At 45.5% G+C, this 119,168-nt stretch overlaps 4 protein-coding genes, 1 long non-coding RNA gene and 1 other non-coding gene across 42 annotated transcripts; 3 read left to right on the top strand and 3 right to left on the bottom strand.

Moving 5' to 3' along the window:
- Positions 1 to 21,633: 21,633 nt before the first annotated feature.
- On the bottom strand, positions 21,634 to 26,720 carry LOC101078830 (torsin-1A-like). 2 transcript variants are annotated; one of them, XM_029837336.1, is made up of 6 exons: positions 25,677 to 26,720; positions 23,747 to 23,839; positions 22,719 to 22,984; positions 22,468 to 22,643; positions 22,269 to 22,393; positions 21,634 to 22,187 (listed from the first exon to the last, which is right to left on the bottom strand). In XM_029837336.1, the coding sequence occupies exons 1-6, from the start codon at positions 25,726 to 25,728 to the stop codon at positions 21,940 to 21,942; spliced, it is 960 nt and encodes a 319-aa protein (XP_029693196.1). In that variant the 5' UTR covers positions 25,729 to 26,720; the 3' UTR covers positions 21,634 to 21,939. The 2 variants fall into 2 exon arrangements, with proteins under 2 accessions (XP_029693196.1, XP_003965360.3); XM_003965311.3 differs by lacking the exon at positions 25,677 to 26,720 and having other exon boundaries at positions 23,747 to 24,036.
- Positions 26,721 to 36,359: 9,639 nt separating this feature from the next.
- Positions 36,360 to 43,238, top strand: egfl7 (EGF-like-domain, multiple 7). 2 transcript variants are annotated; one of them, XM_029837337.1, is made up of 9 exons: positions 36,360 to 36,543; positions 38,688 to 38,912; positions 39,209 to 39,331; positions 40,083 to 40,195; positions 40,283 to 40,390; positions 40,462 to 40,656; positions 42,005 to 42,081; positions 42,157 to 42,319; positions 42,434 to 43,238. In XM_029837337.1, the coding sequence occupies exons 2-9, from the start codon at positions 38,833 to 38,835 to the stop codon at positions 42,451 to 42,453; spliced, it is 879 nt and encodes a 292-aa protein (XP_029693197.1). In that variant the 5' UTR covers positions 36,360 to 36,543; positions 38,688 to 38,832; the 3' UTR covers positions 42,454 to 43,238. The 2 variants fall into 2 exon arrangements, with proteins under 2 accessions (XP_029693197.1, XP_029693198.1); XM_029837338.1 differs by having other exon boundaries at positions 36,364 to 36,543; positions 40,283 to 40,378.
- On the top strand, positions 40,754 to 40,816 carry mir126 (microRNA mir-126). The gene has a single exon (NR_105308.1). It is a non-coding gene; the product is annotated as a microRNA mir-126 (primary transcript).
- Positions 42,873 to 50,547, bottom strand: agpat2 (1-acylglycerol-3-phosphate O-acyltransferase 2 (lysophosphatidic acid acyltransferase, beta)). The gene is made up of 6 exons (XM_003965313.3): positions 50,174 to 50,547; positions 47,468 to 47,601; positions 46,321 to 46,496; positions 46,035 to 46,130; positions 44,767 to 44,839; positions 42,873 to 44,678 (listed from the first exon to the last, which is right to left on the bottom strand). Exons 1-6 carry the CDS (start codon positions 50,347 to 50,349, stop codon positions 44,527 to 44,529), a joined length of 807 nt encoding a protein of 268 aa, XP_003965362.1. The 5' UTR covers positions 50,350 to 50,547; the 3' UTR covers positions 42,873 to 44,526.
- A 2,535-nt stretch (positions 50,548 to 53,082) lies between these two features.
- Positions 53,083 to 88,947, top strand: fnbp1b (formin binding protein 1b). 30 transcript variants are annotated; one of them, XM_029837085.1, is made up of 20 exons: positions 58,705 to 59,246; positions 63,207 to 63,322; positions 66,347 to 66,403; positions 66,567 to 66,714; positions 70,391 to 70,453; positions 71,989 to 72,093; positions 73,778 to 73,792; positions 75,038 to 75,166; positions 75,450 to 75,596; positions 76,989 to 77,180; positions 78,561 to 78,749; positions 80,507 to 80,599; positions 82,594 to 82,608; positions 82,871 to 82,906; positions 84,385 to 84,494; positions 84,569 to 84,701; positions 84,953 to 85,074; positions 85,160 to 85,326; positions 85,429 to 85,587; positions 86,585 to 88,947. In XM_029837085.1, the coding sequence occupies exons 1-20, from the start codon at positions 59,097 to 59,099 to the stop codon at positions 86,590 to 86,592; spliced, it is 2,154 nt and encodes a 717-aa protein (XP_029692945.1). In that variant the 5' UTR covers positions 58,705 to 59,096; the 3' UTR covers positions 86,593 to 88,947. The 30 variants fall into 30 exon arrangements, with proteins under 30 accessions (XP_029692961.1, XP_029692964.1, XP_011602990.1 ...); XM_029837101.1 differs by lacking the exon at positions 58,705 to 59,246 and adding an exon at positions 53,083 to 53,496 and having other exon boundaries at positions 85,429 to 88,947; XM_029837081.1 differs by having other exon boundaries at positions 57,156 to 59,246; positions 85,429 to 88,947.
- A 5,394-nt stretch (positions 88,948 to 94,341) lies between these two features.
- On the bottom strand, positions 94,342 to 95,549 carry LOC105416549 (uncharacterized). 6 transcript variants are annotated; one of them, XR_003888761.1, is made up of 4 exons: positions 95,078 to 95,549; positions 94,885 to 94,942; positions 94,727 to 94,810; positions 94,342 to 94,531 (listed from the first exon to the last, which is right to left on the bottom strand). It is a non-coding gene; the product is annotated as an uncharacterized lncRNA (long non-coding RNA). The 6 variants fall into 6 exon arrangements; XR_003888763.1 differs by having other exon boundaries at positions 94,890 to 95,547; XR_964597.2 differs by having other exon boundaries at positions 94,727 to 94,807; positions 94,890 to 95,546.
- Between the last annotated feature and the right edge of the window lie 23,619 nt (positions 95,550 to 119,168).

A 119,168-nucleotide genomic window follows, 5' to 3' on the forward strand; every position in this document is an offset into this window, starting at 1 on the left:
TTTCAGGCAGCCTCTGGGACACCTGGAGTGGTCAGGGCTACTTGCTGCCTGGGTTTGGACATGCCTGGTTCAAAGCCTGACATAAAAGGCACAACACCAAAGACTAAAACTCTAGTCCTAAACATAAATCCTTATATACTTAAACTATCTACTTGTGTTAGTAAAACAGCATAACAGAATAACATAACAGAAGCTGCTAAAGTGATCTACATTTTAAACAAAAAAGTAAGAACAGGAAGACCAATGGAGAAGATACAGGAAGAGAACAAAAAGCTGCTGAGGTCAGTGACGGAGCTTCAGCATGAAGTCAGGCAGCTAAAAGAACAGCTGGCTGAGAAGGACGAGCAGTTGAGCCGGAGCACCAAAAGGCGCCAGATAAGAACAGTGGCTCATATGGACGCCCTGACCCAGCTGAACCAGGCAAGGGCTGATCTCACAGTCAGCCAAGAGAAGTGCGCTGATCTGGAGGAGAAGTTGCGCAGTGGAACCAATGACAGCCACCAGAGTCCGGAGCACGGAGACCACGTAGAGCTCTCCAAGAAAGAAGAGGCTCTGAAAGTGCAATTCTCAGAAAAAGAACAGCAGATGGAGGCGTGGATGAGGCAGAGGCTCATTGGCGTGCAGGAAGAATTCCAGAGGAAGCTCCTGGAGGAGAAAGAGAAGGACCAGCGTGAGATGCGTGAGAGAGAGGAGAAGCTGAGACAGCAGCTTGAGAGAGGGATGAGGGAAGAGAGGGACGACTGCTTGAAGAAGCAGCTGACCACGTTGATCGAGTCCTGGCAGACCGAAGCTCAGCGCTGGAGAAAACACCAGTCGGAGCTGGAGGAGAAACTCCACGAACAAGAGACCCTGCGCAAACAGCAAGAGGAGGAGAGGAAGCAGGAAACTGAGCGCTTCCAAGAGAACTTCCAGCAGCTTTGGGTAAGCAGCCGCAGATTTGTTTGTCCCGTCACTCCTGGTTTTGGAAGTTTAAATGTGTGGATGTGAAAACTAAAACCAATTCCTCCTTTCATCAGAACTACATTGAAAGAAGGAGAAAAAGAAGAAGAAGAAAGGGGTCTGGAGCAGGATTCTAAAATTTTGGAAAAAGTGAACCCCAACACTTTTCCTTGCTTCCTGCCCTCAGTAGTTTTCCACTCTACCTGTCAGCCACTCCCACCTCATCAGGCCAACTCCACTCACCTGTCGGCTCCGCTGCAGCTCATCCCAGACCTGCCTGTCTTCATCCTGCCCGCCTCGCCTGTTCCCCAGGAAACCTGCCTGCTTCCTGTCTCCGACCACGCACTCTGCCTCCGTGGCTCCAGCTATAATCTGCTTCCCCGGCTTCGACTCCTCTGCCTGGCCTCGACTCGTCTGCCGCTCGCCCCTCATCGGTACCTCTGCCTTGCCGCCCGGCTCTGGACCCCTCCCCTCGGCCGTTCCACCAAGAGTAAACCCATTCCCTTCCCCTAATCCTAAACCCAGAGGCTCCTTTTGGGCCACTGGTCTGAAGAAGACTGTTTCCTGAAATCACGGGGCTTCATAAATGCAGAAGTTGTCCTGGAAAAAATGTTCTATGTATCTAATGGATTTTAGTTTTTGGGGATTTTTTTATGCTGAAGTAATTCACAACATAATTGTGGGATCCTAAAGTGAGTTTTTCCATTAATATTGTAATTCAATAATTTCAGACTGCTCAAATTATTTGCATCCTTATTTAAAAATGTAAAAAATGCAAACACTCTTTGAATCCAGCAGAAGATGAAGGTGTTCACACCCCCATGTGCATCTGCTTTCATTTATTTTATGCATTCTGTCATTTTTGCCATTTTCTGTTATAATTAAAATACATTGAAACAATCAAGCGTTTCCTTCAAAATAGTCAACAGGGTCGCAAGAAGCGTGTGGAAAAACCAAGGCGCAAAATAACTGCCCATGAACTGAGAAAAGTCAAGCGTGCAGCTGCCAAGATGCCACTTGCCATCAGTTTTGCCATATTTCAGAGCTGCAACATCACTGGAGTGCCCAAAAGCACAAGTGAGCAATACTCAGAGACATGGCCAAGGTAAGAAAGGCTAAAAAACGACCACCACTGAACACGACACAAGCTTAAAAGTCAAGACTGGGCCAAGAAATATCTCAAGACTGATTTTTCTAGGGTTTTATGGACTGATGAAATGAGAGTGAGTCTTGATGGGCCAGATGGATGGGCCCGTGGCTGGATCGGTAAAGGGCAGACAGCTCCAGTCCGACTCAGACGCCAGCAAGGTGGAGGTGGGGTACTGATATGGGCTGGTATCATCAAAGATGAGCTTGTGGGGCCTTTTCGGGTTGAGGATGGATTAAAGCTCAACTCCCAGTCCTCCTGCCAGTTTCTGGAAGACACCTTCTTTAAGCAGTGGTACAGGAAGAAGTCTGCATCCTTCAAGAAAAACATGATTTTCATGCAGGACAAGTCTCCATCACACGCATCCAAGTGCTCCACAGCCTGGCTGGCAAGAAAGGGCCTCAAAGAAGAAAAACTAATGACCTGGCCTCCTTGTTCACCTGATCTGAACCCCACAGAGAACCTGTGGTCCCTCATCAAATGTGAGATTTACGAGGAGGGAAAACAGTGTCTGGGAGGCTGTGGTTGCTGCTGCACGCAATGTTGATCGTGAACAGATCAAAACACCGACAGAATCCATGGATGGCAGGCTTTTGAGTGTGTTTGCAAAGAAAGGTGGCTATATTGGTCACTGATTTGTTTTTGAATGTCAGAAATGTATATTTGTGATTGTTGAGCTGTTATATTGGTTTCCCTGGTGAAAATAAATAATTGAAATGGGTATATATTCGTTTTTTGTTAAGTTGCCTAATAATTATGCGCAAAGTAATAGTCACCTGCACACAGATATCCTCCTAAAATAGCTAAAACTAAAAAAGCCCCACTCCAACTCCCAAAAATATTCAGCTTTGATATTAATGAGTCTTTTGGGTTCATTAAGAACATGGCTGTTGTTCAATAATAAAATTAATCCTCAAAATTACAACTTGCCTAAAAATTCTGCACTCCCTGTAGTGCTGCTGTTCCATTGGCTGGTTCTACAGAACACTGTCTTTGATGTGCTCTGATGATGAGCGGTTAAAACTTTTAAAGCCTGACAAAACCATAAAGCCTTGTCAAAGCCTGACAAAAAAGGACATTAAAGGCACAACACCAAAGACTAAAACTCTAGTCCTAAACATAAATCCTTATATACTTAAACTATCTACTTGTGTTAGTGAAACAGCATAACAGAATAACATAACAGAAGCTGCTAAAGTGATCTACATTTTAAACAAAAAAGTAAGAACAGGAAGACCAATGGAGAAGATACAGGAAGAGAACAAAAAGCTGCTGAGGTCAGTGACGGAGCTTCGGCATGAAGTCAGGCAGCTAAAAGAACAGCTGGCTGAGAAGGACGAGCAGTTGAGCCGGAGCACCAAAAGGCGCCAGATAAGAACAGTGGCTCATATGGACGCCCTGACCCAGCTGAACCAGGCAAGGGCTGATCTCACAGTCAGCCAAGAGAAGTGCTCTGATCTGGAGGAGAAGTTGCGCAGTGGAACCAATGACAGCCACCAGAGTCCGGAGCACGGAGACCACGTAGAGCTCTCCAAGAACGAGGAGGCTCTGAAACTGCAATTCTCAGAAAAAGAACAGCAGATGGAGGCGTGGATGAGGCAGAGGCTCATTGGCGTGCAGGAAGAATTCCAGAGGAAGCTCCTGGAGGAGAAAGAGAAGGACCAGCGTGAGATGCGTGAGAGAGAGGAGAAGCTGAGACAGCAGCTTGAGAGAGGGATGAGGGAAGAGAGGGACGACTGCTTGAAGAAGCAGCTGACCACGTTGATCGAGTCCTGGCAGACCGAAGCTCAGCGCTGGAGAAAACACCAGTCGGAGCTGGAGGAGAAACTCCACGAACAAGAGACCCTGCGCAAACAGCAAGAGGAGGAGAGGAAGCAGGAAACTGAGCGCTTCCAAGAGAACTTCCAGCAGCTTTGGGTAAGCAGCCGCAGATTTGTTTGTCCCGTCACTCCTGGTTTTGGAAGTTTAAACGTGTGGATGTGAAAACTAAAACCAATTCCTCCTTTCATCAGAACTACATTGAAAAGAAGGAGAAAAAGAAGAAGAAGAAAGGGGTCTGGAGCAGGATTCTAAAATTTTGGAAAAAGTGAACCCCAACACTTTTCCTTGCTTCCTGCCCTCAGTAGTTTTCCACTCTACCTGTCAGCCACTCCCACCTCATCAGGCCAACTCCACTCACCTGTTGGCTCCGCTGCAGCTCATCCCAGACCTGCCTGTCTTCATCCTGCCCGCCTCGCCTGTTCCCCAGGAAACCTGCCTGCTTCCTGTCTCCGACCACGCACTCTGCCTCCGTGGCTCCAGCTATAATCTGCTTCCCCGGCTTCGACTCCTCTGCCTGGCCTCGACTCGTCTGCCGCTCGCCCCTCATCGGTACCTCTGCCTTGCCGCCCGGCTCTGGACCCCTCCCCTCGGCCGTTCCACCAAGAGTAAACCCATTCCCTTCCCCTAATCCTAAACCCAGAGGCTCCTTTTGGGCCACTGGTCTGAAGAAGACTGTTTCCTGAAATCACGGGGCTTCATAAATGCAGAAGTTGTCCTGGAAAAAATGTTCTATGTATCTAATGGCTTTTAGTTTTGGGGGATTTTTTTATGCTGAAGTAATTCACAACATAATTGTGGGATCCTAAAATGAGTTTTTCCATTACGATTGTAATTCAATATTTTTAATAATTTCAGACTGTTCAAATTATTTGCATCCTTATTTAAAAATGTAAAAAATGCAAACTCTCTTTGAATCCAGCAGAAGATGAAGGTGTTCACACCCCCATGTGTATCTGCTTTCATTTATTTTATGCATTCTGTCATTTTTGCCATTTTCTGTTATAATTAAAATACATTGAAACAATCAAGCGTTTCCTTCAAAATAGTCAACAGGGTCGCAAGAAGCGTGTGGAAAAACCAAGGCGCAAAATAACTGCCCATGAACTGAGAAAAGTCAAGCGTGCAGCTGCCAAGATGCCACTTGCCATCAGTTTTGCCATATTTCAGAGCTGCAACATCACTGGAGTGCCCAAAAGCACAAGTGAGCAATACTCAGAGACATGGCCATGGTAAGAAAGGCTAAAAAACGACCACCACTGAACAAGACACAAGCTGGAAAGTCAAGACTGGGCCAAGAAATATCTCAAGACTGATTTTTCTAGGGTTTTATGGACTGATGAAATGAGAGTGAGTCTTGATGGGCCAGATGGATGGGCCCGTGGCTGGATCGGTAAAGGGCAGACAGCTCCAGTCCGACTCAGACGCCAGCAAGGTGGAGGTGGGGTACTGATATGGGCTGGTATCATCAAAGATGAGCTTGTGGGGCCTTTTCGGCTTGAGGATGGATTAAAGCTCAACTCCCAGTCCTCCTGCCAGTTTCTGGAAGACACCTTCTTTAAGCAGTGGTACAGGAAGAAGTCTGCATCCTTCAAGAAAAACATGATTTTCATGCAGGACAAGTCTCCATCACACGCATCCAAGTGCTCCACAGCCTGGCTGGCAAGAAAGGGCCTAAAAGAAGAAAAACTAATGACATGGCCTCCTTGTTCACCTGATCTGAACCCCACAGAGAACCTGTGGTCCCTCATCAAATGTGAGATTTACAAGGAGGGAAAACAGTGTCTGGGAGGCTGTGGTTGCTGCTGCACGCAATGTTGATCGTGAACAGATCAAAACACCGACAGAATCCATGGATGGCAGGCTTTTGAGTGTGTTTGCAAAGAAAGGTGGCTATACTGGTCACTGATTTGTTTTTGAATGTCAGAAATGTATATTTGTGATTGTTGAGCTGTTATATTGGTTTCCCTGGTGAAAAGAAATAATTGAAATGGGTATATATTCGTTTTTTGTTAAGTTGCCTAATAATTATGCGCAAAGTAATAGTCACCTGCACACAGATATCCTCCTAAAGTAGCTAAAACTAAAAAAGCCCCACTCCAACTCCCAAAAATATTCAGCTTTGATATTAATGAGTCTTTTGGGTTCATTAAGAACATGGCTGTTGTTCAATAATAAAATTAATCCTCAAAATTACAACTTGCCTAAAAATTCTGCACTCCCTGTAGTGCTGCTGTTCCATTGGCTGGTTCTACAGAACACTGTCTTTGATGTGCTCTGATGATGAACGGTTAAAACTTTTAAAGCCTGACAAAACCATAAAGCCTTGTCAAAGCCTGACAAAAAAGGACATTAAAGGCACAACACCAAAGACTAAAACTCTAGTCCTAAACATAAATCCTTATATACTTAAACTATCTACTTGTGTTAGTAAAACAGCATAACAGAATAACATAACAGAAGCTGCTAAAGTGATCTACATTTTAAACAAAAAAGTAAGAACAGGAAGACCAATGGAGAAGATACAGGAAGAGAACAAAAAGCTGCTGAGGTCAGTGACGGAGCTTCAGCATGAAGTCAGGCAGCTAAAAGAACAGCTGGCTGAGAAGGACGAGCAGTTGAGCCGGAGCACCAAAAGGCGCCAGATAAGAACAGTGGCTCATATGGACGCCCTGACCCAGCTGAACCAGGCAAGGGCTGATCTCACAGTCAGCCAAGACAAGTGCTCTGATCTGGAGGAGAAGTTGCGCAGTGGAACCAATGACAGCCACCAGAGTCCGGAGCACGGAGACCACGTAGAGCTCTCCAAGAACGAGGAGGCTCTGAAACTGCAATTCTCAGAAAAAGAACAGCAGATGGAGGCGTGGATGAGGCAGAGGCTCATTGGCGTGCAGGAAGAATTCCAGAGGAAGCTCTTGGAGGAGAGAGAGAAGGACCAGCGTGAGATGCGTGAGAGAGAGGAGAAGCTGAGACAGCAGCTTGAGAGAGGGATGAGGGAAGAGAGGGACGACTGCTTGAAGAAGCAGCTGACCACGTTGATCGAGTCCTGGCAGACCGAAGCTCAGCGCTGGAGAAAACACCAGTCAGAGCTGGAGGAGAAACTCCACGAACAAGAGACCCTGCGCAAACAGCAAGAGGAGGAGAGGAAGCAGGAAACTGAGCGCTTCCAAGAGAACTTCCAGCAGCTTTGGGTAAGCAGCCGCAGATTTGTTTGTCCCGTCACTCCTGGTTTTGGAAGTTTAAATGTGTGGATGTGAAAACTAAAACCAATTCCTCCTTTCATCAGAACTACATTGAAAAGAAGGAGAAAAAGAAGAAGAAGAAAGGGGTCTGGAGCAGGATTCTAAAATTTTGGAAAAAGTGAACCCCAACACTTTTCCTTGCTTCCTGCCCTCAGTAGTTTTCCACTCTACCTGTCAGCCACTCCCACCTCATCAGGCCAACTCCACTCACCTGTCGGCTCCGCTGCAGCTCATCCCAGACCTGCCTGTCTTCATCCTGCCCGCCTCGCCTGTTCCCCAGGAAACCTGCCTGCTTCCTGTCTCCGACCACGCACTCTGCCTCCGTGGCTCCAGCTATAATCTGCTTCCCCGGCTTCGACTCCTCTGCCTGGCCTCGACTCGTCTGCCGCTCGCCCCTCATCGGTACCTCTGCCTTGCCGCCCGGCTCTGGACCCCTCCCCTCGGCCGTTCCACCAAGAGTAAACCCATTCCCTTCCCCTAATCCTAAACCCAGAGGCTCCTTTTGGGCCACTGGTCTGAAGAAGACTGTTTCCTGAAATCACGGGGCTTCATAAATGCAGAAGTTGTCCTGGAAAAAATGTTCTATGTATCTAATGGATTTTAGTTTTTGGGGATTTTTTTATGCTGAAGTAATTCACAACATAATTGTGGGATCCTAAAGTGAGTTTTTCCATTAATATTGTAATTCAATAATTTCAGACTGCTCAAATTATTTGCATCCTTATTTAAAAATGTAAAAAATGCAAACACTCTTTGAATCCAGCAGAAGATGAAGGTGTTCACACCCCCATGTGCATCTGCTTTCATTTATTTTATGCATTCTGTCATTTTTGCCATTTTCTGTTATAATTAAAATACATTGAAACAATCAAGCGTTTCCTTCAAAATATTCAACAGGGTCGCAAGAAGCGTGTGGAAAAACCAAGGCGCAAAATAACTGCCCATGAACTGAGAAAAGTCAAGCGTGCAGCTGCCAAGATGCCACTTGCCATCAGTTTTGCCATATTTCAGAGCTGCAACATCACTGGAGTGCCCAAAAGCACAAGTGAGCAATACTCAGAGACATGGCCAAGGTAAGAAAGGCTAAAAAACGACCACCACTGAACACGACACAAGCTTAAAAGTCAAGACTGGGCCAAGAAATATCTCAAGACTGATTTTTCTAGGGTTTTATGGACTGATGAAATGAGAGTGAGTCTTGATGGGCCAGATGGATGGGCCCGTGGCTGGATCGGTAAAGGGCAGACAGCTCCAGTCCGACTCAGACGCCAGCAAGGTGGAGGTGGGGTACTGATATGGGCTGGTATCATCAAAGATGAGCTTGTGGGGCCTTTTCGGCTTGAGGATGGATTAAAGCTCAACTCCCAGTCCTCCTGCCAGTTTCTGGAAGACACCTTCTTTAAGCAGTGGTACAGGAAGAAGTCTGCATCCTTCAAGAAAAACATGATTTTCATGCAGGACAAGTCTCCATCACACGCATCCAAGTGCTCCACAGCCTGGCTGGCAAGAAAGGGCCTAAAAGAAGAAAAACTAATGACCTGGCCTCCTTGTTCACCTGATCTGAACCCCACAGAGAACCTGTGGTCCCTCATCAAATGTGAGATTTACAAGGAGGGAAAACAGTGTCTGGGAGGCTGTGGTTGCTGCTGCACGCAATGTTGATCGTGAACAGATCAAAACACCGACAGAATCCATGGATGGCAGGCTTTTGAGTGTGTTTGCAAAGAAAGGTGGCTATACTGGTCACTGATTTGTTTTTGAATGTCAGAAATGTATATTTGTGATTGTTGAGCTGTTATATTGGTTTCCCTGGTGAAAAGAAATAATTGAAATGGGTATATATTCGTTTTTTGTTAAGTTGCCTAATAATTATGCGCAAAGTAATAGTCACCTGCACACAGATATCCTCCTAAAGTAGCTAAAACTAAAAAAGCCCCACTCCAACTCCCAAAAATATTCAGCTTTAATATTAATGAGTCTTTTGGGTTCATTAAGAACATGGCTGTTGTTCAATAATAAAATTAATCCTCAAAATTACAACTTGCCTAAAAATTCTGCACTCCCTGTAGTGCTGCTGTTCCATTGGCTGGTTCTACAGAACACTGTCTTTGATGTGCTCTGATGATGAACGGTTAAAACTTTTAAAGCCTGACAAAACCATAAAGCCTTGTCAAAGCCTGACAAAAAAGGACATTAAAGGCACAACACCAAAGACTAAAACTCTAGTCCTAAACATAAATCCTTATATACTTAAACTATCTACTTGTGTTAGTAAAACAGCATAACAGAATAACATAACAGAAGCTGCTAAAGTGATCTACATTTTAAACAAAAAAGTAAGAACAGGAAGACCAATGGAGAAGATACAGGAAGAGAACAAAAAGCTGCTGAGGTCAGTGACGGAGCTTCAGCATGAAGTCAGGCAGCTAAAAGAACAGCTGGCTGAGAAGGACGAGCAGTTGAGCCGGAGCACCAAAAGGCGCCAGATAAGAACAGTGGCTCATATGGACGCCCTGACCCAGCTGAACCAGGCAAGGGCTGATCTCACAGTCAGCCAAGAGAAGTGCTCTGATCTGGAGGAGAAGTTGCGCAGTGGAACCAATGACAGCCACCAGAGTCCGGAGCACGGAGACCACGTAGAGCTCTCCAAGAACGAGGAGGCTCTGAAACTGCAATTCTCAGAAAAAGAACAGCAGATGGAGGCGTGGATGAGGCAGAGGCTCATTGGCGTGCAGGAAGAATTCCAGAGGAAGCTCCTGGAGGAGAAAGAGAAGGACCAGCGTGAGATGCGTGAGAGAGAGGAGAAGCTGAGACAGCAGCTTGAGAGAGGGATGAGGGAAGAGAGGGACGACTGCTTGAAGAAGCAGCTGACCACGTTGATCGAGTCCTGGCAGACCGAAGCTCAGCGCTGGAGAAAACACCAGTCAGAGCTGGAGGAGAAACTCCACGAACAAGAGACCCTGCGCAAACAGCAAGAGGAGGAGAGGAAGCAGGAAACTGAGCGCTTCCAAGAGAACTTCCAGCAGCTTTGGGTAAGCAGCCGCAGATTTGTTTGTCCCGTCACTCCTGGTTTTGGAAGTTTAAATGTGTGGATGTGAAAACTAAAACCAATTCCTCCTTTCATCAGAACTACATTGAAAAGAAGGAGAAAAAGAAGAAGAAGAAAGGGGTCTGGAGCAGGATTCTAAAATTTTGGAAAAAGTGAACCCCAACACTTTTCCTTGCTTCCTGCCCTCAGTAGTTTTCCACTCTACCTGTCAGCCACTCCCACCTCATCAGGCCAACTCCACTCACCTGTCGGCTCCGCTGCAGCTCATCCCAGACCTGCCTGTCTTCATCCTGCCCGCCTCGCCTGTTCCCCAGGAAACCTGCCTGCTTCCTGTCTCCGACCACGCACTCTGCCTCCGTGGCTCCAGCTATAATCTGCTTCCCCGGCTTCGACTCCTCTGCCTGGCCTCGACTCGTCTGCCGCTCGCCCCTCATCGGTACCTCTGCCTTGCCGCCCGGCTCTGGACCCCTCCCCTCGGCCGTTCCACCAAGAGTAAACCCATTCCCTTCCCCTAATCCTAAACCCAGAGGCTCCTTTTGGGCCACTGGTCTGAAGAAGACTGTTTCCTGAAATCACGGGGCTTCATAAATGCAGAAGTTGTCCTGGAAAAAATGTTCTATGTATCTAATGGCTTTTAGTTTTTGGGGATTTTTTTATGCTGAAGTAATTCACAACATAATTGTGGGATCCTAAAGTGAGTTTTTCCATTAATATTGTAATTCAATAATTTCAGACTGCTCAAATTATTTGCATCCTTATTTAAAAATGTAAAAAATGCAAACACTCTTTGAATCCAGCAGAAGATGAAGGTGTTCACACCCCCATGTGCATCTGCTTTCATTTATTTTATGCATTCTGTCATTTTTGCCATTTTCTGTTATAATTAAAATACATTGAAACAATCAAGCGTTTCCTTCAAAATAGTCAACAGGGTCGCAAGAAGCGTGTGGAAAAACCAAGGCGCAAAATAACTGCCCATGAACTGAGAAAAGTCAAGCGTGCAGCTGCCAAGATGCCACTTGCCATCAGTTTTGCCATATTTCAGAGCTGCAACATCACTGGAGTGCCCAAAAGCACAAGTGAGCAATACTCAGAGACATGGCCATGGTAAGAAAGGCTAAAAAACGACCACCACTGAACAAGACACAAGCTGGAAAGTCAAGACTGGGCCAAGAAATATCTCAAGACTGATTTTTCTAGGGTTTTATGGACTGATGAAATGAGAGTGAGTCTTGATGGGCCAGATGGATGGGCCCGTGGCTGGATCGGTAAAGGGCAGACAGCTCCAGTCCGACTCAGACGCCAGCAAGGTGGAGGTGGGGTACTGATATGGGCTGGTATCATCAAAGATGAGCTTGTGGGGCCTTTTCGGGTTGAGGATGGATTAAAGCTCAACTCCCAGTCCTCCTGCCAGTTTCTGGAAGACACCTTCTTTAAGCAGTGGTACAGGAAGAAGTCTGCATCCTTCAAGAAAAACATGATTTTCATGCAGGACAAGTCTCCATCACACGCATCCAAGTGCTCCACAGCCTGGCTGGCAAGAAAGGGCCTCAAAGAAGAAAAACTAATGACCTGGCCTCCTTGTTCACCTGATCTGAACCCCACAGAGAACCTGTGGTCCCTCATCAAATGTGAGATTTACGAGGAGGGAAAACAGTGTCTGGGAGGCTGTGGTTGCTGCTGCACGCAATGTTGATCGTGAACAGATCAAAACACCGACAGAATCCATGGATGGCAGGCTTTTGAGTGTGTTTGCAAAGAAAGGTGGCTATATTGGTCACTGATTTGTTTTTGAATGTCAGAAATGTATATTTGTGATTGTTGAGCTGTTATATTGGTTTCCCTGGTGAAAATAAATAATTGAAATGGGTATATATTCGTTTTTTGTTAAGTTGCCTAATAATTATGCGCAAAGTAATAGTCACCTGCACACAGATATCCTCCTAAAATAGCTAAAACTAAAAAAGCCCCACTCCAACTCCCAAAAATATTCAGCTTTGATATTAATGAGTCTTTTGGGTTCATTAAGAACATGGCTGTTGTTCAATAATAAAATTAATCCTCAAAATTACAACTTGCCTAAAAATTCTGCACTCCCTGTAGTGCTGCTGTTCCATTGGCTGGTTCTACAGAACACTGTCTTTGATGTGCTCTGATGATGAGCGGTTAAAACTTTTAAAGCCTGACAAAACCATAAAGCCTTGTCAAAGCCTGACAAAAAAGGACATTAAAGGCACAACACCAAAGACTAAAACTCTAGTCCTAAACATAAATCCTTATATACTTAAACTATCTACTTGTGTTAGTGAAACAGCATAACAGAATAACATAACAGAAGCTGCTAAAGTGATCTACATTTTAAACAAAAAAGTAAGAACAGGAAGACCAATGGAGAAGATACAGGAAGAGAACAAAAAGCTGCTGAGGTCAGTGACGGAGCTTCGGCATGAAGTCAGGCAGCTAAAAGAACAGCTGGCTGAGAAGGACGAGCAGTTGAGCCGGAGCACCAAAAGGCGCCAGATAAGAACAGTGGCTCATATGGACGCCCTGACCCAGCTGAACCAGGCAAGGGCTGATCTCACAGTCAGCCAAGAGAAGTGCTCTGATCTGGAGGAGAAGTTGCGCAGTGGAACCAATGACAGCCACCAGAGTCCGGAGCACGGAGACCACGTAGAGCTCTCCAAGAACGAGGAGGCTCTGAAACTGCAATTCTCAGAAAAAGAACAGCAGATGGAGGCGTGGATGAGGCAGAGGCTCATTGGCGTGCAGGAAGAATTCCAGAGGAAGCTCCTGGAGGAGAAAGAGAAGGACCAGCGTGAGATGCGTGAGAGAGAGGAGAAGCTGAGACAGCAGCTTGAGAGAGGGATGAGGGAAGAGAGGGACGACTGCTTGAAGAAGCAGCTGACCACGTTGATCGAGTCCTGGCAGACCGAAGCTCAGCGCTGGAGAAAACACCAGTCGGAGCTGGAGGAGAAACTCCACGAACAAGAGACCCTGCGCAAACAGCAAGAGGAGGAGAGGAAGCAGGAAACTGAGCGCTTCCAAGAGAACTTCCAGCAGCTTTGGGTAAGCAGCCGCAGATTTGTTTGTCCCGTCACTCCTGGTTTTGGAAGTTTAAACGTGTGGATGTGAAAACTAAAACCAATTCCTCCTTTCATCAGAACTACATTGAAAAGAAGGAGAAAAAGAAGAAGAAGAAAGGGGTCTGGAGCAGGATTCTACAATTTTGGAAAAAGTGAACCCCAACACTTTTCCTTGCTTCCTGCCCTCAGTAGTTTTCCACTCTACCTGTCAGCCACTCCCACCTCATCAGGCCAACTCCACTCACCTGTTGGCTCCGCTGCAGCTCATCCCAGACCTGCCTGTCTTCATCCTGCCCGCCTCGCCTGTTCCCCAGGAAACCTGCCTGCTTCCTGTCTCCGACCACGCACTCTGCCTCCGTGGCTCCAGCTATAATCTGCTTCCCCGGCTTCGACTCCTCTGCCTGGCCTCGACTCGTCTGCCGCTCGCCCCTCATCGGTACCTCTGCCTTGCCGCCCGGCTCTGGACCCCTCCCCTCGGCCGTTCCACCAAGAGTAAACCCATTCCCTTCCCCTAATCCTAAACCCAGAGGCTCCTTTTGGGCCACTGGTCTGAAGAAGACTGTTTCCTGAAATCACGGGGCTTCATAAATGCAGAAGTTGTCCTGGAAAAAATGTTCTATGTATCTAATGGCTTTTAGTTTTGGGGGATTTTTTTATGCTGAAGTAATTCACAACATAATTGTGGGATCCTAAAATGAGTTTTTCCATTACGATTGTAATTCAATATTTTTAATAATTTCAGACTGTTCAAATTATTTGCATCCTTATTTAAAAATGTAAAAAATGCAAACTCTCTTTGAATCCAGCAGAAGATGAAGGTGTTCACACCCCCATGTGTATCTGCTTTCATTTATTTTATGCATTCTGTCATTTTTGCCATTTTCTGTTATAATTAAAATACATTGAAACAATCAAGCGTTTCCTTCAAAATAGTCAACAGGGTCGCAAGAAGCGTGTGGAAAAACCAAGGCGCAAAATAACTGCCCATGAACTGAGAAAAGTCAAGCGTGCAGCTGCCAAGATGCCACTTGCCATCAGTTTTGCCATATTTCAGAGCTGCAACATCACTGGAGTGCCCAAAAGCACAAGTGAGCAATACTCAGAGACATGGCCATGGTAAGAAAGGCTAAAAAACGACCACCACTGAACAAGACACAAGCTGGAAAGTCAAGACTGGGCCAAGAAATATCTCAAGACTGATTTTTCTAGGGTTTTATGGACTGATGAAATGAGAGTGAGTCTTGATGGGCCAGATGGATGGGCCCGTGGCTGGATCGGTAAAGGGCAGACAGCTCCAGTCCGACTCAGACGCCAGCAAGGTGGAGGTGGGGTACTGATATGGGCTGGTATCATCAAAGATGAGCTTGTGGGGCCTTTTCGGGTTGAGGATGGATTAAAGCTCAACTCCCAGTCCTCCTGCCAGTTTCTGGAAGACACCTTCTTTAAGCAGTGGTACAGGAAGAAGTCTGCATCCTTCAAGAAAAACATGATTTTCATGCAGGACAAGTCTCCATCACACGCATCCAAGTGCTCCACAGCCTGGCTGGCAAGAAAGGGCCTAAAAGAAGAAAAACTAATGACATGGCCTCCTTGTTCACCTGATCTGAACCCCACAGAGAACCTGTGGTCCCTCATCAAATGTGAGATTTACAAGGAGGGAAAACAGTGTCTGGGAGGCTGTGGTTGCTGCTGCACGCAATGTTGATCGTGAACAGATCAAAACACCGACAGAATCCATGGATGGCAGGCTTTTGAGTGTGTTTGCAAAGAAAGGTGGCTATACTGGTCACTGATTTGTTTTTGAATGTCAGAAATGTATATTTGTGATTGTTGAGCTGTTATATTGGTTTCCCTGGTGAAAAGAAATAATTGAAATGGGTATATATTCGTTTTTTGTTAAGTTGCCTAATAATTATGCGCAAAGTAATAGTCACCTGCACACAGATATCCTCCTAAAGTAGCTAAAACTAAAAAAGCCCCACTCCAACTCCCAAAAATATTCAGCTTTGATATTAATGAGTCTTTTGGGTTCATTAAGAACATGGCTGTTGTTCAATAATAAAATTAATCCTCAAAATTACAACTTGCCTAAAAATTCTGCACTCCCTGTAGTGCTGCTGTTCCATTGGCTGGTTCTACAGAACACTGTCTTTGATGTGCTCTGATGATGAACGGTTAAAACTTTTAAAGCCTGACAAAACCATAAAGCCTTGTCAAAGCCTGACAAAAAAGGACATTAAAGGCACAACACCAAAGACTAAAACTCTAGTCCTAAACATAAATCCTTATATACTTAAACTATCTACTTGTGTTAGTAAAACAGCATAACAGAATAACATAACAGAAGCTGCTAAAGTGATCTACATTTTAAACAAAAAAGTAAGAACAGGAAGACCAATGGAGAAGATACAGGAAGAGAACAAAAAGCTGCTGAGGTCAGTGACGGAGCTTCAGCATGAAGTCAGGCAGCTAAAAGAACAGCTGGCTGAGAAGGACGAGCAGTTGAGCCGGAGCACCAAAAGGCGCCAGATAAGAACAGTGGCTCATATGGACGCCCTGACCCAGCTGAACCAGGCAAGGGCTGATCTCACAGTCAGCCAAGACAAGTGCTCTGATCTGGAGGAGAAGTTGCGCAGTGGAACCAATGACAGCCACCAGAGTCCGGAGCACGGAGACCACGTAGAGCTCTCCAAGAACGAGGAGGCTCTGAAACTGCAATTCTCAGAAAAAGAACAGCAGATGGAGGCGTGGATGAGGCAGAGGCTCATTGGCGTGCAGGAAGAATTCCAGAGGAAGCTCTTGGAGGAGAGAGAGAAGGACCAGCGTGAGATGCGTGAGAGAGAGGAGAAGCTGAGACAGCAGCTTGAGAGAGGGATGAGGGAAGAGAGGGACGACTGCTTGAAGAAGCAGCTGACCACGTTGATCGAGTCCTGGCAGACCGAAGCTCAGCGCTGGAGAAAACACCAGTCAGAGCTGGAGGAGAAACTCCACGAACAAGAGACCCTGCGCAAACAGCAAGAGGAGGAGAGGAAGCAGGAAACTGAGCGCTTCCAAGAGAACTTCCAGCAGCTTTGGGTAAGCAGCCGCAGATTTGTTTGTCCCGTCACTCCTGGTTTTGGAAGTTTAAATGTGTGGATGTGAAAACTAAAACCAATTCCTCCTTTCATCAGAACTACATTGAAAAGAAGGAGAAAAAGAAGAAGAAGAAAGGGGTCTGGAGCAGGATTCTACAATTTTGGAAAAAGTGAACCCCAACACTTTTCCTTGCTTCCTGCCCTCAGTAGTTTTCCACTCTACCTGTCAGCCACTCCCACCTCATCAGGCCAACTCCACTCACCTGTTGGCTCCGCTGCAGCTCATCCCAGACCTGCCTGTCTTCATCCTGCCCGCCTCGCCTGTTCCCCAGGAAACCTGCCTGCTTCCTGTCTCCGACCACGCACTCTGCCTCCGTGGCTCCAGCTATAATCTGCTTCCCCGGCTTCGACTCCTCTGCCTGGCCTCGACTCGTCTGCCGCTCGCCCCTCATCGGTACCTCTGCCTTGCCGCCCGGCTCTGGACCCCTCCCCTCGGCCGTTCCACCAAGAGTAAACCCATTCCCTTCCCCTAATCCTAAACCCAGAGGCTCCTTTTGGGCCACTGGTCTGAAGAAGACTGTTTCCTGAAATCACGGGGCTTCATAAATGCAGAAGTTGTCCTGGAAAAAATGTTCTATGTATCTAATGGCTTTTAGTTTTGGGGGATTTTTTTATGCTGAAGTAATTCACAACATAATTGTGGGATCCTAAAATGAGTTTTTCCATTACGATTGTAATTCAATATTTTTAATAATTTCAGACTGTTCAAATTATTTGCATCCTTTTTAAAAATGTAAAAAATGCAAACACTCTTTGAATCCAGCAGAAGATGAAGGTGTTCACACCCCCATGTGTATCTGCTTTCATTTATTTTATGCATTCTGTCATTTTTGCCATTTTCTGTTATAATTAAAATACATTGAAACAATCAAGCGTTTCCTTCAAAATAGTCAACAGGGTCGCAAGAAGCGTGTGGAAAAACCAAGGCGCAAAATAACTGCCCATGAACTGAGAAAAGTCAAGCGTGCAGCTGCCAAGATGCCACTTGCCATCAGTTTTGCCATATTTCAGAGCTGCAACATCACTGGAGTGCCCAAAAGCACAAGTGAGCAATACTCAGAGACATGGCCATGGTAAGAAAGGCTAAAAAACGACCACCACTGAACAAGACACAAGCTGGAAAGTCAAGACTGGGCCAAGAAATATCTCAAGACTGATTTTTCTAGGGTTTTATGGACTGATGAAATGAGAGTGAGTCTTGATGGGCCAGATGGATGGGCCCGTGGCTGGATCGGTAAAGGGCAGACAGCTCCAGTCCGACTCAGACGCCAGCAAGGTGGAGGTGGGGTACTGATATGGGCTGGTATCATCAAAGATGAGCTTGTGGGGCCTTTTCGGGTTGAGGATGGATTAAAGCTCAACTCCCAGTCCTCCTGCCAGTTTCTGGAAGACACCTTCTTTAAGCAGTGGTACAGGAAGAAGTCTGCATCCTTCAAGAAAAACATGATTTTCATGCAGGACAAGTCTCCATCACACGCATCCAAGTGCTCCACAGCCTGGCTGGCAAGAAAGGGCCTAAAAGAAGAAAAACTAATGACATGGCCTCCTTGTTCACCTGATCTGAACCCCACAGAGAACCTGTGGTCCCTCATCAAATGTGAGATTTACAAGGAGGGAAAACAGTGTCTGGGAGGCTGTGGTTGCTGCTGCACGCAATGTTGATCGTGAACAGATCAAAACACCGACAGAATCCATGGATGGCAGGCTTTTGAGTGTGTTTGCAAAGAAAGGTGGCTATACTGGTCACTGATTTGTTTTTGAATGTCAGAAATGTATATTTGTGATTGTTGAGCTGTTATATTGGTTTCCCTGGTGAAAAGAAATAATTGAAATGGGTATATATTCGTTTTTTGTTAAGTTGCCTAATAATTATGCGCAAAGTAATAGTCACCTGCACACAGATATCCTCCTAAAGTAGCTAAAACTAAAAAAGCCCCACTCCAACTCCCAAAAATATTCAGCTTTGATATTAATGAGTCTTTTGGGTTCATTAAGAACATGGCTGTTGTTCAATAATAAAATTAATCCTCAAAATTACAACTTGCCTAAAAATTCTGCACTCCCTGTAGTGCTGCTGTTCCATTGGCTGGTTCTACAGAACACTGTCTTTGATGTGCTCTGATGATGAACGGTTAAAACTTTTAAAGCCTGACAAAACCATAAAGCCTTGTCAAAGCCTGACAAAAAAGGACATTAAAGGCACAACACCAAAGACTAAAACTCTAGTCCTAAACATAAATCCTTATATACTTAAACTATCTACTTGTGTTAGTAAAACAGCATAACAGAATAACATAACAGAAGCTGCTAAAGTGATCTACATTTTAAACAAAAAAGTAAGAACAGGAAGACCAATGGAGAAGATACAGGAAGAGAACAAAAAGCTGCTGAGGTCAGTGACGGAGCTTCAGCATGAAGTCAGGCAGCTAAAAGAACAGCTGGCTGAGAAGGACGAGCAGTTGAGCCGGAGCACCAAAAGGCGCCAGATAAGAACAGTGGCTCATATGGACGCCCTGACCCAGCTGAACCAGGCAAGGGCTGATCTCACAGTCAGCCAAGACAAGTGCTCTGATCTGGAGGAGAAGTTGCGCAGTGGAACCAATGACAGCCACCAGAGTCCGGAGCACGGAGACCACGTAGAGCTCTCCAAGAACGAGGAGGCTCTGAAACTGCAATTCTCAGAAAAAGAACAGCAGATGGAGGCGTGGATGAGGCAGAGGCTCATTGGCGTGCAGGAAGAATTCCAGAGGAAGCTCTTGGAGGAGAGAGAGAAGGACCAGCGTGAGATGCGTGAGAGAGAGGAGAAGCTGAGACAGCAGCTTGAGAGAGGGATGAGGGAAGAGAGGGACGACTGCTTGAAGAAGCAGCTGACCACGTTGATCGAGTCCTGGCAGACCGAAGCTCAGCGCTGGAGAAAACACCAGTCAGAGCTGGAGGAGAAACTCCACGAACAAGAGACCCTGCGCAAACAGCAAGAGGAGGAGAGGAAGCAGGAAACTGAGCGCTTCCAAGAGAACTTCCAGCAGCTTTGGGTAAGCAGCCGCAGATTTGTTTGTCCCGTCACTCCTGGTTTTGGAAGTTTAAATGTGTGGATGTGAAAACTAAAACCAATTCCTCCTTTCATCAGAACTACATTGAAAAGAAGGAGAAAAAGAAGAAGAAGAAAGGGGTCTGGAGCAGGATTCTACAATTTTGGAAAAAGTGAACCCCAACACTTTTCCTTGCTTCCTGCCCTCAGTAGTTTTCCACTCTACCTGTCAGCCACTCCCACCTCATCAGGCCAACTCCACTCACCTGTTGGCTCCGCTGCAGCTCATCCCAGACCTGCCTGTCTTCATCCTGCCCGCCTCGCCTGTTCCCCAGGAAACCTGCCTGCTTCCTGTCTCCGACCACGCACTCTGCCTCCGTGGCTCCAGCTATAATCTGCTTCCCCGGCTTCGACTCCTCTGCCTGGCCTCGACTCGTCTGCCGCTCGCCCCTCATCGGTACCTCTGCCTTGCCGCCCGGCTCTGGACCCCTCCCCTCGGCCGTTCCACCAAGAGTAAACCCATTCCCTTCCCCTAATCCTAAACCCAGAGGCTCCTTTTGGGCCACTGGTCTGAAGAAGACTGTTTCCTGAAATCACGGGGCTTCATAAATGCAGAAGTTGTCCTGGAAAAAATGTTCTATGTATCTAATGGCTTTTAGTTTTGGGGGATTTTTTTATGCTGAAGTAATTCACAACATAATTGTGGGATCCTAAAATGAGTTTTTCCATTACGATTGTAATTCAATATTTTTAATAATTTCAGACTGTTCAAATTATTTGCATCCTTTTTAAAAATGTAAAAAATGCAAACACTCTTTGAATCCAGCAGAAGATGAAGGTGTTCACACCCCCATGTGTATCTGCTTTCATTTATTTTATGCATTCTGTCATTTTTGCCATTTTCTGTTATAATTAAAATACATTGAAACAATCAAGCGTTTCCTTCAAAATAGTCAACAGGGTCGCAAGAAGCGTGTGGAAAAACCAAGGCGCAAAATAACTGCCCATGAACTGAGAAAAGTCAAGCGTGCAGCTGCCAAGATGCCACTTGCCATCAGTTTTGCCATATTTCAGAGCTGCAACATCACTGGAGTGCCCAAAAGCACAAGTGAGCAATACTCAGAGACATGGCCATGGTAAGAAAGGCTAAAAAACGACCACCACTGAACACGACACAAGCTGAAAAGTCAAGACTGGGCCAAGAAATATCTCAAGACTGATTTTTCTAGGGTTTTATGGACTGATGAAATGAGAGTGAGTCTTGATGGGCCAGATGGATGGGCCCGTGGCTGGATCGGTAAAGGGCAGACAGCTCCAGTCCGACTCAGACGCCAGCAAGGTGGAGGTGGGGTACTGATATGGGCTGGTATCATCAAAGATGAGCTTGTGGGGCCTTTTCGGGTTGAGGATGGATTAAAGCTCAACTCCCAGTCCTCCTGCCAGTTTCTGGAAGACACCTTCTTTAAGCAGTGGTACAGGAAGAAGTCTGCATCCTTCAAGAAAAACATGATTTTCATGCAGGACAAGTCTCCATCACACGCATCCAAGTGCTCCACAGCCTGGCTGGCAAGAAAGGGCCTAAAAGAAGAAAAACTAATGACCTGGCCTCCTTGTTCACCTGATCTGAACCCCACAGAGAACCTGTGGTCCCTCATCAAATGTGAGATTTACAAGGAGGGAAAACAGTGTCTGGGAGGCTGTGGTTGCTGCTGCACGCAATGTTGATCGTGAACAGATCAAAACACCGACAGAATCCATGGATGGCAGGCTTTTGAGTGTGTTTGCAAAGAAAGGTGGCTATACTGGTCACTGATTTGTTTTTGAATGTCAGAAATGTATATTTGTGATTGTTGAGCTGTTATATTGGTTTCCCTGGTGAAAAGAAATAAGAATAAATAAATAAATAAGGTCCTGCAGTGTTTAAGTCAACAACAAAGGCGCGATGCAATGTTCAGGGTAGAAAGAGGCATTAGCATGTTGCATAAGATCAATAAGAGCCAGAACCAGGCAGATATTGTTGTGGGGAGATCTTCCTTAAAGAAAACCAGATTGTGTCGAGTTTATTATTTCAGTTATTCCTATTTTTAATCTAATTGCCAATACATTTGTGACGATTTTATAATCTGTATTTAACAGTTATTGGTCTCAGATTTTTCTTTGATTTTTTTCCCCCTCCCGACAGTCGTGAGGGGACATCTGTCCGACCATCCCAGGTAAACAGTCTGTCTCAACGTAGATTAATAACGGACAAGCAAAACCAAAACCATAAATGCTATTATTGAAGATAACAGTCAAAGTGGAGTTTGACTAATTTTGTTTTATTTGCAGTCATTTTATAAATTTGAATTTAATTAAAATTTTAAGCATCATCATTATATTTGCAACACTGTTTATTCTTCCTTTAAATTTTGTTTCCAGTAAACTATAGAAACAATTCAAGTGTCCATTCAAACCATTATGCAAAAGAGACTTCCAACCCTTTTCACTATAAGGTTTTATTTATATGTAGAAGTCTAACCTAGCGTGAATGGTCTTGCACCCTTGCGCACTGAACACTCGCATTGGATTAGGATAAAACACTAAATCATCCGCCAGCTGCTTTGCAATGTCTCCATTTGTACTTAAGTTCCGAGCTTTCATCTCAGCAAAAACACACTGAAGAACGTGTTTGTACTCCAGAGGCAGAAACGGGACGTAGAAGTTCACCAGGTTCCTATCGATCAACGGGGAGTGCCACAAGCCCCCCACTGGGAGAAATCAGAAGAAAGAAACTTGCTGCGTGTTAAAAAACCACAATACATTTCCAGCCAAACAGAAAGGCAACTCACTTTTGTCGTTAAATGCTGATTGGGAGATCACTTTCTCCAGGTCTTTCAGTTTAATGTCTTCTCGAGTTCGCCCAGATTGCCAGAAATCTAAAGCTATCTTTGTTATGTCGGACGCTCCGGCATTGCTAAGAAGAGGATATCTATTTAATTTTATCGATTCAAGATTAAATAAACAGTGACATAAGACTTCTCCTTTCACCTGAGGAAGATGAAGATGGCGTTTTTGTATGAAACTCCCTGCAGCTGGTTGTGGTGATCCAGGTATGGATAGATACTGTCAAACAAGCCAGGGTGTAGCTTATCGACCTCATCAAAGACGAATATGGAGTGGGCGCACCTAGAGACGTTCCCTTTGATCCACTGCTGCAACTGAGACTGAAAAACATTTTTAAAAAAAATAAAATAGCTGCTGCAGATCCAAAATCTCAACGCCCATCCTCTCGTTCCTACCTTGTACGTCTCAATCTGACTTTGATGCGGGAAGTCAAGTTGATACGTGAAGACGTGAAAAAACTGACTGACATTTCCCTTTTTGTAAATGTTGTTGGCGATCATCTGAGCAACAAAGTTCTTCCCTGTGCCAGTGGATCCCTGCAGAAACAGCACCAAGGGCTTTCTGGGGTGGGGGTTTTTCATGAATCCAGCCACAGCCTTGAAGATGATGGGAGAGGCGATGTGTTGTCCCACCAGCTTGTTTTCCAGGTCAGAACGGAGACCTGAAGAACACAGATGGATGGGTCATGGGCTGTTTTTGCTATATAATATAAGAACGAACTCATTCAAACAATATCTGTTTATGTTGAGATGATCCTTTCTTCATCCCAAAAAAGGGGGAAATTTGCAGTGTTGTAACAGCAAAGGGTACAGTTACAGGGTAAAAGGTCTGCATAAAAAGTGCAAAGGAAGAGCAGCAGTAGAGGTGCATCTCTAGAATGCTCCACAGGCTTGTAAATGCAGCGGTAATTCAAAAAACATCTGATCATTAATAACACTAAATATAACACAACAAACCAAATGATAAAAGGAGGCATTTCTGTAAGCCTTTCTGATAGTTTTCTACTGGCCGGTTAACTACAACAGTATAACGACATCCTGAAATTATGGCTTTTAGTTTTGGTGGGCCACCCCACGATTTTAAGTGTCCCCATCTGGTCACCCATATGAAGTTTCTGGAGGCGCCACCTCTACCCCGTCACAGACAGGAAGAGGTGCGGTTGTGGTAATTTAGTAATCATTTTTAGTAGTAATTTAGTAGGCTATTCGACTTAAGGAAATTCCAATGAGGTTAAGGGAGATACAAATGGATCATCCGGTTGCGGGGTTATTTGCTCCAATTAGGATGACATATGAACTATGAACTAAATATGAAATATGAAAAAATTCAGACATTTTCGTCACTTTCACTTTTGACTATGAACGCGAATTCCTCGAGTTGCAAATGCGACCCCCCCCCCCACCCCCAAACCAGACATTCTCACCTGGTTCGTTGAAGTGAATCCATGTGGAATCACATCTTTCGTTGAAATGGCCCCAGGTTACCCAGGCCAGTGGTGCCAGTGTGGACCCAGCACCTACAAGAAGCGCAACAGTTAATGGATCAAAGGTGTTCACTGTGCTGAGAGTCCAAAACATAAGCAGCGACAGATAAAAGACCCTCGCTTTCATAATCCAATAGTCTTTTATTTCGAGATGGACAAAAAGAAGGAGCGCCAAGGAACTCCTGAGTCTTCCTGCGACAGGAAATTTTCTGTAGTGAAAATTATATAGGATCTTTGGATCCGGAAGTAGGACACGCAACTTTTGAGTAGTGTCAAAAGTATTGATCAGTGGCCACTTTAAATATTATGCATACATTTTGTCAATTTTTAGCTGTTTGAAAGCAGAAATTAGGAGTTGTAGTTTTAATGTTTGTTTTTTTCAAATACTGTAGCAGAAAGCAATGAGTGAGTGAAAGCACCAGCGTTTACCAGCAGAGGGCAGCAGCGCACAGCGAAAGGAGCAGTGGCGCTTTAGCGTTTGGCGTTTCAACTCCAGGAAGGATTCATTTATCTTATGTCAGAGTGATGCAGTGAGTCTAACAAGTTTAAGTTTTAATAATAATTTTTAAAAAGCGGGAAAAGATCTAGTCAGCACATGCTGGGAGTATTGTTCCCACGTTTTTTTTTTAGTTTTTCTTTTATAAACACTACTAGAATTCATATTCCTGGATGTTTGAATTTCAAATCAAAGTTCCTCTGCGGTTGAGGAAGAGGAGATTTCATTTGTGGGTGTGTCAGGTTTGAGGGAAAGCAGAGAGAACAGGTCATGACTCTAATCTCATCATGAACAGAGGGCACTGACCCCCAACTCCCCCTCACTTGTCTTAAAACCCGCCTTATGTAGAGGTATGAATGGACACTTATAGAAAACAAGGGCCAAAGCACATTCCTGTGAAGTGACTGATAAGAGGATCTTCAGAAAGAAGGTTGGGATAAAACTGGACAATTGTGGGAGGGGGGATGGATGATAGTAAGTATATTTAAACCAGGATAAACCTGGTAACTGCTACTATCACAAGTGATGCTTGTTACTTGTTACAATTATCCCCTTTGTTACCACCAGGGGGAGCTGGTCACTTTAGCCTGTACACTCCTTAAATTGTTGGTTTTCTTGGTAAGTGGAAGATAAATGATCAAATTACAGGAATTCCACTACTAGGTAATGGAAACTCAAATAGGATAAAAACAAAAAGACAAAAACAGATGCCATAGAGGCTGAGATCAAAAAGGTGGCAGACATTTCTTATGAAGCCAGATCCCTTCTCTGTTTCACTGTTACCTTCATTTTAGGTAAAATAATTACTCTTTAACACCTGGAAAACCACAAAAAAGACATTTTATATTATGGGTCCAATTTAAATTCAACAATTGTCCATTCAGCAATATAAACATTACTAAACAAATAAATCACAGACACGATTTTTTAAAAATGCACACAGACTGTTAACAATGGACAGGTTTGCATTAATGTGAAAAGAACATTTAATACAATAAAAATAATTGAATAGTCACGCTGCCTTAATTTAACTCTAAAGGTTTTGTATGATGCAAAATGACTCAGTTGTTGGGCTAAAATGGATCTTTGGAACTCATTCTAGGCTATCTAATCAGCAAAAATAAACATATTCACATATAACTGGTTTGTTCCACTCTGGACATAAAGTTATTCAGCTCTGCCACTTTAATTTGATGTTTCAAAAACTTGCCTATAATGTCCTTCAGCAGCAGGTCTTTATTTCATCCTCAGACTGCAATTAAGCATCTGTAACTTTTGAGAATAAATTCAGAAACACGTTCTTGTGCACCATCGCAAATATCCCAGCATGCAGCAGGACTGTGAGGAGAGCCACATAGAACCGATGGCGCTCACCTTGGAGGCTACGGGAGGGAGAAAGAGAACACATTTCAATGCTTGTTGTCATCGAGCAAACACGCTGAGAGCTGTCCCTATTGTGTTGGGAGACCCTGAGCCTACTATGTAAACAAAGCTAAATTCAGACAGCGGGCAGGAAGTGATTTCATGCCCAACATCCGCCTCAGTCTTCCTCTCAGGTGGTCAGCAATGCCGGCAGCGAGCCTCTCAGACCAAGCGATTGGCGGAAAAAGACTTTATTAAACTTTTAGTATTCATTTCTTATTGCATTATCACGACACAAAACAGGGGGAACAGCCTGGGATTAACCTGTCAAACTGAGAGATGGTGCTCTGATCGATTTACAATGTTATGCCCGGACACACTGGCCAGACACTGACGCCATTTTCCCACCGCTAAAGTAGCAAGATGCAAGTTAAACCTACACCACAAGAAATGGCTCGGCTTTGGCAGTAAATAAATAAATAAATAATAATTTAAAAAAAACCTGAATAAGAATTTTAAGGCACCCTGGTGCTGAAACCTAGCAGATGCTACTGCATTACTGGTGAACCTTGACATCCCGTGACCCAAACCCATCCACGGCTTCAAAAGGTGGTTCAAAGGCGACGGGATTGTTTTGGACAGAAACAGTGGAAGGACGGGGACAGTCAAACACACCTGTGGACACCTTTCAGGCTTGTTTGACTGGTGTGTGTTAAACAGGTGTGTGTTAAACACTAAACCGGGGGTCAGTTATACCCCCCAGCCGATCCGAGAGTGGGATTTTTATCATCAATTGCGGTCTGGGTACTGAACTAACACAGAAGCAGGGGCGAAGTATTTATTTACCATCTGTGGACCCCCCGCTGTGAGACGAGCTCGGGAACAACCTGAGAGGAAGGAGACGGATACAGCAGGTGGGGAAACCGGGGGGGGGGGGGTGCGTGAACAAACAAACATGAGACTTGTTTTACACCCACCTGCTCTTCTGATTGGTCTTTATCTGATCCTGACAGGACAGGGCAGATTTAGACTGTTGAAAGGGGGCCAAACTGACACTTTAAACTAGTGCTCTTTAAATCATGTTTGACTTGAATTGTGCATGAATAAAAAGGTCACATGGCGAAAGTGCCAAATTCACGCCATCCATAATGTTTGTACACCCTGGGGTATTCCAGGTGGTCATTAGAGGGTCTGGAAATGAACCAGGAAGTGTCCGAGGCTGCTCATGCCTTTGAAATTGATCAATTAGGATCTCAAAGCGCAGTCGGGGGGGGTGCCGCGCAGGACAAACGAGTCAGCCGCAGCAGCAGAGAGCGCTCTGATTTGACAGATCGCACACGTTGGCGAGCAGGAGGCCAACATGTGCGTGAGCCATGTTGGGAAAGGTTCTCTCAAATGTTCTCTCAAACATTGAAAGCACCGAGCCGAAAGAAAGAGGGGAAAGGGGAAACGTCAAACCGCCGCCGTAAACTGACAAGGGTTAAGCACCCACAATGCATCAGTTAGCCACTAACAGCTGTAAGGTCGAGATGGATGAGAACGACTTGGCTCTGAGATAAAAGATAATTGTTGAAGAAGATGGAGGACAAGCTGTTGGTAAACCCCATCTGCTAACTTTATACCTGACAGCTGTGGGAATCCTTTTCATTCACTCGACCTCCTTTGCCCTTTGACCCTCCTCCCCCCCACCTTTACACCGACGCAAACAGGAGATAATAAAGTCACAATCAGAACGCTGATTGAACTGTGAAAGTGACTCCAGGCAGACGCAGATAAGAGCTCAACGGTCAGACTCCGTTTGTGCGCGTGCACATCTGGACCTCTCTGCTCCTTCCAAACACACACACACACACACACACACACTGGTCAACTCTCCATCTTGGACAAATCTGTGCTTGCAAGTATAATTCATGGTTTTGGAAATTATTAACATACACATAAATGTAATTTTACAGGGTTGTAAGGGAAACGTCTTAAAAATACAACCATGTTATTTTATATGGGTTGGGGATAGAAAAGAGAGGAGGGTTATATTATTTTCATGCATTAGTTGAGTTATTGTTTAGATAAAAGCAACATTTGTAGAAGCAACGTGGTTGGTACCCGGTAGCCTCCAGCGGCGCCGTTTCAGCTGAGATTTGGGTCATTTTTCAAGCTGATAAGTTCCTGCAGGAACACTGACAGCCTCTCTAGGAAGACGGATGGGCCTGTGGAGAAAAAAAAAGCTGAGAAGGGAGGACCTCGCTGCACTGCCCTGGCTAGGAGCCGAGGGAGGGGGTGCTCTCTTGAGGTCCGATGTCCCACGCATTAGCTGGCTTTACATTTCACGATAGTGAACGCAGGGCTTTAAGAGTTTTTGCCTGCACGCATGTGATTAAAGGGAGCAGGTTTTCCTTTTATGAAATGTCAGCACTTTGTTGAGTTTTGGGGGGGCTACACTTACGTGACACACTGGGGAGAGTGCAGGCGGTGCCAGTGACAGACCTACATGGATGATTAAGAGAGAACATGAAAATCTGAAACAAGCCCTCTGGAACCAGTCAGCCGGCCTGTTTTTATTCCTGTTCCCTTGATGCAACCCAATCCAGACCCCTCGTGGCTGAGCAAGAATCGAATTTATTTTTGTTAAGTTAGGGTCAAAATAAACTGTCAGCGTGCTCGTCCTGCACGCCCGATTACCTCCTGCTGGGAAATATAGACCCGGTGTTCATCTGCTATCTCTTTGCAGTACAAGTCACATACGCAGGTCAATGTGGGAACGTCACCCCCCCACCCCCCGCCGAAATCCAAACAGAAGCTTCGGCAGACAAAATTACTGCCAAAACAGACCACCCCCCCCCCTTCCCGTTCCCCCTGACTATGGGCTCCTCAATATCGTTTAATTTCTTATTTTACCACTGCACAGTGCGGGTTTTCTCCAGTTTTTCTCCCACCCTTCACTCCTGTTCATCTCCTCATCTATCAGCCGGCACCCTGACGCACATATTATTGTAACGTTAAGGCAGGGAAGCGCCCGACAACCGGAAGATCTGCTTCTGGAGATTGAGTCAGAGACTGGATGGCTCTTCCTGTCTCCCACCCCTAAAGTAAGAATCATTACATCAACAAGTCCCGAGTCTTAAAGGTTTTGCTAAACGCTTCATGGTCCTTTACGATCTGATTAATAGTACTTAAGTGTCATTCACCTTGCAGCCAACGGTATTGGTGGCTGCTGTGGGAGGAAAAAAGGGCTATTATTACCCAGAAAACTGCTGAAGATTTCCATTAAAAATTCAATCACAGTATGAACATTTTTGGAGACTGTAGCAGCCGTCAGGCAGCTTCCTGCAGCTTTGATTTTTGCCCAGCATCCCAGCATTACAACACCATATGAGTCAGAGGTCAGGGGTCACAGCAGGTTTGCATTGGAACGAGCAGCAAACACACAAATGTATCCTTCACCTAACCACAGCAACACACCTACATGAACGCGCACAAAGGGCGGAGAACTCCGGGTCCAGGCCAGACGCGCAGATAATTACAACCAGGTTGGTTTCGAGTGAAAGAACGAGAAAAGCCAAAGGGTGCAAAATGTGTGTTTGGTTTTGTTTTGTTTTGTTAAATGATGGAGTTAATTGAACATCATGCAAAGCCTGGGGCGCTGAATTTGCTGGTTTTTCTTTGCATTCGATGGGGTGGGGGTGGGGGTGGGGGTGGGGGGGGCACAAATGGGAGGTGTGGGCAAACGGGTCTGCAGGATTGAGATAAATTCAGAGGGGAGTCTGCAGGAAGCGCTCTCACATCAGTTCCTCTCTTTGTTAAAGCAAAAGCTCGGAATGTAGTTCCTGTCAGGAGGTTTAGGAATTCAAAACAAGTTCATCAGCCCGCGGCTGGAGTGTCCAGGGGTGGGAAATGCCACCGGGTGTGGTTGTTGTCATGTTTATGAATGAATAACGACTGGAGAGAAGGTCTCAATGAGAACCTCAAGGTCCTCACCATAACGTTCGCTTTCAAAATGGAAGCACATTCAATCATATGCAAAATGGTTCCCTAACAGCCTTGCATGTCCTGTTTCTAATGGTCTCCGAAAGAATGAGAACACTAGCATACCACACCCGCCTCACATCCTGTTGCGGGTCTGTCCTTGTCTCATGCAGGGGTCCAGAGACATACCAAAACCCTGCAGTCCCAGAACAATGACACACAAACAATCAAACCCCAAAAGGAAGGAAGCATGTAGGTGTAGATGAGTTTACTTGAAGAATTGCATGTCTGAGTATTACAATAAACTCTGAATTCATCATAAGGGTTACAAATCTTACACAAATTTAGGAACCGGTACATTTACTGATGCGCATCTATTGTGTGGGATAGGTGAGGCCAGGATTCCAGTCGTGCTGCGCTCACAAACACTCTTTATTGGAAAATGGGCATACCTCTCCTGGGACGTCTAAATGTTGCCCAGATCTCCGCAGACAGACATCCGGAAGCCCACCACTTTTCTCCAGCAAAGGCCTTGGCCTTGCTAATGACTCTAGGAAACTACAGTCAGCAGCCCGGGGATTTGAGGTAGAACATGGAAAACCTTGTCCAAATCCAGGCTGACAACCTCTCGGGAATGCTCATAATCATTGGTGACATTTGGAAATTGCTTGGTGTTACTATGAAGCCAAATCAGGGTTGCTGACCGAACCAATGAGGAATTTGTGCATACTTCCCTGGACACAGCACCCACTGGCTTTGGCAGGAAAATCAGCAATTATCAAGAATTCAGTGTAAGACACACCCACATTTGATGTAATCAACGAGACTCTAGTATGTATTTATGAACTATCTGAGATGATTAGAACTGGAATTCTTCAGTTCAATGTCCCTAAATCCTCTCGAGCCTCGTCTAATCACTTGTGAAATGGAATTTCTTTATTTTTTTTTAACAGTTCATAAAGCATCCATCTTTCTGCAATGTCTCTTTAGAGATCAAAATAATGTATATTTATTACGGGACTCTGCTCCACTGCACCTCCAATCTTGCTTTTTTAATGCCCTCAGCGGTGGAGTTACAGTTTGTTAATCGGGCCATGTAAGCTACATTTTGTGGGCACATTAGCGGCTCACTGCTTACATCTCTTAACATCATTATGGGAGCGCTGTGCCTCATAAAGCTGCCATGCGGCAGCAGGCAGTAGCTGTAAACTATGTCAGAGAGCAGCCATTTTTTATTATTAATATTTTTTAAACATGCTAGTTTTTTGCTTGTATAGTAGCACAAAAAGAATGCACGTATATATTTTTTCTCCTTTGGAGCTCAGGTAGAAGCAGAGACAGATCAGAGATCAAATAGTTGTAACGTTGAGACGGCTGCCCTCGCTTCTATAGGCTCAGGTTTGGATTGACATAAATCTCCACGGTCACCGTCTGACACAACATTACTGCTTCTCGCCCATCTGTGCTCAGTTAGTGAGCTACAGTAGATGTGTGCTTAACGAGCAGATCATTAAGACTCTTGGACTGGTATTCCTTCTGCGGTCCACTAACAAGTTCTCTCGGTGCAACAGTTGAGTAGTGCTTCACGACAGGCCTGCACTGCTAAACTGCCGCTAAGACAACATCAGTATCAATAAAGCTATATTGTGACAGCAGTCGGGCTGAGCATAAAGCTCCCCTCAGCTCTGGCTTTTGTTTCAAACTATGTGGAAATCCGAAGCTGGAAAACAAGATCTACCATCTGTGGATCCATCTGATATAGTGGAAAATGTAGGTTTTAGCAGCGTAATAGTTACAGCATAGTAAGATAACATTTGAGAAGGCCTCATTCTTCTCAGGCCATGGGTTTATATTTGAACTTCAAAAGGAAATATAAGATGACAGATATGAGTATACCACCTCTTCATGCTAGTCTGGGAACTGATCCCAGGCTCCTCGACTGCTTCAGCTCCAGCCTGCTGCCATAACATTGCTCCTCATAGGAGGTGCTGTAAATCACCTTTGTGCCCTCTCTCTGGTTATTAAACTGGCAACAGCCTCTCAGAGGCCAGTTTGATTTGCAACTGTGGATTTGAGCCCTGCTGTCTGCAGGTATGCTGCCACAACACTGAAAACCAAGCTGGAAGTGACTGGAACTGTAGTAAAAAAGGGGGGTTATGGGTTGTCCTCCATATACAGATAATTTATATTGTATTTACATTTAAACCCTTCACTGCAGAAATATTATAGCTGTAAAATATCAGTCACTTTGAATAAAGATGAGAAGATATGAGACTTCTTTGAAAGTGGGATGAAAACCTTCTGGGTTATCACAGTTAATTATAATATAATCAATTCTATTAGCAAGAAAAACAGCATCATGATACAACTTTCTGGTCAAAGATGTAATCTGATGATGTTGCTGGATATTTTCAACTGAATTTATTGTCAATCCATCCAACAGTGTGCCACAAACCCTTTTCCCTGCAGATGTGGGAATGCTAATTCCCATCAACACTCTATAAAATCAGCTTTCCCATTTGCTGCAGGTAGGTTGATTATGTGCAGACAAAGGGGGGGGGGGGGGGGGGGGGGGGGGGTAACGGGGTCAAAGAAACTTCCCGAGACACGCTCGGATTGCCTGAACTTCTCGTACACTCACCTTTTAAATTAGGCCGATTGTTGTCGTTTCCCAGCCTGACAACGAAGAGCGCTGAGGAGGAAATGTGTATACGAACCGAGCCGTCAGAACACCCGACTGCCGTGCCTCAGATATAAATGTTTTCATTTGAAACGTCAGACATTTTCAAAGCTCGGGAGTATAAAATGCGGTAAGCCACCTCCATTATTCCGTCCCAATGCTGCCAAATCCGGGATTCTGCCATTAAAGATGTTTCTTTTTGGGGCGAGGAGCGTCAAACCTCTTGCACATATTGACTTAAATCTAAATTCTTAACATGTGTCGTGAGGGACAAGGATTTAAAATATACTCAGATTGCACTCAGAATACATTTTGCAGATGGAAATATTTGCATCCATGGTGGACCTCTGTGAACTCTCCATGAGATGAGGAAATGTGTAATAGTGGGGGACCGGCTGTGATGGACAGGCAACCTGCCCAAGGTGTTTTCCCGCCTGTCGTCTAATGACCGCTGGGATGGGCTCAAGCAGCCCCCAGGACCTCTGTGGGGGAGCAGCAGTTAGCACAAGATGGATGTATGGAAAGAACATTATCAATTTATCAAACTATAAATCTCAGATTTGACATGTTCACTGTTAGAATCAGAGCTGGAGAATTCAATTAGTATATTAAATAAGCCAATCAGACTGGAGGGTCTGAGAGCTTTTTTTTGTAACCCCCCCTCAAGTCTCACCACATTGTTGATGGCAGTCTGACAAGCAGAGTTGGAAGCAGGAAAAGGGAACCACTGTGCAAAGGAGAGGCCACTGAGCAGGATACAGCAACATGCCCTCGCATACTGTTATACAAATTTATTTAGGGATATTTTAGTGCGCTGGCCTGAGCTTTGATTAATGCAGTTTGAAAGGACACCTTCAAGTGAAACAGCAAAAGCAGGGAGCTCTGGAACAAAGGCTTCGCAGAAACGCATGCCTCAGCTCGGCCTTATGCTCAAGGGTGACAGGGGAGCGATGTTAGCGACAGGCCTTGGGCATCAGGATATCCTGTTTGGTTGTTCAGCATGGACACACACACACACACACACACACAAACACACACACACATATGAACACACACACCTCCGTCTCGTTCACTTGTGAATCAGCAGAGCTGAAATGAAATCCGTCTCGGTGCTGCAGTATTTACGGCGACATAATAGTTTCACAAGAAAAAGCGGGGGGTGGGGGGGTGCTGTAATGTCTCAACTGACTCACCCTCGCCGCAGACATCAAAACTTGTTAGAGCCACATTAAAGTATCAAATCGCCGCATGCGGCACTTATGTTAGGCAATCATTCTGCTGACTTCACAGGCCTCCATTAGTGGCGATGGCTGCATCTTGGCTCTAAAACACTGGCATACATGGGGGTGGGTGTGGGAGGGGTGTGCAACAAAGCCATCCATATTAGGAGGGGCACTGGATTTTTTAAACCTTCTGTCCAATATGCCAAATTTCTTGTCATTAGTGTGGTCAGAGAGATGTAGTTTTTCTCCCCTAAGAGCAACGGGTCCCCTGCTGCTCTAGCGGAGACTTCCTCCCTTTTATATTTGCAGTTCATGGTTAAAGAAAGTTACCGCCTGTACATCATTAGAGAAGTGGTTCCAACTACTAAGTGTTTACTTGAGATCAGCACAAAACTATTCAGCCCGTGGTTAAACTGTGTGGTTTTAGAGGGCTGTTGTTGGGCACAGCGTCCCTCTCGTCCCTGCCCCGTCCAGGGTCACAGCCGCTGCCCTCTAGCAGAATCTGGCGGCCTTCTTTGACGCATATCCGTTTCCTGTTAAAGTGAGATTTTCATTGTTCCGAGGGAGCGGGCTCCTGAATCTCGCTCCCTCAGCCTTTTCCTGTTTCCTCTCAAAAAGGAAGTGCTGCTATGCTTCATTTTCTCCCCTCCCTCCCCTCCCGCATCTTCTCTGGGACAAATCTGGATTGTGCTGGAGTCTTGATTTTCAAAGAAGGAAAAAAATAGCTCCTGAAAAAAAAGGAGGGACCCTCCCAGTCATAAAAGTACACACAAATGCACAAACACACAAACAAGTCCATGATGATTTTGCATCTATTGGCTCCTCTGAGCGATTTGCCATAATGGTGCGTGCTGATATGCAATCACCTGCGACCCCGAAGTGAAGCGTTCCCATGGTGCCTCAGCACGTAGCCTCTTTTGATTTAATTGTTCTTTGTATTCAGGGAGTGTCAGAACATGCATTTAGCATCTTAGAGGCACAAAGAATCCACCAGGAGCAGGTGCTAAAGAACTTTAAGAGAATTTACCATTTGTACAACTGTCTTTCACCAATTTAATTATTTAACTTATCAGTACTGTTGCTAAAGTCCTGTTTACACAGTTAGCATGCACTTGTAAGATCGGACCTGTACACCACCCAGCTGCACATTCTTCTAAGAGTTCTGGTTGTCCTGAGATGACTGACCTGAGTCAAGCTTCAAGGATAAAGAGGAGAAGCAACTTCAGATGTCAGCTGCACTTTACACACCCCCTCATCAAAATGAGCTTTGAAGCCCATTTGTGAATTTGGAACCGGTTGTTGAAACAGCACTTGGAAAAACAGTCGCGGTGTATGGTCCATTTAGCAGCAGCTCTGCTTGTTTGTGATTGGCAGAACAATGCTGGAAGGAGCTCCTCGCCAGATTGTTTACATGTCACGACCAAAAACCTTTAAAAGTGAATTTTCTTTGCATCAGACCGTCACATGGCGTGATGTGAACTGATTGAACACTTCGGGCGTCGAACAGCCTTCGATGGGCGCGGGCCTCCGCCAAAGTTGCAAACTTCCATCACGTCACCACCTTCTTGCAAATCATGCGCGGTTCTGCAATCTTGAGCACAACAATCCAACGTGTAAGGTGCAGACTTGTGTTGCTATATGCAGTTTCTTTCAGATAATGAATGATTACTGTGTTTTCTAAACAAGCATTTTTAAAGAGAATCTGAATCTGAATATATACAAACAGTATAGGTTGCTGCAGTTCTAAAATGGGAGGGGGGATTTTTACTGCTGTGCTGCACTGACAGCAACGATTATAAATGCGTTCGCTCTTTAAAATGATAACATTCAGACATCCTGCTGCAATAATTGCATGTCTACGATCAGCCCTCCCAGCAGTGGGAGGACAGTCCTGTTTTTGGTTCAGTGTAGATAAGGAGATGTAAAAAATCTGAGTCTCCTTACTCTAAACACCAAAATCCATTGACAGGACAGGTGTAAAATAAATGTATATAATTTTCTCTGTACAAAAAAAACAAACCTGAATCTGAAGCACAGCTCTCTTGTGTACATGTAATGTTTCCTCATATGGGTTCAGGTAACCGGTGATTAAAGAATAAACATGAACATTCATCAATGTGAAGTCAAAAACCTGAAATAAGGGCCACACCCGTTAGGAACAGCTAAATGAGGGGGTGGGAGCCTGAGAAATCTTGATATTAATTACTCCCTTTGTGACTCCATCTGCAAAAAATAGTCCCAGTCACACAATGACGCGAGACACCTGACATGATTGCGTAACATGTTTAGATTTGAGGTACATAAACATTAGGTATGAAAGCGAGAGACCGTGTCTATAAAAACACCAGCAACAAGAAAAAAAAACTTCCCTCCTATCATGTCAAAGTTTGGACTTAAGCTGCAATTTGACAGATTTAATCACCTTAAACAATGTAAACATGGGCCTATGGGCACACACACACACACACACACCCACACAAATAACTCCAGTCAGCTACTGCTGCTCCCTTTGATTTCCTCTGCCCTGCCAAAGCAGCAAAGGGCCATGAGGTGACCAAACCTAAGGTCAGTGCCCCTTCAAGATGTCTGCAGCACTACTGTGAGGGGTGGGTGGGTGATGGGGGCAGAAAAAAAAAAAATCCTTCAAAATGCGATTCGCAAAGCGGTTTGAGCAGGATGGAGAGTGTTTGTGCAGGAGAGGGGTTTTATCAGCGGCTAACACTCACAGGAATTCCGGTTTGGGATTGTACATCCAATTCCTGCGTTCCACAGGAAGCAGCGCATAAAAGCCACCGAAAACGCCCGAGGACATTTCACATGTCGCCAGTCGGCTCACTGGGAGCACCGCGCGCATCCATCGCAGGGCTTTTTATGTCTCTCCGTCAGCTCGCGCTTTAAAAGACGCCGGCATCATGGGAGAATCCACCAATAATCTGCGGGTACGGCGGCGCGTGCCTCTGGCCGCCGCTGAACCTGCGCGCGCGCACGCACCTGATAGCGCCAAACAGCCAGGGTAAGTTTATAGTCATCTTTTTAAAAGTAGTTCATTAAAATACTGATCGCTGTATAGTACTTTTGTTCTTCTTACAACCCAATCTTTAATTTGAAATATAAAAAGAAGTAGAAAATTGTTAGTTTTAGGTCATAGGTAGCGTGTTTTTGTAATGGAACTGACCAAAACTAACCAGATAAATTAAATATACTAGCTAAGGTATCTAAAAATCTACAGAAATTGTTGCAGGTAGATGATTAAATAGTATCAGAACCTTAAAAAAGTGCGTAAAAATTTCAGTTTTTGACACTACATTTCCTGTAATTTGGTGAAGTAAAGAAAACCAACAATTACTGCAGGAATCTTTTAGCTTCAAACCAATTTCGTTGTGTTGTATCTACTCCTGAATGTATTCTGAAATCAAAGTGCTCTGGTGCAGTCAGAAGTTAATGTTAAGTGTATCAATAGCTCATGAATGAGGGGGGGAAAGGGCGGTGACGTCACGCACGCGGTAACCCAGTGCAGGCTGCGGGACACCCAGCTGGAGGAGTGGGAGGAGGTCCTACCATCACCCCCCATGCAGCCTCTCTGACAGTGCGAGGAGAACACTGACCAGTAGCGGAGTTTTATGACTTGAACTCTCTGGAATATAACGGGACTGACGTCTGTTCATGCCCCCGGAGGCTGTTCTCTGCTATCTGCCGCGGTGTGACTGTTTTTAAGGTGGGATTAAGAGGTAGAAAGGCACGGTTTTCATTGTCCAACTGACGGGAATTTGGTTTTATCCGTGCATGTGGCCCGTGGGTGTGTTCTTGTTTGTGTGCACGTGTTGTTTGATGTAGTTTTTTCCCCGCGATTGTTACTATAAATAGAACCATTACTTTTAGTGCGTGACCCTGTAGCTGCGTGCGTGAGTGTGAATGAAGGACGTTCGTCTTGTGCAAATCTGTAAACTACTACCCTCTAGTGGTGTGTGTAGGGAACGACTCCTCCAATCAGTACTAATGTGTCAGTAGGTCAAAAACGTACTTGTAAAATATTAACTACTCATGAAACTTTGATCACACACATTCCATTTGAGTGAGTTGTGTCTTAAGTTTTTTTTTTTTTTTTTTACAGGTTAGAATCTAAAGCACCCATTTTAAGACACACCTCCCTCATTACTAACCTCTACATGGTGTAGCATTGATGCACAAGCCAACACACACACACACACACACACACACACACACACACACACACACACACACACACACACACACACACACACACACATCTCTAAAGTGGCTTCCAGTATGAATGAACAGTGCACGTCCTCTTTTCTGGGCACGGAGCCAGCAGGGGATCAGAGAGACATGCAAACTGTCAAACCACGAGGCTTAACATCGCCCTCATGACTACTGAAGGATCTTTAGGACACCGCGCAGTAACCTGTGATCACACCCAGCTGTCTTTAATGAGCTATAAGATGGTTCCCAATGGTTTCTGTCCTGTTCGGATTAGAGTCAGGATTCAAACCTGCAAGATAACATAGCTGCAGGTACAAATAGGCTGTCGGGGGGGAACATTGCTGCAAAGGGAGAGTTCTTTGTCTTTTTACTGTATCTGTTTCCAGTGTCGTAATCAGTTGCAACACAGGTCAGAGAGAGTTCACTTTGCTTTCGTCAACAAGATGTAAAAATTTCCGTTTGGTGCATAAGTATGTGGAATGTTTAGATGTCTGTGTGCTGCTGTTTATTCCTCCGTTTTTAGCCTAAAAAAAAAGGCAGCGTTGCTTTAACCTTTATGTAACTCACCGGAACCTAGGATGTAGTTTAAAAACTGCTGATGTCCCGTCCCTACAATCGCCCTCTGTGTTGTACAAAATGTTACTTTTAGTTGGATAATTGAGCGTCTACACTTGAGATTAGCAAGCAAATCCACATGGAGAGCAAACTAAGCCTTGAGATTTGAGGCACCAACAATACAAATGACCTCACTGCTGTCCAGAAGAGTATTTTCGAGTCAAGACTGTACTAAAGCTAAAAATACAAACATTGGATTGCAGAAAAGGCCCCAGACGCTGGCCATTTTTTCATCAAGGGAACTTTATTAAAAACGACTGATCACTCTGCTGACAGTGCTGAAACTTTGCTTTAGCACAATGATTTTTCCTTCTGTTACAGGTAGCCGGAGTCATCCTCCTTGAGGAAAAACAAACCCTTGGTCTGAGGAGAACCTTGTCTCGGTCTCCCCCCATACCCCCCTCCCTCCACCATCCTCCTGGCACTGTGTGAGAGAGCAAGTGAGGGAACGTGGGAAAGAAAGACGATGTACCAAACGCTGCTTCTCTCCTCCTACCTCTTCATTCTCCATGTGATGGGCACTCCGCCGTTCATGGCTCCCCACGGGTAACATCTTGCTGTGTAGACGCTCAACTTCATGTAGATCCGTGTGCAGCACAATCAGCATCCTTCTTTAGGTTCAATCGATCACCTTGCCTTTGTGGAGAAAGTGAACCAAGAACCAGGCCAAAGATGAGGGCAAACATCAGCTTGTAATCTCATTTGGGAGTAATTACAGATTGTTTTGTGATCTCTGATTTGAATCTTTTTAAGCATTTGTTGATTAAAACATACAAAGAATACTATGAAAATTCATTATATCAGGTCCAACATCTACTCACATGACTCTTTTTGTTTTGCAGGAGGAGAGTGTGCGGCCAAGATGTCCGGTACAGCATCGTCATGACAACAGAGTCATACGTCCAGCCGGTGCACAAGCCTTACATCACCCTATGTCAGGGGCATCGCCTCTGCAGCACATACAAGTACGTTTAATGGAACGCGGCCACGAATCAGCAGATCTTCACGCCATTAGGTGTTTAGTCCAGTAGGAAAAGAACTGAATGTTTCATGTACATAAAAGAGACATATCTTGCCTTAAGCTGCTGTTGACACATGGTCTGGTCAAATCCAAATATCGAGCCGTTTGTATAACTATGGGAAATGAATCGCCTGCACACACAGACTGCCTGTCTGTTTATTTTGGACAACGTCTCCTTCTATACTTACGCACTCTCGATCTCTCTCCAGCTCTGATGCTTTTGAGTCCCCCCTTACATTCTTTCCATTTTAATCTTTGATTTAACTCTTCCCTCGCCACCTAAAATTCACTTTCGCTTTTTCTTCTTTATTCTTGTGCTCGTGTGTATGTACAGGCCCCACACAGGATCTCCAAACTTTTAATCCCACGGTGATTCTTTTCAGTTTGTTTAAATAATTTAAACGTTCTTAACGTTATCTCCCTCTCTTTTTGCTCTCACCTCTGTTTATCACCTCCTCTCTATCCTTGCCAGCAGAAAATACCAGAGCCTTAGCAGGCTGCAGATCTCAGAATGTCGATCTAACGTTGCAGCTCTTCTCCTGCCCCTTTCCTCCCTCCCACCATTCCTTTCTAATTTCTGACACGCTCTTGGGCTTCAGGAGTCTCAATATTTCACCAAATTCCCATTTGGATCGTGGGAAAGAAAGGATGGATTATGGCGGAGCTCAAAACTCTCCCTTTCGTTGTCTCTGCAGGACGGCGTACTCAGTTAGGTACCGGCAGGTGAGCAAAGCGGCACCCTCTTCACATTTCTACCCAGAGTGTTGCCCCGGCTGGAGGAGACTTCACTCCCACCACTGCAACCACGGTAACCACACTAGATGTGTCACAGTTTAATGCATTAACAAATAAGAAAATCTCTCAAAAAGTGTGACAATTTAAATATCCCTTGCAGCTGTGTGTGTGAAACCATGTGTGAATGGAGGTACCTGTGTACGACCCAACCTATGCGCCTGTCCACTTGGTTGGAAGGGTTATCAATGCCAAACAGGTAAACACACAGGTGCGCGTTTACCTGCACAACCACAGGAGTGTCTTTAAATATGTTGTCTCACATCTTTGTTCCCGCTCCAGACGTGGACGAGTGCAAGGAGCAGCAGCCATGTGCCCAGACGTGTGTGAACACACTAGGCAGCTATCAATGTGCATGCAGAGAAGGTTCCAGCCTTACCGGAGATGGCCGTTCCTGCCAAAGTATTCCGTCTACTCCTCCGCCCGCCCCTCTTCCGTCCACCAGCCAGACACCAGTGGGTGGTCACGCAGATGCGGGTAAATGAGCAGTGGAGCCGCGTGCTCGACAGCGTGACGTAATCAGCGTGTCTCACAGCAGCAAAAGCATCTGAAGAAAAGAACCTAGCCAGCTTCGCGGCCCATTATTACTTTTGGTACGCGCTATGCCACTCTCAACTCGTACCGTGAGTAATAATGCACTGCGACTGGTGCCGACTCCCGACAGATGTCTTGCGGTTTGGTCCGTGGTGAGACTGTGACCGCTTCACTTGGTTAATGACTCGGTCTGTTCCCACGAGGTCTGCAAGTACAGAACTCACCAGACTCTCAGCCTTTGGTGCTATTGCATATATTTTTTATTCCATACGCTTCATTAGATTGGTTTAAGCTGTTGCTGTGCCTCGTATGATAGAAGAGTCTATTTCCATGTGTGTTTTCTGTATCTTAGCAACAAAACCATAACAATCCTTCCTCCGTGTCTGTCATTGTGGCACTTGACCATTCATATGCCGTCTCATCTTTATTGCTTTTTTGAGAAATGGAAAACTGAAAAAGGAATGCTTCTCCGTATTTCTGCCAAATCGCTTAACCTTAAAGGACTTTTGAGTCACCAAACTGTGAATCACAAAGGCACAGTAGAGTCTCACTATATGTTCATGGAAAACTGTTTCCAACTCCCTCCACACAGCAGGTTAAGTTCAAACTACTGCAAAATAAAATACAGCATACTAGGTTACATTAGTCATCAATCCTGTTGACTCGCTTGGCTCCGAATGACAGTCCTTCCGGGCTTTTTCTGGAGTCAGCATAAAAGCGACATGAGAGAATGAGGATGAGCAGCCAAAATATGACAGATTCTTGGTTTTAAAGGAAGGACAGAGCGGAGGACACATGCACAAAAGTGCAAGGCGAGCTGAGCTGTCGTTGCTCAAGACTCCAATCAGGTCGGAGGGATGTGGATGGCGCTGCAGCGAGCCCGGCTTTGAATGCTCCAAACATACGCTGCTGCAAAAGCCGCTGCGCAGGGTTAAACAACATTTGCACAATCATTTATTTCCCTCCCCGTCTCCTTTTCCCGACTTTGTTTTCACTCCGCTTTCTGCCAACACTCTTGCTCCCATTCTAGCTCCATCAACCCTTCTGCTGGGGGTCACAGCCAGCCCCCCCTGTTTCTCAACTCACGCTTTCTTCAGTAATAGACTACATCTGGGAGAGATTGAGCTGAAGTCTGGCCAGAAAGCGGGGTGGGGGGGTGCTCGCTTTGTGTCTGCTTCAGGGATGTTTAACCCTTGTTCACAGAGGGGAGGGATCAGTCTATTTCTGGTGACCTCCCTTTAAGGTCGTGTTCAGGGCTCCAAGCATTGATACATTTGTGTGGTGTCTGCAGGTGGAAGGATCGGCCTGCTGGAGAATGTTACAGAGGAGGTGCAGAGCCTGAAGAGCAGAGTGGAGCTCCTGGAAAAGGTACCTGAGGAACGTGCGTCTGAGTTCAGCTCTGTGGCGTAAACAGTGTCCAACGTTGGCTCTGTCCCTCCATAGAAGCTACAGATGGTGCTGGCCCCCTTCACCAGCGTCTTCCCTCTGTCGCTGGACGAGGGCCTGTCGGAGAAAACCACCTTACTGTCCCACTCCTTCCAGCAGCTCGATCGCATCGACTCCCTCAGCGAGCAGATCGGCTTTCTGGAGGAGCGTCTGGGCACATGTGAGTGACCCAGTGATCAAGTACTCATCATAAAGCCACAAAATATTGCAGAAAATCAAACACCTTATTCCCAGAAATCCAATAACAAAGTCTACTTTCTCTTCTTTCTTGCAGGTTCCTGTCCAGAGAATTAGCCTGTGAAGACACTAAAAGCAGAGCGAGAATCTTCTCGTCCAAACAGCTGCCGTCACTGCAGAAGCGAGCCGTCCCTCGGTTTTCCATGGCTCCGTGTACGTCTCCTGATTTCACAACAGTCCTCTCGGCAGGGTCGATTCCTTCATTACGCCATCGCCCCGACATCCGAGGGTCAAACTGTCCCCTTTTGTTTCTGCGTCAGTGTGTTTTGAATCAGTGCAGCTGTGTCCTCCGTCGGTCCCGGGGCAGACGCGGACATCTGTATTTATCTATTTAAATTATGGTTACGTGTAGTTCTTAGTGCTCCAGTAGACATTTTATATACTTTGTAACATTGTTTTCTAAATAAAAGTGCTGATTGAAAAGTTCAAATTCAAGTAAATGATATAATATAAAGATAAGCCCAGGCTGCCGCTTGAGAAAAAAAAAAAACAATGAAACTTTATTCTTTTCAAAGGCGTTCACATTTACCCTGAACAAGTGAAATCAAGAACACTACATCTTCAGTATTAATAACCAGATACTATAACGAGCATCTATACCATCTTTGCATATTTACACAGTTGCGCGCAGACACACACACGCAGACACACACACGCAGACACACACACACAGCTCTGCTGGATCTCAGTTTCTCATCTGTCATCATAAGCCACCAGCAACTCATTTTTAATAGCTTTGGTGAAAATCTGAGAAACCCAAAAGTCTTCCCCTCCCACCTAATGTCAGCATGAAAAGTGCTTCTCTGTGGTTACGGCTAGTTCTCAATAACTCAAGTAAAAAACAAACAAAAAAACCCCTCAAATATTTGAACACGCTCTTCCACGTGAGCCAAGGGTGTGATCGAATCAATAATTTGGAAGCTATCAATTTGGCAGACTTTAGAACGATCAAACTGTTTCTTTAAAGAAAAACATCAACAGCTAAAATTTAAAGGCAATAAATATATTTAAAGAAACATAATTTGATTGGTTAGCATGAGTTTGGATCTTGAGTTCCTGATCATACTGATCATAAATGAAGCCAACAATGATCTGTATCCAGGCTCTGCCCCAAGTATCAAAAAAATCTCTCTCATGTCTCTAAGATTTCTAGATTTAGAACAATCTACTTTAACAATATCTTTAAATAAAATAAAAAAGAGCATTTGGAATGCTGGCATACATTCGCAGATGTTTGATGGGTGACAGGGAGCCTTTTTGCCGACTGTAGGCAGTGTGCAACATGAAATGTAAGACCTGGTAGCAAAATAACTGGAAATCAAAACAAACCGGAAATCCGGATCAAAATTAAGGCCAAAATTTCTCTCCAACACCTTCAAATAAGCTAATATTTCCTCAGAAGATAAATGAGAACGATGACACTAAAACACTGTTACTCACTTTCGTAATAGTACAGAAAGATTTACGTTCTCTCGGTGGTAGAGATTATTACTGGGGGGCTAATGGTTAAAACATCCAGAGATGTCATTATGGCACAGCAGTTGGTGAGCGGCAAATTAAACTATTTCATTGCACAAACACATCTTAAACAGGTTTAACTGGAGGGGAAAGGAGGAGGAGTATCCCAGAAATAAATAGATTTTTTAAAAAGACACTTGAAAAGAATGCGTGTTCTAACACTGAAAGCTAATGAGAGCTAATGAGGAGACGTTACAGTCTGTAACTAATGTGGTTTTTTACTGCTACAGTAATATTTCACCTCCACACAGTCCAGAAGATGGTTGTGTGGAGTGAAGGAAGGCAAAAAAAAAGACATGGAGAAAGGAAACAAAGGCCGCATGAGGAGGGAAATGGTGGGAAAGGGTCCAAATATGGCAAGAGGAGAGGGACAAAAGGGTGGGAGCTCGAGGCTCGGGTCCAAGCGATGAAGAACAACAACACATCCACACTGTTCATTTGGCCGTCCGTCACTCCGCTCACAGCGCGCAGGGCAGCGTCGGCGCTGGTGCCGCTGCTGGGTCAGGACCGGCTGTCGTCTGTGGTCAGAACTCAACTGGTGTCGCGTCTCCCCCTGTGGGAGAACGGGGAGGTCTAGGAGAGGAGAGGCAGGTGCTTGCGTGTGGTAAATGTTCAGTGCCTCAGCGGCCCGTTGCTCCGAGTTCCGGAGATGTCCAGGAAGGCGGAGCGCATGAGGCGGAAGGACTTTTCACAGAGGGACGATACGTCGTCCGGCGTCATCCCCTTTGTCTCGATCTTTGGAAGGATCTTCAATCTGATGGTCCCTGTGCAGGTGGAACCAAAATAAACCAGACATCAACTCAGGGGTTTCCCACGACGCCGACCAGTAGTGAAGAGAATGACTGAAGTTACCTGATTTGAACTGTTTTTCTTTCTGAAGGTAAAAGTTGCCGTAGGAGGAGAAAACGACTGGAATGATGGGAACCTGGAGACCAGCAAGCAGGACCGAGGGTCAAACATGGGTTGGTTTTTTTTAAAGAATGAAGCATCAGGATTTTCAGTTTTGGGGTATTTGGCTCTAAATATTTTCCTTGTCTTTCATTACTATTTTTAGAAAAAGACCTTAACCGACTGACTGATCTGGCTTCTCTTATTCTCCCCCACACAATTAGCGTGACATGAACCATCTTCCTCTGCAACTGCGAGGAAAGACGGGGGCTGCTCTCTCCGGGCCGTCCCCGGAGCAGACCTCCGACGGGACGAGCCAAATGCGGCTCCCCCTGGGGGCTGTCCCGCTTCCACGCCATCTGGCTGGTACTACGGGAAGGCTTGCGCTGTAACTTAGCAAAATACAAACAGTCCGTGCTCGCGCATGTGAGGCAGAGCCAACGTGAGAACATAAACCCCACGTTTTATTCCTCATATTCCGTCGCTACAGGCCAACAACCCAAAGCCATTGTGTATGAAGATGAAAGCACAATTTTTCCATGGTGAAAGGCGTCTCTGAGCCAATACGAGTAAAGAAAATGTTATACATTCAATAATAAGTAGCAGCAGGGCTCTCTGGAAGGATATCTCCTCCGCTACGATTAATCTTCAGCGCCCTGGAATGAGCTCTTCACCTTCCTGCCAGATTTCATTTAGCAGTTTAATGTTTTTTTAATCCGTTCCTCGTGTGTGACCCCGACATGTGCCAAGATTAGCCTTTGAACAGAGGCCTCCCACCTGCAGGCGTGGACAGATTACGCCCGAGGACGTGCAAAGGTGAGAAGCAAAAATCCCTCGCAGCCTCGCAGTCGCGCAAGTGCCGCCGCGTCCCGGTCGAATTACCGAGCGCGAGGAATGCGCCGTGTGCCTCGGTCGCACAGACGGAGGGGAAAATAAATCAAAGAGCGTACAGAGATATTACAATGGAAGCATTCATTGGGGAACAGACCAAACTATTCTGATCAGTTCTAAGCATTCCTTGATAATAGCAGCAGCAGTGATGTCTGTGCATGTCATCATCTGTTTAGCGAGCGCGGGCGGCTCGTGCCAAACAAGGATGCTAGCTCCCCCGTGTGTCCAGAATCAGCGCTTTTGTGGCGGCGTTGCTCACTTCTGTTGGGTTTTTTGGACTATTAAAGTTGAGAGGATTAAAGTGTTTTGATGTTTGCTTTAGAAGAATCAAAAGCACTGACTTGTGCCTGTACTGCCAGATGAAAGGCGCCTTTTTTGAAGGGCAGCAAGTCTCCGTTCTGGTTTCGGGTTCCCTCTGGGAAAACCCACAGACGAATCTGCAAAGAACAAAAGTTTTGAGGAATAAAAAAAAGGGGGGGATTTATTCATCTCATCTTTTGATGATCGATGATTTCATATCTTGAGGTTTAATATCCCTGAAAAAAGACAGATGGAAAAAGCCTGTTTACCTGAACTAGATTTAAACCCGTAAGGTTTAGATAGAGACCAGTGACATCACCGCGTTACCTGCTCGTTCAGCATGACTTTAGCCGTGTCCGCCATGACGCCCTTGGCGTCGCTCGTCTTTTTCCGGTTGATGAAGACGATACCGCCCAGCCAGCAAATGAGTCCGACCGTGCCGGCATAGATCAGCTCCTTCTTGGCGATGGCAGAGCAGCGGTCTGGTAAGATCTCCATCAGGCCTGGACACAGTAGAAAGTCATTTTTAGTAGATACTGAAGTATAAACCATTGGACTATATAAACTGGACTATATATACTGGACTATAAACCACTGGACTATATATAATGGACTATATATACTGGACTATAAACCACTGGACTATATATACTGGACTATAAACCACTGGACTATATATAATGGACTATATATACTGGACTATATATACTTGACTATATATAATATATATACTGTCGTATAAGGTTGAATGCACCAAATCAAGGTTTGGATGTCAAATAGGGGTTAAAATAAAGAACAACAATCCAAGACCTGGTCTGAAACCCTGCGCTGGCTGCGGGGGTGAGGAGGGGGTTTCATGCCCTCGCTGCATCTCATCAGCTCTTAAATGCTGGGTGTAGCAGTTGGCATGGCAACATGGGCACGTTATATCACAAGTGTTCTGAGCACTAATTAGAGGCATCTCTCCCACAGTGATAATGGCCCCGAGCCTCTTCAGCACTCAAAACACACTAGTGAAACGTACAGAAGAGGGTTTAAAGAGCCTCCACTGGAACAGGAGGTAAATCTGCTGCTGCCCGGTCACATGACCTGTTTATTAGCCACCTTGCTAAGGACACGGTCTCAGTGGGAGCAGGCCGACCCAGAGCTGAGTGCAATCTTTAGTCCTGCAGCATGTCCTCATTTCCAGCGCTTCGTATTTACCAATAAATGCATTTTGCTCTGCGTTTGAGGATCTATCTTAATCCAATCGGGGTCACATTGCTTGAGATAAACTGTGCAAAGTGCTGTGACTCCTCGCCAGTAGATGCAATCAGAGAAGATAAAATCACAGTGAGAAAATGAAGTCAGATCAGAGATACACTCATTCTTTAACCTGGCAGCACAGGAGATCTAAAACACTGCTCAGGTCCTCTAACGACTGCTGATTCAGTGGGTCACAGGGATCCGCAGCCATCGGCGGGGCGGCACCCACCTAAAACGTCGAGGGAGCTCTGGTGGTTGGAGATGACCACGTAGGGTCCCTCCGTCTGCAGGTGCTCCCAGCCGCTCACCTCGAAGCGGAGCCCCAGCAGATACTTGACGTGGCGGACCAGGAAGCGGATAACCCTGAGGGAGAGATGATTGGACAGGTTTACAAGCCTCGTTCCCAGGTCCAACTGTTAACGTGTCAACGGAGCGGACTTTGGACAGGAAAACGGCTCCAACACGACATCAGTCCTGTTTCATTGGAATTCTGAACAAACAGTTCCTGGGGGACACTTGTGTCACAGTGTCCATCGGTCACACCAACACTTTAAAACAGTCTGTGAACCCGTGAACATTCAATAAAGAGAACGATTTGTTCTTTCCTCTGCAAACCAGCAGCTCCGATGTCCTTCCCTCGAACTGCCTGACCCGTCTTCCATCACTGCCACATCATCTCTGCAGTCCAGCGTCCCCTCCTCGCCACTGACTCATGTCCTCAAACTTGTTCAAACCATTCCTGCCTTAGAGTTTTACTGCGCATGGATGTCACAACAAGGCGTTTTGCAAGCCGCCTGTTCTCTGTTATAACACCAGAAAGGTTCCATTCCTGCGCCGCGTGCTTGACGTGCACGGGCTTGATGTAAACACAGAGGAGCGCTGCAAAGACGCACAGCCTCTCCGCCAGACAATAACAAGAAAAGCAGAAAAATCCACCTTTTCCTGACTCATTAAACATTTTCCCCATCATTCCACTGACGCCTCCTCAGCCAGATCGCCCTCTGCGCCGTTACAGTTGGTCCAGTTCAGCCTCATAAACCAAGTTTAACCTTTAAACCAGAACGCTGTCCTGTTTGTTATCTGCACAACAGTGTAGCGACAACGTGTTCGCTCTAGCCAGAGCAACTTGTTATGCAACGGCCGAAGCAGCGTTGCAGCAACTGGGAGACTCTTCCGCGGCAATGTGATGGACTGGCTGGATTCTCCGACACAGCCACTCTGGATTTTCCTCCGCCCCGCTTCAACATCCGGTCTGAATGAGGCTGATTTGGATAGTGGCACAGGCTTAAGCAACGGCGTGTGTAAAAGGTGACAGACAGGCAGATGAAGGCGCTAATACTGACTCAGGTACTAAAGTTCAGAAGGTTCGCGCCACATAGGAAGTGTAAAAGGAGATAAGGTCATTTATTTAGTTGAGTAATCTCCCATTCATCCAAGTATACAAGACACAACTTGAGCTAAATGGAGCCAATGAACCCGAGTTAAAGTAATGCTAGGTCTAACCCTGGGTGAAAACTTGCTCCGGTTTGAGATATTTGACCAGCATGTTCACATCCTCCACCTCAGCTGGGAAGCAAACAGCCTTTGTGTGCTCTCCTGTCAGCAAATGTCTGACACGCTGCTGCCTCTTTCGTGCATCACGAGCCGGCCAGAATCTGAACTATGCATCTAAAACTCTTATCCACGGGTCCCCAGGCGTGGACCGGATCCCTTCACTTGATCGCCGTCAACAGGTCCAGATTACCGGTACCTTTGAGCTGACAAAAGGCTACATGGGCACAAACGTGGTGCCTTCGTTTGCATACCTGCAGAACAGTGCTGCTGCAGTGGCGGCCGAGGATACCGTCTTCCATTCCAGGCCAAACGAGGCTGCAGCAGATTTCCATATCTGCTCAGTTATAATCCAACTCTAATTAGAGCGAAATAGCCATCTGGCATCCATCACTTCAAGGTAATTACTGGAAAGCAGCCATTTGCGTCCAACAATCCATCTTCGCCCTTCTTTAATAACCTCGACAACGAAATCCCTCCCGTAAAGCGGATGCTGACACTAAAGGAGCATTAAATTTCAATTCACATGGATCAGATAACACAGTGGATGGGTCGGTGTTCCTAAAGGTCAAGTGCTCGTTTCCTAAAGCTGCATCTGCCAATGAGCAGACGGTTACGGCTGTGGTAGCGCTGGTCTATAATGCTGTTATTTGCTTTTACCCATTCTGTTGACTGAAGAGATGAAAAGCACATTCAGTTAACAACACTCCAATACACGGTTACATTCGATTCATCTATGCTTCCTTCAAGAATAAACAGTGCTGAACATGGAAAGCATCACATACATTAAAGAAAACGTAGTGCCCCGCTATTGTGTCGAGTTGTTTAGCCATGATGAACATGAATCAAGAAAGAAATTACAACTCTGGGGATCATTATTGATTCTGTAAAGTACAACATTTGAAAGAAAATTAGATCAAATTGTAAAAGTTAGCACACATCTGCAGAAGAGAGAACTGCCACCGTCTAATGCTTGTATGCTTTCAACGAAAGAAACAGTGGGAATGTGTGATTATGATAAGTGCACATGAAAAACCAATATTAGGATTTTTACAGCGACAGGAACACGTTACTATCTCAGCGTATCGCGGTAGCTAACGCTAACATTTCTGATTAAAATAGAAACAAGTTACTAGTTATTTAATGCAAGTTTGTCACGTTGTCTCAAGGACAAACAATAAAGGAAAAAAAGTTCCCCGAGCTTTATATCGCCAAAGTGCTGGCAAAGCATGAATCTTGAGCATGATTGTGTTTCTAGTGACCCTAATGTGAACATTAAACACACCGCTGCTATTAGCAATAGCCAGCTAGCATGTCGGCGTTAGCTAGCTGTCAGACAGCGCTATCAGAGGAAAGACGCAAACAAACAAAAAGAAAAACTCACCTCATGTTCTCAATGTCCCTGCCTCCACTTTTCAATATGCACAGGGGGATGGCCACCACGGCCAGAAGCATCATCCACGCCACGTAGAAGAACTTTTTGAAATAGAAAACAAACGTGCTGCTGGCGAACATCAGGAACGGGATCGCCAGCAGCGCTATCATCCACAGCACATCCATAACGGGGGAAGGGGGGAAGAATCAGCGACGTGGACGCGTGTCTGGGAAGGGAAGCTGCTAAATCGTTGCCCGGCTAGGCCCCGAGAGACTGAGAAAACACCCAGGCAAGCCTGACAAACATAACCCAGGCGGATGTTTCCCTCAGTCAGCCCTGGTGAACGTCCCTAAAGGAGGGCGTCGCGCGGCTCATCTGTTGCTAAATGGCACCGCGGGGCGGAGCCGAGCGCTGATTGGCTGCCTCCTCCTCCTCATTTCCGGTTTCTTGACCACAGTCCGGCGGCTGGAATCTTAATTCATCCGAGTTGGCTCTGGCCGCAGAATTCCCCAACATCAGTTGGTGGGAAGCGCCAAATTTTGATTTCATTTCTTCACCCAGGGGGTCAGCCATCCTCTCCAGAGGGTTACCTCGACATCCGATTACCGAACAACATTTCTAATTGGTTTAGCAGCGATAATCCAGTTTAATCTGACACTAGCCACAAGGCTCCAGATAGAAGGGTTCTTCCATGTTGAGGAGCTGTGCATGATACGATTTGGAAGATTAGGTACGATCCGTGATGGATCCTGATTTAATTAGCGCAGTGATCCCTTTCCCCAGATTTTTGAATCTGTAATTTTGGCAGTTTGCAGAGTTTAATAGTTTGTGATTTATGGAAAGACAACACTGTTGAGTTTTATTCTCAAATTTCCTGTGGGAAAATGCCACACATTTTTCACCAATTTCACTTCGTATTAAAACGAAATGTCCATAAAATCACTTTTTTTCGATTGTAAATTTATCTCCCTGATCCAGTTGGGAACTTTCTCTCCTGCTGGAAAACCATCAGACCCTCTGATTGTACAAACCACAGACGTGAGACTGAAAATTCCCAAAGATTTACCTGCACAAACTGCTTTGTTGAACGTAAAACCACCACGTGAGACATGTTCTTGTGTTCTTCGGATTAAGGATCATAAATGTTGAAACGGCTGCCTTTTTCTTTGGCATTTTTCTTTGATGTTCAAATGTTGTGAAGAAGTTAAACAGATGAGTTCAGTGAGCTATTTGTGAATTGTGGATAAATAGATACTATTACTCTTCTTAGAAAATGGCTATCATTGTGAGCTCTAAGAACCAAAGTAAATCTGAGGCTATTTGCAGGGTTTTGCTTGTGTTTGTTGATTGTTGATGCGCTACAGTGGGAAACCTCTTCTCTGGGCTGCTTTTTCATGTATTAATGTGCCGATTACGTTAGATTTCTGTGAAAATTATCAGGGAGAATTTTAGACTCTTATAACTGCAAAACTGAGCCTTAATGTCAAAACTAAACTGCAGTGTTATTTGTTTTATTACTCTCTTTTCACAATTGTGGTGGCTGCAACCAGTTGAACCTGCTCTGCATGTTGAGACTACAAGGCATTTAGCAAACAGTAAAGATGCTCAGCCTCCACTCAGCTGCACCTCTTCTTTCAGGACATCTCCTTCAGAAATTATATGTTTGAAGATTATGGTCTTGGTTTAGGTAAAGTCCATATATTAGAAGTCATGACAATGGTATCGATGTTTGGGGTATAAATTTGAGAGACTGTCAAAGCTGGAAGGTGAGTAAAAACCTGAAATCAACCATAAAAATAAAGTTTTGATGTAAAACTATGTTGAAGTGACCTAAATGGATGAGACGTTATTTCATACATTATGTAGACAATTGAATGAACAGCGCCCTCTTCTGGTGAAGTGACCGAATTCCATGTATCTCTGATTCAAAGCATAAATATGGTTACAGACGGACGCACAAATACCATGGTCCAAAAAAAAGGGGGGGGGGGGGGGAAATCAAGTTTAACATGAGGTTCAACAACCCATGAGTGTTTTTGATCAACTTGCTCTGAACATGACAGTAGTCGGATATTTGTAACAGCAGCAGTTTGCGTCGCTTCTCTTTGCGGACTTCTTTAGTGTGCGCAATCCCCAAACTGACCACTAGATGTCAGTATCGGCAAAGCAACAACGCTCGACCTGCAAACGTTTATTTAAATGATCAACAACAATTACCATCGTAACGACCTTATCCTAAATGTACCGGGACAGTACCCGCTCTTTACCTTCTTCACATCAGATGTATTGGTGGCTGGAGCAGATTTCGGAGCCCAAGTACTAAAGCACATTTCAGGTCACATTTAACAGTGATTTCTTTTTTTTTTTAAACGCTTGCTTGTTTGTTGGTGGATTGCACGTTGCTTTGGAGACAGTGTAGGTTTATGCAAGATAAATACAGCCACATGTGAACAATTTATTTACGGACTGTTTCCTCTCCCAGAATGGAGACTTTATTCTCAAGAGTTTAACTGTTCGTTGTATTTTTTCTATACGAAATGTATCCTTTTATGGATATGAGTGGGTTTTTTTTTAACTTCTACCTTTTTTTTTAACTTTGCAAGGTATGCCTGTATTTTAGAGCACGTGTTCTTAGATTACTCTTATTTTGTTGCATTTGTGCTTCTGCAGGCTGCTCAAACCCACATTCGCTCCGTATGCGCAGGCTTGTGGCTCCTGTGGCCCCATCCGGTGTTTTCAAAGGCCCGCACCGTCACTTCAGGTCTGAAGAGAGGGGAGCAGAAGCCAGGGTGGGTGCTCAGCAGTCCCACTCTGGAGGAGGCGGTGCAGGGGCCGCTCAATGCAACATCTGCGACGGGTTCTGACCTCTCCAGACCCCGCACCCCCCCACCTCCGGCAGCACGCCCCTCCGTCCGTCCCGGGCTGGAGCGAGTAAGCCGGGCCTGATATTCGCGAAAGCCTTTGTCGCCCACCCCCGCAGCGGCGCCCCCCGCAGAACAGTCTTTCCGTCCTCCTGCGTGCGCGCTCCCAGCAGCAGCTGTCACCGGGTCGAGGCGGGTGCCCGCGCTCTGCATATAGCGAAGCCTCCTCTCGTCGGAACATTACGCTGCAGCTTCTGGCCATTTTGTATCAGACAGGATGAGACGTTGAAAAAATACGACCAGAGGAGTGCTCCCCCCCCATTTTTTTTTATTACCCTCCCCGTTTTACAGGCGAGTACCAAAAAAGGCTACCGTCACGTCTGCAGCTGTGTGCGCGGAAAAACACCTCGTAGGAGTTGTGGATTATTGCGAGGACGCACTGAAACCATGAGCTGGGGGTCAGAGCTATGGGTGAGTGTCCGTGAATCTAGAGCTTTGGTGCACCTAACGGTCTTCGGAGAGCCGATGAATGTCGCTGACTCCACGTTTGCCGCTAAAAGGGGATTTTAGTGCGCGCCGCTTGGCGGTCGTTAACTGCCCGCGACGTCCTTAATTCTTTCATTCTATCGCCCTTGAATCTCATAGTTCTTGTCGTTTTATGCGCACATTTTGCTTGAACATCACCGTAGCCTCGCGTGGGCGTGACGGGCGTCTAACGCAGCTCGTTTGAGCCCGTTTTTGCTAAAGATTCTGCGTTTTAAAAGCACGCTTTGCGCACACCCCCTCACTGCTGCTGAGGCTTGGTCCAAGTTGCCCTCACGCTCCATGGTTTTTTGTGCATCAAGCTTGCGTATTCCATACCCCCCCCCAACTGTGACTCATCACCAAGGTGGGGGAAAGCAGAAGAGACTAAGTTATTAAGATGTACCCTGAACGCATCACACTGCAACTTATATTTGTTGTGACACGTTCAGGTGACCAGGTTCCTATTGCAACATTCAAATACAGCTATGAAGGCATAAATCAGGTCAAAGATGCGTGTTTTACATTCATTTTAGACACAACTGTCCTGTTGATTCATTCTCATAGTTTATTATGATTATTTTTTGTTTGGAAAGCAAAGAGTAATGGAACAGCATGTCAATTTCCACGAATAGGGATCATTTTATCATTCTTTACCACCATCTTTACCATTTTTAACCATGTCCATAAATGTCAACATCACTTTATCCTTTATAGATACAAACAAATCCAAATGTGTAAGCAGATTGCGCAATATCATAGTGAATTCCAGAGCCTGAATCAAATCCAAGTCTAGACTCTGATACTGAAAAACATCGTAAATCCATAGATTTAACGTCATGACTCTACATCTTGTTTAGGTTTGTCACTCCTTGAACGCAGCCAGAAAACACGAAGTAGATTCCTGTAAAATAATGTAACTGTTCCTTGCTGATAAGGAGTGACCTGATTAAACTACCCCAGTAGGTTTGTTAATCAGCCCACTTTATCAGTGGTTTTACTTCATATACAGACACTGAAGCCACCGATTCGCCAAGTTCCTGTAAACTACCGCATCTGTATAAAGAAGATTACAAGTTTGACAGCCTCTGTTTTTACGACTGGATAATAAGCAGGTCTGATGAGAGGAATTCCTGCTACCTGGAGCAGGTGATAGGCTTGTTGTTGCAGGATTTTAAACTTGTTTGGTGATAGATGGCAGTGTCTTTATACTCTGCGTGCACTTGTGAATCCTCGTAAATGGGCACAAGTGCCTCGAGTTCACCGCACCACAAAACACGACTGTGGTTCTCCACCTGTGCATATTTTTTACTAGAAAAGTCAATATTGTTCGATAGCGTCCCCCCCCCCCCCCCCCCCATCTTTGCTCCCAAAGAGGTCTGGAGATAGTTAAATCGCAGACGTGTTTTCCTTTTGAGGAAGAGGCACTCCCCCGAATTCCCGGCTAATTTACCTAGTCCAAAGTTCACAGGGGAAGAATACAAAGTCCCCCACATTCTTTATATTTCCCCGGTGATTCAGACTACTTGATCCAGATCGGCCCAGGTAGAGATGACACACGAGCACGGCCCGCGGTGATGCCTCATCATCGCAGACGCGCTTTCATAAGTCTGGAAAGCATTTGATCGTTTTTTCTGGTGGGGGGGGGGGGGGGGGGGGGGGCATTTGCAGTGAATAATGTATTACAACCAGATGCTCAGGTTTCTCCCTTTGCCTTCTGAATACAGTCCAGACACTTGTTGTTTCAACCTCAGCCCCTGCAACATGGCTGTTGCCAACCGAGATTGTGTTTGCCTTATTTCTTCCTTTTGCAGCCCCAAAATTCAAGCAGACGGAAACACAAGTGCCGTAACCATGGCAGCAACCGCACGTTTGTGTGCAGCAACTGCAGGATGTTTCACACTTCTTTTTTTTTTAACACCGTACATGACAGCGATGAATGGAGATTAGCAAGTTTTAATCATTGACTGATCGGGAGGCTGTGCCATGTGTGTCACATCTTATCCGGCTCATTTTTATCTGCTCTGGCTGTAAGAAAGCAAACTAGAAAAGACTTAATGGGGAAAAAAGTTCAAGCTTGTTGAGGTTTGAATTGTGACCAGGTTGTGGCTGGAGTGGTCAATGTTTAGGCTGTGTGATGTTTCATCAATAGATGGCCTCTAAAATATCGAATAGCAATAGTGCAACATCATAGTTGGTGATTATGGTCATCGCCATCTGCTTAAGAGTCTCCGGGAATGTCTGGGAAATTTGGACCATTCTAGCCCGCCTTGGTCCCATCATGGTCCAAGACAGCAGCAACCACTAATACCACAGATACCACCACAGATACCACTAATCAGAGGTTTTTGATTGAGATTCCTACTTTAAATGCATTTAAATGTTGTTTTGGTTGTGTTGACATAATGGGGAAAATATCACAGGTTATTTTGTATTTTACGCTCTTGTGTGGCGACATCAGCTTTCCCTCATCTGCAAACATCCAGGGTGTCAATTTTCAAAACTGACATGATATATTTAGTCTGATTTTTAGTAGATTTTTAGCTACAACCCTGAATTTAGGAACTTCAAAATGCACTTTTAAAGTTAGTTTCTAAATTCTTCTGGAGGTTTTTGCAGAACGGACCAGCAATCTGAGCGAGCATCTCTGGTTAAAAAGGCTGATTTTCTTTGGTGAATAAGTTGACTTTGTTAAAGTGTTTCAACTGTAGGAATGCATTCAAACGGCAACATCATACCAAAGAAAGAAGACTAATGTGCTGAAACTTGATTTTTTTTTTCCCAGCAGAAAAAGGGTAAAACCAATGAAAATACTCACAATGAAGTATTAGATTTTTTTCAGTTTTTTACTGCTGGTTTCCAGTGCTGTGAATAGGCTAGTTTGGAATAGTGAAATGAAAGCCATGTCTGAATGTGAAATAACTGCACCTTCCCAGTATGCTGCACCTCTCGAATTTCACTTCTCTGATGTGGCCCATTTTGGGAACTATAAAACAATGGCACAGGTAACTGTCTGAGTTTACTCGGAATCTTTTTTTTTCTCTGGTTTTGATGAGGCGACATGGACAAGGTGGAAACTGCAAACAAAGAACAGCAACTTAAGGTAAATTGACCTTTGCTGTAGTTGTTGTAGGCTGCAAATTATCTGGTGTGCTACAGGACCTGCAGGACCTTTTGGGACCTGGACTCTACCTTGTGACTTAGTTGAAACTCTAATAAACCCCTCTGACCTAAGAAGGTCAGATCATATCATCTAAAGAGGCTTTTAAAACTTGTTTTCTTTGACATTAAGTGGCGCTCCTGACTCATTCAGAGGGGCACCCTTAATCAACACCTTATGTGCTGGACTTTCAGGGGTTTTTACACACACATAAGAAAACACTGACGGAGCCCCCCAGGTACAGCCGTCCCAGGTTTGAAAAGTACCTTGCCACTGGGGTGAGATTTCCCCTGCGTTCCTTCGGCCATAGCTCATCCTACCTCACCCCCCACCCCCTCCCGGTGTCTGGTCTGGTCCCCCTACCGTTCTGTTGATGATTCAGCATGAAACCTGAGCTGGTTTCTTACCTCCTGTCAGTGTTCTGGTGTCAGAGGTGGTCATGCACTAAAAGTGCCATTAACAACCCCTGGAAACACCAATCAAACCACCACACTCACACATTTTTTTTTAATATAATTTTCATGCAAAGTGGTTGGTGTGTCAGTACATGGTGTTCTTGAGATGAGTAACAGAAAGTATCTCTTGTGCTGTCCATCAAAAAATGACTCAGTTCTTCTCGTCAAAATGCAACTGCAACATTTAGTAGTAAATCTCCGCCTCCTCTTATTTCCTAACCTTTCCCTGTGGCAGCTGTAATTCTGCTGCTGCTCGGTCTCAATGACACGGACTCCAGAGCACAGTATTGTAATTGAGGAAACCGTGTTCTCCTTATAGCTGTGATATTGTACGACATAGTGTAGGGCAAGTGTGTTCCGTGTCATATTGAATTCTATTGGACAGAGCAGATAGTGGCTGCACTGTTAGCTGTTTTACAACAAGGACGTGAATGCAGGACATCTGTATTTATGCCGAGGCCTCTGGGAGAATCGTATACTGTACTGATAGTGATAGCGTTGAAGAAAGAACAGGCATATAAAAGGATGATTTTTCTGTTGCTTTCTCCATGCTTATGATCATGTCGTTCAGCTTTTTTATCTGGAGTAAGATGCTAAACAAGGTTAGGGTACGCGATGGTGGCCGAGCAAGGCCAAATGTCAGTGATCATATTAGGAAATGTTTGGTACGATAAATCACAGGCCTTGCTTCCTTGAGTTGAGTCTCTTTCCAATCACTAAATAGGCGGCCTTCCGTCATGTGTTGTATGTCATTTACGATTCCGATAATGAACAAAGCTGCGATGTCTCAAAAAATTAAAGCGTGTGCAAGATGCCATCTTTCCCCGCATTGACTCCCAATCCAGAAATCATTTAGAGTTTTGCAAGAGGAGGTTCGCAGGTCAAAGTATCGGCCTTTCATGCAGTAAATAAAGGCTAAAGGTCAAACGTGAAGGTACAGCTGGAGAGCTAATAAACCCTCTAACAATTGAGCAGGTTTTGGATTAATTTCTTGTCATCCATCTTGAATAAGATACAGACGAGACATCCAGGTCTGTGATGGGGAAACGGACTTGTTGCACATGTGTAGGACGAGGCTGACAGTTAGGTGTCGTACGTTTGCAACCGTACAGACAAATTTTATCCAGCCTCTCATTTACTGCGATAATGTCCCCCTGCAGACTTAATAATATGCTAGCGTTGTTTTTTGTGCTTGTTATTATTTTCCCCCTCAAACATGTCGGCTGCAGTATAATTAAAGTAAAAATCCAGTTTCTGTGGAAGTGCAGTGACTGAGTGCAGTTATTATCTCTAAATCGTGTCTTTATCATGGAACATGTCATGGTTGTTCCTGAGCTGTAGAGTCAGCCTAACCTGCACAACCTCTGTCCTATCAATGGAGGGTCGAGCAGAGCTGCCATTGCCTGAGAAGCTGGCTCGTTACCCATGAGCCCTTGCTGCATTAAAAAAAAACCAACAAGACACTTACAGAAAATAGTGGAAGGAACAGCACACAGTGAATTCCTCCGAAGTGCAATTGCGTCCTTCTATAGTTGCTTTCTGAAGTTCAAAATATCATTCAGTTCCACAGAACATGTTACGTAAGTGCCAAAGTGTATTAGCCTCTGCAAAGAACAAAAACAGCTCAACAGGAACAATGGCTAATGTGTCTTTACTGGCCCAGCGGGAATTAAGCCAAAGAATGGCAACATGCTATTGGGTGGTTGGGGTAGTTAGACAGAAGGTGTTGTAATCAGATTAAAAACTTCATTTAATCAAGTTCTGTGCCGGTTTTCAACAGTTGCTCCCTCTTATTTCTCATTTTGCATTGCCCGGACTCAGTACTTCTATTACAGTCCTTTTTCCTACACATTTTAACCTCCATCAGAGCTTCCTGCGTCCCGCTTTACTCCTCTGAGATGGATTAGGATCTTTTTCCTTAGACTCGTTCTTGCATGAAACCTGTAGCCATGCTGCGTAGGAGAAGCGAGTTTTTTCTCTTCCTTGACGACGCTTGTTCTGCAAAGTCGGAAAAAGAAGAGCGCCCGTCGAGCCCTTGTGAAGACTACCTCCGGGTGCTGCTCCAGATGAAGATAACCAGCGACGTAAGTGAGCAGGCAGGATTCTCCCAGGTTTGTTCTGCCCCTTCGGGACTCAAGGGTCAACTTCAAGACCCCATTCAAACCCACTTCTGTGACCTTTGCAGGGAGGGAGTTTTCTTTAAGGTATCCTGGAGTGAGAAATCTTTCCAGTTACTATGACTCACGACATAAAGGCAGCAATTTCCTGTTGCTGCAATAAGGGTGGGGATTTCAAACGGTGATCTGGCTGCAAGTGATGTGGCACCCGGAGGAGCGTCTTTTGGAGCGCAGAGGCGTGATACACGTGCACACACACACACCGACACGCATTCTTAAATTTGAGCCAGGCAGAGGCGTTGTTGCTATAAATACCTACAAATAAGAGCTCTTTACACATAAGGTCACCCACTGCACCCAACAGCTGTTCACGGTTTACACTAAGTTGCTGCTTGAGTCTGCACGCTGGCAAACGGGCGTTTGGGGACTTAATTAATATTTCATAATTAATATTTCACAAAGACAAAGCTCCAGTTATTAATTGGGTTGAATTAAAGTCTAACCCTTAATTAGCATTTAAACAAAAGCAAAAATCTCCTAGAGGATTGCTTTGATGCAATGTTTTAACAATTTTCAGATCTACCTTCAAGGAATAAATCCTCATCTTGTGTTGGAGGGTAGTGGGGTTAAGACACCCTCTTAATTAGCCCCAAGAGGAAAACAACCACTCTGTTTTTGTGTGTGCATTAGCGTGTATGAAGCTACTGTCCAACTCTGCCGCGACTCCTCTGTGTGGCAGAGGTTACATTGGGCCGTGGGACCTTTGTTCCGCCCCTGTTTTCCCGATACAAAGCTCCATGTGTGCTTGAGGGAGGGCTCGGCATCTCCTCCAAATATTAGTTCTCGCAGCCGAACACCCACTGTTGCGGGATGCAGTGAAGGGCTGAGCTGATCAGCGTAGACAGTCACAGATTTCAGTTGCTCTGCTTTTCTAGGAGCAGCGCTCCTTGCTGCTGTGTCCCCTTAGGGCCACCGTTGGTAGAACAACTGGTCTGTTTGTTAATGATTAATAATGCAAGATTATCAGAGTGGACTGAACAGTTCTCTGTGCTTTGTTCCTGTAGTTTCTGGGTTTGTTAGCCAGTCACACATCTACACCAGTCGTTATCTACTGCAGGGAGTTTAAAGCACTTTTAATCCCTTCATCTACCGGTAATCAGATGGGCTGATGCGATCAGTACCCCCATTGCTTTGCCTGATGGGCCAGCACTTTGTTATTCTCAACTGGAAATGATCAGAAGTTTCAGCCGGGCTACGTTTTGTCATAAATAAAAGAAAATGTTCATTTGATGGCCTCATACTGGTAATAATGTACCATTCATGGGTTCATGTGAAATCAGTATTAGCATGGTGTGGCCTTAGCTCTGTTTAACCCCAACAATGGCTCCTTCTTTATGCATTACAAAAAGTTTCTGTTGGCCACTTCTTCTATTGTCTTTTTTCCAGACCAGAACATCTGTCCTCTCACCTCCCCCCAGCCTAGCCTGATGGGCCTTTTCTTTGCCTCAGCAGGTTTTCAGTCAGGGGCCATCCGAGCTAATAGAATGAAACCTGTGACACAATCCAAGTGTGGGGCTCAGTTAGGACAGAGGATCGTTGAAAATTTGGGGAAAAACTGCTCTATTGGTGTTAAGTTTGCGTCGTATGCACGCAGGTCGGTTGACTTCAATGTGGGTGAAACAAGTCTGATCTGGAATGGCAGCTAAACAATGTGCATTAGTTCAGATTAACTGGCATTAACCTGGACTTTAATCTCCATCATCTGCCCTCCAGGGTTGAGTGTATAAAGCTGATTCCAAAACAAATACATGTTTCTTTTACTGCACATGGCAAACTACTATCTATATATCTATCTATATCTATATATAGACCTCCTGAGGTCTTCCTTTGTTCTATGCTTGAACCTGTGTTCCATTCCCTGAAAGATAAAAAGAAGAATATTTAGCTGCTGAAACTCTGTATATTTTTCTTAATGTGCTATGACTATTGTGCACACATCCCACTGGGTGGGAATGTGTATTGAAATAATAAGCAGAGTAGGGCTGGGAGTAATGAAAGGATCCCCCACTCCCCTCCCCCCCCTTTCCCTGGAGCATGTTGTAATGTCAAAGGTCACCAATGACAGATGAAAAGAAGGATTCCGCCGGGTTCCGGCTATTGATTTGATATAAAATCTGCAAATACTACGGATTACTTCCACAATATCGTAGTCTTCAAAAACATTGGCTGGAGAGTGACGCAGTGTCGTCCTGGGTATCTGCCTCACAAACTTCATGACTTATTCATCTGCTCTGATGCGGGTTAGTGGCGAAAAGCTTTGTGAAAGACATCTCCTCCTTCCTGCATTCTGAAAGTATCCTGATTCATCAGAATATCCACATTAAAAATCGAACATGAAACCTCTGATGCCCCAGTAGTGAAGCAGACCCCCTCACAAATGCAATCCCCTATCACGTGATCCCGCCTCCCTGGCCATTTCTACTCCTTTTAAGCCCCCTCCCTCTGTTTTTCTGCTATCTCACTGTCCTCTCCCATCCCATTTATTCCACCTTACGCCTGATGGAGCATTAAGCCGGAGCGCTGTGGGCAGCCTCAGATCGTTAGTGTGCGAGTGTGCCAGCGCTGCGTCCGCTCCTCCTGCACTCGCTGGGATTTTACCTCCTTCCAGAAAATCAGGGATTACACCTCAAAACATTTGCAGGTTCTTTGTTACCGTGGGGGCCTTTGGATATACCGACATTGTTCTTAATCTGCACTCGGTCCACTTCTGGGAAATGGCCCTGTGGTCCTCTCTGACCTAACTTCAGCCATTGTTTTGGCTCAGGGTTGAAAAAAGGGGACTCAGTTGGATGGACATTTTACGGGATTTGGATTTATTGAAGAGAGTCCGCGTTCCAAAGTGGCACAAACTGGATAAGATGGTGCCCCTGCAGAAAAGGGTAATGTGAGCATGTGGAGGAGTGTGTGGTGGAGAGAAGGGGTTTCACTGATGGAGCTACAGTGACGTGTGCTGCTGCATGTTTGTATTTCATCCAAGAACTCTGCTAGCTAAAATCATTAAAATGTCCGTTTTTGGGGCCAATTTGTGAAAAGGTAACGATGGATGGCAGGCAGATGATGCTCATTGAAACCTGTTTAACAATAGCTGCCAGACGCCCCCCCCCCCAACTGAAAGTACCCTATTTGTTGTCCTTGAGTGCCTCGGCCGAGGGCCATTTAACCTGTGACGCTGCTTCGAAGGAGCCCGAGACAACGATTTATTATCACACTTTTGGACCTGTCTTTGTGGCACTTCAGTCAGATGCTCCAAAACACGCTGCAGGTGTCGAGCCCTAACCACTTCCTGTGCTGCGAGAACAATCTCTGTGCAGTCGCTTAGTGCTTCGTTCAGAGCTGAGGTGAGACCTTTCTGGGCTGACAGTCCTCCTGTGCTACACTGGAGGGAGGGTTCTGCTAGGGCGCCAGGGGACCCCAGAAATGGTTGAAGAGAGAATGGGGGCCTGTTGGAGCAACGTTCAGGACACCATTTTAAAATTTGAGGACTTGCGCTTCGATCATAAGGGGATTTTAGTGAGTGATTTGCATGGATGACAGACACTTACCGCATCACAGCTAGCGTTTTATTTCACAAGCAAAGAACAATCTGTGGTCCGCCTGTCAACAGCTGTATGTAGTTACTGACAAATGTGGTTGTTTTTACTATAAACCGGACTTAACCTCTGTGTTATACCATAGTACAAGTGCATCTCGACGGAAGAGTGTCAAACGCAGGACAGGTGCTTTAGAGTTTATACCTGATGAAATGAGGCAAAGCAACAGTGTTGTCGTGTGACACTCCTTTACCTTCATTTTTGGCGGTATAATCGAAAGATCGCCGCCCTCCCAGGTATTCCTGACCTGATCGATCGCTTCTCTTCCATCCTGCAGGATCAGTTTGACAACTTGGAGAAGCATACGCAGTGGGGCATCGAATACTTGGAGAAGTACACCAAATTCGTCAAGGAGCGGTCGGAGATCGAATTCAACTATGCAAAACAAATCAGGTGAGCCCTCGACGTGGCGTGCCGTTGCTTCGGTTCACTGGAGTCCCCCCCCCCGCCACACCGCAGCGCCGTTTTGACCTCAGTGAAGTGTCCTTAAAAGGAGACATGAAATCTGTAGCAGAACATTAGTAGCAGAGCCTGACCTTTGTCCTCTCACTGGAGGGAAGGCTGAAATTAAAGTCATATATATATATCAAATATGCTTGCGTCTGTCTGTCTGTCTGTCTGTCTGTCTGTCTGTCTGTCTTTGCTCACTGCCGCCTCAGGCTAAAGGAAGGCAAGTTGTGTGCGTGTGTGGAGGGGAGGAGCCTTTGTTTCTATGGTGACTCATAGGTATCAGCACATCAACCCCACGTCTGACCCAGTTTTTTTTCCCTCCCTTCAGACCACATGTGTTGGGACCCCCCCACCTCCCCACGTTTCAGCATCGAAACCCTTTATTTTGCAGCCTTTTTTGTTTTTTCGTGAGGGCGGCCACAGAAGCGTAGCGCTGAGAGGATCAATGTCTTAAGTCCTGCTACATCTCTGACAGTAGGATGTAGTGCTCCCCAAATCCTCAGTCTTCATCTTTAAGAATCCTGGCAATATGGCTAATGCTATAAATGCCGACCCCCCTCCCCCCAATTCCAGAGTGAATATCCAATACCAATCCAGTACTCATGTAGCAACACCCAGTAATGGCTGACCTCTTGAGAATTTAAGTCTACTGGAGATAAACAGACTAGCACTCTGTGTTTAATCACATACTTCCAATTTATGTGTTTTCATTTCCTAGGTTAACAGGTTTAATTGTGTCTTACTCATATTTACAATATTTCTATTCTGAGAGGAATGAAAGAAGCCAAAAGTATGCAGAGAATTGTGTGTTTGCTTGGAACATGTTCAGATTATGTTCTACGTCATCCCACATCTGTTTGTGCTGCTTTAAAAAAAAATAAAAAATGGAGGATTGACTCATTTTACCAAATTAGGTCGACTTTTATTGAACTTCGGGCCCCGAATGGTGCAGATTCTTCTAGCTGCTGTGTTTGTATTATACAAAACATTTGCTGTCAGGCTGGGCCAAGCACACACACATGCACACACACACAGATTCATTTGTCAATAAGAGGGCAGAATGAGGAAATGAGGATTTATAGACAGGATAATTTGAGTGATCGGCTCTTTCTCTGTTGTCAGCACACTGCTCATTTGTTGTGGTGCTTCCCTAGCTTACCTCATGGCTAATCGTCCTTTGTAATCAACTTAGCCTGTAAAATCAGGTTTAATCTAACGGGCACGCTCGAGCCTAAATAAATGCAGGGCTGTTGGCTGCAGTAAAGTAATTGAATCTCCTGTTTTGGCTCTTTTTTGTTCTTCTCATATGTTGCCATGTCCTTTTCATTTTTGATGCTTCCTTCCTGAGTAACTGGCTGTTTTTACTAACATGCCACAACACACGCAGCTCAGGTGTTATTGTTTTTTCAATCCATTCCATATGCAGTAACTGCTAGTTTTTAAGTGCACCTTTCACCGGGACGGTTTATTTAAACAGTAGAGTGTAATAATCACACATGGCTGAACAAAGAGCTACTAAACAGGACAAACAGCCAGATGCACTGCAATACATTGAGATGTCAAGGATGATGAGGATTTGATCAGCCAGCCCTTATTATCTGTGTGTCACTTTCTGCTTTATGTCAAAAGGCTTCCTCTTGTAGTGATGGCTGAAACACAACTGTGCCATTTCCTTCAACACTCCACACTAATCCATGAATAATCCTCTTCCACCTCGCTGGTGTAAACATGCACAATGCTAACCGTCTAGTCATTACTGTACATGCATTAAAGCCCCCTCCTCCCTCTCCTACCCTAAATTCCCCTCTGGTATAATAATCCATAAAACAGTCGGACTAAAGCTATAGCACAGTTTATCAGTGACTGTGTATCCGTTGACATGTAGCATCGTCCACTAAAACAATAGCCAAATATTTGTCCAGCAATGCCTGTTCTTGCCTTCTTAATGACTGTTTAATGCCCATATACTATTACCCGCACAGACAAATGCCATATGACATAGGAGACACGGCTGTGAGTGAATGAATGTGCTATCGGGAAGCAGGATTATGATTGGAGATGAGGTGAGGTGCAGGGCAGACGTGTAGATCTGCCCAGCAACAGTAAACACACATGGGAGAAGAGGTGGGGGTGGTGGCAGACAAAACTGGATGGCCTACAGACACACTTTACTTTCTTTAAGCATGCAATATTAATCTCATCTGAGGCGTTTCTGTCCCATCATTCCGCTTTTATTCAAATCCTTTGAGGGATTGCCCATTGTAATAGCCTTGTTCATTTTGAATATATACGCAGTAAAATGTTCCAGTTAGATTTTACCAAAAAAGTGATGTAAAAAATCCAAATCCCTTCTCCACTTTGTCTACCACACACACACACACACACACACACACACACACACACACACACACACACACACACACACACACACGGGGGCTTGTTAAATGTATGAAAATCTGTTGTGTCTATCTGGTTCCTACTTGAAAAGAGAGCTCTTTAATTAGTCAGAGGATCCTGAAAGCATAAGTACACAGCGTGCGCCCAAATCCAGAACATGCGTATTATTACGCTCTGCTGACAGAGGAGCCATCAAACGGAGCGTCCACACAGTCGGCTGGCGAGCATGCGGCATCGTTTTAGTGAAGCACATGTGACACGACAGTCAAGCAACCCGGCAGCTACCAAAGCAAGGGCCACTGAAAGGCCTCGCTCATCCTAATAACACTAGTTTTGGACTGCGCGAATCTCACAGCAACAAGACGTAACCGGAGTCAAGGCAGGGTCACCGCAGCTGAGGTGAAGCATCCTTTCTGGTAGGGGGATCTGCACTCCTGGGGTAATGAGTTATGACCCGAAGAGAGAGGAAAGGGGACGCAGAGAGCGTTCTGCTGCGCTGGATCGAGCAGTGGAACATGGCGGTGTGTTGTGAGGCTGATATCATGACAACTCTCTGACCTGTTTCCACAGAAATTTATCAAAGAAGTATCAGCCGAAGAAGAATTCAAGAGAAGAGGAAGAAAGCAAGTGAGTGAAGCACTTGTAGGCTAAGCTAATGCAAAAACACTGCGATGAGAGCACTATTGGGGTCGGTGTCCTCATTTTCCAACCTGCCAGGAAACGGCACGATTTCAGAACAAATTGCTTATGTTAGGGATTGTAAATCATTACGTTTGTGCTGTGTCACCAGGTACAGCTTTTGTCGAGCCTTCCTGGCGACGCTGAACGAGCTCAACGACTACGCGGGCCAACATGAGGTCATCGCGGAGAACCTTATGTCTCAGATCATTACGGAGCTGGCTCGGTACACACAAGAGCTCAAGACGGAGAGAAAATCGGTGAGCTATCTTATCAGGTCGGCGCAGCAAACAGCTCCTCTTATCCACAGTTTTTTTTGCTGCTCTTTGTCTTCTGTTGAGATGTGGTCCACATATTTGAGCATTGAAAAAATGATAGCTTCAGACAGGCAAAGAAAATGGCTGTTTTGTGCTTAGCATCCCTCTGCATGCTAGTTTTGCGCAAATGAGGTCACTGCCGACTAAAGACAGATACACCCAAAGACTAGCCAGAAGCACCAAACGTGACACATGGAGTCCTTTTTATGGACAAGAGGACCGTCTCTGTATCATTACAGACTCTCCCCTATAAACCAACAAATGCACAAAGTGTTCTCAGTCACTTTCCTCCTCCTGTGATTTAGAGGAGCGAGGATTCACACAGTAGATAAACTGAAGGAGCAGGGAAAAAAGAAAAGCCCCAGCTGGATAAAAAGTGCAGTCTTGTCGTGCACTCTGGTGTTATGGACGTCCAGCTGAGGGAACTGGGGTGGAAAATCAAAAGCAGAGGGCTGCTCAAAGGCAAAGGGACCTTTTTTAGGGACATTTTTCATGTGAAGAATCGGTGACCTGTTGATCTGTGGCCCCGCACAGAAAATGTGGGACTTCAGTCTATTTCAGAAGCAGTCTGGAGTCCATATTCAGTCCTTCAGAGGTCCACAGGGTGCAAAGCACCAATTCACATCATCCCTTCTTCATTTTTCCTGCTCATCTTTGCAGCCGATACCAGGAACAGCTTGTCATGTGTCTCTCGGTATAAAGAACAGTGTCTCTTCAGTCTGGGAGTTTCCCTTTTAAATATGCCCCTGTCCTCATAACAGAGGGACGTTTCATTTGAATATATGTGGAACAAATAGTCTCTCTGTTGTGTAAAGCTCACGTACACCCGCCGCTACATAAACGAGTGCTGAAATGTGCAGGATGAGCACAAACAGGCCCGCGCTAAATTGAAAGGACATCACAATTTATTATGCCATTTAGCACCTTTCCTTTTCATTTGTGGCCTCACAGCCGTCTGTGAAGGAAATATAATTCTCGGAAATGCGGTAAAACATTAATACCTTATTACCGCTCAGCTTCAGATGTTTTTTCCCCCCGTTTGCTGCTGAATTTAAATTCAGTTCAGCTAAGTTCAGGAGCGGCGTCCCTGCTTTTAGCGGCTGCCTGGCAGACAGGGATTACAGGATCGTCCTGATCCTCCTTTGACTCAAACTTCTAAACAGAACGTGGAAAACGAAACCTAATAAGAGTACTGTGACAGTGCCCGTGCATGGCCTGCTAGTGTTATTACATTGTTATAGAGAAGACAGGGTTAATAAGGGTTGGAGAACATAAGCCTTAGTGCACTGAGAAAGTGCTGAAATGTGTTTAGTCAGCGTGGTGCTCTCTTTATACCTCGCATAAAGATCTTTATTAGCAGCATATTAACAACACGTTCTGATGCGTCTGTAAATTGACACGATACTGAAAGAATCAGCTTTAAATTTCCCTCTTAAGACTCTAGATCTTATTCAGCTAATGAGGCAGTTAAAAAGGTGTTTCAGTGGAGTGGGACAATATCACAATCTGACTGGAGCTTCTGGGAGTCCAAGGCTCCAGCCTGACATGTCTGGACCTTATGATCATCATGTGTTTGAGTTGACAAGGGTTCAGGATGACAAGTCACATCAATGAATGAGCAACACCAGCCTTTTGTGTGCGCCCAGCACACAAGCGCCTCTCTGCACATATATGTACAGTATGTGTGCATATGCTAGCAGGCTTGTATTTCTTGACTTGGTTTCTTTACCTCTGGCCCAATTTGTTCCCGTTTCCTCACATGCCTCGCTCCCGTTTCATGTGCAATAGCACCTGTAGGGAGTCGGGCACTTACATAAGAACTGGGACAAGGATGATGAAGTCATAGCACAGATAGCTATCCCTGCTTTGCGTTATTAAGCAAATAATAAACCGGCCTCTGCACTCATGGATGCTAATCACGTTCTAAATCCTTCTTTTATGAGTTCAAATATTGAGGGAGTTAAACCTAGTCTGGGTCGAGATTCTCCAGGTCTCTCGCCGCGGCTTTCACCCTCCCAAGCCACTGAGAGCGGAAGCTCCAGGTCACGTTCCCGCCATCCCACACAGTTCCTGAGAAGAGCGCTTGTGAGGGAGCCCGGGCGTCAGACCCAGTTTATTGCCGCAGTCTTTCAAATGACACACTGCAGCATCTGCCCGAGTTCCTGCAGCACTCACACACACACACACACACACATGTGCTGCAGATGCACATTTGTCATAAACAATGATGAAGCTCCTTTTGTCACATTTGAAGGGGGATGAAGTGGTTCCACCGGAGCTGTTAGGGAAAGTCTGTCATTGTCAAACTATTTTTTTTTTTTTCACAATGGAAAATCTGTTGATGCTGAAAGGCTGGTGATTCTTTTTTTCCGATATGTTGTTATGGAGACAAATATTTGGCTGAAAGCAATTTCCACAGTAAAGTGAAGTCACACACGTTGGGGAAGGACTTTATGCTCATATCACTCAGTAAGGTATTTTCACCACTGCAAAAAGGTTCTCATCCAGAAAAAAAAGAATGCGAAGGTCAGCCAGCAGGATTCCTGCTAGAGGCTGGTGGATCATGTCCTGTTATCTGTCAGAACTGTGATGCTCACCTGAAGCACCTGCGCACTTCCTTACTCTGCTTCCCCCAGACTGTTGGAGAAATGGGAAGTGCAACTTTATAAGGTAAACCAGGGCGCGTTTTCACTAACTACTACTCTTTTACACGTTGCTCACATCCTGCAGCATTTGTGCGTTTGAGCTACAACAGAATACTGATCAGTGAGTGAATTCACTCCACGCCAGACAGCGTTCTCACTCTTTATAACCGTTGTGTCTGCTCTTAAACGGCGGCATCAGTATTCTGTTCAGCCAGTGACCCAGGCTTCTCCGTTACCAAGGGATACCACATCGGGAATCAAGTCCCTCTTGAATCATTCTGGCTTCTCCGGCAGTGAAATGAGGCCAGAGAGACAAGAGGACTTTCAAAATAAAATCTGGAAATAGTTTTCAGAATGCGCACTTTTGGTTGGGTGAGCTGATCATCACATCACTTTACCGTCTATGTGGTGTGTGGTTAAACCAGCAGCTGACAAGCTTGGCCGCACAAATACTCTGCAGAACCACCCACCCCCTACAGATTACAGTATCAGGCCACTGTAGGCTGCCTTGAACTGATGGTATGTCCACCATGAGCTCTATTGTTCTCAGGTTGCTTTTGTCTCCTATAACAGCTGCTGCTGCCTCTAGCTTTGTCCAGTTAGGGCCCATTTGGACGCCTTAAGGCATTTTAATGAGCCTTTTGAGGATTTTTCTGGTTCCGGCACCTTCTCTTGAGTGGTGTAAACGCAGCGTCGGTGCTCCAGCGTTGAACTGCTGGGCTGATCTGGTTGATCATTAATCATAGACTGGATATGTGTTTTCCAGTTTCCACTGATGTCAGAATTAAGCCTTTGGACTAAATTTCCTCTCCTGTCATATTTCTGTTATACTTAATGGTTTTCACAGGTTTAATATTATGACTGTCTCTCATTTCAACTTATTATCAAGTCAAGGTCCGTTTCTCCTGCTTTTAAATCCTTTAAGCGCACGACTGGTTCTAATGTTCTGCTCCCTCCCCCATCTCTCATGACAGCACTTCCACGATGGACGGAAGGCACAGCAGCACATTGAAAGCTCATGGAAACAGCTGGAATCGGTAAGTGACCTCATTAATCATGCCAGGCCTGTTCCCCGTTGACGAGAAGCAGTCCCCATTGGACAGTTGTTAATGCCCGAACCCAAAAGACTTATTCTTAGTATTGGTATTTATAGATCGGGAAATTAGATTAGTTTCTTAAGCATTACTGGTTATAGGGACATAAAATTAACATGAATTAATTCTGACATCATTAAAAAAGGTTGAAAACAGTTTAAAGGCCCAAATAGAATTTTCAATGCTTTATTTAGAATGGAAAGGTCATCTTTAACACTCCTGTTTAAAAATAATGAAAAGGTTTTGAATGCTGCTGTCCTACAAACTTTCACCCGGGGTTCCACTTCCCCTGGTGAAAGCGTTTCTACCCGGAAGGACACAAAACCCGGCTTGAATCCAGCCCTGAGGATTGGAGTGGCCCAACCCTGTGGCTAAGCCACCAAATAACAGAAACGGATCCTTCCAACTTCCTGTTTTATAATAGCACAGCAGCTACTGCTTTTAATTAACGCGGCCAGGACAGAGAAGTAAAAATAAAAGCTTTCACTGAAACCATGCGCCGCAAAGGATGATGCAAGAACCAGAAGCAGCGGCCAGGATCTTCAGCTCCAACGCCACATGATGCTGAAGCACATGCTGCGTGAGGAGCCTTGTGACTACCAAATACATCGTCGAGAAAAACAAGGCTGCGCATTCCAGCAGGGACGAATAAGTGAGACAAGGCTTTGAATCAAAAAAAGGGAAAAACAAAGTCGTGCAATGATTGCTAGCTTTGTCTCTCACCGGAAACTTTGAGCAATCATTACTCAGAACGGAGACAAGCACTAGGAAAAGCACCGGCGTTTGCAAATAACATACAAAACTTACATCAGGATCTTGTAATGTATTCATTCTGTTGAGTAGCAGGCTGATAATGTTAAGAATGTTTTACAATCCGAGGAATCTTTTTAAAGCTGAATCAAAACGAGCAGAGAGAAGGTCGGGAAAGAGTTCAGGTACGCCGCTGTGCTATCAGAGGTGCTACCAAGATAAGGGCAGATCTCTGATTTCGTAAAGCAGCAGAGAAAATGCAGAGAATACCACTTCTTATCTCTGCCTGGCCCCTTTGACGGAGGAGGAGAGCATGAGAGGGAGGCATAGCAGGCCTGTCCTCCTCAAGCTCGCGTCTGCATTCAATGATTCCATTGTGCGCGAGGCTGATATTTACAGTTCAGAGTGCACGCCGGCCCCACAAACGCCGATTGTTTCCTCGGAGTGGTCGAAAAAAGGCTCAGATGAATGGTTGTTTTTCCGTACACAAACGGCCACTATGAACGTTTATTTAATCTGCAGCCTGCAGACTTTGACAGGACGCCGATTTGCTCCGTCAGTAACAAGCTGACCCCTGTGGGACACAATGGGCCGCCTGAGACGTTGGTGACGCGTGTCGGCGACGTATGACGTTAACCACTGTACTTATTTAAAGGTCACAGTTAAAGGTGTATTTCCTCGTTCAGTAGAAACGGTTTTGTTTTATCTGATTTTCTCCTTTTTTTTAGTGCAAAAGAAAGTTCGAGAGGGAGTGTAAGGAGGCCGAACGAGCGAACCAGCACTTTGAGAGGATGGACGCTGATATTAACGTGACGAAAGCAGACGTGGAAAAGGTGGGTTTTCCATCTCTGTCCCGTGCACCGGACACAACCCAGCCATGCCCGCGCTATATTTAGCCTCTTCGCCTGGCCTTCATCAATCGCCAATTTCCTTCTAATGTCGTGACATTAGATCTTGAGCAGGAGAGCGCTCCATGCCAGCGACTGTTCGCAAAAGCTGGCATAGTGTCGCCGACGCGGTTGGTCTGCTGCTAAACAGAGCAGAGCGCAGCGCCCCCATTTTCACTGCAGAGCCGCCAGATCATGCTTAACTGTGCCGTGCCCGGCAACGGTGACTCTTCATTAACGTGCATTTTTGTGGTTTACATTCATGACAACTCTCCTTTTACCCGAATCATCATCTCTGTGATTATGTTGTTTTAATATGTAACAATCAGCTGACCTACTGGACTTGTAGTTTGAGCCTCCCGGGGCTGCAGCTGACATCATTTCCTGTTGTCAGAAAGAATCAAAAAAACCTTCAAGATCTGGGCCTTAACCCCCCCTCAACGCCACACACACACACACACACACACACACACACACACACTGCTCCCCTGCCTGCAAGGCATCACGCGTCAGCAGCGTATGTTTTTTTGCCGCTCGATCAGCTGTGGGAGCAAAGATTAGGCTTGGATTTGACACAGTTGGGACCCGATTATTATGCAAATATAGGCTGGAATAAAGAGCCTTTTCTTTGCACTGTGGACACAGAGTCGAAGGGCAGCAAAAGGCTTATAAGCTAACGCTGAACTCAGCTGGAAAGAGCAGGAACAGCAACTCAAGACGCCAGTCACGAAACAAGAGTGTCGCTGTGCCCGATAACACTAATTTCATTTACTGAGGCATGAAAGACTCACACAGAATGCTGTTGTTATCCTGCTGGTGTGATGTAGCATTGCTCTCTGTACAGTATGATGCAGCCAACAGCTCCACAGCTAAACCTCCAATTGTTTTCCTTCATCTTTCCCTATTTCTTCCTCTTTTGTTGTGTTTTTGCAGCATGCCTCAAGTAAGAAAAGGTTTTTTTGTCTTGCGCTGCCTTTATGAAATATACCCACTTTTCCAAGATCACATCATCACTTCCAGCACATCTGTATTTATCAGTTTCCCCTGTTTTTATTTGTGTTCTATTTCACTTCAAGTCTGTGGTATCGATCCTTTTAGCTCTAGAATTTTAGAGCTTTAGGAAGCATTGAAATGGAAGTGTGTCTGTTAATGTATCAACTCAGATATGAGCCATCACCGTTAGCTGTCAGTAGCAGTAAATGAAACCTGCCGCGCGCCATCTGATCGGGACGCTTTGCATTTGGTTGAGTTTCCCTCTGTAATGTTAAAAGGCTGCTTTTTATTGAGCTGAGGTTTCCTCTGCAGCTGCAGCAAGCCTCCAGTTTCCTCCACTCTTGGCAGACAAATCCAATTCTGAGGGCTGCCGTTGCAGCTGCGGTACCCGCGGCACTCAGTGCAGTCGTTTAAATGATCGTACAGATGTCAGAAGCATGACTAAGTCCTCTTCATCACTTCCTCTACAAATGGCAGTTGATCAGAGAGTGTATTTATGAGTGCGGCAGCTACCCTGTTGACTCACCTCACGCTCCAGGAAGTGCATCTATGGCGACTTCCTGTTTAGCTGGAAACAGCTAACAGTCTTTTTTTTCTGTGTGTGTTTGTATATTTATTCTTGCGCCATGCCTTGAAGCGAAGTTCCCTTAAGGTAGGTCCAGAGGACCAGGTTGTATCTGTTGGACCGCACTGTCTCGACTTGTGTCTCCATCAACGTACATACAGGAGACACACTCACACACAGTCCCACGAGGCTCCCGTCACACGCCCTGTCCTGTCTGACTGTGATCTGCTCTCTGTACGGTGGCTTGTCCGGCTGTCTTCTGCCAACTCTAGATAGAGACAGATGCAGCGAGGCGTGCGTAACAGACAAAATTGATAATTACCCCACAACGGCAACAGGAAGTGATGTGGCTGCAAGCACCGCCCCTTTTTTCTGGTCATTGCAACAAGCGATTTCATAATCCAGCACACTTTGCATGCACCTGCATCATCATAGCACTAAAACACGGCCATCGGTGCACGTCTTCTGATAGAATAACCAGATGGGGTTTCTATGTGGGATTCTGCCCTTCCTGGATTTTACATCACCTTTTTTAATCAGGCTGTGAGGATCATTTTCCACATTCCTTCCTGCGCTGGAAAAGATGTGTCTCCGTATCTGGAGAGTTTCTCCCCTTTTTCCGGAGCTTGTCATCTGTAACCCACGTGTGTCTGAAAGACTTAACTTTACCCCCAAAGTGGTGAAAAACAGATGTGACACTGTTAAATGTTCCTCCACCACCACGGCCACAGGATCAAGTCCCCATGTTGTCGCTTCTCACCCCAGATAAACTAATAAAACATTATTTTTGTGCGACGCAACCCGGTGGAAAGAGTCCTCAGCTAGACACATACGCGCACACACGCCCTATGCTGCCGGGCTGAGATAATCTCATCTCCATCTGCTTGTCTTGGATCCGTAATAGGCTGCTCCTGCTGTGTCTGTGGCCGTCTGCTTTAACTCTCTGAGACTAAACCTTCAGAAAACGCTCGGCATTATGGACGGCGAGGACAGACCAGGCTGGACGGGCAGTCTAAGGCAGTCGGCACAGGCTGCCGCACGTCTTTTTATGTGTCTGTTCTGGCCTACTTCCAGTGAAAGCTGTACCCTGAAGGCTGTGGCCGGTGCCTGACGTGGTGCTGCACCTGTGACTGCGCGTCTGCACACGCTCTGCGTTTACGTGTCTACATGTGCACGCATGCACGCACAAATGTGTCAACACGTATGTTTTTATGCCGTGGCCCACCGACTCTGTGTGCGTGAAACCCCTTTTAATGTATCTGTGTAAACCAGCGGGGCCAAGATGTGTTTGTGATCCCTGTTTACGTTGTGTTTCTTTCTCTCCGTCCTCAGGCCCGACAGCAGGCTCAAATGAGGCAGCAGATGGCTACGGACAGTAAAAACGATTACTCCTCCTACCTTCAAAAGTTCAACCAGGAGCAGAATGAACATTACTTCACAATTATCCCCAATATATTCCAGGTAAATAAACCATCAGCCCACTTTGTTTTCCTGTCTCTGCTGCACAGATTTGTTGAGGCTCCTGCTACTACTTTTATATACTTCATATCTGCCATTTGTAATAATTAATGGTGCGTTCAAGCGCAGTCAGCGGTAAATGAATTTGGTGCGCTCCACTGCCGAGTCAATTCCAATAAAAACAAATTCTTGCGTGCATGACGCACTAAATGAGCCACAGTTGAATGCTTGCCGTTCAGCTTCTGATGTTTAGCCTATGTAATATGTGCGATCTTTCTCAATCTAGAAACTCCAAGACATGGAGGAGAAAAGAATCGAGAAGCTCGGAGTGTGTATGAAGACGTTTGCAGAGGTCAACCGTCAAGTGTTGCCCATCGTGGGGAAGTGCCTAGACGGCATGACCAAAGCTGCGGGGTCCATCGAACCCAAGACTGTGAGTCTACCTAAGGAGATATACGCAGACACAAGCACAACCACATGTCGTCATATGGGGGTTTTATTCACTCAACCTGACTGTCACGGTCCATGCACCGCCGCTCAGGATTAGCAAGTGCACCAGTTTCTTTTCTTTTCCTTTGGGGACTTTTGCCACCTTAAATAACCTACCTGAAAAAGTGGCAGTATGAGTAAGAGGTGTTGAGAGAACAGCACCAACAGAAGGACCAAATATACAGTGACCTTAAACACACGCTGCCGTTCCCATTTTAAAATACTCCTATGGGTTTTTGTTCCCTAAAAATAGACCTGGGACCCCCCCTCACTCGTGAATGGCAAATCGCTTCCATATGAATTCACGAGAGGCTCATTGCCATAATAAAGTCAACATCCTGATTTTCAGCCACAGACAATGCTGGCGATTTGGGAAACATTGGGAGGGAGCGTCCTGCTGCTTTGATATGCACACTTAGTTTAGAGTGGTATTCACTGTCCTGCGTGGCTGCTCTCCATTTCATTAGGTTAAAGAATGATTCAGTTGTTGTCTTTCTGCTGTTTGTGAATAAATTCATGCCATATTCTGTAAAAATAAGGCTGCCTTCAGTAGCCTAGTTAGCCTGTTTTCATGCATTAATGCGGGTTTTACACTGTTATGTGGCCAAAATGTGATGATTGTACCGCAACAAAAGTCATGTTCTGAGAAGATTGACCTTGTAGTGCTTCTGAGAAAGAGCTTCATTTCCTCCAATGAGGAAGCCGTTTTTATATTCGAATACTCTGCATGAGTTGCATTCAAGGAGGGATCTTCATGTTGGCCCCGAAAACCCATCCCTCTATTTGCTGATATAAATTGTACGTATGTGCGTGTGTGTGTGTGTGTGTGTATGAGAGCGTGTCTGTGTGTTTGTGGGGGGCCCAGCTCCAGGGAGATGACACTGAGTCAGGGCACGCATATAGTGTGTAGGGTACACAACAGCAGCTCCTTGACCCCTGACCTTAACTGTCACCTTATCAGTGTCAGATAGGCTCATGCACGCTGCACATGATGAATGTGCTCTTTCCTGCCCCTGGTATCCTGGCTCTGTCCCCGACCTCCATGTGTTTGTCATAACTCCAGCCTGACACATTTAGGTCTTTTTCTCTTTGTTCTGGGGCCCAAAGACGAGTGTCTCCCTCTCTCTTTTCATGAGTCACACAGACAAAAACCTACGATAAACAAGAAAGTCTCCCGGGACTATTGTGTTCAATCTTATCTGCAGACTTGCTGATTAGCTGGACAAGCTAAGCAAACACAGATTTGACTTTTAGCCATTGTTTCATCTTCTTGTTTGATATTTGATAAAATATAAAAAGCCAAACTGTTTTATTGACATGACTTTCCACGTACCAGGACTCAAAACAGGTCGTGGAGTCCTATAAATCCGGGTTCGAGCCTCCGGGGGATGTGGAGTTCGAAGACTATGGCCAGGCGATGAAGAGGACGGCGTCCGAAACCAGCCTGTCCAACTCCAAGGAGGGCAAGGAGAAGTCAGCCAGCAAGAGCAAGGGCAAACTGTGGCCTTTCATTAAGAACAAGAACAAGGTAACGCATGAATACGTACTCAACACCCAGCTCCATTTACACAGGCTGCTTTAGTTTACTGAATCGTAACCTGTTGGGAGGTGGAGGGCCTTTGATATGATATCATCTAAGACTCTTATCAGTGATTATGTGTTTAATGTTCTTCCATATTTGTTGTTTGATTTGAAAACTTATTTTAAGCTCAAGCAGTTCGTTCCTATTTGCCACTTTTTGTTGTTATTATTCGCCACCCGTTCTCCCCCCTCCCCCACCTGTTCCACGACCCTCATGGGAACCGGAGCCGCTCTTCAGTAACACGGACTAATACACTCCTAGCTTCACCTTTGGGATGGATAAGCTGGTACACTCACATTAACTTGATTTGAAAATAACAGCCTTGGTCTCACCGCTGAGCGGTGATCGGCCGCAAGTCGCATCCATTGATTTTACTCATCTGGGACGCTGATTGACTGGGACGGTGGTGGGTTTGATTTTGGACTGGAGGTTGTGAGCGTGAGCGTGCGTGTGCGTGCGTGCGTGCATGTGTCAGCCAGAGACAGAGAGGCTGGAATGAAGCACCAGTAGATAAGAAGTCTCAGCAGCACAGTCAGGAAAAATGGGTGCAAAATACCCAGAATTCTTCAGCTTATGTGATGCATTTAAAAGAAAGTGAATGAGGTCATGCAGAGGAGTGTTGGCATGCATGAAAGCATAACAGACATTGTTGTAATAAAGGCTTTATTACCTGGCAGCCCCCGGGTTTATCCATCACTGTGCTCACCCTGCGTGCTGGTACAGCTCCTCGCTGCTTCTCTTCCTCCTCAACTACTGGTTGTTGAATAACGCAGGCCGATCTGTCAGGAACAGCCAATCAGACCTCAGGTTGGGCCGCCGCGGCGCGTCTCTGCTTAGCTGGGACGCGGTGGCGTCAGAAAGCAGGGAGGTGTAGCAGAAGGTAGATTCTGCAGTCAGAAGTCTGCATGCGCTCCCACTAAACCCCTCTGCTGCTGCGGCCGCTCGCTTTAACCTCACGCGCTTCCTTCTCAGTCCGGGATTTTCTTCTTTTTAACTCTGTTCGTATGTTTTTTTGGTTTTTTTTAATGTTTAACTTATTGGGGTGTTTTTTACGTAACAACTGCTGAACCAGATTTGACATTCCTTCGGTTGTCTTTTGTGTTTTTTTCCCCGTTTTTTTTGCTTGTTTTTTTTTTTGTCCTGTGTGTTTATTCTTTTTTAATATTTGTCGGGAGTCTTATTTATTTCGTTTTGTGTTCCCTTTTTCCTCCTTCCTCTTTACTCGTTGAATTCTCGCCCCAAATCTTCCATGTTTTTCCTCCTCCTCCTCCTCCTCCTCCTCCTCCTCCTCCTCCTCCCCTCCGCCACGGCTCTCTCTCTTGGTAGCTTATGTCCCTGTTAACATCCCCCCACCAGCCCCCACCTGCCCCCCCAGCCTCATCCCTGCCCTCACCCTCTGCTGTTCCCAACGACCCCCAGTCTCCCAAGCAGCACAAGGAGCCCCTGTCAAACCGCCTCAACGACTTCATGGCCTCCAAACCCAAAATGCACTGCCTCCGGAGCCTGAGGCGAGGGGTAAGTGTGTGTGACGTGTCTGCCGAGCTTCATGCATGTGTGTGCGGTTGTCTCTTCACCTGTACCTGAGCTGAGTCCCTGGATACACTGTATGGGTGAAGCGACAGGAAGCGGATCAGGTGTAACAGTCCTGTCTGGAATTACCAGATGAGAAGGCCGAAAATGTAGATTTTTGATTTTAAAAGTTTTTCTTTAAAAAAAAAAAATGAGGCCATCAAAAGTTCCTGGTGGGACTGTTAACCTTTGAACCTATTTTTCCATTATATAAATATATGAATGATATCAGTGTAGTGCGGAAGCTTCACTCATACAGTGCTCAGGCTTTAGCATGCTAATGTAGTGCACCAGTGTAAATCCACGCTATCTCCTCGACTCACCAGTCTTTCCATCTTGTCTCTCCATTCATCACACTGTCCCCCCCTTAAAGAACATCTGCAGTGCTTGAAAAGTTCCTGCAGCAGCATGGAGACTGCACTCCGTCCCTGCGCATTTGTCTGCCGGCTGTGCTGGAGGCAGAATGTTTTTGTTATTGCACACGATGTCAGGAAAGAACAGAACCTGGTGGGTTCAAACCGAAATGAGGGGTCAAGGGTGCAGCGGCAGGCCAATTGTGTCGCCCAGTGTAGGGTGAGAAGGCCGCTAGGGTAATTTTAGAATCCTGCTGGGAGGGCGGGTTCTGCTTTGTGCCATCATGGAGTTTGTCCTGTGCTGTAATGGAGAAGCTGGGCCGGGTCAGGTCCCATCACGCCTCTTCCTGCACCCCTAAGGTCCCCCCGACCTCGTGGCCGGCCGGTCACTCACGTGTACCTTCCGCTCGGCACAAATAAAGCTCGTTCCGGTGTCACGTTTTAAAAGGGCAGCATTATTTAGAGGAAAATATTTGTTTGAAGTTATGGTAACGTAGTGTCTCCGAAAGGCCGACAAGAACAGCACGGTGCGAAACAGGGCGCCACCAGCCTGCCGTAGAGGAAATGACTCAAGGTCAGCAGGGGGAAAAAAGAGAAGTGTGTTTTTTGCAGCAGCAGCAGCAGCACACAGATATACCAGGAAGTACACGTTTCTGAAAGCGGAAGTGCTGAAACAGCCCCCAGTAGAAGATAAAATCATATCTCTAATATGATAAATAGGTTGTTTTCGTCCACAGATCAGAGGGATTAAAAGCAGACTCTGCTGGCACATTTTAGACACTGAGGGTGAATGCCTGTGAAGTTTAAGAGACCCTTTGATTTCTCAAAAAGTTTCAGTTGCCGTTCTTTTCCAATTTTGATTTCAATTTTTCGCTAGCTTAAAAGTGGCCGATCCAGTGAGAGCCGTCAGCACCGCTGCTTCACTGACACCAGCACTGAGGGCTCATGGGTCCAAACAGGTGCTGGTCCGCTGTCAGGGCAATTCCTCCTCTGCTTCACAAACATGCCTGCAGCCATCTGGCCAACCGAGATAGCCATCAACACTGAAGTACCACGGCTACAATATTAGGCTAACTTAAGCGCCTTACAGGCATTCGAGTTACGACATCTCTGAAATCATCTCCTTTTTTCTCTGTGGGGTAAAGAGGCGTCTTTGTGCATCATTGGCCTTATCATCCACAGCAGCTGTGTATACTGTATATATATCTATATATTCATATCAGTGTTTTGTGTGGGCTGAAAGAGAAGTCCGACGTGTCTTGGGAGCCAAATTAAGTCCACGCATACAGTATAAGAGCTTCTTACAGGTTGTTTTCAGAGCTGCCGTGTTCTCTCTGACGACCACTGCAGCAGCAGTCGCCGCGCTCGCTCATTTATCACAAAGAGCTCATGAAGAGGACGCTGGGCCGGCCCACGTATGCCTTCGAAGCAAGGCAATATGTTGTAAGTGTGTGCGGTCAGCAGGTGCGTGTTGGTGTGCGGATGTGCGTGATTAGCAAATGCCATGTAGAGCGCATGCATTAGCCTCTGGGATAAAAATGCTAAATGACGGCGTGGCAAGGAGAGTCTTAATGAGGTGAAACATCCTCACAAACGAGGCTAGTGTCTGTGCCTGGCTCGGTGTCTGTCACATGACTCCGACACGTGTCGTCCCCGAGACGAATGATCGGAGAAGATAGTGACATCATCCCGCATTGCACCCATCAGCCTCGGGCCTTCCTGTTGCTCAGCTCAGGGCTTCCCCATCGGGCAGCTCGTGGGTGGGGGGTGAATTCACAAAGTGTCACCAGCACCTTGTATTCATCTCACCCCCTCCCTGCGTGACGAGATGCTGCTCGCGCTTTGGGTCCGAGCGCAACCGGCAGTACCCAGAATTCACCCCTGCAGAGCTTCTGTCGTGCTGCCTCATCTGTTTGTGGGGGCCGGAGTATTTCTGTGTTCGCTTCTGTCTGGGATTTTTTGGAAAGTTTAGGGGGGTTTCCTTGGCCTCATGCCTCAGCTTTACAGGTTGAAAAGGAAAGTGAATCGGTGAAGCAAACAATCCTGCATGCAGTGAAGCACATGAGGATCATCTGACTTTTGTTTTTAAAAAAGATGCAAACCGAAATAAGGGACATCAATGAGCTGTGGTGAGGGGGGGTTCACGGAACATGCCGGATAAATGACAAAACTGGGCATTCCTATATCTTATATTAGCTTTAAATGATGAAGCGTTGCTACATCTATCATAGCCAACCTGCTTCTGTCATTACCTTTTGGTTTATAGATTTGAGAACTTTTTGGGAGCATGATGAACAGCTTTCAGAGATTTTAGCACAGCCTAAAATAGGTTCCCACTCAAGGTTTATGAATTTTTCATTCCCCATACGTCAGGGAGGCGTGATAGCAGTCTTCTCCCCCACCTCCATCTTCTGCTTATTATTAATGTGCGTGTTTAAATAAAACAGGGAATGCAAGAACAACACGGCTACGTTAGCATCAAGAGACTTGAGAGTGTAGGTGCAAGCCTTTCCAGGTGGATGGGTTTATTAGTGGACCAAAGGGCGCCGAGCTCTCCAGGGCTGCAGCCTGTGAGCCTCTAACAGGATTAGCAGTCCTCTGCAGCAGCTCCACCAGCCCCTGGTTGTAAACAGGCAGCTCCCTGCTCTGTTCATTGTATTCAAAACTTCCAATCAAACGCTCCAAATCATCATTTACAACTAGTTGAGAGCTGTTTGTCCTTTTTTTTTTCTAAATCCACAACCCTGGACATGCACACCCTTCTTCTGGAACTGTGGGTTTCGTCTCTGCAGCGTCTCCTGTGCGGCGTCCTCCCCCTTGTGGACGCGTGGTCCATGCTTTTGACCCCCTCTGCTGTCTGCTGCGTGTCAGTGTAGCGACGGCAGAGATGGAGAAGTAAAGGGCGCCCCTGCCCCCTCCGCAGCCACCTCCCCTCTACTTCTCTCTTTACGTTTGTTTTCATCTGGCTTTGTGGTTTTATCCCTCCTCTACACCATTCATGTGTGGAATGTGGGCCTCTGCGCCACCGTTTCCATCGATTAGAAATGCTAAACTTCACCATCTTACAGAGGAGCATCAGGGCGTCCAGTCCCAGGCCTCGATGCCTGAGTCCTGCCAGGATTTCTGTCCTACCAGGCAATCGACACCAACCTGGGATCCCACTTTCCTTGGTGGAAGCTTTTATCTGCCTGGTGGGACAGTAAACCCGGCTGGATTGTGGCTCTTGCAGACCTGGTCTGGACACCCCTGCAGGGGCTAAAATTTGAATCCCTCATCCATTACGGGCTTTTTCCTCTTTTCCTTTAATGGTGAAGTTTGGCAACACGCCATAGAGCCTTCTCATGAAAACAATTTGCTGTGATGTTTTCCTGATATTGAATTTTCTCTGTCTCTCTCTCCTGCTCCTCGCCATTTCTCTCTCCTCTCCCCCCATGAAGCTTTCTCTCAAGCTGGTAAGCATGACCGTATAACCAAACAACCATCGCGGCATGACGAGAGCGCGCATGTTCTCCCAGTAACTCATGGCTAATAACACCCCCCTGGTGTGCTCTCTTTGTTGCTTTGAATTTAATTTTGTCATTTAATTGTTTTCCGCTGTGACACAACGGACCCCAGACTCATGTCGTCTCATTTGTATGTTATTTTGCTGTTTGTGTGTTTGTGTTGTGGTCGTGTCCCCCGTCACGTCTCTCCCAAACCTTGTCTGTGGTGCAGATCACACTCAATTCCCACGTCCGGAATCTCATTGAGGTGATCATACAAACTCTAGCTCGTCCGTTAGTCTGTCCGGTAGTCCTTCCTGTCTCGATCAGTCGTACAGTATTTGTAACACATACTAATCTGAGTTTAGTATCGGCTCAATCCCGTCCTTCCATTGCATGCTGACTCGATCCTGACAGTAAACTAACATGCAGGATATCAATTACATTCACATTAATGTTTCTTTTTAATAGCACCAAGGGATCATTCAACTATTTTCATAGATGAACACACATTTAAAGACCTCTTTAATATCTGTGCACTCAGCAAGAAGCTCCTGAAGCTAATCCACATCCTTTAATCCGGTTGAGTGATGGTGTAAAAAGATTAGCTGGTAAAATGGTGGGCGTTTATTAAATGTACCTAAATCCTTCATCAAAAAGTGTGCAGATATTAACTAATTCTAAGACACAGGCCTTTTTAGAGCATCAGACTTTTTAACTTTCATTTATTTCTTCTAAACACATTCATCCATCCTCATTTAGGAGACATTTATTACAGTATCAGGCCACAGTCAGGTGAGAATGTAGATGAAAACATGACTCATTAACAGTGATGGAGCATGATCCTGCATGAGATTCACACTTTTGTTCGTCTGCATGCCTGGTGAGGGCTGCATGCCGTCACGGGGAGAATGGGTACGGTTGCCAGGGTGACCTTGCCGCCGTGCTCCTGTGTGGTGGATCCTGACCTCTCACCTGTAGATCCTGCAGCTCCAGCCTGTGGTGCCATTGTGACCCATCTCAGATCGCTTTAGGCCTTCACCTATTCAGTAAAGCAAAGCAGAGAACGCAGAGACAAAGAGTTCAGATGCATTTCTGGTCATTGTCAGACAGAACCTGTTGCTCATGGTGAAGTCGAGTTAAAATCCCCTGTTTCGCTTTCAGCCCGTCACATGACCCAGGTTTATCGGCTAGTCCTATTTGAAATTAAACACGACTGAGCTAGCTGCTGCAGAGAGCGAAGAAATGGCAGAAGTTTCAGTTCATCAACGCAGATCGATGTGGTCGTGTGAGGCAACAGAGAGGCCTACGGTTGGAATGTTCGACACTTCTGAGCGTTTGCCGTGATTCACAGCTTCTGAGTCTATGCATTCCTTCTCTAATGATTGTTGGTAGTAAAGAAAACGTGTTAATCAGAGCAAGCTGCTTTCGAAGACTTGCACGAAATTCGTGCGACATTAGCGGAAGCCATGACAGGATGTGGCCAAATGCTGCACTACATCCTCATTTGATTCACAGGTTACTGAATGGGTGAAGGGCCTCAAGTCTGCAAACCTTCAGTGTTTGTTAGAGAGAAGCTGCAGCGTCTTATTCAGGTCGACAGTGGTCAGAACACCACAGCAGCTCCACCTGCATTGGTATTGTTCAGTCAACAACAACCAAGAGGGAGATGGGTTTTTTCAAGTCTTCCTGTCGGCCCTTTTTCATTTGTTTCCTCTGCATCTGTCCACGTGCTCGTCCCTTCAGGGCTCTGGACCAGAAGACTTCAGCCACCTGCCTCCAGAACAGAGGAGGAAGAAGCTCCAAGGCAAACTGGACGACCTGAACAAGGACATTCAGAAAGAGATGGACCAGAGGTACTTTAGAGCACGCATGCACTCAGACCACAGACTCTGGGGATGGTCCTGATTTAAGCGCCGTGTCCTTGCAGGGACGCTCTCACCAAGATGAAAGACGTGTACATAAAGAATCCTCAGATGGGCGACCCCGCCAGCGTGGACCCCCGGCTAACAGAAATAGGCCAGAACATCGAGAAGCTCCAGTTGGAAGCTCAGAAATTTGAGGTGAGCTATGTGTCATGACACAGAGATAGGAAATAATGAGGGAAAATGTTCCAGCTGGATGGGGGGGGGGGGTCGAGTCCCCCACCCAACCGCCCATATTAGGATCAGAAGAGCTGCAGCTGGACACATGTTTACATGCTCAGAGTCATGGCCGACTTTAAACCCTTTTAAAGCAGCGGCGAGCGCTCGGGTTCTTCCCCTGATAGTCCAGCTGTCAGCTGTTGGCGTTTTTCTTTTTGGGGTGGGTGCAGGGCTGGTTGGCGGAGGTGGAGGAGCGGATGCCGTCCAAGAGCGACACACAACGGCGGAGCGTCCTCTACGAGACACAGAACAACACGACGGTGGGCAACAACTGTGCCCAGGACAGAGAGAGGTATGGTATGCTCTGAACAACCACCCGAACGGCGAGCGCGGAGGACACGACACGCGCTCACAGCATATTCACTGTGTATGTGTTGGCCTTTGAGCAGCCCGGACGGCAGCTACACGGAGGAGCAGAATTCAGAGACTCAGGTCAAAGCCACCGTCAACCCCGCATCCACCACGCCGGACTTCGATGACGAGTTTGACGACGAAGATTCCCTGCCCACTATCGGAACCTGCAAAGCCTTGTACCCATTTGAAGGTTAAATGTTTTGAATGTTTCCCCTCCGCACATCAGCCGGGTTTGGACCGCTTTTACTTTCGAACACTCAGTATAAAAATGCCTTTTCTCCTCCTCTCAAAGGTCACAACGAAGGCACCATCGCCATGGCAGAAGGCGAGGTCTTGTATGTCATAGAAGAAGACAAAGGAGACGGCTGGACGCGAGTACGCAGGAACCAGGACGAGGAGGGATACGTCCCCACCTCCTATGTCGAGGTCTTCTTGGAAACAAATGCCAAAGGTGCTATGACATACATTTAACTCAGCGAGGTCGTCTGGGCTAAATCTGGATGTGAGCGATTGACACGTTAGCTGAGATAAGAGAGCCAGAACACACATACACTTCCTGTCTGATTCAGAGGAAAGGACCAATCTGCTCATCGTGCCTCACGAGCTGTGGCAGTTGTGACTTAAGAAACATTCAAAAGGCTGCAAAGGAGCCTGAAATTGTTGCCAAGAGGTCTGTGTCGCAAAGCTTGTACTTCCATTCGCTGCAGTGCCACCTTGTGGCCAATCAAAGAAAATGCAATCCAAACGCGCTGATTTGTTTTTACTATTTAAGTTCAAGGTTTTGCTGTGCATTTATCTGTCTGATATTCCCAGCCACGTGAATGTAAACACCATATGAACTGACAACAATCATGCAAAGGAAAAGTCAACGCCTTACTTGTGGTCTGGTCGCTCGCAATCAGAAGCTAAAGCAAGAGAAACAGTTGTTGCACTATAATTCCTTCATCACGTTCACCATAAGTACCTGTCTGATTGTTTCGGCGATGAAGTCTTTGTTGATTGAGGCGCCAGTGGGGTTACATAAATTGAAATATGCCACAGAAGAAGGCAGAAGGATAATCGGAGCTGGGCTTGAGTGGGCATGGCGTGATATCTGCGTGATTTCGCTGCTGCAGTAAATCAGGAACGGCGTTTGCTCTTAAACCCTCTCTTTCATAACTCATTACGTAAACCTTGGTTTGACTCCCTTTGAGTTGATGGTCTCGCAACACAGCGTGCACGGCACGAAGCTCTCGGGATGCCGTTCTGTATCAGCCTTGTAAAGAGCTTAGAATGCACTGAGGAGGGAAGACTTGGGGTTTGGTTGTGCTTTTCTCGACATTATTCAGTATTTTAAGTCACTCTGAGACGGATGCCTCCTCCACAACCCAGCATCTTTCCATTTGAAGCTGTCTAACTTTTCTTTCCTTTCGTGTCTGTTGTTTGTTCATCTCCTGTCTGAATTGCAGATTCCTAAAAGCGAGAGGCCGGCTGAGGAATGGCAGGGCAAGCCTCAGGAGAAAAAACCACCACGTGCCACCTCACACGCTCAGAAATTCAGAGAAAAAAGAAAAAAAAAAAAGCAAGATGGCTATTAGAAAAAAACCTTTTAGTTTTCTAAACAGTTAAAATGGTCACAGTACAAATTACAGTTTGGCTTTTTATTTTCTTCCAGTTTTGCTTCTTAATCCCACTAACTGTGCTTGCAGAGCTCTGAGTCATTAACGTGGCTGCTCTGAATGGCCCCGCCCCCTTTCCCCCCCGACTCCCAGCATGCACTAGTGTTGTCGGGAATACTGATATTAGTGGTGAGATTATGTTGTTGATTAACAACGAAAAACTCTCGGTCGTAGTGTTTGGAATTTAGCAAACTGGGACAATTTGGGATTTAAATCTCATAACATTAGACCAGTATTGTGACAACACTATTACATGCACAATACACACACACACACACACACACACACACACATGCACACACATTGTGGTGGGTGTGGTCTTACATGACAGCCCCACCCACCTCCACAACTCCAGCTCTCCCATTGAACTCCACCATTTTCAGGTTGTCCATCCAGGATGAAATCGGTGCTAATTATTCTCTTGCGTATGTGTGTGTGTGTGTGTGTCATGAACTCAGCTGCATCAATCGCGCGTTTGTGTGTGTGTGTGTGTGTGTCTTTGGAAGACCACCCGGAGGGCAAAAGAGTGATGCTGTGCCGTCCACCATTGCACATTCTCTAAATTCCTGTCATGTCACTGCTGTCTGCTCCTCACTCTGACCACCACCTCCTCCTCCTCCTCCTCCTCCTCCTCCTCCTCCTCCTCCTCCTCCTCCTCCTCACCCTACTCACCTTCTACAACCTTGCCCCTCCCTCCCCAGGTGGCTCATCCACCCTCCCTATTTTATTGCCAGGCGGGAGGGGAGGGGAGGGGTGTGTTCCTCTCAGCGTGGTGTGCTGCATGCTTGCCCTGTCTTCCTCGTATAGCCCCCTCTGCTGGCAGCCCAGAGGAGGCGGTGTGGGGGGGTTCAGCTCACCCACCCACCCCTCCTGCCTTTGGTCTTTCTGTTCAGTTAACCCTCATTGTCTGTTTGTACTGTTTGACTAAACCAGAATGCTACTGTTTGAGTTCAGTGCCTGTGGTTCTTCTTTTTTTAAAAAAAATGTTTATTATTATTTTTAACTCTGTTGATTCAGAAAGCATGACTTCCTGTTTTTATTTTTTTTAACAACAGCTTCGAAAGTTAATCTCATGTGTCAGAACAGATCACAGGGACCCCCCCCAGAACCACCTTTATGGATGTATCGTGGGTTTGTTTTACAGTATTTGTTTGTTAAAAAAAATAGTGTTCTGTGTTTTGTCGTTAGTTTACAGCTAATCACCGTCGTTGAAAGGCTCATTTCACCCTTCTGGCTGTCTGACAGATTAAGACCCACAAAGATTTGAGTCGGTTTTAGGGAAGGACCACTGTAAGCGTCTACTGCATATAAAAGATACTGTGATCCACTCCTCCCTGTGAGTCTGGGACTTAAATGTGATCTGAGGTCTTAACTGGGTTTTTCAGAGCGGACGTCAAATAAGGACTGAAGGAAATTTAGCTTCTGTTTTTTACACTTCTCCATGCACGAAAGAGTCAGACAGAGACTCTGTCCACTAATTACCCAGGACGTCGTTTCACATTTGACTCCATTCAAAATTTCTCTTCTTTTAAAGCTGGAAATTTGTGTTGTAGCATTTCTTCTTTTTTTTGAATGGGACAAACATCAATAACAGGTTGCTTTGGATGAAGCCATTGCAAAATGCTCACCTTTCATGAACTGTGCGAGCGCTGTACAGCCAGACCACCAGACCCCCCCCTCAGTGAGGCCAATTGTGTAAATAAGATGATCCGCTGTCAGTCTGTATCTGAAAATATCAAACGCACCTTCTGAATCATGTAACAGCTCAACACCCTCATCTCTGAGGGTGGCAGAAGCCCCGCCACCGCCACCTCCTGCTCGCCGCCTCCACAGGCCTCCCGGGTCAGCGGCGCCCCACATTAACCTGCCTGTACAGTAAAAAAAAAAATGGCCCAATGGAATCAGAGAGAGTGTATATGAATATATGAATAAAGTTTTAAAAGGTCAAACCTCTATTTTAACTATTGAGAGTCTTACCATTACTTTACCTGCTTTTCAGAGTAAGACTTCCTTTCCTTTGTAAGGTCTACCAAATGGTGTGTTTTTGCACTTTTTCATTTGTGTCCCATTTGGTAGCCCACGCTTGTGTTTTCAGAGCACTGAATACTTTGTATTGTGTTTACTGTGCCAATTAAATATGCCTGGACAGTCCATCCTGTGTTTGCAGCTGACTTTTTTCTTCTGGGACTTAAAATACATTCATCTATATATAAGAAATAAGAACATAATTATTTTTATGCAGTTGAACACGATGTACTGTGTTTTCCCGCTTTTGTGCTTGTAGTTTATGTGGAGCTGTAAAAAAAAAAAAAGCCCTAGAAAAATATTTTTAAAAAATTGCTTGGTATGTTATTAATTTTCCGTAGTGATAAAACTGTTATATTGGCTTTTATAGATCAGAAAGTAATAAATAATGAGCAGCAGTTGGAGCAACGGATTGTTCATCTGGACAAACCGAACTGTGGGAAACTGGGATGCAGTTTCCCCTGTTTCCGTTAGATGGCAGTAAATATCCATCTAAAGGTTTGACTTCCAGACATGTGGAGCTATTCATTTTTCACCCGTTGCATTGTTCATTGACAAGGCTCAGAGGAGTGATGTGAAAAGGCAACACCCCCCTCCCCCCTTCCCCCCAACACACACATACACACACCCTGTCTTGGTGATTTTCACAGTCCCACTACGGCCTGCTCACCTTTGCCATCTCCTTCTCATCCAATGCGGTAATCCTCCACTGACTCCACGTGTATAGATTCGTCCCACAACCCAGATCAGCCTTGCAGCGCCATGAGCTGTGATCACACCCAGTTGCCCTACAGGAATATTTGTGTGCACGCTGTGCAGCAGATGCAGTGCTCAGCTCAGCCAACATGCTTTCGAGCTGCCAAATTGGCTCATGCCTGCTCCCTTGGATTCAACATGCTGCTCTGCATGTGCTGCTCCTTGGAATGGGGGGGGGGGGGGGGGGGGGGGCAAATGAATAGCCTGAGTGAATCCTAAGGGGCGCATGAGATTCCCTTTCCTGCAGTGATTTAGAGATAATTTCACTCTATAGCTTGGAAGTGGTTTATGTGCCAAAAACAGACTCCTCCTCCACGTTATGTGAAGGAGTGAGTGGAGGTTTTATGTTCTCCTCTAGCTCGTTCTCAAAAATAGCTGATATGAAGTTTGTTTTGAAACAAAACATGAAAAAAGATGAGCAGGGAGCTGGAAGGTGGGAGGAAATCAAACTCAAATCCTCCATGACCTTTGGAAGGTGTGAACCAAACTGATGCTTTTCTGTCTTCGCTGCACTTGCAGCTGCAGAACATCAGCACATATGTTCCCCTTTGAACTCGCAGTGGTCTGCTGTCGAGCCGGAGGTCATTATCTCGTGATGTCACTGACTTAATGATGGGTTTAGGGGCCTGGAAAGAGTTCCTCATAAGGAGGAGCAGGTATTGTGCTGGATGGAGCTCCTCGGCCTGCTGCTGAGCTGAGTCCTGAAGGATTTAGGCAACAAAAAAGGACATCTTATGTCCTTAAGGAGGGGATTCGACTTATACTTCCTTCCTCCCCAGCAAACGTTGGAACAGGCTCTTGTGCCCTTTAGAATTTATTATACACCAAAAAAGAAAGAGAAACAAACAGCAGCAAACTTTGATTTTAATTTGCTCTTTTGACATGGCAGGATTTCCCATTTCAAGCCACTGTTTGATCATCTCGCACCTCATCCACAGAGGATTATCAGCGACATTGTTAGAAATACAAGCAGAACTGGTCCAGACCCGGATCCCAACCAGAGATTTGGGCCACTCCCAAAGCAGATGCCAGATTGTATCCAAACGTTGGCAGGGGATGAGGAGAAGAGCTTTGACACTTGTCTCATTGTGAGACTACGACGCGAAAGATTTAGAGTCCCTTAAGACCCAAGGAGCTCTACTGGACCGGCGAAACGCTCAGGCACTCTCAGGGAATGTCTTGCTGAGCCTTTCCTCCTAAAAATAGAAAGACACTGTGTGATTGGAGCTCATTCAATTAGCTCTTCCCCTTCTTTTTTGGGAATTCCGCATCTGGTTCCAGCAAAACCAACTTCGGAGCAAACCCAATAACACAGGAAGTAAGGTTCAGCTGCAGGTGCGGGGCAAAACACTTTAAAGAATGCTTATTTACTTAATAGAGGGCGTAAATTCTCTGCATCTCTTCATTTGGCAGGTCATTGCGGTGTGTTTTACCTTCTGGCGCTGCGTCTGGTCTGGTGTTCGGAGCAGACAGCCTGATGGAGAAAGCACACGTCTGGGGATCGGCCAGGTCTGCCCCACCATTAGGGCAGGTAGAAGCGGGGGCATCTGGGGAACGCATCAAGGCCCTCACTTCTCGCCTCCTATGTGTTTATGTGTGTGTGTTTATGCAAAGGCCAAACAGACGTATGGCCTGTGTTCTGCGTGGTGGCGTTTGTGGGCTTTAAAAACTTTTTGCAGTCCAGCTGCACGTACACGCCGATTTAGTTCCAACTGCAGCAGCTGCTGCACGAGGAAACCTCTCTTGTCCTTTACGACGGGTTAGCCAGAAGACCCTGAGGGCCTTGCGGACCTCTTTTCAAGTCCCTCCATTGTTACAGCCTAGATAGGCACATGGTGGTCGGCCCTTAGTCTGCCTTTGGAATGGAATCATGACATTGAATCTGGAATTGCTAAACAACTACAAACAGTGAAAAGCACTCAGCTGTTGCAGCTCTCTTGGCCACTGGAAGGTTCCCCCCATTGGTGAGAGCCCGCTGTCAAAAGCCTTCCGGCCCCTCTAGTGTGAGAACCACGGCAAATGAAGCTAACCGCTCATTCGGCGACCACAAACAGCTTGGACGAATAAGTTCCACATCACTGTGATGCCGACAATAAATACACCGCGAGAGAATCACAGCAATCATAGCATCAATAATTTGTTAAACTGAAAACACATTTGCGCCGGTATATCATATAAGGACTTTAAAAAGCCTCAAAGACTGTTAAAAAAAAGAAAAAGGTGGTCAAAGAGAAGCTGGTTCCTCCATCTGGAACAGATATGCTGTCTGCAGGCTGAGTTTGGGCTCATACTTGTGCTAAAGCATCTTTTTCTTGGCGAAAATTTTGTCACAATAAGATCCGACCCAGCAAATCTAACGGCGGCCCGTTCAGGCTTCTGTCCGGCATTAATATGTCATTAGTACCATTAAAATAGAAGCAGGATAATATATTTTAGGTGGGGTTTCGGGAGTTGATTCACAGCACGTATCTGTTTCAGCAGCCGTAACTCAGAGCTGTGACAGCGGGGGGTCAAGGCCCTGCAAACGTGTGCGCGGCAGTATATGTTTACCCTGGGACAGGGGGAGCAGCAACACATACTTCTCACTTTCCCTGCAGCAAGCCTGTCTGCTGTTAGCCGCTCGGCTCGGCTCTGCTCTTTAATTAGCTGCTAATTAGACACATGGGTGTTCAACCGTAGGTCAGTGACCATGAAACATTCCACAGCCTCATCCATAAATATGCTTTCATCTGCCTCACTTGATTCAATTCTTTCGAAGGCAAATCATCACAGATTTGTGAATATTTGACAAGCAACAGTTAGCTTTGATGCTAGCGGGCGATTGCTCATGTTCATTCAAGTTAGATTCCTAGTTATTTTATTAAACAGAAGTTGTACGTATTCTCTGGGAGGGCTCAGGCTGTGTGTGCTGCAGTCTATGCATTGATTTCAATGGAAATGTACCGGCTCCACAAGTCCCTTCGGAGCGCATCCGGTTTATTATGGGGTAGGTCTCTGATCAGAGCTCGTCTGGATACCATACTTTGTGTCTTACAGAGTAAGCCTTTGACTTATTTCGGACAAAGTATCACACTTTAAAATCTTTCTGTTTTTGATGGAACTCTTCTGTTCATGGGCCTGCGATGCTATTGAGCTTCATCTTTCCAGCTGTAACTCACACGAGTTCTTTGTGTTCTTTTGGGAATGATCGCTCGAGTGCTCCTGTGGGAGCAAAGGTGGCAATAACGTAGTCATCATTTTTAAAGAAGCCCCGTGTTCTCAGGCTTACCACCGAGCCCAACGTAAGGCTAACCGCCATTGACATTCCGTGGCTAACCTCCCGTCTTGGAGTGGTAATTTGGTTTGAGTCAGAGATCATATGTTCGTTGGGTGTCACCGTCCCCTCAGGTCCAACCTCAAGACACACAGACCTGGTCGCAGACAGCGCGGTGGAAAGTAAAAAGCAAAGCGTGTTGGCAGTAAATACCACAGCATGAGAGTCAAGAATGCCTTTACCGTGGAACAAAGACGCGTTTGTTGCACTGGCGAGTCTTTGTAATCTTTGGCCGATTTCATCAGGTCTTTTTCCCCTCAGCGCGGCTGCTGCCGTGGCAGACCTCCAGACCATCTGACCGCCTCTGACTTACAGCAGCTGTACCATAGAGCCATCATCTCACCACCGAGGGCGGCCTAACCGCGACAGTGGCTAGCCTTCAAGGAACCCTGCGCATTTAAAAGAATACGTTTCACGCTGCCCTTCCAAAACCAACATGGATACATAAAGACCACCTCCCCCCCAACCAGGTCCTGGTAGAGCTCGGAAGGTTAGAGCAGGATACCCTTGTACCCTAAGTAAGGAGACCTGTATTCTTCTTGAACCACGACCATGTAATCAAGTCTCAAATCCCACATACGATGGCAGAGATATAGAGGAAAACCCTAACATATAAGGTCCTAAACCTCCCTCTCACTCATGGCAGCGGACTTTTGATGATGACAGTGGGTCGCAACAAACGTGGGTTTACCAGACTCAACCTGAGTGGCTCGTAGAATCGACCCCAGTCCTCTGCAGCGCACCAATCCTGCTTTTGGAAATGGAAACTGACATTGGGATAAATGCGAGGTATCCACAGGCCTGGGAATCCTTCTGGAGACAATTGGACATGTGATCACACCCTGCATGCACAGGCAGCCAAACGTAATCTGGTGCATCCCAGAGACATACGGGCTGTTTCCAGCATGAGAAAAGGAGTCATTAAATGAAGGATAAAAGCCAATGTTCAAATAACTGTAGATAGAGACAGAAAGTCACAGACATGGCTGATTCATGCTTTATATTCAGGAATTACAGGAAATGCTGCAGACATTTCAGTGACGTGAGAAGGTGCTGTTGTGAATCATATGGGCAGTAAAACTGGATGCCAGGCCATCTACTCCAGGGACTCTCTGTCTCTCTGAGTGGTGGCCTCCACCCTGGATGACCCAAAAACAGGATTTAATTAAGAGGCCCTGTCACCGCTGAAATCCCAAGCTGCCCCCGGGTCCGTAGATCTAATTCCTGTTCCATTTAATTCATTCCTATGGGATTCGACTTGTTTTAGGAACTGATGACCAATCACAAATTGTTCCCTGTAGGCTCCAGTAATGGGAGTCCATCAGAAAGCACATCAGTGCACACATTGAAATGAGGGATTTCTTCTTTTTTTATTGCTTTCTATCCTTTGAGAGTCAGATTACACAATGGAATGCACACCTTGAAATTAAACTCGCCGGGCTTCATTAATCGTGCCTTTCACATTCATTTCTTTTTATTTAAATTGTTTCACTTTCTACATTTTCCTCGTATATAAACACAAAATGAAGTGCTGCTTTCTTTAATCCCTCTGTAGATGATTCACAGCATCTGGTATTAACGTTTCCTGGCTCCTGCTGCTGGATTTCACAGCTCTGGATTCTTCTATGACGCTTCACATGAAGCTAGAATCCAGCAGAATTAGCAATGTGTCAGCTCACACAGTCCTCTTCTATAGATCTGCCTGACGTGCGGTAATGCTCTCTGAGTATTCGTTTGTGTCAGAAATGTCAGAACTTGTCAAGATTTATGGACATGGAGAGACTAGAGCAGGAATGCTGTCCCTCTCCTGTTTCTACCTTTAGCGCCCATGCAAATACCTGTTAGTCTCCACCAGCAGAACACCATCAACCATAGAATATCACATGTTTTACTGCTGCCTTCTGTTAGACGTGGAGCTCCTGCTGTTGGGTAAAGGAGGAGAAGAAGAGAGGAGGCAGAAAAAAACAAAACAGAAACTAGATTACTGGTTTGTTACCTTACAGATATAGGGCTCAGCGGGGTCAGAGGTCAGTGCACAACTATGGAGTCAATACCTGAAGATAGATTCACAGAGGGGGAGAAAGAGCGAGAAAGAGAGGCGTTGAGGACATCAAACACAGCACTTTAGCCTGTTAGAACAAGTTCAGTGATAATATTGGCACCAGTTAAATGTCAGCGTTTTCTTTTACTTATAGACTTTTCTTCCCTCTGAACTCTGCCTGCGTGGCACTCTCTCAGAATCTGGACTGGATGTTTCTTGGACGTTTATGTTTTATGTTGAAAGGCTCGTCGTCCTCCAATGTGTAGCCAGTTTTCCTTCCCCTAGTCCCCCCAGGTTGATTGCTGATGTGTTCCACCTGTACCTTGTTTCCCTGTGTAATTAAACCTGACCCACTGTGTTCTGTGTATCCCCCTATCAAAAGCTTCTCATGTTACTTCTTCTTTGCCTTTTTAATGTGACTGGTTTGTTCTGTGTTTTGGGATTTTTGCCTGTGTGGGGGTCTCGATTTGCTAGCTATTTTTACGAACACCCGCTTCATTTTGGATTAAAGTTCTTCCACCTCACTTCCTCTTTTGCACCTGGAATCACGCTCGCTAGCCTTCGCACTCTCCCACCTTTTATCTGCCAAGCTTTTGGACGGCGAGCTGGCCATCATGTCAGAGGGATTCGCAGATTACATGTTAAATGAATTAAATGCCATCGCATCAGTTAATTTTCAGAATAACAGAACAGCCCAAAGGTGCCACACAAATCAGGACAGATTAGCTTCAGCTAGCGGATCCGTCACACCACCTTAAGTAAAACCGCTCAGTGGAGGAAAAACAAAGAGGGGATTTGGATTTAAGAAGGGAAAGAAGCCAAGATTTACTTTAATTCAGACACAACAGAGACTCAAAAACAATTGTCCGTGAGACAATTGGTGATTCACGTTTTCTGATGAAAATGGCAACCTGTTTGTGTGCGCGTGGGTGGGCCAGGGTGGCTAAAGTGAAGTAATCTGATTGAGCTTGCGGTTAATCACTGCTTTTAATCTTCTCAGCACTTTTAGACACATTGTCCTAATACAGTGAGGAGTCATGTGCCAATGCAGCGCCCTCTGAAAATGATAGAGAATCTCATTTTTTTAAGGGACAGAGGTCGCGTATTTGAGAAAGCACAAACTAGCACATGCTGTAGATATTTAGCCTGTGGGAGAAGTGGTTGCATCATCTCTGTATAACAACCATTTTTGGCTAAGAGTAACTGAGCTGTTTTCTTCTAACACAACACCTGACACCTTATACATTTTGCAAATGTCCTTTTACTTTTTTGGGGCCCATAAAGTTGATATTTCATCTTTATCTTGAAGATGACATTACCTATCATGCTCAGAAAACATGCTCGAAGAGTGAAATTTGCCAGTCAGAACTGGTGAAAATAAGAACAAACATTTAGAACTAGCTAAATTCCACTAAAACATTTAATATATACAACTTAAACTGGAAGGTCATGTAGCAAATTAAACATTTATAAAGTCACCATTAGCACATGTTTGGCTTTGTGTGTTTATTTTAAAGCATTAAAAGAAACTGGGTTAGCTTTTTTTTTGTAATGGAAAATCTGACATAAAAACCAGATGGGAGAATGTTTCCAACATGAATGGTGCCTTTACAGCCCATATTCAGGGTCAGGGACAACTCTTCTTCCTCTGTCATCGTCCTTCCCTGATGAACTGAGTCACGTCAGACAGACAGGCCTCACACTAAGTTTACATGCTCCCTTGTTTCTTCGCTCGCAATTTATTTACACTGCAGTCGCCCAGGAAACCACCACAACATTCCCTGGCCCTTCCTCCTTTTATCCTCTCTCTGCGATTGGTTGCTAACCCTGCATTCAGGAAAGCCACATCTGCTCCGGCCTGATGTAGACCTCGGGAAGTCCAGGTACCATTTATTATCCAGGGGCGTGATGACGTGTGCACAAACACACGTTTCCAGAGGCTGATCAATGGAGGTGGGGGCTGAAAGACAAAACGCCTGTGACTCAGAAGGACCTAATCAGCGTGAGATAGCTGCGGTTCAAGCGAAGCTTCAGCGATGTCTGGAAACTTATCAACGAGTTGTTCTTCCCCCTTGTGCACACTCGTCTGCGAGGAATGTTTTCTGGACCAAAACAGACTGAGACTGGGGTCCAGTGCCTCTGGTCTACCATGACATCATTCCCCATCCACATCTGGAACCGCTAGAGCCAGCGTGTGTGTGTTTGTGAGAAAGGGGAAGCTGTAGCAGAACAAGGGGGGAGGTGGTGACACATCAGCACTATGAAGAAAAGGGAAAAAACTGAACACAGGACGATGTGATGTATAGAAAAGGATCGTGTATACGCTCCGCCCCCCCCCCACACACACACACACACAGCATTAGCGCTAATGAATCAGAACATGTGGCCTGTGCACAGGAACTCTCCGCCAAACACGGGTTGATGGTTTTGTTGAGGAAGATAAAGAACACGCTGTGCTTCCTTGATGATTGACTTTAGGAGGAAGTCAGCAAGCAGAAAAAAAAGAAAGTGACTTCATCAGATTGAGCGCGTATCAGTGTATGTTGTCTGTTTACAGGATTCGTGGAAAGTTTGCGATAGGTTGATATGAGAGTTGGCGCGGTTGTGATATTATACAATACAGTCACCACCTGGGGGCGACACTTTGTTGATCGTGCAGATCATGAGAAGTGGACCACAGGTATGGACATCTGAAAACAAAATGTCGATCCTTCACACAAAGATACGAAATACGTGACAGGAAACGTCGAAAGACGGAAACCCAACGAGTGGGGACAGGGTCTTCCCGCCCTGCAAGATGCCCAGGCGGGGCAAAAAAGCCTCTTCATTTTACCCTCGTCATCCTCTTGGAGTCGTTCTGTGACCAACGTGGAGAGAAATGTTATGGGTAAAAGTTAAGTTGATGAGGGGGGAAAGCAGAACTTTCTGGGAAGGAGGACAAGAAGTGGAAGGACAAACTGCTGGAAGCAGAGGGTGGGGGGGGTGTGTTACAGTAGTCTCCAGAGTCTGTGTATACTGCAAGTTTAGAATGTAATTGGGGCTATTTGTCTAAAGTGATCCAACCGCAGGAGCCTGCAGTGATGTCGTCTCCGGCAGGGCCTGTAGAGCACAGTGGACCGCGGCAGCGCGCCAGAACCCTGATCCCGATCTCCGCCGGGCTGGGATGCATTGCCACCAGATGCATGAGCGCCGCCATGTCACGTAACAGCCTCATCTGTGTGTCACTCACTCCATCTCTGCTTCCTCCTCCCACTCCTTCTTCCTGTCTCAAAGGGGTACCATCGCATGAGATCATCACCAGTCTGGAGTGGTTCTAACACCCTGGCTGCCAGACACCCACCTTTTCCATGATTATTGGAGACAGAAGAAGAAGCTGGAGAATGGAAGCAGGGGGGTGGTGCCAGAGCTTGCCCCCCCCCTCGGCCGAGACTTTAAACTAGGCCTCCACCCCAGTGGGTCTATGTTACCTTCAGTCTGGAAGAAGCGGAAAAACTCCTGACTCACAGGGTGATAAATTCCATTCCTGTATTGGAGGATTCCCCAAGGAGACCAGTGTTAGTGCAAGAGTTGCCACAAGCTGCCAGAATGGATCAGTTAAAGCAAGCAGAACCTGGTGCGACTGCTACAAATAAAAACGCCAATGCTGTCAGCTACGTATCCCAACCTTAGAAAATTTGAGTTCCTCATTGTTGCCAAAGAACATTGTTTAATCTGGCAATAAAAGAAGTGGTCCCCTGTTTATTTCTGCATCTGCTGTTTAGGATCTCAAGATTATCTCATACTTTCCATGCTATCAAATTTCATTCCAGTCGATTCATTTCTCCACAGCTCTTCGGAGCAGAGTTGTGTCTGTATAGGTATGATATGTTCTCCTCCCTCGGTCTCATGGGTACACTTTGCATTATTTATGCAAAGCAAGTGAGTTTTTCTTTGAGTGCAGTTTTTAACTGCACCCCTTTCCCTGATCAAACCAATAAAACCTTGAACATGACACTGTTCTGTCCATCCAAGAAAGAAACAAAAAAACATGTCCAAATGTGAATACACACAGCTGTGAATTTATAAATCAAGTCTGAGAATATCAGCAAACTCTGTAAAAGAAAATAATTCCCAGCTGTGGTCTTAAGTCAGTGCTTCCTTCATTTTTCCTCATCTGAAAGCACCACGGTAAAGAAGGCTATCAAGATGGTTTCAATCAAAAGAGCTAATCAAATGGTGGCATTGTATCTGCCTTCTCCAACTATTTCTCCTTGTTAATGATGGAGAAACTGTCTGGCAGGAGGTTCACCAACACCCATCTTCAGCACCAGGATGTGGAAATCTAACATGATCTGATGGAGGCTGTGAACAACTGAATTTAGCACAAATAGCACAGCTATTTTTATATGAATATATATTTTGTTGTCATCCGCATAGAAGCTGACTTTGCCGTAAAGACTTTCCTTGTTTCCATTTCTACTAAAAATCTCCAACCAACAGCAAAGTTGGATAAATTAAAACCTTTTAACCACCCTCTTACCACCGTGCTCTGGTCTGCTCTCGGGTTCTCTCTAAAACCCATACCGTAACAACTTCAGCATGCTGAAGTTTACAACAAGGTTGCAATGTTGACATCAAAGTAATTATTTTTTTGTTGCGTTTGGACACAAATGCTGAACAAGATTCATCTTTTTACACCGGTGGGATTTTGGGATGGCGATAAGAGTTGGTCAGCACGAGCATGTGCAGCAGCTGTGAGATGCAGGTGTCCATGTGATGGACGGGACATAGAGGGAACTCTTCCTTTTATGCTGACTCAGTACTTCCCCCGAGCCATGAATGCTACAGTAATACAGGCTACGTTAGCAACAGTGTGTGGACACAGCAGGACTCTGAGGGGGAGCCAAGTTTGATAAAAATCACCAACCTCCTCTTTCAGGGACTTTCATTTTTCTTTCTTTCTTTTGCCAACGCCATCACAAATTTTAGGGGCCCTTTTTACCTCTGGGACATCAGAAATGATGTTATGAGCATTCCAAGGACCACTTTGGGTCAGTTTCTTCTGTGGGATAAGGTTCTCTCTAAAAATAAACAAAAGAGCATACCCGCTCTTAAAGGAGAACCACTGTTTCAGCTTTGGTGCCGTCCTACAATCATTTGAGTAAATTTCAGCAGTTTTGGCCCCGTGGTTGGAGCCCATCTCTCAGCTCGTATGTGTTATTACAGCATGTGATGAAGCGTGCATTTGTTTGAGTGGGTTTGCCAGGGCGTCATCTGAGGAGAAAGCGACGTTCTTTCCATTCTTGTGACTGAGATAAAAGCCGGAGAAAGGAACTCGGCACTTTTTCATTATCTGCTCATTTGAGTTGGTATTTATCTTTGTCCCCCTCCTGTTGTACCCCCAGCCGTTTCACCACTTCAGTATCACGGGGAACAAAATAAGTCATATTTCCGTCAGGTATAAAAGCGATGAAATATTTATCACTTCAGCCACTTTGGCCTGCTCGGCTCCTTAAAACATAGTTAACCCACCTTATATTGTCTTAAAATCAACTTTTTCTTGTCTGAGCTACTCTAAAGCTTTTCTGGAAACTTGTGTCTTGAGCTCAAAGCATTGCCACATCACAGATTCATGACCAGCAGGTCCCGGTCCAAACCTTAATCCCAACCATCTCATGAAACTGTAAAAAAAAAAAAGGAAGGGGGAACAACTCCTGCCCCCCTAAAGTATTTATGATCTGCATTTTTTCAAAAAAAACGTCCACACCGCAGCTGTTGCATCGCCTCTCATCGTGATTAGTCAGTGTCTGGTGGTTACTGGGCGTTTAAAACCCACAATGAGCAAAATGTCTCCCACAAGTACAGCATGACTCACTCCTGTAAGACATGATGCACAGCATGTTCCTTTTCCCTTGATGGCTCCAATTCCACAGTTCAGCGATGGAATGCACATTTACACCAGTACTGTACTCAAATACAGTATTTTTAAACATCCAGTCTGCTAAATATGGCTCTTTGACTTTACATTAACGGCTTCATTTTACATTAGCTTGCAGATTTATTTTGCACATTCTGAAAGTACGATTTTCACTGTCAAGATGCGGAAAACCATTCCTCAAGTGCCACAACACAACCAGGTGTCCTATCCTACCAGATGCACCCTCTCACCTGGGTTCCCACTTTCCTCGGTGAGAGCCGTTTTCTGCATTGGAGGAAAGAAAACCAGGTTGGATTGTGGCCCTGGAGGCCCGAGTTTGGCCAAATACGTCAGAAGTCTGGCAGAAACAACTGAATTTTCCTCCAACATTGGGCACTGACAACTGTTATTATAAATAGAAATACATTTAATATCAAACAGTAGCATTTACAGTGGAAAATCTCAGTTTAACCAAATCTTTTTTTTAAACATTTTTTACTCAAATCTGGATGGGTAGATTTTTTGCAGCGTGGCATCTACACATGTTCAGAGCTGAGACGGAGAGCTCCCTCCAGGCCTCGTCTGAATGACTCCTCGGCTGCGAGAGGATTTGTACACTCGTTTGTGCGCTCCTGTGAATGATGGAAAGTAAGGACATGTTTAAGAGAGGCCTGCGTTTAGCGTAATCTTCTCCTCCATCCTCAGCATTTCCACTCTGACCACATCTTTCTCCCCCCGACCCCCTCCTCTTCTTGTGTTGTAGCTGGCAGACATAAATCAAGTGTCTGGAATGGAAACAGTCACGTTACTGAGGTGCCACATGTGCTTATATTTAAAGCCTTTTCCTCTCCTTTAGAAAAAAAACCCCTCATTTGCAGTGAGAGCACCTGACAAACACAGGAGGAGGAAACCACTGGAAAGTGTGATTCAACTGAAAATGCCTGCCTGCCTTCCCCACCACCCCCCAGTACCACCACAAGTGAGACTCCCACTCCTGCAGCTCAGATCAGAGTGAGGGTGAGGGGGGGCAGTATGATTGCGTTTGACCCGTGAGGCCGACAGAGGTGGAAAGAATGTGTTGTCCAGCCGGTGAACACGTTAACATGGGGGGGAGAACTTCCTACTAGCAGCTTTTCCCACCATCCCAAAGCCCCTCCAGTTACACATGGAGGAAGGGAAGAGTGAGGCGGATGGGGGGGGGTGAAGGCTGCAGAGCGATGGAAAAGGTATTGGATGGTAGAAAAAAAGGGAGAGGAAGAAAGTGGGTGGCCAGAAAAAAAAGATTAATTCTGATGTGGAAAAAACAAACTCTTAGGTAGAAAAGAGAGATTCCAGGACAGTAATGCGATTCAAGGCAGCCAAAGTTAAACTTTAGAGTCCTCAGGAATTTGAACTTGAATCCTGAGCACTGATGGAAAAAGATCTGCTAAGGAGCATAAAGGTGGAGGCTGGAGTGGAGGGTTTAAGTGCTGGAGACAAATCTCAGAGCCAGGAGGGGATGATGGGAAATTTAGCATCTTAAAGGAACAAAACAATGACAGCGCATGTGCAAATGAGAAGGGGGGTGTCTGTTTGACTGGTTCTGTTCAGAATGTCTAAAAAGACATCAGTCCATGCGTGTGTTTGTAGAATATGCCCATACGCCATGTCACCCGTGTTAGTTTTGGCCGAGCACAATCGTCTGATCACTATTGGCTTACATGTGCCCGACGTTATTAAACAACACAACTGTGCCCCCCCCCCCCCACCACAACCAAACGTCTCTGCTGGTGGGCTGCTGACAACCTGGAGTTTGGCTCAACCATCTGGTTCAGATTCAATGACGGCCGCCAGGAGAGTGGAGAAAGTGGAGCCCCAGAGTGCGCTCCCTCCTCCGTCACCCCTCCTCTTTCACGTTTTTCATGCCTTGACTTAAACATTAGGATTTTTCCAGCATCCTATAGACTTCACGCTTTACTGCCTGCTTTCAATTAGACCAACATGTTTTTTGATTAGTTGACACAAAACTAATTATGAACTCGATTGGTGTGATTGTAAATCAGGTGAATGACATAACCATGTGAAACACGAAGCGTGTGAACACTGTAAGGGACAACACAATAACGCCATGAATCTTCATTATGCAGTTCGAGTGAAGTCAGGCTTGTTTTGACAGAGCAATCAAGTCAAATTTCGAAGACAGGGAGCGTATTCATCAAATGTCTGAGCTGTGACGTCAGACACAGCATCGAGGTCTGTGCACGAATCTTGAGCAAGGGATATTCGCGATGGTCTGTTGTTGTCTGAGCCTCGCTCTTGGGTCCAGCAATAAGTAGTTTAACAAATGCTTTATAGTGAACAAAGCGACAGGAGGCCGGGGGAAGAGACAGTGACTTAGCTAGCTTTTAGATTGAGCCTTTTACCATTGTAGAGGCAGAGGCAGCTTCCCACAGGGACATGCAGGTAGTAAAGCTGCCCCTGACTACCCCTCAGCTGCAGCTGTACCTGCAGAAATCCACAGGCCACACCGACAGCCTAATCACCCACCAGAACACAAAGAATCAGGGGCGTGCACAGAGGTCCTTGGGCAGGTGCTCGGTGAAAAATAAGGGCACCTTGTACGGTGCGTGAAACCTCTTATTATAGCAGATTTTTATCTACCCCCCCCTTCCAAAAAAACCCCAAACAACCCAAACATGACAGCCACAGTTAAATGTAACTGCGTATTTATTCAGGCCAATATGTTAATACAATTCCTCAACCCTTCAATTTAACTGTGGCATTGATCAGTGGATCAAACTGTTTTATTTCCCTGGAATCGACTCTCATGGGAGGTTAGCAAGTAAGGCAGCTTTAGTGATAAATCAGTGAAATGTTATCAGGAAAATATGTTTTTTATGGAGCTAAATTCCTGCCAGAACTTAACAAGCAAACTCTACATGATTTACCCCATGATTCATGATTGCAAATGCAAAACAATTCTATCAAACAAATACATATTTCTAGCAAACCAAATGAGCTTAACAATATAGAACAAAACAAAAATGGAGCCTACAAGTAAAAAAGGAAACAATCATCACCCGATATGGAAGCTAGCTAATATGTTAGCGTCAATTGAACCTTCCAGTTCATGTAGATCACATGACACATACAGAACACTGTAAAAAAACAAACAAATTTACAACAAATAAAACAAAAATTCCGATAACCACGAACTTCCAAAAGGCACTTGCTTAGTCCAGAAGGCAAAGGGCAAATGATATAGCACCACCTCTCTGTGCTGCAAAGAATAAGCAGAAAAATCCTTCAAACCATGACAATATTAAGATATTAAATCTATATGACCCAAACAAGGTTTTATTTAAAAAAGAGACCTATTTTGGAGTACAGGGATCCTTTTGGGACATTTTGTGGCTGCTAGGACTTTACAAGGTCATGTTTTTTTATATTTGAAAACATAATTTGAACAAGAAGCAGAGAAATTCGAAGCTGAATGACAGAAAGTAACAATTAGTCTGCATGTCGACAGTCGTTATTCTTCCTGTTGTTTCAGTAAACAGTGGGCCCACCCACCCAGCCCCACAGTAGGTGTGTGTGTGTGTGTGTGTGTGTGTGTGTGTGTGTGTGTATGTATGTCAGGCCACCTCTGGGGTTCTCTGGACCTGCTAGATGGACTTTATGGCCAACAGACCCTACACCTGTTGGCTTGTTTCACCAGCAACCATCTGTCAGTCTCTGTTTATCAGGAGCCCCCCCCATATGCTGCATGCAGGGTCAGCTTCCTACAGTGGGGAGGGAAATATTTGTTAAGACTTGGGATGACCTCCCAAGTGCGGTGGCATCTTTTTGGAAAAGCGCAGTAAGCCAGAGGCAGAGAGGACGACATCTGGGGGAAGTCTGGGGAGGGGTCAGCAGGGCCAGCCTGCCCTTGCCTGGAATGACTCATCTCTTTCCCTGCCAACATCCACATCAGCAATCTCCCACAAGCTCTTTGGGTCCTTTAAACTGCAGCGTGGATTGACGTCCCTTGTCTGCAGCGAGGAATGCGTCCGTACCTGCATCTGTGGGAGAGGTCGACTCGCAACATAAAGCCAGAACGACATTAATAATAATCTGAATATAAGCGAGTCTCGACTTGACTTGACTTGAGTTTTTCCATCAGCCGCTGACGTGTCACGTGGTTCCCTACAATGGGACACGATGTATTTTTTCCTTAGGATGGATTCAGGAAATCTTAATAAAATGTGCAGCTGTGTTTTAGCTTAACCTCATATCACTAAATGCAGTGTGTAAAATATTTGAAATAATTTAACTGACATACAATAATTGCAAGGGACACATGAAAGATAATAGAACCAGACCGAGTCGATCACCTGACATCTGGAATGGCGTAAATATGAAACCACAAAGGTGATATTATGCATAATGTTTCCATCGAGGTCGCTCTAATTCAACTTTCAGCTGACTCATTTATTTAAGCAAAAGGTTGCACGTGACTGTTGTGACTGCATCATCGGTGGAAAAGAACCGTCTCGCTGAATCATGGAAGAAGCTACTGCAGGGTAATTGGACCACATTCCCAGACTCCATCCCACTAAACACAAAATGGTTTTCTAAAAAAAACCTCTTAAGTTTCATCTTCGCTGTGTGTGTGTGTGTGTGTGTGTGTGTGTGTGTGTGTGTGTGTCTGCTGTGTGCTAAAATTTGGTGGAAATGGAGATGTTGGGATGACAAAAGCAAAAGGAATATCAACAGCTGACCTTTGCGGACCTGCTGCGCTCTGCCTCGACCTCCGGCTGCGTGAGAGGAGATGAGAGGCGGCGAGGACGAGCTCAGGAATCCAAACACCCACCACAGACGAGAAGAAAGGGACAGACAATGGACAGGATAATGAAATCTGTCTTTAAAATATGACCTCTAAAGTGGGATCAGTCATTTTGCTCTCTGTTCAGTGTTTTTGAGTGGCTGAGTAAATGTCTGTACAGCAAAATGTGATCATGGATCCACTGGTATTTGACCAAAATTGAACTATTGTTCAGCTTTTTTCTTTCCAGGTTTGTTTAATTAGTAAATTATGTCAGAAATGAGACTCTGGCTGCTAAAAACTGTAGCCAATGATTCAGTTGTGAAAACCACATTATTAAAGTGTCCAACTTCTTTATCTTCTCCCAACACGATCTTCTGGCATCACAAAATGTGGGAATTCCTATTATTACTAGCAGAGTTAACGTCATTGAGAGGAGGTCTCTGAATAATGGCCCTTAAAATGTTGCTGTTTACATTCCCCCCCTGAACGATGTTAGGCTGTGTCTGTTTCTTATCCTGGAGCCCAGAGACCTCCTCCTCCTCCTCCTCCTCTTCATCCTTTTACAGTGAGCACCCTCCCAGCCAAAGTATACACTGGTGAGAAAACAGCTAAATTAACTGTCTCAGGCGAGATCTCTCTGACCCTCAAACGTCCGTCCCAGTTGTTCATGATTCCATCTGTCCATGGATGCAGCATCGTCTCCTACTGAGTGATCACCACATTTTTGCTCAATAATTCTGAGGTCAAGATATAGCTAATATCTACATGTATGTAATATTCCACAACTGAATACCCCCCTGGACCGGTTTGACCTCCGAATCCGCTTAAAGGTGCATAGGTTGGACGGATAGTTTTGATTCGATGTAAAAGAATCATTTGAAAATGACTTGGATGTCATGGAGATCTCCTTCCCACTGGAAAATTTAGGCAAAAAAACCCACCAGAAAATCCAAAAGCCAACACGGGTTTCTAAGAAAAAGAGGCGGAGCTAATGAACGACGGGAGCAGGAGCGTTTATCCTTCAGTTCATTGTGCCTCCCAATTATTTTCAAATGTCTTTTCTTTTATTTCCTCAAGGAAATGACAGTATTGGAACTTTTCCCAAGTTTATTATTAATTTAGTTCTTTAAATCCTTTCAGTGAGGACAACAACTGAGTGGATTGGTTCTTCTTGGTTCTCATTATCTGCAGCATTTCTTTTTTTAAAATTTAAATTAGAAAAAACACATGTGCATATTTCTATTTTATGCATTTCTAATTTATATATTTATCTGTAGACTGTGTTATTACTATATAACTCTTAAACTGTCCATTTTGAAAGGTTTATGAAGGAGGAGGGAACATAAGAGCAGGGTCATGACAGAACAGAGGTGAGCGAAGGTGTCATAAAGTAGGTGAGAATGGAAAGAAGGAGGCATCTGAAAGGCTGAACAAGGGGTGGGGGGCGAAGTGCAGCAGTGGAAGGAGGAAAAAATGTGGTGGAAAATGCGGGAGCTGTGAGAACGTGAAGGAGAAATGTGTGATAAAAAAAAAGGGCAGGATGGAATTTGCTCCCAAAGGCAAAGGCACCGCTGTCAATAAGGTGTTTGACTGTCAGCGAGAGAAATACGTCTTTCGACCTTTTGGGTGGCTCTAAACTGCAGCTCCAGCGTTTAAAAAACACAAATGCAAAAGTGAGTCAGGAAATGGCACTGGGGAAAGAGAATTTTGAGAAAACTGGGCCGAGATCAGCGAGTTTGGCTGCAGATGGCTCTCAGATGGGAGAAATGTGGCGCGGTACGTCAAAAAACAAAAAAAGGCGCAGCAGACGAGAGGCGAAAGCAGAAGAAAAACAAGGAAAAGAGGAAAGGAGCAGAAGAATTAATAGTATTTTTCGCCGTGCACCGTGTATCCCTCACCCTCCCTGTGGACCCAGGGCCCGTGCACATGTCAGCACACTTGTGCGCATATGTTTCTACTATTACATGATAGGCTGCGCAGAGAATATAGGAAAACTGTATGTGCCTTGGGAGGGGGCGGGGAGAGGAGGTGGAGTAATAGCTGGAGCTTCCTCCCCAACAATGAGCTCCACCTTCCACTAATGTATCAGTGCACATGAAGTTTTCCAGTCATGTCTGTGGGGCCCGGCCCAGTCCTGTCTTCCCTCTAGATTACTTATTCCTCTCACTGCAAAAATAAATGGCAGCATAACCTCAAATAAACCATAACAAATCAAGAGCATTTGTCTCCATCTCTGGTTTTGATCACAGCGTCCATATAACTTCACTGCCAGTCTATTTTAACAGGCCAACATGCACTTCAAGGGAGATGTGGCTTCGGGGCTCATGTGTTATTATCGGCGATCACTTCGTTACAGCCGCCATCGCGGCAACGACAACCGTTGTCCACACGAGTCGGGCTGTTCCGCCGTTAAAGTCTGGTTAACGGAGTATGTTGTGGTAGCAGAAATGAAAGGGGCTCACCGATGCTATTTCTGTGATGTCATCCCATGAGGTCATACATGACAGGATGGAAGGTTTAGCAGTCGTGGAGGCTTCCACTGTATGAAACAATCACTCGCTTTTCCACATTTCTCTCCCCTCATTTGATGCCACCTTGACTCCCTCTTAAAAATGAAATTATGGCGAAATGCAGTGAATTTAAAGGGAAAGGGAGCAGGCTGTGGCCAAAGTAGACACTAAAATACAGGAGCACGAGTGCACTAATGCTTGCGCTACAATCTAGATGCTGTAGTTTTAACATTTGTGCCTTGTGTTTGGGTGGAGAACTTTTGAAGCGCCTGTTTCATCAAAAAATGTGTTTTTCTTCTACTTCCTGCAGCTGAAGGCTTAAGCTCTGCTGTGTTGAGTCAGACACTACACAGCTGTTCTTACATTCACTACAACAGCCTTGAAGCCTTTCTTGTTTTTAAGTTGGATTTATGGTTGTATGCAGGCTCTTAAGTAAACTCTGGCGCACACTGTGCACATAGCATCTTCCAGAGCGAGCACTTGTGTTAGCTGGCGATATCCGCTCAGCGCTTTTGCCTTTTTTTTTTGTTGTTCTGAGGTTTCAGAAAAACACGCATATTTGCAGGCTGAGTTGCATCTGAGTTTTATTAAGGTGTAGTTTGTCTAAAGTTGGTTCAAAAGTAGCAAGAAATGAAACATTCAGTAAACAACAGCGTCGACGCTTGTTGCATTAGCGGGCCGTGTCGCCACCTGACAAACATCAACGACGCAAAATCCTGCAGCACACGCACACAAGCACGTCACTGTTTATGTCGAAATTATTAGCGGTCTCATTTTTTTTGGGCCTTTAAGTTAAACTATATGTCCCTAATGTTTGCAAACCCCCGAGGGAAAAGCAAGGCGACCATCTCATCCAGCCACTTGTGGCTGATTAGCCTGTCAAACAAATCGTGTGTGGGACTGGATGTATATGAAAGACAGGAAAGAAAGAGAATTCCAGCAGTAATGAGTTTATGTTGTCCGGTTTCAGGATCAGCATGAAATTCGCCCTGATGTGTGCATGGGAGCATTTCCGCATTTGTTTCTGGGGTGGGGCGGGGGGTGCGGTGGGGGGAGCGGGGGGGTTGAGGAGACAAGCGGACGGGGGGGAAAAAGGTTATGTGTGTGCCATGTCAACAGACCTTAAATATAGTTTCTACTTTGTATATATAGACAGACCATCCCAAACAAATGTGAGCTGACCTCCCTTTTTAAACTGCCTCTTTATCCAGGAGGAAACATGCACAGGTGGCTCTCAGGGTTGTTATACAGACCCTAATGTATTCAGGCTCTGACGGATTTGTGGTGTTTGGAGGGGACGGCGCTCCGCTCCGCCAGCCTTTGGCGAAGGGTGAGGAGGAGGTAAAGGTTTTGGATTGGATTGTCATAAATGGTACCATTTGCTATGAATTAAGGAGATTAAGGTGTAGTCTTATGATTGAGTCTTATGGTGTTGTCACAACCTTTTCTCGCTACCCGTGACAGGCCAATGAGAGAGGGTTAAAGTTAGGGTTAGGGCTTACACAGATAAAAGTGAAAACAACACATTCTGATATAGAAAGAGCTTCTAGTGTAGCAAAATTTTAAAGCTTTTGGGCAAGAGCCTTTGGACAAGATGTGGGGTAGACCATGGACAAGTCACCAGCTCATCACAGGGCCAAATACAAACACAACCTCCTTCACACTTGTGTTCTCACCTAATTTGGAGTCACAATTCACCTATCCTTCAAATGCATCTCTTTGGATTATGGGAGGAAGCTGTGATACCCAGAGGGAACCCACATGGATATGGGGACGACATGTAAACTCTGCGCTGACGGGATACAAACCCTTCTTGCTGGAAGGCGACAGTGCCAGCCATTGGTGGTGCCCTTGGTAGCAGAAGCTCTAGCAGCACCTCTCTGTTTTCATCATAATGCTGCCCTGTCCACTGTGTTTTCCTGTCTTGATGGGCTCCAGAACCCCAAGGAAACAGAAGATCCTGGATTTAAGTCAGAGTGCAAAGAAGCAACCCTTACCGGTGTGTCCGTCTACCATGGAATTCACATCCTGTTTCAGGTATTCACCAAGACTACACGGGGAGAACAAAAATAAAGGTTGTTTTCAAAGAAAACAGCCACCTCCATGCTCAACGTCACAAGCACCTCGCCTGTTTTGATTTTGCATTTGTGTATATTTGCAGGAATAAAATTTATGCCTGGAAACCTTTCGCTGAAAATGAATCAAATTTCAAAAATAAAGTCAGCCTCCAAGGTGCAAATGTCTACCACATGGGTTTCTCTTGCACACAATGGCTGTTGGGATCTGACGGTTCCTTTTGGTGGCTCTGGTGCTGCAGTCCCTTCCCTGATGTGTCCATCTGCCGCAGCGACAGAGCCTGGCTTTGGTCTTTATTTTGCAAAAAACAACAAGTCGTGATCAGACTTTAAGGGCATTTGCTTGGGTTTCCGTATCAGTCGTTGTGGCGGTTGGGGTTTGAATGCGATGCCATATTCTGAGGATGCAATGAGTCTTCCAGGAGGTCCAGATGGTGACCAGGGATTTATGTTGCCCATTTTTGGCTTTGCACTTTTTAATTAACACTTTTTTTTTGCATGGGCTCAAACAACAGAGTTCACTTGAGTTCATGTTTAATCAACAGTTTCGGGTTCCACTGAAAAATGTCCAGACCTGACTGGATGATTATTGATGAGTCATTTTATGCAACAAGTCAGCAGAATATTTTATAAATAAGAAAACTTTTGATAAAAGATGCAGCACATCTGTGCTTATTGTTCTGGAAGAAGTTATTGAGCTGTTACATAATCCTTTGGTTGAACTTTAGGCTGCACCATCAGTACTGCACAGCATTTTCTCTCATTAGGAGGGGGGTGGGGCGGAGGGGGGGATTCATCCCTTACTCTGATTGCAGATGTTTGAGAGGGGAATGTTTTGGAACTGCGAAAAACTTCTGGAATAAACTAAAATGTCTACTTTTCTGGCACTTAAATCTGTGCGATTCTCACTTTTGCAATCAAATAAGAGCCTCTAAATTCTCACTTATATCCAACTAATAATATACAAACATACATTATTGTATACATTTACATTTAAGCCTAATTTTTACCCTTCATGTGAACCCTAACTGCACGCAGCCTCCACTGCGCTTGCACTAATGTCGACACTGCTGTGCACTATAGGCTGATTTATATATGACCTGACAGGGGAGACTCTCCTTTTTAAAGATGCTTATATCTTGATGTGTTCAGTCTTCCGCAAGACGGTTTTCCACGTTCTACTATACTGTGCATTTGCAGGCAAATGAGGATGCCTAACTGGTCTGAACCCATTGAGGAATGTCAGGAAAACTGCGCTCCATATTAAACTCAGTGACCTCCTGAGTGCCAGGAAGCAACAGAAAAGATGACTTTGTCTGTCTGTCAACTGGCAAACATCATCTGAGAGCGAGCCATTGTGCAGTTATTGCTCTGTTAGCCTGGGAGGACACATCTTACTTGTCACACGTCCTTCATCTGAAGGGCACACGTCTGCATAATTACGTCGTACTTTCTCCCAGACCTTCTTTCCCTGCATAAGCGGAAACATCGATGAAAGGCGCCAAATTACAACAAAATGAGCCAAATAAAACGTTTAATCATCCTATTTAATTCACTTAGCTCATGTTTTCTGAAAGCACGGATAGAACGACGTTTTGCCCGGCACCGTTTTTAATGAGTTTCTGGGTGCACATTTTTCAAGTCTGACTTAATAACTGCCAGCAGTTCTGGGTTAGTTGTAAAGAGAAAAATCCATCGTCTCATCCCCCCTCCTCTCCAGTCTTCTCTTCCTTCATCTATTTTCTGAAGACTCTGGAAAGTGCTACCTCACTCATACAATAAACCTCCTTTAAAATGGAGCAATATCTCATGAAACGTTTTCACCGACTGGTGGAGACCCAATTTGTTTGTTCAACTACAGCTGCTGCTATCTCACTACTGCTGTCATGTTTTGTGCTCAAAGGATGTGGGCGACCACCGAGTTCTTGGCATCAATCAGAGCACCCAGGTATGAGTCATCTGTGTTTTTGTGTCCGCATCTGATGAAAAGTGCGATCCCTCTCGGAATGCAGGGAAGGGGGTGGGGGCGGAGCCGCGGAGAGAAGGAAAAATGGCGTGAGAGAAATGGAGGGAGAGGGAGAGCGGTGGACGTGGAGGACGAAAACCTGGAGATGATTGTCCTCGAGCAGAAAATCTGGAGTAAGCCGTGGCAGAGCCGTGCACATATGCCCTGAGAGAGCAGCACGCATGACAAGCGCACTCATCAAAGGGCGAAGCTCAGGCAGGCCAGGAACCGTCTAGACACGCTCTTCCCTTCGCACCATCCAGTCTTCCCTCTGTTAATTTTGGCTGCCCTTCACCTGCATTAGTGTATTTTTCTTGTTTCTATTTTCCCCTATTTTTTTTAATTTGCACTCAGTTGGGGGCACATATAAGCAAAACAGCAACTGCAGCAGTTAGAGATGCAATAACATCAGTTATTTTTGGGCTCTCTCCATATGCCCACGACAGCCCAGAACCCCATCGAGACCTTGGCCACCCTCGAACATGGCGGCGATCTACCCAGATTGCCAATGCGGAAACTATAAACCTCCAGAGATGAACTACCCCAGACAGGCTTCCCCCAGGCAGTAGGCCAGAAGTCACACTGACAACACCAGACACGGTACCCCAGGAACTGCTACACTACGGTGTGGGAGAGCAAGGAGGGAGCAGCAAAGGCACGTTTCCACTGCGGGGGTTCTTGGCAAATACTGGGTGTAGGAACACTAACCGTTCCGTTAACTACACCCTCTTGATGGTCTTGTCTCCAATCTGGGGCAGGACCCCTTGGCAACGTCACTAGTTTGTCGTTGTGCACCACTTTTGACCGCAACGTTACCCAGGCGAGCTGCTAAAAGCAAAAATCAATCTGTCGCTGTGAGCTGTATTTGTGGACACATATGAGTGAATAAATATTAAGTAAACAGCACATGTTGTGTTTTCTGGTTTGTGTTTTTGTGTAAATGGAAGTGGATTCTATGAACGAGAGGAGAAGCTGTGTCGGCTCGCTAATGCTCCTCTTCTGCTGGGTTCCGAGTCACATCCTGCTCTAGGTTTAGCCAATCGGTGCTGAACCTCAAGCCCCACCCATGAGTTGTCCAGGGCCGACCTAAGTACCTACCCTGGAGCAGGGAATCAGTTAGGCCCTGTAAAAATTCCTATAAATGGCCGTTCAGGGGAGGTTCCTGCAGTGGTAATGCGCCTATAGTGGAAACCCTCATTTTGCTGTTCAAAGCCTGTGTGACGGAGACAAGAGGCTGAATCACGAGTGGATGTAGGCTCTACTGAGTTGGGTGGGGGGCTGACCAGTTCTCCCAAGACAGCTCCAGAGTTGCTTCACAACTGACCCATGGTATGAGGGAACCAAAGCCTGGCCCTGGTCGCAGCAGAACCACATTGCATCTGCAGTAGAATCCACCTATTTGATCTGATGATCACCAGTGTTTAAAGATTTCAATTTATCAATGAAAAACACAGCTAAAAACACCTTTCACATGGTTTTACTAACAGTTGCACTGCTTACATGTCAAGCTCTGTCCCACACTTCTCCAGCATCAATCCTCAAACTCCAAATGTCTACAAAATATCATAAGTGGGGGAAAATGGAAGAAGAGAATTGAGGGGAAAGCAAACAACAGATGAATTGCTCTCAGTTTAAAGTGGGAAAGTCCCCCTTCATTCCCTCCCTCCACTTCCTCCTCCTCTCATCCTCCCTCCACAGTGGTTCCAGTCCTCTGGGGGAAAGGTCTGAATGGAAGCGCTGGGCTGAATCACGTTCTGAGGCACGATCCGCAGCTGAACGCCACGGAGCGCTCAGACATATTACCACAGCGTATCCCTCCACATGGACGCTTGCTCAGGATGCCCCTTCAGACATTCTTTTGATAAAGAGTTTGGGAGTGTGGGCACAAAAAATGTGTCATCATCCACAAAAAAGCTGAACATTGGAACGTATGAGGTCATTGCCCCCCCGGCACCAACCTTTTCCCCCTTGTCATGGCCTGTGTCTGCCTACATCATCAAATGAACAACTCAGACCCTCCAAACTCTCCCCCTTCCTGCGTCTCGGTGTATCTCTCGCTAAAATCCAAATGTCCGTCCACCAGATGCACCTGGACTACAACTCTCTGACAATTCCTGCTTGAATGAAAGGGAAGTAGCGGGCATGAAACAACACGTGCATCCTAAAATTCTCTTAACGTGCGCGAGAGAGTTCGGTTTTGTCCACAGTCCAGAATTTACAGTGTTTTTTTTGCACGCTGCAGCAATAAATTAACTCATAGAACTTAAAGCTGGGCAGTGTGTCTCCTCTTCAGACGTTGTGTTTATCAAGCCCATGGAGCGCCGTGGATGGTTCGCGGCGTTCAGATTTTCCACGGGAGCGCTGCCAAACCTCAATGAGATGGTTTTGATGAATCGCATTAGATGGAAAACGCATTAAAACGCAGTCGAGCAGGGAGATTCTCATCAGAATGATAGGCAATGGAACTGTTGCAGACCAAATTTATGTGTGTACATTTCTGAGAAGAGCTGAGATGCATGTACACATATGCACCATCCCCTCAAGGCTGTATGTATTTCCACATAAGGCTGTACAGAAGTGACGGTTGCTGGTTTAAAACCCTGCACGTGGCTGCTTTTGCTGTTCTATAATGGACTCATTAATGCATATAGAAATCTGGGGAGGTGTGAGATAAGAACGATTCATCCCTGAGGCCTCTACACCACAGGGAAATAGTTTGAATATGTACAACGGGTGCTCCTGGATCTCACAAATCATCTGTACATTATGAACAAGGGGGGGAGAACATCTGCCGTGCAGATCTGCCGCTGAGAGTGAAGCTCAAGCGCCTCAGTCCTTGAGCTCTCTGACCTTTGAGCCATTGGCTCATCTATATTTCTAAAGTTGAACCTTTGGAGCCCAGTGTGACTCAGATTCACAGACAAGAATTTCCTCTAGCGAGGACAGAAAATAGACAAAGAGTTCTATTTAACGCCTGGAGCAAAGGTGTGGTTGGCCGCATTCCTTCCTCAAGACAGGAGAACTTTACAGCAACTTTGACCATCAAAATCTTGTGCGAGAGTCGACAGCTGAGTGTGAGATGCTCCTACGTGGGTGTCTTCACGGAGCGCACACCACACGTGTGCCTGTTGCGCAACGATGCGCGGGGCTGATGTCGCCGCAGCCCCACAGATCTTTGCATTTGTGTAATATGATGCTTAACTTGGAAAATCGACAATGGCATGAACGCTCAAACCCTGTTTCTGCGACCGAGGTTGGCGTAAAGGAGATATTATGAAAACAGATGAAGATGGAGCTAGAGTGGGATCAGCCACCTGGGGAGCTCCCAGAACTACTTTTCCCTGAGGGATGTTATACTGGTTACTTTGAAATCAGCAGAGCAAACTGGCAGAGCTAATCCCTCTGACAGGTCTGCATTTTGCCTGGTGGTGTCAAAATCCCATTGGAATTCCTTCGTATTGTATAGGTTAAAAAGAGCTTGAAGTTGGCCCCGGTCCCTCTGTTACTTTCCCTCTGTGTGTAAACCGTCTTTTCAGAACCTTTTGGTGGGGGGTGTGAAGATGTTTCTCATTGCAAAGGCTTTTTTAAGGGTCCATATGTGCATTTTTTTTAGCGTGGCCTGACTGAAATCTTCGAGGGGGCGGAGGTTTTTATTACATATGCAGCAGATCATCACGTTAACACTTCCAGATGTTTCCCTTCAGTTTTGCAATGGGAGGGTTGCAGCCAACAAAGCTAACATGACAACATGAGCAGAAGACGCTCTTGAGTCTAAGCTGTAGACATGTTAGCATTTGCTAACTAGCACATAAGGCAAAGCATCGCTGCGGGCGAAGGGGAGAACTTGGAAATTCTTGCTTCTCGTAAAACGAAGGAATTTGATACATTTCAACCAGATTTTTGGTTCACTTCGTTCACTTCACCTTTATGGTGACAAATTGTTGGAAACCCATCGCTTCAGTCATGTCATGGAGGCATTTTGCTCTGAACTGGGACACACCCAGTGAGTTTCCAGCTGGCCTGTGCTCCATTTCAAATGTTAAAATTCTCTGCTCTGATTAGCATATCCTGCTGGCTCTTAATTACTGCAGCCTGCATGTGTTGTTTAATTTATGACACCGACCCCTCCACAAGAAATAAAAGGAGTGTGAGATAGAGCAGGAATGGAACCCAATGCCAAGGGCTGCATGCCACATGTGGGCCAATGCTAGTGTTTTAAAAGTAATTCATTGCCTGCAGAGCTGAGGGCTCAGTCCAGCTGGGGACACCAAGATGTTTCTCAACTGCTGACACAGTTAGTCGGTTGGCTACAGCATCAAAATGCGTGAAAATATCATATTCATGCAGTTATTCTGACTGACTGGTTAGCTGACAATCATCACAACACTACAGCAAACAGCTTATGCTAGTTAGTAAGCAGGTAGCCTAACTCGTAACAGATTACACCTACTGGTGGAGCTAGTGTTGAAATTTGCTAGTTCACTGGATTTATGTGCAAACTACATGTGGGATCAAGATACACATGCAAAGAATCCAACTGAAAATGTTAAATATAAAGATAGATTGATAGATTTTTTTAATATATTTGTGCGGTGATACGAGATGTCTCTTTTGTAATGCAGAAAAACATGACTACATCACCCATAACTACACCATAATAACTATAACATATTTATAAGATTTATTTCCAGAGATTTGGGATTTTTCTTCCCCATCTCAGTCTGACCACCAAACCGCTGCCAGCGGAGGATTTGCACTCAACTGACAACTGGAAGTTGCGGAGTTCATGACAACGTGTCAAGTGTGTCTTCTGTCTGCATACGCGTGTATGCATATGTGTATGTGTGTATGTGCAGTAGATGCATTTGTCTTCATTAGAAAACGTGTGTATTTGTGCTTGTAGCTGATGAATGATTCTCACAAGTAGCTGCTGAAGAAGGCCTTTAAGCGTTTTATAAAAGAACTTATTCTTATTTCCATTTGATATTTGCAATGTAAATATGATAAAGAAAGAAAAGTAAAACACTTTAATTTATCTTTAATTATATAGATATTAGCAGATATTAGTAGGGGCTGTGGTTTAAATCTGATGTATTGCACAAGGCAAATCTAATGTAAACGTGCTAGTCTATAGCAAGCTCGTGCAAACTTATAGTAGATTGCATCCAGATGCAGAACGTACTTTAAAAAGAAAATCTTTGTCATTTATCATGTATCAATCTCTTCACATTCCTTCGCTTTCTGCTCTGCTTTATAAATCAGCAGTCTGCCTGATCAATAGAAACACATTTCAGTTTGCCTGTGGGCCTGTGAGCAGGCTGGCCTTTCATTTCTTGATTCTTGTTCTTCCGTCCAGAAACTCTGTTTTGCCACACAATAGCTGGGGGTTTGTTTAGGGGGCAGTAGGCCCCATAAAAGATGACCTTGACCCAGAGCTGTTTCTCTGAGGGCCGGAAGTTTGCAGCACAGTGCAACCAGAAAAACACTGGAACTGGTTGTATATTGCTGTGTTACGGTATATAATGCAGCACTTTAACGAACCCATCCACTTTTATAGCTGCAGTGGCTAGTTAGCACGCTAACCTGTCCCGGACAAAGATGGATTATGTGTTGTGAGGTTATTTACTCATAGTGTTCTTCACTGTTTCCCAAAACTGGTGACTGTGATGAATAATAACAAATAAATGGAAGACAGCAAACAAGACTCATCAAAGTGGAAGAAACGGTGTGTTATTCCCCCCCCACCGCACCTGCGTTAAAGTAAGCATCAGCTCCATCCTTCCCAGTTCAGCCACCAGTTTGTGTAGCTTCGTCGCTCAACAGACCTGAATCCTGAGCCAAGCCACTTTAAATAATGAGAGAAGAACCTAACGAATAGGTCTTGTTAAAAACACATGGGGATAAACTGCCTTCCTTAATTACAGCCACCACTACAGACAGCCGACAGGGCGGAGCTGGGCTCCCATGGCTCGGTTAGGAGACGTGGTTAGTTAGTCCCTAAAGCGACAGGCGACGACTTCTGCCTTTTTATTATTGCTGCAAATCAAGTTAGGGGCTGTGTCAGAAAGGAGGAGATACAAAATCTGAACCAAAAGCATCTCATAAAGTAGATAACAAAAATGAAGATTTGGCTCATTTCTGGAAAGTTTCTAATGGGTCAGCAAAGAACTAAAGACGTTCACAAATAGTGCTGTTGTCAGCATCAGGTCTCCTGGAGATGATCCTCCAACTTCTAGACGCCAACATGAAACCGGAATCATCCTCCAATCAGGCTGAGAGATGTTTGAAGTGAAAAGGATCATGTAGCTTCTTTCATGGCAGCGTAAATATGTCAAATTCTGCATTCTTTGAACCTCTTGAAGGTTCAGGGCAGCAGTTGGGCAGAAACTCTTTGATTCTTTACTTTATTGGCAGGTTTCTGCAGCACAGTGGGGTTGTTCTTGTTTGAGTAACCGAAATAATGGCTTTAAAACAAAATAAATGAAACCCCTTTGTTCTTTTATTTATGGCTGGCATTGGTATCCTTGGCCTAAGACTTCGTAGAAGATAAAAAAATGCGCTCAACATATGTTTTCAAATACATCTCGAAAAGGTTGGGAGTGCAAACGAAAGCACATGGGGAGATTTACATGTGTAAAACGAAGAAAACGACTACGAAACGTTATGTAACAAACACAGAAAATATAACAGGTGTTTGGTGATCCGGTGGGGTTCCCCTCTCACAGCCTTCTTGCTCTATTTGTGTCCCGGATTTGCTTCTGTGCCTGAAAAGACGCACAAAAACAGGAATAAAGCACGTGAACACACACTGCGAGGCTGGATTTTAAATCCAGGCTCTCCCTTTGTCGCTCCCAGATTGTTCATGCGCAGCTCAGCATCCTACAATGCAGAAAACTCTAATCTGCGTTTGAAACTGCCAGGAGCGATCCAGCGCCAGGATCCACCGATTTTTTCCATTTTTAGATAA

The sequence above is a fragment of the Takifugu rubripes genome, chromosome 6, assembly GCF_901000725.2.
Source record: "Takifugu rubripes chromosome 6, fTakRub1.2, whole genome shotgun sequence".
NCBI lineage: Eukaryota > Metazoa > Chordata > Actinopteri > Tetraodontiformes > Tetraodontidae > Takifugu > Takifugu rubripes.

Excerpts from the sequence above, each read along its gene's own strand:
- LOC101078830 (XM_003965311.3), bottom strand. The coding sequence starts at position 23,933 with ATGAAAGCGAGGGTCTTTTATCTGTCGCTGCTTATGTTTTGGACTCTC. Across the intron at positions 22,985-23,746 it reads GATTCACTTCAACGAACCAG|GTCTCCGTTCTGACCTGGAA; the intron begins GTGAGAATGTCT and ends TGTGTTCTTCAG. Across the intron at positions 22,188-22,268 it reads ATCAGCATTTAACGACAAAA|TGGGGGGCTTGTGGCACTCC; the intron begins GTGAGTTGCCTT and ends GATTTCTCCCAG.
- fnbp1b (XM_029837081.1), top strand. The coding sequence starts at position 59,097 with ATGAAACCTGTAGCCATGCTGCGTAGGAGAAGCGAGTTTTTTCTCTTC. Across the intron at positions 75,597-76,988 it reads GGTCCATCGAACCCAAGACT|GACTCAAAACAGGTCGTGGA; the intron begins GTGAGTCTACCT and ends TCCACGTACCAG. Across the intron at positions 85,327-85,428 it reads AGCCTTGTACCCATTTGAAG|GTCACAACGAAGGCACCATC; the intron begins GTTAAATGTTTT and ends CTCCTCTCAAAG.
- agpat2 (XM_003965313.3), bottom strand. The coding sequence starts at position 50,349 with ATGGATGTGCTGTGGATGATAGCGCTGCTGGCGATCCCGTTCCTGATG. Across the intron at positions 47,602-50,173 it reads AGGGACATTGAGAACATGAG|GGTTATCCGCTTCCTGGTCC; the intron begins GTGAGTTTTTCT and ends TCTCTCCCTCAG. Across the intron at positions 46,497-47,467 it reads GAGCTCCCTCGACGTTTTAG|GCCTGATGGAGATCTTACCA; the intron begins GTGGGTGCCGCC and ends TACTGTGTCCAG.
- egfl7 (XM_029837337.1), top strand. The coding sequence starts at position 38,833 with ATGTACCAAACGCTGCTTCTCTCCTCCTACCTCTTCATTCTCCATGTG. Across the intron at positions 38,913-39,208 it reads CCGTTCATGGCTCCCCACGG|GAGGAGAGTGTGCGGCCAAG; the intron begins GTAACATCTTGC and ends TTTGTTTTGCAG. Across the intron at positions 42,082-42,156 it reads GAGTGGAGCTCCTGGAAAAG|AAGCTACAGATGGTGCTGGC; the intron begins GTACCTGAGGAA and ends GTCCCTCCATAG.